General features: G+C 44.7%; 3 protein-coding genes across 5 annotated transcripts in view; all 3 read right to left on the reverse strand.

Annotated features, from left to right (window-relative positions):
• LOC116410224 overlaps nucleotides 1–21,309 on the reverse strand; it is a 75,025-nt gene extending 53,716 nt beyond the window's left edge. Inside the window, exons 1-4 of the mRNA XM_031900338.1 lie at nucleotides 21,191–21,309; nucleotides 14,111–14,461; nucleotides 12,210–12,530; nucleotides 6,411–6,530 (exon numbers count right to left, since the gene is read on the reverse strand). Of these exons, the coding sequence (XP_031756198.1) occupies nucleotides 6,411–6,530; nucleotides 12,210–12,530; nucleotides 14,111–14,461; nucleotides 21,191–21,269 (871 nt within the window). The 5' untranslated portion in view covers nucleotides 21,270–21,309. The remainder of the gene's footprint in view (nucleotides 1–6,410; nucleotides 6,531–12,209; nucleotides 12,531–14,110; nucleotides 14,462–21,190) is intronic.
• Nucleotides 21,310–25,815: 4,506 nt separating this feature from the next.
• Nucleotides 25,816–109,317, reverse strand: LOC116410226. 2 transcript variants are annotated; one of them, XM_031900343.1, is made up of 11 exons: nucleotides 109,189–109,317; nucleotides 92,766–93,116; nucleotides 87,452–87,775; nucleotides 77,075–77,176; nucleotides 66,777–67,223; nucleotides 64,491–64,871; nucleotides 62,359–62,664; nucleotides 50,859–51,170; nucleotides 31,353–31,652; nucleotides 30,525–30,827; nucleotides 25,816–26,211 (listed from the first exon to the last, which is right to left on the reverse strand). In XM_031900343.1, the coding sequence occupies exons 1-11, from the start codon at nucleotides 109,283–109,285 to the stop codon at nucleotides 26,174–26,176; spliced, it is 2,961 nt and encodes a 986-aa protein (XP_031756203.1). In that variant the 5' UTR covers nucleotides 109,286–109,317; the 3' UTR covers nucleotides 25,816–26,173. The 2 variants fall into 2 exon arrangements, with proteins under 2 accessions (XP_031756203.1, XP_031756204.1); XM_031900344.1 differs by lacking the exon at nucleotides 30,525–30,827 and having other exon boundaries at nucleotides 109,189–109,316.
• Nucleotides 109,318–117,224: 7,907 nt separating this feature from the next.
• The window catches only part of LOC116410225 (hemicentin-1-like), a 67,895-nt gene continuing 47,722 nt past the window's right edge, over nucleotides 117,225–137,397 (reverse strand). Inside the window, exons 5-10 of one of the 2 annotated variants that reach the window (XM_031900342.1) lie at nucleotides 132,904–133,281; nucleotides 132,469–132,774; nucleotides 130,627–130,938; nucleotides 129,424–129,720; nucleotides 127,542–127,841; nucleotides 117,225–117,499 (exon numbers count right to left, since the gene is read on the reverse strand). In XM_031900342.1, the coding sequence (XP_031756202.1) occupies nucleotides 117,462–117,499; nucleotides 127,542–127,841; nucleotides 129,424–129,720; nucleotides 130,627–130,938; nucleotides 132,469–132,774; nucleotides 132,904–133,281 (1,631 nt within the window). In that variant the 3' untranslated portion in view covers nucleotides 117,225–117,461. The remainder of the gene's footprint in view (nucleotides 117,500–127,541; nucleotides 127,842–129,423; nucleotides 129,721–130,626; nucleotides 130,939–132,468; nucleotides 132,775–132,903; nucleotides 133,282–137,397) is intronic. The other variant, XM_031900341.1, reaches the window with a different exon arrangement.

Here is a 137,397-nt window from a genome sequence, read left to right on the forward strand (position 1 = left end):
AGTACAAGTGAGGAATACAGGGGTAGGGGGGATACTCTCAGTACAAGTGAGGGAATACAGGGGTAGGGGAGATAGCTCTCAGTACAAGTGAGGGAATACAGGGGTAGGGGGGATAGCTCTCAGTACAAGTGAGGGAATAACAGGGGTTAGGGGGATAGCTCTCAGTACAAGTGAGGGAATACAGGGGTAGGGGAGATAGCTCTCTCAGTACAAGTGAGGGAATACAGGGGTAGGGGAGATAGCTCTCAGTACAAGTGAGGGAATACAGGGGTAGGGGAGATAGCTCTCAGTACAAGTGAGGGAATACAGGGGTAGGGGGAGATAGCTCTCAGTACAAGTGAGGGAATACAGGGGTAGGGGGGATAGCTCTCAGTACAAGTGAGGGAATACAGGGGTAGGGGAGATAGCTCTCAGTACAGTGAGGGAATACAGGGGTAGGGGAGATAGCTCTCAGTACAAAGTGAGGGAATACAGGGGTAGGGGGGATAGCTCTCAGTACAAGTGAGGGAATACAGGGGTAGGGGGGAATAGCTCTCAGTACAAGTGAGGGAATACAGGGGTAGGGGGAGATAGCTCTCAGTACAAGTGAGGGAATACAGGGGTAGGGGGAGATAGCTCTCAGTACAAGTGAGGGAATACAGGGGTAGGGGGAATAGCTCTCAGTACAAGTGAGGGAATACAGGGGTAGGGGGGATAGCTCTCAGTACAATTGAGGGAATACAGGGGTATGGGGGATAGCTCTCAGTACAAGTGAGGGAATACAGGGGTAGGGGAGATAGCTCTCAGTACAAGTGAGGGAATACAGGGGTAGGGGGGATAGCTCTCAGTACAAGTGAGGGAATACAGGGGTAGAGGGGATAGCTCTCAGTACAAGTGAGGGAATACAGGGGTAGGGGGGATAGCTCCCAGTACAAGTGAGGGAATACAGGGGTAGGGGGGATAGCTCTCAGTACAAGTGAGGGAATAACAGGGGGTAAGGGGGAGATAGCTCTCAGTACAAGTGAGGGAATACAGGGGTAGGGGAGATAGCTCTCAGTACAAGTGAGGGAATACAGGGGTATGGGGGATAGCTCTCAGTAACAAGTGAGGGAATACAGGGTTATGGGAGGATAGCTCTCAGTACAAGTGAGGGAATACAGGTGGTAGGGGGGATAGCTCCTCAGTACAATGTGAGGGAATACAGGGGTAGGGGAGATAGCTCTCAGTACAAGTGAGGGAATACAGGGGTAGGGGGATAGCTCTCAGTACAAGTGAGGGAATACAGGGGTATGGGGGATAGCTCTCAGTACAAGTGAGGGAATACAGGGGTAGGGGAGATAGCTCTCAGTACAAGTGAGGGAATACAGGGGGTAGGGGGGATAGCTCTCAGTACAAGTGAGGGAATACAGGGGTAGGGGAGATAGCTCTCAGTACAAGTGAGGGAATACAGGGGTAGGGGGATAGCTCTCAGTACAAGTGAGGGATTACAGGGGTAGGGAGATAGCTCTCAGTACAAGTGAGGGAATACAGGGGTAGGGGAGATAGCTCTCAGTACAAGTGAGGGAATACAGGGGTAGGGGAGATAGCTCTCAGTACAAGTGAGGGAATACAGGGGTAGGGGGATAGCTCTCAGTACAAGTGAGGGAATACAGGGGTAGGGGGGATAGCTCTCAGTACAAGTGAGGAATACAGGGGTAGGGGAGATAGCTCTCAGTACAAGTGAGGGAATACAGGGGTAGGGGGATAGCTCTCAGTACAAGTGAGGGGATACACAGGGGTAGGGGAGATAGCTCTCAGTACAAGTGAGGGAATACAGGGGTAGGGGGATAGCTCTCAGTACAAGTGAGGGAATACAGGGGTAGGGGAGATAGCTCTCAGTACAAGTGAGGGAATACAGGGGTAGGGGGGATAGCTCTCAGTACAAGTGAGGGAATACAGGGGTAGGGGGATAGCTCTCAGTACAAGTGAGGGAATACAGGGGGTAGGGGGGGATAGCTCTCAGTACTCAGTACAAAAAGGGGTAGGGAAGGGGATAAAGTACAAGTGAAATACAGGGGTAGGGGGGATAGCTCTCAGTACAAGTGAGGGAATACAGGGGTAGGGGGGATAGCTCTCAGTACAAGTGAGGGAATACAGGGGTAGGGGAGATAGCTCTCAGTACAAGTGAGGGAATACAGGGGTAGGGGGGATAGCTCTCAGTACAAGTGAGGGAATACAGGGGTAGGGGGGATAGCTCTCAGTACAAGTGAGGGAATACAGGGGTAGGGGGATAGCTCTCAGTACAAGTGAGGGAATACAGGGTAGGGGGGATAGCTCTCAGTACAAGTGAGGGAATACAGGGGTAGGGGAGATAGCTCTCAGTACAAGTGAGGGAATACAGGGGTAGGGGGGATAGCTCTCAGTACAAGTGAGGGAATACAGGGGTAGGGGGATAGCTCTCAGTACAAGTGAGGGAATACAGGGGTAGGGGGGATAGCTCTCAGTACAAGTGAGGGAATACAGGGGTAGGGGGGATAGCTCTCAGTACAAGTGAGGGAATACAGGGGTAGGGGGATAGCTCTCAGTACAAGTGAGGGAATACAGGGGTATGGGAGATAGCTCTCAGTACAAGTGAGGGAATACAGGGGTATGGGGAGATAGCTCTCAGTACAAGTGAGGGAATACAGGGGTAGGGGGATAGCTCTCAGTACAAGTGAGGGAATACAGGGGTAGGGGGGATAGCTCTCAGTACAAGTGAGGGAATACAGGGGTAGGGGGATAGCTCTCAGTACAAGTGAGGGAATACAGGGGTAGGGGGATAGCTCTCAGTACAAGTGAGGGAATACAGGGGTAGGGGGGATAGCTCTCAGTACAAGTGAGGGGATACAGGGGTAGGGGAGATAGCTCTCAGTACAAGTGAGGGAATACAGGGGTAGGGGGGATAGCTCTCAGTACAAGTGAGGGAATACAGGGGTAGGGGGGATAGCTCTCAGTACAAGTGAGGGAATACAGGGGTAGGGGAGATAGCTCTCAGTACAGTGAGGGAATACAGGGGTAGGGGGGATAGCTTCTCAGTACAAGTGAGGGAATACAGGGGTAGGGGAGATGGCTCTCAGTACAAGTGAGGGAATACAGGGGTAGGGGGGATAGCTCTCAGTACAAGTGAGGGAATACAGGGTTATGGGAGATAGCTCTCAGTACAAGTGAGGGAATACAGGGGTAGGGGGGATAGCTCTCAGTACAAGTGAGGGGAAATACAGGGGTAGGGGAGATAGCTCTCAGTACAAGTGAGGGAATACAGGGGTAGGGGGATAGCTCTCAGTACATGTGAGGGAATACAGGCGGTAGGGGGGATAGCTCCCAGTACAAGTGAGGGAATACAGGGGTAGGGGGGGGATAGCTCTCAGTACAAGTGAGGGAATACAGGGGTAGGGGGGATAGCTCCCAGTACAAGTGAGGGAATACAGGGGTAGGGGGGATAGCTCTCAGTACAAGTGAGGGAATACAGGGGTAGGGGGGATAGCTCTCAGTACAAGTGAGGGAATACAGGGGTATGGGAGATAGCTCTCAGTACAAGTGAGGGAATACAGGGGTATGGGGAGATAGCTCTCAGTACAAGTGAGGGAATACAGGGGTAGGGGGGATAGCTCTCAGTACAAGTGAGGGAATACAGGGGTAGGGGGGATAGCTCTCAGTACAAGTGAGGGAATACAGGGGTAGGGGGGATAGCTCTCAGTACAAGTGAGGGAATACAGGGGTAGGGGGATAGCTCCCAGTACAAGTGAGGGAATACAGGGGTAGGGGGGATAGCTCTCAGTACAAGTGAGGGAATACAGGGGTAGGGGGGATAGCTCCCAGTACAAGTGAGGGAATACAGGGGTATGGGAGATAGCTCTCAGTACAAGTGAGGGAATAGAGGGGTATGGGGAGATAGCTCTCAGTACAAGTGAGGGAATACAGGGGTATGGGAGATAGCTCTCAGTACAAGTGAGGGAATACAGGGGTAGGGGAGATAGCTCTCAGTACAAGTGAGGGAATACAGGGGTAGGGGAGATAGCTCTCAGTACAAGTGAGGGAATACAGGGGTAGGGGGGATAGCTCTCAGTACAAGTGAGGGAATACAGGGGTAGGGGGGATAGCTCTCAGTACAAGCGAGGGAATACAGTGGTAGGGGGGATAGCTCTCAGTACAAGTGAGGGAATACAGGGGTAGGGGGGGATAGCTCTCAGTACAAGTGAGGGAATACAGGGGTAGGGGGGATAGCTCTCAGTACAAGTGAGGGAATACAGGGGTATGGGGAGATAGCTCTCAGTACAAGTGAGGGAATACAGGGGTAGGGGGGATAGCTCTCAGTACAAGTGAGGGAATACAGGGGTAGGGGGGATAGCTCTCAGTACAAGTGAGGGAATACAGGGGTAGGGGAGATAGCTCTCAGTACAAGTGATGGAATACAGGGGTAGGGGAGATAGCTCTCAGTACAAGTGAGGGAATACAGGGGTAGGGGGGATAGCTCTCAGTACAAGTGAGGGAATACAGGGGTAGGGGGGATAGCTCTCAGTACAAGTGAGGGAATACAGGGGTAGGGGGGATAGCTCTCAGTACAAGTGAGGGAATACAGGGGTATGGGAGATAGCTCTCAGTACAAGTGAGGGAATACAGGGGTAGGGGAGATAGCTCTCAGTACAAGTGAGGGAATACAGGGGTAGGGGGGATAGCTCTCAGTACAAGTGAGGGAATACAGGGGTATGGGGGGATAGCTCTCAGTACAAGTGAGGGAATACAGGGGTAGGGGAGATAGCTCTCAGTACAAGTGAGGGAATACAGGGGTAGGGGAGATAGCTCTCAGTACAAGTGAGGGAATACAGGGGTAGGGGGGATAGCTCTCAGTACAAGTGAGGGAATACAGGGGTAGGGGAGATAGCTCTAAGTGCAAGTGAGGGAATACAGGGGTAGGGGAGATAGCTCTCAGTACAAGTGAGGGAATACAGGGGTAGGGGGGATAGCTCTCAGTACAAGTGAGGGAATACAGGGGTAGGGGAGATAGCTCTCAGTACAAGTGAGGAAATACAGGGTAGGGGGGATAGCTCTCAGTACAAGTGAGGGAATACAGGGGTAGGGGGGATAGCTCTCAGTACAAGTGAGGGAATACAGGGGTAGGGGGGATAGCTCTCAGTACAAGTGAGGGAATACAGGGGTATGGGAGATACTGTAGCTCTTAGTACAAGTGAGGGAATACAGGGGTAGGGGGGGATAGCTCCCAGTACAAGTGAGGGAATACAGGGGTAGGGGGGATAGCTCTCAGTACAAGTGAGGGAATACAGGGGTATGGGAGATAGCTCTCAGTACAAGTGAGGGAATACAGGGGTATGGGGAGATAGCTCTCAGTACAAGTGAGGGAATACAGGGGTAGGGGGGATAGCTCTCAGTACAAGTGAGGGAATACAGGGGTAGGGGAGATAGCTCTCAGTACAAGTGAGGGAATACAGGGGTAGGGGGGATAGCTCTCAGTACAAGTGAGGGAATACAGGGGTATGGGAGATAGCTCTCAGTACAAGTGAGGGAATACAGGGGTAGGGGGGATAGCTCTCAGTACAAGTGAGGGAATACAGGGGTATGGGAGATAGCTCTCAGTACAAGTGAGGGAATACAGGGGTAGGGGAGATAGCTCTCAGTACAAGTGAGGGAATACAGGGGTAGGGGGGATAGCTCTCAGTACAAGTGAGGGAATACAGGGGTAGGGGGGATAGCTCTCAGTACAAGTGAGGGAATACAGGGGTAGGGAGATAGCTCTCAGTACAAGTGAGGGAATACAGGGGTAGGGGGGATAGCTCTCAGTACAAGTGAGGGAATACAGGGGAGGGGGGATAGCTCTCAGTACAAGTGAGGGAATACAGGGGTAGGGGGGATAGCTCTCAGTACAAGTGAGGGAATACAGGGGTAGGGGAGATAGCTCTCAGTACAAGTGAGGGAATACAGGGGTATGGGAGATAGCTCTCAGTACAAGTGAGGGAATACAGGGGTATGGGGAGATAGCTCTCAGTACAAGTGAGGGAATACAGGGGTAGGGGAGATAGCTCTCAGTACAAGTTGCCCCAGGGACTGGTCCGATTGCCATCTTGGAGTCAGGAAGGAATTTTTTCCCCTCTGCGGCAAATTAGAGAGGCTTCAGATGGGGTTTTTTGCCTTCCTCTAGATCAACTAGCAGTTAGGCAGGTTATATATAGGCATTATGGTTAAAGAAGAGTTGCCCCTGAACAGAGCAAAGTACAAGCTGTGCTGCAGTGTGCAACCCCTAGCAAATTTGGGACATTTCATTATTGGGCGCCCATAGGCCCATAGGTTCATAATCAGAACCCGGAAACTTTGAAAGGTTTCACTTCCTTCCTGCCTAATACCCAGGCTACACCGGCCTTCATATAAAATGGAATACAATGGATCATTTTTGTACTTACTCTTACTCTTCACAGGACATTTCCAGATGCCGAGGCCTAATACAACCGCTGCTACAACTACAATTCCAAACACAGTCCCTATGAAATGATAACTGGAATTATTGTTCGGGTTCTCCAGATCTGTAATGACAAAGGATATATTGTTAATTGAGGGCAGATATTTTGTACTTATAAATGTTATTTATTATGGAAGACACATACAATAGGCATCTAAGTAGTGAAATTGGATGCATTAACCCTTATCTTTCCTTTCACACTGCTCTATATGCTTATTATTGCTTTCACAATCTGAAATGTTTATTGAGACCAATATTTAATTCACAGCAGTTGAATGGTGACCAGTAAGTTTTCACCATTGTCACTAGACATTTAGCTGCCAATCTGGGACAGTTCAGAGATATGTTGTTGGGGTATGAGTTTGATACTTATAGGGGCCAATTCAGTAAAGTGCGATAAAACGTGCGCTATTTATAGCATGTAGTAAAAATTTTATTGCGTCTCAATTTTTGCGACTTATCGCATGATTCACTAAAAGCATACTTGCGCTATTTTACGCGCGATATTGCATGCGTTATTTAACTTGCGATGACTATTTTCAAGTGGTATTTGCTGGTACATGTGCTAAATAACACATGCGAATAGTCGCCGCATATACATAGTAGCTTAGAAATAGTGTATATAAATAGTAGCATATAAATGGTAGCATATAAATAGTAGATGCTTATAAATAGTAGCATATAAATGGTAGCATATAAATAGTAGCATATAAATAGTGCATATAAATCGTGCATATAAATAGTAGCATATAAATAGTAGCATATAAATAGTAGATGCTTATAAATAGTAGATGCTTATAAATAGTAGCATATAAATAGTAGATGCTTATAAATAGTAGCATATAAATGGTAGCATATAAATGGTAGCATATAAATAGTAGCATATAAATAGTAGATGCTTATAAATAGTAGCATATAAATAGTAGCATATAAATAGTAGATGCTTATAAATAGTAGCATATAAATAGTAGCATATAAATAGTAGATGCTTATAAATAGTAGCATATAAATAGTAGATGCTTATAAATAGTAGCATATAAATAGTAGCATATAAATAGTAGCATATAAATAGTAGATGCTTATAAATAGTAGCATATAAATGGTAGCATATAAATGGTAGCATATAAATAGTAGCATATAAATAGTAGATGCTTATAAATAGTAGCATATAAATAGCATATAAATAGTAGCATATAAATGGTAGCATATAAATAGTAGCATATAAATGGTAGCATATAAAAAAATTGTTGCCCGCGACTAATATTTTTTGATGCCTGTGTTAATTTTTGGACGTGCAGGGAATTTCTGCGTGGCGAATTTTTTAATGCGTTTTGCCATTGGCGGATTGTTTTGCGAAACGCATGAAAAAATTTGCTGTGGAAAAATTCGCCGCACGTCCAAAAATTTGCTGCGAATCCATGCCTGGCGAAACACTTCATCACTTGTAGCCGCATATAGTCGCGCAAATGAACGCACGCCATGTTAGCCATACACGCCAAGACAGTAAAATTACTGTATTGAAAATGAACATTTCCCTGCAAACTGGCGGCTGCGTCACTCTGGGGGAAACACAGACTGAATAAATAACACTGTAAGTCCATATTTTATTGCCAAAAGCTCATTTACTGTACTTTTCTATAATTATTATACCTAGTAATATATATTGTGCGACTAAATATTCACCGCTATAGTACTGTATATTATCCGACTAAATACTCACCGCTATAGTACTGTATATTATCCGACTAAATACTCACCGCTATAGTACTGTATATTATCCGACTAAATATTCACCGCTATAGTACTGTATATTATCCGACTAAATATTCACCGCTATAGTACTGTATATTATCCGACTAAATATTCCCCGCTATAGTACTGTATATTATCCGACTAAATACTCACCGCTATAGTACTGTATATTATCCGACTAAATACTCACCGCTATAGTACTGTATATTATCCGACTAAATACTCACCGCTATAGTACTGTATATTATCCGACTAAATATTCACCGCTATAGTACTGTATATTATCCGACTAAATATTCCCCGCTATAGTACTGTATATTATCCGACTAAATATTCCCCGCTATAGTACTGTATATTATCCGACTAAATACTCACCGCTATAGTACTGTATATTATCCGACTAAATACTCACCGCTATAGTACTGTATATTATCCGACTAAATACTCACCGCTATAGTACTGTATATTATCCGACTAAATATTCACCGCTATAGTACTGTATATTATCCGACTAAATATTCCCCGCTATAGTACTGTATATTATCCGACTAAATATTCCCCGCTATAGTACTGTATATTATCCGACTAAATACTCACCGCTATAGTACTGTATATTATCCGACTAAATATTCCCCGCTATAGTACTGTATATTATCCGACTAAATACTCACCGCTATAGTACTGTATATTATCCGACTAAATATTCACCGCTATAGTACTGTATATTATCCGACTAAATACTCACCGCTATAGTACTGTATATTATCCGACTAAATATTCACCGCTATAGTACTGTATATTATCCAACTAAATACTCACCGCTATAGTACTGTATATTATCCGACTAAATACTCACCGCTATAGTACTGTATATTATGGCGACTAAATATTCACCGCTATAGTACTGTATATTATCCGACTAAATACTCACCGCTATAGTACTGTATATTATGGCGACTAAATATTCACCGCTATAGTACTGTATATTATCCGACTAAATACTCACCGCTATAGTACTGTATATTATCCGACTAAATATTCACCGCTATAGTACTGTATATTATCCGACTAAATATTCACCGCTATAGTACTGTATATTATCCGACTAAATATTCACCGCTATAGTACTGTATATTATCCGACTAAATACTCACCGCTATAGTACTGTATATTATGGCGACTAAATATTCACCGCTATAGTACTGTATATTATCCGACTAAATACTCACCGCTATAGTACTGTATATTATGGCGACTAAATATTCACCGCTATAGTACTGTATATTATCCGACTAAATACTCACCGCTATAGTACTGTATATTATCCGACTAAATATTCACCGCTATAGTACTGTATATTATCCGACTAAATACTCACCGCTATAGTACTGTATATTATCCGACTAAATATTCACCGCTATAGTACTGTATATTATCCGACTAAATATTCACCGCTATAGTACTGTATATTATGGCGACTAAATATTCACCGCTATAGTACTGTATATTATCCGACTAAATACTCACCGCTATAGTACTGTATATTATCCGACTAAATATTCACCGCTATAGTACTGTATATTATCCGACTAAATACTCACCGCTATAGTACTGTATATTATCCGACTAAATACTCACCGCTATAGTACTGTATATTATCCGACTAAATATTCACCGCTATAGTACTGTATATTATCCGACTAAATATTCACCGCTATAGTACTGTATATTATCCGACTAAATATTCACCGCTATAGTACTGTATATTATCCGACTAAATACTCACCGCTATAGTACTGTATATTATCCGACTAAATATTCACCGCTATAGTACTGTATATTATCCGACTAAATATTCACCGCTATAGTACTGTATATTATCCGACTAAATATTCACCGCTATAGTACTGTATATTATGGCGACTAAATATTCACCGCTATAGTACTGTATATTATGGCGACTAAATATTCACCGCTATAGTACTGTATATTATCCGACTAAATATTCACCGCTATAGTACTGTATATTATCCGACTAAATATTCACCGCTATAGTACTGTATATTATGGCGACTAAATATTCACCGCTATAGTACTGTATATTATGGCGACTAAATATTCACCGCTATAGTACTGTATATTATCCGACTAAATATTCACCGCTATAGTACTGTATATTATCCGACTAAATATTCACCGCTATAGTACTGTATATTATCCGACTAAATACTCACCGCTATAGTACTGTATATTATGGCGACTAAATATTCACCGCTATAGTACTGTATATTATCCGACTAAATACTCACCGCTATAGTACTGTATATTATCCGACTAAATACTCACCGCTATAGTACTGTATATTATCCGACTAAATATTCACCGCTATAGTACTGTATATTATCCGACTAAATATTCACCGCTATAGTACTGTATATTAGTAGGGAAATTCCATACATGCCAAGACTTTAGTAAAATTGAGTAAAAAGACACAGACTTGAATAAATAACACTGTAAGTCCATATTTTATTGGCAAAAACTCATTTACTGCACTTTTCTATAATTTTTCGCCTGCCTGTAGTAGGTGTTAATTTTCGCATAGACCAATGCGATATTTAGCGCGCCTAAGTGTTTGTGAATCATGCGATCATATTCTTTTCAGCGCGGAAATTAACGCATGTGTTAAAACTAGCGCATGCGGTCGCGCGAAAAATAACGCATGGGATATGGAAACTTAACGCACGCGATAATACTATGATAAATTTTATCGTACTTTAGTGAATCAGGCCCATAGTGTCTAATGTTTGACCCCAATGGTGAATAATTGTGTTTTATAAATAGAAAACTAGCGTATTTTTAAATTAATGTGTGGTTTGTACATGCAAAAGTGCTAAACCAATTTATTTGGGAGTGGGTAGATAATTTCAGCTGATTAGAGGGAATGTAAACCCAACCATGCAAGAGAAGTGACCAATGAGAATTCTACTGATAAAAAAGCTTATTATAAAAGCAAGAGAAGTGACCAATGAGAATGCTGATTCCCAGCACTGTGTCAGGCCCCTTGCTGGTACCTTACATATAGAGATAATGATGGCATTTTCCCCTCATTATAGATGCAAGAGAAGTGACCAATGGGAATGCTGATTCCCAGCACTGTGTCAGGCCCCTTGCTGGTACCTTACATATAGAGATAATGATGGCATTTTCCCTTCATTATATGGCACAGGAATCAGACATGGGGATAAAGGGACAGACTTGTTCAGTGCTGGGAAACTGTGCTTATTGCTCCCAACTCCAATTGCAGGAACAGAGAACAGGGAGCCGGATTTACTCACATCAGCTGGGATTCTCATTGGGGGATTTCTTGCATTTTAATGCAGTTTTATTGGGCAATATTGCTTTAAGAATACAGCCCTGATGTTGCTGGACTACAGCTCCCAGCATGCCTCACCCTTCATTATATGTTACATTATTCTGGGATTTGTAGTCCGGCAACAGCTGAGTAACGTTGGGTTGAGCCGCGCTGTGCCGCAGGGTTTAGTTCCCCTTTAATCATTTGATTATTGAAACTTAGCAGTAGCTGCTGCATTTCCCACCCTAGGCTTATACACGAGTCAATAAGTTTTTCCAGTTTTCTTAATTAAAATTAGGTACCTCGGCTTATATTCGGATCGGCTTATACTCGAGTATATACGGTAACATAATTTGCACACTTACAGAGCCAAACCAACTTTAATAATGGACCCAGCAGGGCCACTGACTGATGAACCCTCCATACTAAGGCAAACTTACCCACTGGCATAACTACAATACAGCAGACCCCAAGGCCGTCTGGGGTAAGGGGGTCCAGACCACAGGGTCTGCTGTACTGTAGTTCCCATACAATGATTGTATTCTGGAGGCTGGGGCTGTACATGCAGTTTAGCACTGGGCTCCCCCAGTGATTATTTTTTGTGGGGCCCAGTCATTATAGTTAAACTACTGAACTTACCTATAACATGCAAAGTAAAATTCAGAAGAAGTTGTTCTGTCAATGATCTATGGGACACAATACAGAAAAATGTCATTTTGTCATTGGCTACAGAAGGATTTAGTATCAGAAGACTTGTTTTGCTGAAGGTTCCATCTGGGTTTCTAACTAGGTCCTTCAAGTAAACATCAGATTCCAATGGAGAACGACCGTAGACCTTATGAAGCTTCTCCCAGTGAATAGTTATTTCAAATGGGTAAAATCCATGGGCTTCACATGAAACCATTTGCTCCTTTCCAGCCTCAAAATCCTTAGGTGAAACCAAACTTGCTGTCGGCTTAGCTGTAATCATAACAAATAAATAATTTGATTTATTTTCCTGACTCACTATGCCTAAGTATAAATAGGAAAACTTCAAAATGTAAATAAGTATATTTTTTCCCCTTTGTAACACCAATCCTGTATATGTGACAGAGTCAGGTGACTAGGCGGATGGATACAGGTCAAGGAGACATTTGTCTTGGGAACCAATGGAAAGTGCAGAAGTGAGTTTTCAGACATATAGATAATGTACAGGTAGAGGATCTGTTATCTGAAATGTTTACCTTAACCTGTACCAGCATAAGATAGAGAGCCTGTTTAGGTCCATGTTTATAGACACATTGGGGTAACAGTAACCCCGCTATAGTTTCAGGGGTACCCAGGGCACAAATAAGCACTCAACCCAAATCCCCCCCTAACTGGCCTTCAGGCCGGGCCCCCTTAGCCCATAACAAGGTTACAGATATATAGAAACATTGGGGTAACAGTCACCCCGCTATAGTTCCAGGGGTACCCAGGGTACAAGCACTCACCCCAAATCCCCCCCTAACTGGCCTTCAGGCTGGGCCCCCTTAGCCCATAACAAGGTTACAGATATATAGAAACATTGGGGTAACAGTCACCCTGCTATAGTTCCAGGGGTACCCAGGGCACAAATAAGCACTCACCCCAAATCCCCCCTAACTGGCCTTCAGGCTGGGCCCCCTTAGCCCATAACAAGGTTACAGATATATAGAAACATTGGGGTAACAGTCACCCCGCTATAGTTCCAGGGGTACCCAGGGTACAAATAAGCACTCACCCCAAATCCCCCCCTAACTGGCCTTCAGGCTGGGCCCCCTTAGCCCATAACAAGGTTACAGATATATAGAAACATTGGGGTAACAGTCACCCCGCTATAGTTCCAGGGGTACCCAGGGCACAAATAAGCACTCACCCCAAATCCCCCCCTAACTGGCCTTCAGGCTGGGCCCCCTTAGCCCATAACAAGGTTACAGATATATAGAAACATTGGGGTAACAGTCACCACGCTATAGTTCCAGGGGTACCCAGGGCACAAATAAGCACTCACCCCAAATCCCCCCCTAACTGGCCTTCAGGCTGGGCCCCCTTAGCCCATAACAAGGTTACAGATATATAGAAACATTGGGGTAACAGTCACCCCGCTATAGTTCCAGGGGTACCCAGGGCACAAATAAGCACTCACCCCAAATCCCCCCCTAACTGGCCTTCAGGCTGGGCCCCCTTAGCCCATAACAAGGTTACAGATATATAGAAACATTGGGGTAACAGTCACCCCGCTATAGTTCCAGGGGTACCCAGGGTACAAATAAGCACTCACCCCAAATCCCCCCTAACTGGCCTTCAGGCTGGGCCCCCTTAGCCCATAACAAGGTTACAGATATATAGAAACATTGGGGTAACAGTCACCCCGCTATAGTTCCAGGGGTACCCAGGGCACAAATAAGCACTCACCCCAAATCCCCCCCTAACTGGCCTTCAGGCTGGGCCCCCTTAGCCCATAACAAGGTTACAGATATATAGAAACATTGGGGTAACAGTCACCCCACTATAGTTCCAGGGGTATAAATCCCATTTACCTGACACCAGTAATGTTGATGTGCCTTTGGCTTTATTAGGAGAATAAAAGACAGTGCAGGAATATTCTCCCTCATCACTCAGTTGAACCTGCCATATGTGCAGCCCGGCATTCCCTGCTAGGAGATCTGTCTCTGATATAAATGACCTTGGATTGTACGGGATTGTAGTCTTATCTTCATACTTATACACATATTTTTCCCTCCCAAGGAAGGGCTTCATGGTCCAGATGACAGCAATAAGTTCTGGATTGATTCCTGTGTTGCTGCCAGTTGGTATGACACATGAAATGAACACATTTTGGTCCTTTAGTGCTTTTATTGGAGACTCCCCCATTTTAACTTCAATACAATCTGTCAAAAAAAACAAATCAAGAAGTAGAATATGTTACAATATTGTATGGATGGGGTAGATTTATCCTACATTAACAATCATATAAATTCACAAAATATTGATGTTATATTGATATTGATGTTGTCAGAAATTTAAATTGCATTGAAATTAAATTCAATGTTTGTTACTTTTCCGGATTAAAGCTTCCAACTGCAGTTGCAGGAACAATACTGGGCCCTGGTGCCCAATCTCAATAATGGCACATTTATGTTAAATTCTGCACAAGTTGAGGTCCCCATACACCTTCAGATCCACTTGTTTAGCGATGTCGCCAAGCGAGCGAATCTTCTTCCGCTATCCCTCACCTATCGGTGGGGGATATCGGGAGAATCCAGGCCAATTTGGTCATCTGGCCCTGGGGCCAAACGATCAAATTATAATGACGGGTATAAGGCAAAGTCAGTTCGGGGTCCGCATTATCGAGCTGTATGTGGCCGATTTCAGGCCAGATATCAGTCGGGCAGGCCCATCGGGAGTGCCCATACATGGGCCGATTAGCTGCCGAGTCGGTCTAAGGAACCCATATCAGCAGCTAGGATTGGCCTGTATATAGGGACCTTTGGGCATAAGCAAATAAAAATCCTCTGTCTTAGGCTCAAAGATCCGAGAGTCATAATGGGGGGAATTCATAAAAGGGGAGAGAGCCCTTTTTTGGAGTAAAACTGGTGGAAAACTGGTGGAAAACACTTTCTCCAGATTCACAAACACAAATCTGCCTAAATTCCGACTCAACCGCCACTTTTCCGTTTTTGGTGAAAGAAAGACAGTCACTAACACTTTTGTGAATTTGTCTTTTAAATGACATTTCCCGACATTTTCAAAATTGAGTAAAGCTCAGTGTAACTGTCAGACCAATTGTAAGCTCTGCTGTTTTGTTTCACCCAGTCTCCATTTCACGCCTCTGGGGGGGCCCATGGGGGGTCAGTAACATATTAATGGGGATTAGCAGCCTCATTGTTAGGGGGCAAGTCTAACAATAGAACAATAGGGGCAAAAAGCCTCATTAACATTTTATAAACAAGTAAAACACTGATTAAAAAAAGTTAAATTTATATTTTATATATAAAAAGTTTTTACCTCACATTTGCATGATTATGGGAGTTTTAGCTGAATGAATGGGGCAATAATAACATTTTGTGTGAATATATTGTAAACATTTTTATTTAAAGGAAAAGTAAAGCCTCCCAGGCAAATTTTTAGTTTTAGTTTCCCTGGGCAAACTAAAATTATTCAGGAAATGCCCCAAAGTGAAATGACAAACGGCATATGAAATGCCAAATCCTGCTGGTAAATTCCCCCCCCCCTCCCCCGAGGCTCCTGGCGCTGTGGGACTGGGTTTGTGGCACCGACACATTTACTAACAGCTAAAGGTTAAAAGTATGTTTAGCAAAAGTCACTGACCAATGTCTAAAAATAGGATATACTGATCCTTTAACTGTTTCCCTACTCATAAATGGGAAATAATGATTGCTTTGGTCAGATTCAGTGGCATAACTGCTTGGGTCAGTATCAGGGAGTAACCCCTGTGACAAAATCTTTGGGGGGGGCCCTGGCATACACAGCAGCTGCTACCTGCACCCCAGCTCTCCGGTAAAAAAGGGGCCTATAGAGTTTCTATACAGTAGCCTCCTGCTGCCTCTATAGTTACACCAGTGGTCAGTATTTCTATTGTCACCTGTCTCTATGGGGGGAATTCACAAAAGTGCTGATATTGAGACACAATAAAAGTCAGTGGCGTAGCGTGGGCTTTCGTCGCCTGGGGCCGACCGGAAATTTGCCGCCCCTCTATTTAGTTATTCTTAAAAAAAATAGACAAAATAAAAAAAGCAGCATTAAATTTTTTTATTGATTAAAAATTTACTTTTTGTAAATTACTTTTCATACACAGAACCCCAATTGCCCCATACACAGTGCCCCCAATAGGAAGTGCCCCCATACACAATACCCCACAAAGACCTGGCCCCCCCATGGAAAGTGCCCCAATTTCCCCATAGACAGTAGCCCCCACACAGTGCCCCCAATTTCCCCCATAGTACATACCCCCAACAGACCATCGGCGGCGGTTCCTTCTCTCTTACAGGCAACAGGCGCTTCTATAAGGTTGCGCCTCGTCGCTGACGTGTGACGTCATACGCACGGGCGCAACCTTATAAAAGCGCCTGTTGCCCTAAAATATACCTATATTTTTTTAAATTTAAATATCATGGTGATTGCCGCCGCCCCTTCTGATACGCCGCCTGGGGCCATGGCCCCCTCGGCACCCCCCTCGCTACGCCACTGATAAAAGTGGAGACAGATTTGTCGGATTTTCCACCGTATTCACAAACCTCTATCTCCACTTTTGTGAAATTGTCTTTTAAACAGACAGTTTTCAGATTTTGTCATTTTCCCGACATTTTTTTTTATGAATTTGCCTATTCTTTTAATAATTTCTTGCTCTAAACAGGGCAAAATGTGAGAATAAAATCTAAAGCCGCTTTCTACTTCCTGATCCTAAAGAGCAAAGTCAGACAGACCAGCAGCCCAATGAGAAGCCTCTGTATAAATAAACCCCTCCCTTCCCCCAGCTGCAGCCTGTTAGATAAAGAGCAGCTGATTATACAGAGGCTTCTCATTGGGCTGCTGGTCTGTCTGACTTTGCTCTTTAGGATCAGGAAGTAGAAAGTGGCTTTAGTTTGGTTACAGAGAGTATATATACTTCACAATTTATAGATAAATGTGCCATTATTGAGATTGGGCCCCAGGGCCAGAACTAGGGGTAGGCCTACCCCTACTCTGTGATCTCTTGCCCCCCTGCTGCTGCTTCACACTTTGCACTCTCCCCCATGAATGTAACTGTGTATGTGGGTGTTCACACGTGTACGCACAGACTGGAGCAGAGGTGGGCTGGTTGCCTAGAGAGCCCAGTTAGCTTGGCCCGCCCTGTTGGGCACTGATGTTGGGGGCCAGGCCCACAGTTGGGGTTCCAGGTCATCCCACAGGGGTTCAGTTGGGTTGGGATCAGGGTTTTGTGCAGTCTGGTTCTTCCCATGTTGGCAAACCCATTCTGTAGGACCTGTTTCTGTACATGGAGGGATTATTGTGCTGAAACAGGAAAGGTTCCCCCAAACTATTCCACCAAGTAGGAAGCACAGAATTGCCAGGAATGTCATTGCAACATATCAGCCTGCCAGATGGGTAGATGCCGATTATGCAGAATATAATGGCGGTGCCTTTTACCCCATTCCTGCCAGTGTTTGGAATTGCACACGGTGAGGCTAGTTTGCCTCCAATCTAACATAAATACCCCCTCACTCCCTACAGTATATAACTCAGCAGTGAGTGTTCCAACTGAGTATATGGCATTTTAGAGAGAATCTTTGTATTTATTTGCCCTAAAGTGAATATAAGGAACAGCCTTTTCTTTATTGCCCCAAACTTCTCATTTTGTTCCTTAGTGTCTCCTGTACAAAATGGACTCCCAAGAGTATCCTTCTACCTTTCAGAGCTTCACATTATTTCCTTTTTAAAGGGGAAGGAAAGTCTAAGTCACTTGGGGGTGCCAAAATGTTAAGTGACTTAAATCGCTCACGTTGTACCCCGGGCTGGTGCCCCTGTTAGGAGAGAACAGCCCCAGCCTGGGGTACCTGTAGCGAGCGCTTCCTTCCTCCCTATTTGCGCTGCTGACAGACGCATGCGCAGTAGAGTGAAACGCCGACTTCTCTGTTCAAAGTTCCACTATTCACTCTACTGCGCATGCGCGTGCAGCAAACAAGGAAGAAGGAAAGCGATCGCTGCTACCCCGGGCTGGGGCTGTTCTCTCCATACAGGGGAACCAGCTCAGGGTAAAAGGTAAGCGATTTAAGTCACTTGGGGGTGCCTAACATTTTGGCAACCCCAAGTGACTTAGCCTTTCCTTCTTCTTTAAACTGCTCTTTTTTTTACAATAACCCCCCTTATCTCTGCTCCACTACTGTTTCTTTTCTGTCTCCTGCTTAAAATATCTGTTTTTCTTCACACAGTTTCTCCTCGCGGTTCTCCCATCATTCTCCGCACTGCCGGTCATTTCTTTCTGTACCAATAGGCCCCCATGGAAAAGGTCAGTGGAGAGACCATGTCACAGAGAAGGCCTCCAGCTGAGGGTAATATGAAGAGTTCTATGGGGAAGACTCAAAGATAGGTGAGATTTTGACTTCAGGATATTTTGCCGAGCGGCCATTTTCTGCTTCACGTCCAGTTAGTGGTCAGTTTCCACATAATCCAGATCTTTATATGCCCTGTGATACCCCAGCAGTGTGACTTTTCCTGCTAATTACTGAAAAGTTTTTGAAATCCCATTCATGTCAAATGTTCTGAGGTAATGTATCGCGTTATAGACAACAAGAAAAAGGAACTGGCACACCTATGTAATAGTTAAAAATTAAATTTTTATTAAACTTACTTAAAAAAATTGATTAAAATCACATACAAGGAAAAGGGGGAAAGTTAAAAATCAAAATGACCCTGTGCTTGTTGGACTTAATGGTTACAATATCAATAGCCTATTTAGGTTTGATACAATTACAACTTACAATACCGGCAACGGGTTGTTCATATTACAGGGACCGAAACAGAATAGCAACTTAACGTATCTGAACTTCGCTACTATGCAGGCTCCTCTAAAGCCCGAACTTACATATATTTCTCCACTAGGGGTCAGGATCAGTGCACTGAATCCCCTGTGACAGCTGCAGCTGATACGTACTGCCGAAGAGAAATCTTTCTAGTGAGAACGTCTCAACATCAAACGCCCGAATTATAGGTCGGGTGCAATTAATATCAATTAGCGCAGGTTTATCCTACTGGATATGCTAACGGTGAATCTTGCAGGCGGAAATAATCAAGCCTACCAATAAGGTTAGTATAGTCTTAGCCACTAATCATGCTCATTATATTGGAGGCATCGATCGTGCTGATTAGATTGGAGGCAAGTCTTTTACCCTTAATTCCACCACTAAAGCTGGCCATACACCAGCAGATCTGCTCGCCAAGCGAGCGGATCTTCCCCCGATATCCCCACCTACGGGTGGGCGATATCGGGGAGCATTTAGGTAAAAAAAAAAATAATCCGATCGTTTGGCCCTGGGGCCAAACGATCGGATTATGTGGGCGGCAATGGGGCAGTCGGATCGGGGACCGCATCAACGAGCCGATGCGGTCCCTGATCCGACCGGATTTTCTAACCTGGCCGATCGAGATCTGGCCAATTTCAGGCCAGATATCGGTCGGCCAGGCCGCTCTGCCCTGCCCATACACGGGCCGATTAGCTGCCGAATCGGTCCAAGGGACCCATATCAGCAGCTATAGTCGGCCCGTGTATGGCCACCTTAAGGCTTAGTATAAGAGAAATAAAGCCCCCTTTCCTAGTTGTCTAACTGACTGCAATCTGTCAGTTAACGATCGTATCAACGTTCCCCTGATTATCAATGTATACTTATAAGTGGATTAGCCAACTTGTATATCGGCACTGAATATCTCCACTCGTGGAGGTAATCTCCGCACACACCCTTACTGGGGTTAATTTTTGAATACCATGTATCACGGCGTTAGGTGCCTCTACTTATACAGAGTATTTTCCACATATACCCTTACTAGGGTCACTTCGTAAATAACACCGGCAGTTACAAAAACAGCGTGTTCACCTATTGAACTACTGCATAAGAGAGACCTTATACAGAGGACAGTATCCGTGTCTACCTACTTTGCAGCATGTGCCCCCAAGAAAAAGCAATCACACAAGGGGACGGGAGTTAGATTCACTCCACGTCAGACTCTACGAGAGAACCCTATTCAATTAACGGAGGTGGATTGGGATACCGGTCTCCCCACGATTACACCATCTCCGAAAGTCACTGCGGGTCCTCATTAATCATTGGCAATGTAGACTACTATAGCCCCCACCTTCAAATCATCTTAGCAATATAAGGCAAGATCCGGCGCATACCTGTTTGCATGCTAGTACTTAACATTAAGAGAGTTGATCAGACGTACAAATGTTCTGAGGTGGCACAAACCTTTATATTCATAATTATATCAAAATTGCTCTTAAAGAATTGGTTCCATCTAAGGGAATTATTTGCCCTCTCTGTATTCAGCTTCTATACAAACAGAATATCATGATACTTACTGACTCACTGGATCTCTGTACTGGTCAGGGTTAGACTGCCCCAATTGGCCCCCGCCCCCCCCCCCCCCAATTGGCCCCCACTATGGCTCCCACACCCCTCCCCTGAGCATGTGTAAGTGGAACTTACTTTCACGGGAAGGGAGGGAGACCGCAGGATCAGGTCTGGGCCACCAGGGCCGGGGGCTCACTGGGTTTTTCCCTGGTACCCTGCCGGCCCAGTCCAACCCTGTCTGTACTTAGTATGGAAACACCTTATTGGGATGGCAAACAAAGCAGCTTTAAAAAATAAGCAAAAAGGGAATTTCCCTAGGGTTCCCCGGGGGGGGGGGGGCATCAGCCCTTCTATATGCAATAACATGAATGGAAGGAGAAATATTTTCAGGGAATTGAAGAAACCCACCCGTATGTTAGAAACCGCCAGCCCCTGAAACCAACATAAACGTAACGTAACAGTAATTGCCCCTGCAGTTTATTACAGGGAGTGGCAACTGTCAGCTCAGGGCAAAACAGCAAAGTTGTATAACGAGAAGCACCCGTGCCTTACCTGCGCCCCTGGGGGAGACGTAGATCAGTAGCAGCCAAATGGGGATGGGGGGTCTCTCCCACAACCCCGGGGGGCGCATTTCCCCCCCAACCGAACCAGTCTTCCTTTCACGTATAAAGTTGCTCTCAAACAATATTATACTGAGTTTTCACTTTCACTTTAAGGCAATTTTATGTAAATGGTTGTGAGTCATCAGGGCGGAGCCTTGTGCAACCCCCCCTCCCCCCCATCATGACTGTATCACCCCCAGCAAACAGAAACAAACTATAAAAGGGGGGTTGAAATAAATGTTTATGAGAAATTGAAACTGTAAGTGTTTCCTGTAAATGACTGGGAATATCTGCAGGAAACTGCTCCCCCCCCCCCAAAGGCTTAGTCTTCTCTGCACAAACTGCCCTGACTTCTTCCACTTATAATCCAACAGGGGCAACTCCCCTCCCCCCTCCCCCTGGGCAGCAGCTTATTGATCTATGTATGGCAATACCTCTAGGGCAAATTTGTGCCTCCTCTCTGGGCAGGGGGGCATTTTGCCTGATTTTATACAGGAGGCCACCCCACCCCCAATGTATCACTCATTCCCCCTCTCTGGGTAGGGAACCCCATAACCTGACTGCCCTTACAGTAAAGAACCCCTTCCTATGCTGATGGTGAGATCCCCTTTCCTCCCCACCCCCAATGTATCACTCATTCCCCCTCTCTGGGTAGGGAACCCCATAACCTGACTGCCCTTACAGTAAGGAACCCCTTCCTATGCTGATGGTGAGATCCCCTTTCCCCCCCCACCCCCAATGTATCACTCATTCCCCCTCTCTGGGTAGGGAATCCCATAACCTGACTGCCCTTACAGTAAGGAACCCCTTCCTATGCTGATGGTGAGATCCCCTTTCCCCCCCCACCCCCAATGTATCACTCATTCCCCCTCTCTTGGTAGGGAATGGCTGCCCCCGGGGCTACACAGCGGGGTATTTATATAAACTATAGTAGGGTTTCTGTAGCAAACACCCCAGCTGTACCAGTGCAGGAATGGCTGCCCCCGGGGCTACACAGCGGGGTATTTATATAAACTATAGTAGGGTTTCTGTAGCAAACACCCCAGCTGTACCAGTGCAGGAATGGCTGCCCCCGGGGCTACACAGCGGGGTATTTATATAAACTATAGTAGGGTTTCTGTAGCAAACACCCCAGCTGTACCAGTGCAGGAATGGCTGCCCCCGGGGCTACACAGCGGGGTATTTATATAAACTATAGTAGGGTTTCTGTAGCAAACACCCCAGCTGTACCGGTGCAGGAAACGGCTGCCCCCGGGGCTACACAGCGGGGTATTTATATAAACTATAGTAGGGTTTCTGTAGCAAACACCCCAGCTGTACCGGTGCAGGAATGGCTGCCCCCGGGGCTACACAGCGGGGTATTTATATAAACTATAGTAGGTTTTCTGTAGCAAACACCCCAGCTGTACCAGTGCAGGAATGGCTGCCCCCGGGGCTACACAGCGGGGTATTTATATAAACTATAGTAGGGTTTCTGTAGCAAACACCCCAGCTGTACCGGTGCAGGAACGGCTGCCCCCGGGGCTACACAGCGGGGTATTTATATAAACTATAGTAGGGTTTCTGTAGCAAACACCCCAGCTGTACCGGTGCAGGAATGGCTGCCCCCGGGGCTACACAGCGGGGTATTTATATAAACTATAGTAGGTTTTCTGTAGCAAACACCCCAGCTGTACCAGTGCAGGAATGGCTGCCCCCGGGGCTACACAGCGGGGTATTTATATAAACTATAGTAGGGTTTCTGTAGCAAACACCCCAGCTGTACCAGTGCAGGAATGGCTGCCCCCGGGGCTACACAGCGGGGTATTTATATAAACTATAGTAGGGTTTCTGTAGCAAACACCCCAGCTGTACCGGTGCAGGAACGGCTGCCCCCGGGGCTACACAGCGGGGTATTTATATAAACTATAGTAGGGTTTCTGTAGCAAACACCCCAGCTGTACCAGTGCAGGAATGGCTGCCCCCGGGGCTACACAGCGGGGTATTTATATAAACTATAGTAGGGTTTCTGTAGCAAACACCCCAGCTGTACCAGTGCAGGAATGGCTGCCCCCGGGGCTACACAGCGGGGTATTTATATAAACTATAGTAGGGTTTCTGTAGCAATCACATGACAGGCAGCTCTAACTGTAACAGGAAGTAGTGTGGGAGTAAAAGACAGAACTCTGCCCATTCATTGGCTCATGTGACCTAACATGTATGTGTGCCTTGGCTTGTTTGTGTGCACTGTGACTCCTATGATCCCAGGGGGCGGCCCTTAATTCTTAAAATGGCAGTTTCCTATTTAGGATTACCCAATAGCACATACTGATAAAAAAGTATGCTTTTATGAGAATGGTTTATTCAGATGAAGCATACTGAACCATAGACTATTAAGCTACATTATTATTGTGGGAAAACTTTTAATATTTTTGGTCTGAAGTACCCACATTAATTGTTTCTGCTCAAACTAAAGAATGTTTTTATATATATATATATACATACATATATATAGTCTCGCAATATCAGCACTCACCAAAAAATAAGTGGCAATGGCCGGGTGCTGATCCAAAACACACATCCGCATAGGTCCCAACTGTCCCACTTTACGCGGGACAGTCCCGGTTTTTGCCTGCTGTCCCGGATTCTTATCAAAATGTCCCGCGGTGCCTTTAAGAGTCCCGCTCTTCTGCAGGTCTTCTCGGGTTTTCTCGGCTCATTCCGTCACCGCTATCTTTGGATTTTCATGGCTTCTTCTGCGCGTTTGTCTTCGGCTCCTTCAGGTGCTTCGGCATCTCGGACCTTTTTGTAGTTGTCTGCAAGTCTCGCGAGATGTGAGTATGGCACAGCAAGCCATTTCACTTAAAATTCAGAAGGAACAGGATGGGTGCTGGTACTGCAGGATGGCTGCGGGTCACAAAAGTTACGCTGGTGACGCTGTGCCTTTATCTACTACTGTACAAGCTCTACTTACTTACTTACTGCTCCTTTTTAAAAAAAATAAGCTTGGTGAGTCCCTGACTGTAACAAAGGTGTTTATTAATAATTAATATTAATTATTTATTAAGAATTAATAAACACCTTTGTTACAGTCAGGGACTCACCAAGCTTATTTTTTTTAAAAAGGAGCAGTAAGTTAGTAAGTGGAGCTTGTACAGTAGTAGATAAAGGCACAGCGGCACCAGCGTAACTTTTGTGACCCGCGGCCTGAGCAGCACCAGCACCCACAACACAAAAAAAATGTGCAGGAAGAAGCTGTGAAGATCCAAAGACAGCAGTGACAGAAGGAGCCAAGGAAACCCGAAGGAAGCCAAAAAGACCTGAAGAAGAGCAGGACACTTAAAGACACAGCAGGACATTTCAGTAAGTATCTGGGACAGCGGGACGGTGTGCAAAAATGGGACATCTAGGGGGGTGGCCATATAGTGGGCGTGGTCAAGAAGAATTTCGCCACAGGGCTCGAAACGTCGCATTTTGTGTACAGTATGAATTTGATCTTGTAATATACCTTTTGCACTTTAAAGTGTGTGCTGTCCATTCTTGAACTTATTGTATATGCAAGGGCATCGGAACCTGTTGGGGACGTGCACCACGTTTTGTTCTATTGCAGGGTGCTGTACTATTACCTAAAACAAGTGTTTATATATATATATATTGACTCTCTTTGTGGTTTGATGTATTGTATGACTTTTCAACTATTACAAGTTGTGTTGCTTCCATCTGCATATAACCTGTTTCATAAGTGTGGGGTAAGTGTGGGTATAATAACTCCCCTTTTCCTGCAAGTCCCAGGTGATAAAGAAGAGACAAGTCCATATTTTTTTTATCTTTTTTGGGCCTACTAGCATAGTCCATGTAGACATTATTCATCACTAGGCATATTATGGCTGTCCCCTCTTAGCCTTTCTCCTTTTACTACCTGTAGGAGCCTTACATAGAGGCAGTCGGACTGGCCCAAAGGATACCAGGAGAACTCCCGGTGTCAGGGGGCCTCTTGCTTCTAACTATTTAGCCTATTTCATGGTCACTCCCTATTTCTGTATGGGAACAAGGAAGCTTGATAGATAAAACAATAGAGTATGTAGAGAAAAGAGGCTAGGATAATAAAGGGTTTGAGGGAGAAGAAGAGGAATTAAAGTTCTGAGAGTGGGCCCATGGTGCAGGGTTCTCTGGTGGGCCCCTACCATCTCAGCCCGACACTGCATAGAGGAACCTCTCAGCCTAGAGTCTATATGACATCTGTTTTAATATTTCATCCTTTTCTCAAAAAAAAAAAGTTACATAGGGTTGAAAAAAGACCATAGTCCATCAAGTTCAATCTGAGTAAACCCAGCACACTGGGTTGTCAAATGTAATTGTTCCGTTGCCCCTCTTATTTGCAACAGCTCCAATAATCAAGAGAGGTAACATTTTACCTTTTCCTCAGTTTTGTCTATGCAGAGTGTGTACCCCCTGCTACCCTGGCCTTGAGGGTGGGCTCATTATGCTCTGCCCCTGGAAACTCCCTGTAACTCCCATATTCCTTCCCATGTACAAGTCTATATATTACTTTGCTCAGAGTTCTGTTGATGGGGGAGCTCAGAATCCACACAAGCATTAGAAAGTACAAAATATTTTATTAGGATTTTATTCATTATTAAAAACATTTTCCTTCAGGTTATAAGGTCCAGCAACATATAAACTCATTGGAGAGCCATAGTTTCTGTACAACTCAGTGTATCCACCATTACTACAGACATGTCTTGGATGTGCCTTGATCCTGCCTTTGGCGCAAATTGCACAGGGTATAGTTCTTTTCTGGAAAAAAATACTGGCCTCCCTATATTTTTCCTTCACTATGAATAATTAACAATTTTTACCAGCCAGGTGGCAACCCTTTCTGTTGCAAAGAGCACCCTCTGACTCCCATCTTGGGGTGGGGATAAAGCTTTTATAGCAAGTTCTTCCTGTTTATTTAAAGTGTTGAAGGTTCCAGTGCAAGTCGAGCGGCACCTTAGTTGGAAAGAAAACAAAAAAAGCAAAATTCACTATACACAGTCATACTGTGTGTGTGTGATATTAAAGGGGAAATATCCCTCCCCTGTGGGACATGGGCTCAGTCAGTTGGGGGGGGGGGTAAGTAGATATAAATATACAGGTATTATTGTTACACACACAGAGCTGATCCCTCAGATTGATAGGAACCTTAACGCTCCAATGATCCACATGTGCCATAGCCCTAATGAACCATTTCTCAATACCCCCTCCCTTACCTTGTTCCAAGTGATGATTCTGAAAGCCCCTCTGATTTCTAGAGAACCTTTATCCCATCCACTATGTGACCTTAAATCACAGACTCTTCATTTGGGACAAGTTAAGGGAGGGGTAGCATTGCACTGTTATCTTAATGGATGGGCATATTACAAGGAAAGTCTTCAGTATCCGGCTCCTCAGATGTATAGACAGATGGGAAATAAGAGTTCAAAATTTCAGCTTTTTCCCCGTTCTCATCAACCAACTTACCCCCCCGTGATAATAAAGTTCCCACCCCTTCTTGCTTCATTTTTTTACTATTCACATAATTAAAGAATTATTTAGGAATCTTTTTACTCCTAGCTGCAATATCCCTTTCCATCTCTATTTTAGCTGCCTGATAGCTTTTTTGCTGCTTTATTTGCCCCCCTGTACCTGATGAAAGCCCCAGCTGCCCCAGCTAACTTAGCTTCTGATGAAGTGGCCTTGAGCCATGAAACGCGTCAAGCTGGGGGGTTTCAGTTCAATTTTTGCAACATGTTTTTAATGGAAGCTAGAAATAAAAGATTTTATTTTTATTAAGCATAGTTGTCTTGGCGTGCTCCATCCCACTATACCTTTTGTTACCTTTTGTCACGCCTGGATCGGGGGCGTTTTGGATGTGCCAGCACGGGACACTATGAACGCGGAATCTACCCGGTGAGTGCTCCCTGTTTTGTGCTTATTATTGCCCCAGCTAACTCGAATGCCCTAAAAGCACGTTTTTTCTTACCAACCCCGACACTAACACTTTTATTCAGCCATAAAGGTTTTGCTTTGCGATGCCTCTCCTTGCTTACAAGGGGGATATACTGCTGTGTATACCTACAAAGCAATGTTTTAAAGATGTTCCATTTTCCTTCTGTGTCTAACCCCATGAGAAGCCTTTCCCAGTTGACACATTGCAGAGATGCCCTTATACTGGCAAAGTCTGCACGTCTGAGCGTTTAGTTCCTCCCTTATAGAGCTGTCTCTGCAGCATTTTCCCAAAGGAGACCATGTTGGGATCACTGTTCCCCAAATGCCCCCCCCCCACACAAATGTTAGAGATGAGTTCATTATTATTAGAAATCACCAGGTCCAAAATAGCGTCATTCCTAGTAGGTATGGCTCTGCCCCCCTGTATATATTCATTCTGCAGCTGAACCCCAGATTATGTGAGGGGGAAACACTAACACAGCTCAGTATTTGGGATCATTACAAGGGGGAAAGAAAAGTCACCCAATAAGGATTCAGCTAAAGTCTCTCCCCAAGCTCAAAGTGCCAGACAGGGCTGTGATTGGTTGGCCTGTATGCATGTAGGGAACAGGCAGAGACTAGAGCAAGCAGGCAGGGGAAAGAAGAATATTGGGAGTCGCTCCCTAAGCTCAGTGACATCAGCCAAGAGCAGACTGAGCATGTGCAGTAGTTGGGCAAAAGATGGAGAGCTACTGTGGGCATCTTCAGGGGCATGGGGCTTTATTTCTATAGAGCTTTGGTGCCGTTGGGCTGGTACAGGGGCTCAAACCCCACAGCTAAACATTTCTAGCTGTCATGTCTCCAGCATAAGCTCCCATCTTCTTGGTGTTTTTCATGCCTCCCAACTGGGCCGATTTTCGCGGGACAGTCCCTCTTTTACCAGCTCAGCCCCCAGTCCCAGTTTCTTACTGAAAATTCCCTCATTTCCCTTTGTTCTCCTACACTGAAGCTAAAACAGATAGAAACTTAATTAAAAAGTAGCTTTTGGCCCAGAGTACTCCCCCCCGCACTGAGATACAACTGTAACTAATAAGCTAAACAGGTCTCTGGGGGGAACTGACACTCACAGCCTAAAGGGCAACTTCAGCTTCATTAGCAAAACTGTAATAACACATAAACTCCCCCAAAACCCCCAGAAATGTGTTCAAACGTTAAATAACCTGCTAAATTTTGTAAAATGGGAGTGGTATTTAGGGGGTGTGGTCACAAAAATAGGTGTGGTCAAAAACCATTTCAATGCGATATGTGCAGCATTTCTTTCTCTTTCCATTTCTCAAATGTTGGGAGGAATCGGTTTTTAGTTGCTCATTGGCAGTGAGCTCCCTCTGCTGGCTGTTTGCTGTATATGCAGGGAACCATTTCAGTGTAGCCTCTGGAACCAGCATACTCGTAACATGGGACCTATTACAGTGCATTGTGGGAGCCTAGACTCCATTTTGTAGCCCATGCTGTGGAGGAAGCACACAATATCTATCTTCTCCCCCATAGTAACATCGCTGATATGGGCAGAAACCTGCACTAAGTCACCTCAGAGACACTGTTGTATATAAGTCGTGGCATTTTATATCCATGTTGCAGTTGTTTCTGTGTGTTTTTTGCAATTCACTCATTGAATTTTATCCTATTTGTTTCAGCTTCACCTTTTTCCACAATGTTCCAGTAAAGTTCAACAGATTTCACTCTTGGCCTCATTTATTGGAGTGTGGGAAGGTTTAGCTGCCTGTCAAGCTACTCACTGCCCCAGGGGAACATGTAGTGAGGGCAGAATACTAGCTATATTGTTTTTTAGGCTTTAGTGGAGAACTATACCCCCAGGCTATAAAAGCCCCCTTAACTATCACTGTCTTGACCCCCCTCACCTCTACCTCATCGCTTAGGTCCTAAGTTTAAACACTGTCCCTATCACTAACCCCTAGCTAATAATGCAGAGTAGCGCAGCCGTGTACCTGAGCAACATCTTCTCACTGACTAAAGCCACTTTGGGTCTCACCACCGATACGGACCCTGCTTGCGCAATTGGGGGTAGCAGGAAATCCACTCCAACTGCCCACGCACAAGCAGGTTCGGTGTCAGCGGAGAGACCCAAAGTGACTTCAGTCAGTGAGAAGATGTCGGGTAGGTACGCTGCTGCGCTACTCTGCATTATTAGCTAGGGGTTAGCGATAGGGACCGACAGTGTTTAAACTTAGGAACTATGCAATAAGGGAGAGGTGGGGGGGGGGGTCTAGGCAATGATAGTTAAGGGGGCTTTTAGCACCCAGGAGTATAGTTCGCCTTTAAGGGAGAGGGTATTAAGTAATGGTTCATTAGGGCTAAGGCGCACGTGGAGATTAGTTACCCGTGATAAATCTCCCCTACAGTGGGCGACTAATCTCCTGCAAATGCTTTCACACTGGCAACAATGTCAACTTCGGTTTTATGAAGTAGCCTCTTGAGGAAGCTACGGATCCTTTGGGAAGCAGCCATGACACATATGTCTCCCCACCAAGGATCTGCATTTTAGCCAATGAGAGGGAAACAAGGGACATTTTGTAGCCAATTTATATTGCAGGCAGCTGTTGCATTATAATGGTATTGTACAAGGGAGCTTACAGGTCTTATTTAGCTGATTAAAATAATAGAATACAGTGAAATCCAGATATTCCCAACTGAAGACATTGCTTGACCAGGAAACTGCAGTCTTGTTGCTCAAGAAACCCCAGTAATCATTTTTGCTTCACACAAGTACTGTATACTTCATAGGAAGCAGCCAGACAGGATTGTGATTGGTTAGTGTATATGCATAATTGTGTGCCTGTACCCAGGCCGATGCAATGGCTTTAGGTGTAGCCACAACAATCAGATCTTTGAGGCGCTTATCCATAGGCCAAGAATGTGGCATTAGCCTAAGATAAGGAAACTGACATCAGCCAAGAGTTGTGCAATTTGTGGGGAAGAAGAAAGTTGGGGACCTACTCTGGGCTACTTGGGAATCTTTACTGGTTTGCGCAAAATGCATTACAGTCAATGGACATTTATTGTTTAGCTATTCTTGGCGCAAAGGCATTGGAGTCAATGGGCATTTCCAGCATTTTTTTTTCTTGGCCCAAATATATTGAAGTGAATGAATGTTTTGGTGGTGAAACAAAACACCAATTTTGCCATAAAACTGGGCCAGATGAATAATTTCTCATTCTTAAGCTTCACTTCTGTAGGGCCATGGGATCTGGTACAAAAAGCTGAAATTATGTAACCTAAAGGGGTACATTTCTAGCCATATTTTTTTTATACCTTTTAGTTCTTCTTTAACACCTTACCTCTGTCTTTAACTTGATATTGTTTAATGTATCTTCTTCTCTTGTTGGTCACAACATCACACTGAATGAGGTCTTTGTCCTTTGGAGTGTATCTCACTGAGCTGCTACAGGAATATAATCCATTCTCTCTAATTTCTGCCTCTGATGTTATGACATTGTCTGTGAGCTGGTTGGTATGCCAGGACCATTTCACTTCAAGGTTTTTATATGAGAAATCAGAGATGTTTATGGTGAATGTGGCTTCTTTGCTTATCTGTGGGTACTTTGGGAACACCATGATCTCTGATAAAGTGGGTGGCACATCTAGAAGTGGAGATATGGGAATATACTGTAGTGTCCACAGAATATAGTGGCAAGATAGTGGCAAAGTTGTAGTTTTAAAGGGAAAGTTCATCTAAATTACATTTACAATAATGTGGACATTCTGAGACAATCACCAACTGGTCTTTATTGTGTTTTTTTGTCTGCTTGCAAATTATTTTGCCTTTTTTCCACTCTACCTTATTATATAAACCTTTATCTGAATAGACCTAGAGGCAGATTCATTGTTAGGATGGCTTAATGTTATTATTAATGAAATCATTTGCCTTTCTGTTCAGACACTCTCATCTCTCAGTCTGTCATTCAGTCACCTTGCTGGTTGCTAGGGAAAGTGAAACTTGAGGGCATAGTTTATTCCAAACTAGAGAGCAGCAATATATAATTTCTAATTGATTTAGGAAGACCAATATCAGATTTTCTTAGAACACCATTGTTTTCATCTTTCTAAAATCTCATGTGAAGGTCAAGCTCTCACTTGAAATAATCTGCAGAAACTTTGTTGCTTACCTGGCAAATTTATAAATGTATGTCTTATAAACTGGTGCTGTAGGTCCTTGTGCTTTATCAGGCAGGCGAATAATTTCCCATGATGCTCTGCTGTGGGCGTCAGTGTGAGGAGGAATGTGACTGAATCTCTGTCTGTTTGGGTCTTTGCTCTCATTTGCCCCTTTATGGGATTAATGCCCATTTGCCATTCTGCTGTGATGTCATGGGCGCTGCATCCAATAACCTCGCAGCTTAGGGTTAGGGCTTCTCCATATTTTGGGGGGTTCTTATTGCAAGTTATATCTTTAACATCTGGAAACCCTAAAAGGTAACAGATATTTTAATATTAATCAAATGTTAACATGTTACAAAGTGAAAAACATGTCTTTTTTGCAGTGTACTATCCATAGGGCCGATACACTAAAGTGCGTTAAAACGTGCACTATTTATAGCGTGAGTTAAAAATTTTATCGTGTCTAAATTTTCGCGACTTAACGCACGATTCACTATAAGCATACTTGCGCTAATTTACGCGCGATATTGAATGCGTTATTTAACTCGCGAAGACTATTTTTGTTCGGTATTTGATGGTACATGCGCTTATCAACGCCAACAAATAGATAATCGCCGCATATGAATTGTCGCCACATATAAATGGTAGCATATAAATAGTAGCATATAAATGGTAGCATAAAAATGGTAGCATATAAATAGTAGCCGCATATAAATAGTAGCATATAAATAGTAGCATATAAATAGTAACATATAATTGGTAGCATATAAATGGTAGAATATAATTGGTAGCATATAAATGGTAGCATATAATTGGTAGCATATAATTGGTAGTATATAAATGGTGGCATATAAATAGTAGCATATAATTGGTAGCATATAAATAGTAGTATATAATTGGTAGCATATGTATGTATGTATGTATATCTTTATTTATAAAGCGCTACTTATGTACGCAGCGCTGTACAGTAGGATTCATTAATACAGACAGGGGGGTTAAATATAATGGATAAATACAAAGTACAACAATAAATACAAATAAATACAAGGTACAGTTGCAATAAGAGTCAGAACACAAGATGAAGGAGGTCCCTGCCCCGTAGAGCTTACAATCTATATGGGAGGGGTAACTAACAGACACAAATAGGCAAATATAAGTGCTATAGGTCACAGTGGGTGACGTTACAGTATAAGTGCCAGTTTCCAGATCAGGTGCTGGGCGAGTGCTCCATAAGGTAGTCTTTAAGTTTAGTTTTAAAAAGACTGGGGGAGGATTCTCTCCGGAGGACATCAGGGAGGGAATTCCAAATGTAAGGGGCAGCCAGGCAGAAGGATTTAAGGCGGGAAACAGCAGTAGTAGTGGGGGGCGCAACCAAACGGTTGCTCTGCGAGGAACGAAGGAGTCGGCCAGGAACGTACGGAGACACCAGAGAAGAGATGTAGTGAGGAGCAGAGGAATGGAGGGCTTTGAAGGTTAGGAGAAGGAGTTTGTAAACTATTCTTTGTTTAACAGGAAGCCATGATAAGGACTTTAGCAGGGGAAGGGCCTGAACTCTCCTGGATGAGAGGAGGAGAATTCTGGCAGCGGTGTTTAATATAGACTGTAGGGGGGAAAGATGGGAATTAGGGAGGCCGGTTAGCAGCAGGTTACAGTAGTCAAGTCGGGATAGGATGAGGGCATGCATGAGCAGCCTAGCTGTTACAGTAGAAAGAAAGGGCCGGATTTTGGCAATATTGCGTAAGAAAAAGTGACAGGTTTTGACAGTGGTGTTAGTATGGTCAGAGAAGGAGAGACTGGAGTCAAAGATCACCCCCAAACAACGCATGGAATTGACAGGGTTGATGAGGGTGCCTTCAATAGAGATAGAAAAGGGGGGAGTAGGACCAGGTTTAGGTGGAAAGATCATTAGTTCAGTTTTTGTTAGGTTGAGTTTGAGGTGGCGTTGGTTCATCCAATTGGAGATAGCCAGGAGGCAGTTAGAGATTTGAGTCTCAGTTTCAACTGTTAATGAAGGGGTCGAAAAGTAAATTTGGGTATCATCAGCATACAGATGGTATTTGAAGCCAAATGAACGGATAAGATCTCCCAAGGACAGCGTGTAAAGGGAGAACAGCAACGGCCCAAGTACAGAGCCTTGGGGTACCCCCACATTAAGAGGAACTGGAGATGAGATTTTGTTAGCGTAGGAGACAGTGAATGACCGGTTAGAGAGGTAGGAAGAGATCCAGGATGCAGCCCGACTACGGAGACCAATCGAATGCAGAATTTGCATTAGGAGGGAGTGGTCAACCGTATCAAACGCAGCCGATAGATCTAGGAGGATTAGTACGGAAAAGTGACCACTGACTTTGGCTACCTGAAGATCATTCGTAACTCTGCACAACGCTGTCTCAGTAGAGTGCGCAGGCCGAAAGCCAGATTGCAGCGGGTCCAGTAAATTATGTGCATTAAGGAAGTTAGTGATACGGGAGAAGACAATGCGCTCTAAGATTTTGGAGGCAAGCGGTAAAAGCGAGACAGGACGGTAGTTAGAGAGACAGGACGGGTCCAGCGTGGCCTTTTTAAGGATGGGCTTGACACAGGCCTGTTTGAAAGAAGAGGGGAAACTTCCAGAAGACAGAGAAGAGTTGAAGATGTGAGTAAGAGCCGGAGTAAGCTCAGCAGCACAGTGTTTGAGAAGAGAAGAAGGCATGGGGTCTAGAGAGCAAGTGGTGAGCGGAGCTGACAACAGAAGCCGGGAGACTTCAGAGCCAGTTACGGGTCCAAATGAGCTAAGACATGCAGAGGGGGGCTGAGGGGGCAGAGGAAGGAGGAGCTGGTTAGTATTAGAGGGGGGAATCTGATTGCGGATGGACTCCACTTTGTTCAGGAAGAAATCAGCAAAGTCCTGGGGGGAGTGCATAAAGTCAGGTAATGGAGTCTGTGAGGGACGCAGAAGGGTATTGAATATGGAAAATAGGCGTTTTGGGTTGGATTTATTACTGTTTATGAGGGTGTTGTAGTATTCCTGTTTAGCCTTTGACAGGGCAGAATTGAGGCAGGCTAATAGGAATTTATAGTGGATAAAGTCTGCTTGCGTACGGGATTTCCTCCACATACGTTCCGCAGACCTCACACAGGAGCGTATGAATTTGGTCTGCACATTCAGCCAGGGGCGGGGGTTTTGCACCCGAGTGCGCTTAGGCTGAAGGGGTGCAAATGAATCAATGGTGGAGGCTAGTATTCTGTTGTACTCGCAAACCAGGGTATCAGGGTCAGACAACTCATTGAGGGAGGAGAGACTGGACCTGAAAGAGCGAGCTAAGGCCGGGAGATCTACGTCACGTGTGTTTCTAATTAATACAGCGGGGGAAGGAGCAGGTTGGGAAGGAGAGTGAGAGACAGAAAATGTAACGAGGTGATGGTCAGAGAAGGGAAAGGGGACACTGTTAAAATCAGACAGGGACAGATTTTTAGTAAAGACTAAATCCAGAAAGTGGCCATCCTTATGAGTCGGAGCATTTGTCCACTGCTGGAGTTCAAAGGAGGAGGTTAGGCGTAGAAAACGTGAGGGCCAGGGTTGCGAGGGATCATCAATGTGGGAGTTGAAATCCCCAAGGCTGATTGCAGGGCCGTCAGTAGAGAGGAAAAAGGAGAGCCAGGTTTCAAAATCAGAGAGGAAGGTAGCAGGGGAGGAGGCTGACGGGGGTCTGTAAATGACAGCCACTCGTACAGAGAGAGGGTGGAAGATCTGAATGGCATGCACCTCAAATGAATTAAACAAATAAGCAGGGGGAATAGGAATAGGTGCGAACCGGCAACGGGAGGAGAGGAGAATTCCAACTCCCCCACCGCGTCCAGTGGCCCGGGGGATGTGAGAGAAAGACAGACTGCCATGAGAGAGCACAGCTTCAGTGACGGTGTCATTCTGCAACAGCCAGGTTTCTGTTAGTGCGAGGAGATGAAATGAGTTAGAACAGAACAGATCGTGGATTAGTGTAGCTTTGTTAGTTACGGAACGGACATTAAGAAGGGCACAGGAAAACGGAAGGCAGGAGGGGGGGAGAGTGGGAACCTGAATAAGGTTAGAAGCAGCAGAGGTACGACAGGCTTTAGGCATGGGGACAGAAGGACAAGGACGAATATAAGTAGGTATGGAGCAGGGCCCGGGGTTTGGCGAGATATCCCCTGCAGCCAGTAATAGTAGGAAAAAGAGTGAGTAGATATGAGCAGAGGATTTAAAATGATTGCGCCTCCGCGTACGAACAGAGACCGGGGAACAGAGGTGTAGGTAATTATAGAGGGTAAAGGAGCCGGAGTATGTAGATGGGAGCAGGGAGGAGGATATGTGTATGGAGTATGGACAGGCAACAGGAGGGTTAAAGGAAGAGACTACCTTAGGGAGCACCATGCATACAATCAACAGGAATACAGTGATTGTAGTCATTTTCCGGCGAAGTCCCAGATGGAATATGTTCAGTGCTGTCCCAACTGCTGTCCAACTCTGTCTAACTCATTAAAGTATACTTAAATTTGCTATACTTTAAGCTGCTATATTGCCAAGCTGCACCCCTCAGCCAAGCTGCTCCCAGTGTATAATTGGTAGCATATAAATAGTAGCATATAATTGGTAGCATATAAATAGTAGCATATAAATGGTAGCATATAAATAGTAGCATATAAATAGTAGCATATAATTGGTAGCATATAAATAGTAGCATATAAATAGTAGCATATAAATAGTAGCATATAAATGGTAGCATATAAATGATAGCATTTAAATAGTAGCATATAATTGGTAGCATATAAATGGTAGCATATAAATAGTAGCATATAAATGGTAGCATATAAATAGTAGCATATAAATGGTATCATATATATAGTAGCATATAATTGGTAGCATATAAATGGTAGCTTATAAATAGTAGCATATAAATAGTAGCATATAAATAGTAGCATATAAATGGTAGCATATAATTGGTAGCATATAAATAGTAGCATATAATTGGTAGCATATAAATGGTAGCATATAAATGGTATCATATAAATAGTAGCATATAATTGGTAGCATTTAAATAGTAGCATATAAATAGTAGCATATAAATGGTAGCATATAAATGGTAGCATATAAATGGTAGCATATAATTGGTAGCATATAAATGGTAGCATATAAATAGTAGCATATAAATGGTAGCATATAAATGGTAGCATATAATTGGTAGCATATAAATGGTAGCATATAAATGGTAGCATATAAATAGTAGCATATAAATAGTAGCATATAAATAGTAGCATATAAATGGTAGCATATAAATGGTAGCATTTAAATAGTAGCATATAATTGGTAGCATATAAATGGTAGCATATAAATAGTAGCATATAAATGGTAGCATATAAATAGTAGCATATAAATGGTATCATATATATAGTAGCATATAATTGGTAGCATATAAATGGTAGCTTATAAATAGTAGCATATAAATAGTAGCATATAAATAGTAGCATATAAATGGTAGCATATAATTGGTAGCATATAAATAGTAGCATATAATTGGTAGCATATAAATGGTAGCATATAAATGGTATCATATAAATAGTAGCATATAATTGGTAGCATTTAAATAGTAGCATATAAATAGTAGCATATAAATGGTAGCATATAAATGGTAGCATATAAATGGTAGCATATAATTGGTAGCATATAAATGGTAGCACATAAATAGTAGCATATAAATGGTAGCATATAAATGGTAGCATATAAATGGTAGCATATAAATGGTAGCATATAAATAGTAGCATATAAATGGTAGCATATAAATGGTAGCATATAAATGGTAGCATTTAAATAGTAGCATATAATTGGTAGCATATAAATAGTAGCATATAATTGGTAGCATATAAATGGTAGCATATAAATAGTAGCATATAAATAGTAGCATATAATTGGTAGCATATAAATAGTAGCATATAATTGGTAGCATATAAATGGTTGCATATAAATGGTAGCATATAAATAGTAGCATATAAATAGTAGCATATAATTGGTAGCATATAAATGGTAGCACATAAATAGTAGCATATGAATAGTAGCATATAATTGGTAGCATATAAATAGTAGCATATAAATGGTAGCATATAAATAGTAGCATATAAACGGTAGCATATTAATAGTAGCATATAAATGGTAGCATATAAATAGTAGCATATACATAGTAGCATATAATTGGTAGCATATAAATAGTAGCATATAATTGGTAGCATATAAATAGTAGCATATAAATAGTAGCATATAATTGGTAGCATATAAATAGTAGCATATAAATGGTAGCATATAAATAGTAGCATATAAATGGTAGCATATAAATAGTAGCATATAAATAGTTGCATATAAATGGTAGCATATAAATAGTAGCATATAATTGGTAGCATATAAATAGTAGCATATAAATGGTAGCATATAAATAGTAGCATATAATTGGTAGCATATAAATAGTAGCATATAAATGGTTGCATATAAATAGTAGCATATAAATGGTAGCATATAAATAGTAGCATATAATTGGTAGCATATAAATGGTAGAATATAATTAGTAGCATATAAATGGTAGTGTAAGGGTACCTGGTGGTCTAGTGGGGCGGCGGGGACGCCCGCCGCCTCCTCCGTTGCGGGGACGCCCGCCGGTTCTCCCTAGGCGCGGGCGCACGCGACGTGCGGCCCTTTAAGGCTTCTGCCTTGTGCGCGTGCGCGCTCGCGTCCAGTGCCTCTACGCATGCGCACGCGCGTCTACGCTCGGCGCGCGCATATGACGTCACGATGGCGCCAAATTCAAATATTTAAGGTGCTTCTAGCTTGAAATCATTGCCCAACGTAGGTTCTGCTTCCTGTAAGTTCCTGGGTGTGTTTCTCTGGTGTTCCTGCTGTGTTTTGACCTTAGCCTGTACCCGACCTTCTCTTGTTTGCTGCCTGTATTGACCTTGCCTGTTCCTGATTATTCTTGCCTGCTGCCTGGACCGACCATTGCCTGACCGACTATTCTACTGGATCCTGACTTTGTACTGCATTGCCCGATTGTTGCTGACCCCGGCCCGTCCTGACTACGCTTGTGTTCCCCCATCTTCCTGTCATACCATTGGTTCCCGTGCCTGCTCAGAACTCTCTCCTCGGGTCTCTCACAACAAGTCCTGGCGGCATCCGAGTAGCGAAGGGCTCCTCCCGACGTGAAAGGCGGCGGTTATAGGCAGAAGCGTGAGCCGAGACCGGGTCCTTGGAGTCTGTTCTGGGTTCTGGGATACTGATCGTGACATTACGTTGGGTCCTTAAACATGGACCCTGAAGGGGCTGCTGCGTCACCTCCATCCCCTGAAGTGATTCGAGCAAATCTCCTCCAGCGTCTTAGGGAACAAGAAGCCCAGCAGGACCAGATTATCCAGTGGCTCCAGAGACTATCTGAAAGGTTGGATGCGCTCCAACAACAGCCTGCCGCTCCTACTCCCGCTTCTCTCCCAGGAGGCGGTTCATCACACACAGCTTCAGCAATGTATGTATTTGAGCCTAAGGTCCCGTTCCCTGAAAAGTTTTCTGGGGAGCGTAGTAAATTTTTTTTTTTCCAGGAAGCATGTAAGTTGTACCTTAGCTTCCTCCCTCGTTCTTTTCCCACGGAGGAGCTGAAGGTTAATTTTGTTATGACCCTACTGCTTGGGGATCCTCAGTTATGGGCATTTTCCTTACCACCCTCCGATCCAGCCCGTACATCCCTCGATTCCTTTTTTAAAGCCATGGCGATAATCTATGACGATCCTGATCGTTCTGCCTCTGCTGATTCCGCTATTCGTAACCTTAGGCAGGGTAAACGACGGGTTGAGGATTACTGTACTGAATTCCGCCGTTGGGCAGTAGAAACGGGGTGGAATGACATTGCCTTACGTAGTCAGTTTAGAATCGGGCTATCTGACGCTGTGAAAGACAGCCTGATCAATTTTCCCGCCTCATCCTCCCTAGACTCCCTAATGTATCTGGCCATTCAAATTGATAGGAGGCACAGGGAGAGACGTCAGGAGAAAGTATCCGCAGCTTCTCCACAACCCTCTCATACAGAGTTTATACCTAGACCTGAGGTTGCCTTCTCTAAGCCCTCAGAAGAACCTATGCAGCTGGGTTCTACCCGTTTATCCTCTGAGGAAAAGGATCGCAGACGGGCTAATGGGTTGTGTTTGTACTGTGGGGATAAAGGTCATTTTCGTAGTACTTGTCCCAAAAGGCCGGGAAACGACAGAGCCTAAGCAGATCTGGGGAGTTCTGCTTGGGCAATGTCGTTTCCACTCCCCAACCTAGTTTATCCAAAGTCATGGTTCCGGTCCTTTTGGGATGGGAGACGAGTAGTGTGGAAAGCTTGGCATTTATTGATTCTGGGGCAGAAGGGAATTTCCTAGATTCTAATTTTGCTTGCAGGCACGGAATAACCACACTCCCTTTATTCCCTCCCATCAAGCTAGTTGCCATTGATGGTACGTCTCTGGGTCGTGGGCTTATTTCCTCTAAGTCCGTAAGTTGTTCCATGTCCATAAGGTCACACCATGTGGAACAAATCTCCTTTCTCATCATAGATTGCCCGCATACCCCAGTGATCCTAGGTCTCCCTTGGCAGCGTAAGCACTGTCCCCAGATTGATTGGTTAACTAGTAGTATACTCCAATGGGGAACAGATTGTCAGACCTTATGCATGAAACCCGTCCAGGCTCTGGCCGCAACCTCTTTACAGGGGCTACCTACTCCTTACTCCCCTTTTGCGGACGTCTTTTCTAAAAAAGCTGCCGAGACTCTTCCCCCACACAGGCCTTATGACTGTGCCATTGATTTAATCTCTGGTTCCTCTCCTCCTAAGGGTAGAATTTACCCCTTATCTCTACCCGAGACCCAGGCTATGGAAGAGTATATAAAAGAGAATTTGGAGAGGGGGTTTATTAGGCCCTCTTGCTCCCCAGCAGGAGCAGGGTTCTTTTTTGTAGAAAAGAAAGATGGGGGTCTCAGACCATGTATTGACTACAGGGGTTTAAACAAAATCACGGTTAAAAACCGTTATCCTCTTCCCTTGATTTCCGAACTCTTTGATAGAGTCAAGGGTGCCACCATTTTTTCTAAGCTCGATCTTAGAGGCACTTATAATCTAATACGAATTCGGGAGGAGGATGAATGGAAAACTGCCTTTAACACCCACGATGGGCATTATGAATATCTGGTAATGCCCTTTGGGTTATGTAACGCCCCTGCGGTTTTTCAAGAATTAGTGAATGACATATTCCGTGATCTTCTAGGTCGCTCTGTAGTGGTGTACTTAGATGATATTTTGATTTATTCTAATAGTCTCTCTGATCATCGTGCCCATGTTCAGGAGGTCTTATCTAGATTAAGGCAGCATCACTTGTATGCAAAAATTGAGAAGTGTATCTTCGAAGTTTCTTCAGTTCACTTCCTGGGCTATATTATTTCCCATAAAGGTCTAGAAATGGATCCAGTCAAGGTTCAGGCCATTGTAAATTGGGTACAACCTTTGTCTCTACGGGCGATACAGAGATTTCTGGGTTTCGCCAACTATTACAGACAATTTATTAAGAACTTTTCTACATTAGTGGCTCCAATTACCGCTCTCACTAAGAAGGGTGCTGATCCAAGCATTTGGCCAATAGAGGCCTTAACAGCCTTTAAACTATTAAAGGAGGCTTTTGTTTCCGCTCATGTACTCCTGCACCCTGACTCGGCTCTTGCTTTCCTACTGCAGGTAGATGCTTCTGAAATTGGAGCAGGGGCAGTCCTGTCTCAACGGCATCCTGTAACGAATAAGATTCACCCTTGTGGTTTTTTTTCTAAGAAGTTTTCTCCTACGGAGATAAATTACGATATTGGTAATAGGGAGTATGCCATAAAATTGGCATTTACAGAATGGAGACACCTCTTGGAAGGTGCCAAACATGTAGTAACAGTAATCACTGATCATAAAAATCTCTTGTACATTGAATCTGCTAAGCGTTTGAATCCTAGACAGGCCAGATGGGCATTATTCTTTTCCCGTTTTAATTTCATTATAACGTATAGACCTGGCGAAAAGAACGTCAAAGCAGATGCCCTGTCTAGGAGTTTTGACCCCAACCCTCTGGAGAGATCTCCACCTGACCCTATTGTCCCTAAGGAGTTGATTATAGCTGCTCTGAATCCAGATCTGCTTACTTCCGTGACGGAAGCTCAGATTGACTCTCCTCCCAATGTGCCCCCAGGGAAATTGTTTGTCCCATAAAACCTCCGTGAGGCAGTTTTTTTAGAGGCTCATGATGCTAAGGCAGCTGGGCACCCTGGTCGCAGTAAGACCTGTTCTCTCATGTCTCGTACCCTTTGGTGGCCAACATTAAGACAAGATGTTAATAATTATGTTGACTCGTGTCCAACTTGTCAACGTTCCAAGCCGTCCAGGTCCTTGCCTCAGGGTCTACTACAGTCCCTTCCGATTCCTGAAAGGCCATGGACTCACATCTCCATGGATTTCATTGTAGATTTACCTCCTTCCAAAGGGTATACTGTTATATGGGTGGTTGTGGACCGCTTTAGTAAGATGTCCCATTTTATCCCCCTTCCCGCCCTCCCTTCCGCGAAATCCCTAGCAGAACATTTAATGGTGAATATTTTTAGACTCCATGGGGCTCCGCTGAATATAGTCTCCGACAGGGGAGTCCAGTTCGTTTCTAGGTTTTGGCGGGCTTTCTGTTTTTTGATGGGTACTGAGTTGTCCTTCTCCTCAGCATATCATCCTCAGACCAATGGGCAGACAGAGAGGACAAACCAGTCTTTGGAACAGTACCTTAGATGCTATGTTGCCAGTAATCAATCCCTTTGGGCTGATTTTCTTCCGTGGGCTGAGTTTGCTTTCAATAATTCCACTTACGCATCCACTGGGGAGTCACCGTTTTTTGTTGTTTTTGGCATTCATCCCAGAGTTTTTTCATTTTCCACTGTTCCTTCGGAGGTACCTGCTGTCAATTCTATAGTTGATAATTTCTCTAACATTTGGCAAAAGGTTCATAGTGCATTGTCTTCTGCAGTAGCTGTTCAGAAGAAAGCCTTTGATAAGCGTCACAAAACATCACCCACTTATCAGGTTGGTGAAAGGGTTTGGCTTTCTTCCAAGAATGTTCCTCTGAAGGTTCCCTCTTCCAAGTTTGCACACAAGTTTATTGGTCCTTATGTGATTTCTGAAATTATAAACCCTAACACGGTCCGTCTAGAACTTCCTCCCGAACTCAAGATTACTAATTCTTTTCATGTTTCTTTGTTGAAACCCGCTAGAGTGGTTCGGCAGAGATCTCCTCCTCCTCCTGTTTCTATTGAGGGACAATCCGAATATGTGATTCAAAGGATAGTTGACTCTCGCCTCTCTAGGGGTAAGCTACAATACTTGGTGCATTGGAAAGGTTATGGTCCCGAAGAGAGGTCTTGGGTTCCAGCTTCTGATGTTCGGGCAGATTGTCTGGTACGGCAATTCCATGCTAGGTTTCCAAATAAACCTAGGGGTCCGGTGGCCCCCTCTGGAGGGGGGGTAATGTAAGGGTACCTGGTGGTCTAGTGGGGCGGCGGGGACGCCCGCCGCCTCCTCCGTTGCGGGGACGCCCCCCCGGTTCTCCCTTGGCGCGGGCGCACGCGACGTGCGCCCTTTAAGGCTTCTGCCTTGTGCGCATGCGGCGCCTCTACGCATGCGCACGCGCGTCTATGCTCGGCGCGCGCATATGACGTCACGATGGCGCCAAATTCAAATATTTAAGGTGCTTCTAGCTTGAAATCATTGCCCAACGTAGGTTCTGCTTCCTGTAAGTTCCTGGGTGTGTTTCTCTGGTGTTCCTGCTGTGTTTTGACCTTAGCCTGTACCCGACCTTCTCTTGTTTGCTGCCTGTATTGACCTTGCCTGTTCCTGATTATTCTTGCCTGCTGCCTGGACCGACCATTGCCTGACCGACTATTCTACTGGATCCTGACTTTGTACTGCATTGCCCGATTGTTGCTGACCCCGGCCCGTCCTGACTACGCTTGTGTTCCCCCATCTTCCTGTCATACAATTGGTTCCCGTGCCTGCTCAGAACTCTCTCCTCGGGTCTCTCACAATAAGTCCTGGCGGCATCCAAGTAGCGAAGGGCTCCTCCCGACGTGAAAGGCGGCGGTTATAGGCAGAAGCGTGAGCCGAGACCGGGTCCTTGGAGTCTGTTCTGGGTTCTGGGATACTGATCGTGACAGGTAGCATATAAATGGTAGCATATAAATAGTAGCATATAAATGGTAGCATATAAATAGTAGCATATAAATGGTAGCATATAAATAGTAGCATATAATTGGTAGCATATAAATAGTAGCAAATAAATGGTAGCATATAAATAGTAGCTTATAAATGGTAGCATATAAATAGTAGCATATAATTGGTAGCATATAAATGGTAGCATACCATTAGTATCTGCTTATAAATAGTAGCCGCTAGTGATGAGCAAATCTGTTCCGTTTATCTTTAGCGAAAAATTCGCAAAACGGCAAAAAGTTTGTGCGGCCAAAAAAATTGTTGCCCGTGACCATTATTTTTTGACGCCTGCGAAAATTTTTGGACGTGCGGCGAATTTTTCCGCTGCAAATTTTTTTATGTTTTGCCATTGCCAGATTGTTTTGCGAAACGAATGAAAAAATTTGCTGCACATCCAAAAATTTGCCACGAATCCATGCCTGGCAAAACATTTCATCACTTGTAGCCGCATATAAATAGTCGCGCGAATAAATGCACGCCATGTTAGCCATACACGCCAATACTTTCGTAAAATTACTGTATTAAAAATGACCATTTCCCTGCAAACTGGCGGCTGCGTCACTCTGGGGGAAACACAGACTGAATAAATAACACTGTAAGTCCATATTTTATTGCCAAAAGCTCATTTACTGTTCTTTTCTATTATTACCGCCTGCCCCAAGTAGGTGTTAATTTTCGCACAGACTAATGCGATATTTAGCGCGCCTAAGTGTTTGTGAATCATGCCTTAGTATTCTTTTCAGCGCGCTAATTAACGCATGCGGTTGCACGAAAATTAACGCATGCGATATGCGACTTAATGCATGTGGTAATACTGTAGTGAATCGCGTGCTAATTTTCGTGTCTATTTTAACGCAAAAAAAGTGCGATAAAACTTATCGCACTTTAGTGAATCAACCCTCATGTATCTTGTGGCAGAGCACCAAATAGATATTATTAGCAAAACTTTGTCATTTCTGTTCCTGGTGCATTTTCAGGATATGCCCACACCCAACCTTACCCTTATTTCAAATATTCAATAACATCTTTACATTTGGTTTCCTTTTAAATACAACCCGGATTCCAAAAAAGTTGGGACACTAAACAAATTGTGAATAAAAACTGAACGCAATGATGTGGAGGCGCCAACTTCTAATATTTTATTCAGAATAGAACATAAATCACGGAACAAAAGTTTAAACTGAGAAAATGTACCATTTTAAGCTAAAAATATGTTGATTCAGAATTTCATGGTGTCAACAAATTCCAAAAAAGTTGGGACAAGGCCATTTTCCCCACTGTGTGGCATCTCCCCTTCTTCTTACAACACTCAACAGCCGTCTGGGGACCGAGGAGAGCAGTTTCTCAAGTTTAGGAATAGGAATGCTCTCCCATTCTTGTCTAATACAGGCCTCTAACTGTTCAATCGTCTTGGGCCTTCTGTGTCGCACCTTCCTCTTTATTATGCGCCAAATGTTCTCTATAGGGGAAAGATCTGGACTGCAGACTGGCCATTTCAGTACCCGGATCCTTCTCCTACGCAGACATGATGTTGTGATTGATGCAGAATGGGGTCTGGCATTATCTTGTTGAAAAATGCAGGCTCTTCCCTGAAAGAGATGGTGCCTGGATGGGAGCATATGTTGTTCTGGAACCTGAATATATTTTTCTGCATTGATGCTGCCTTTCTAGACATGCAAGCTACCCATGCCACACGCACTCATGCAACCCCATACCATCAGAGATGCAGGCTTCTGAACTGAGCATTGATAACAACTTGGGTTGTCCTTGTCCTCCTTGGTCCGGATGACATGGCGTCCCAGATTTCCAAAAAGAACTTCGAATCGTGACTCGTCTGACCACAGAACAGTCTTCCATTTTGCCACACTCCATTTTAAATGATCCCTGGCCCAGTGAGAACGCCTGAGCTTGTGGATCTTGCTTAGAAATGGCTTCTTCTTTGCACTGTAGAGTTTCAGCTGGCAACGGCGGATGGCACGGTGGATTCACTGACAATGGTTTCTGGAAGTATTCCTGAGCCCATTCTGTGATTCCCTTTACAGTACATTCCTGTTTGTGGTGCAGTGTTGGGGCCCGGAGATCACGAGTATCCAATATGGTTTTACGGCCTTGACCCTTACGCACAGAGATTGTTCCAGATTCTCTGAATCTTCGGATGATGTTATGCACAGTTGATGATGATAGATGCAAAATCTTTGCAATTTTTTGCTGGGTAACACCTTTCTGATATTGCTCCCCTATCTTTCTGCGCAACATTGTGGGAATTGGTGATCCTCTCCCCATCTTGGCTCCTGAGACACACTGCCACTCTGAGAAGCTCTTTTTATACCCAATCATGTTGCCAATTGACCTAATTAGTGTTATTTGGTCTTCCAGCTCTTCGTTATGCTCAAATTTACTTTTTCCAGCCTCTTATTGCTACTTGTCCCAACTTTTTTGGGATTTGTTGACACCATGAAATTCTGAATCAACATATTTTTCCGTTAAAATGGTACATTTTCTCAGTTTAAACTTTTGTTCCGTGATTTATGTTCTATTCTGAATAAAATATTAGAAGTTGGCACCCCCACATCATTGCGTTCAGTTTTTATTCACAATTTGTTTAGAGTCCCAACTTTTTTGGAATCCGGTTTGTAATAAGATTGTATGGAGTCTACACTGGGATCCCTTGAACACTTGTTAATGTGATTGTAGCTGATTTTGAAGTGGTTGGTGTTCTCCCTGGACCCAGGATTTTTAAATAATTTATGTCAAGAGCTGTTCATATGAGCATAGACGGGTCACAACATTATTTAGATCAGGGACCCCCAACCTTTTTCACTCATGAGCCACACTCTGATGTAAAAAGTATTGGGGAGCAACACAAGCATGAAAAAGTTTCTTTGGGGGTGCCAAATAAGAGCTGTAATTGGCTATTGGGTAGCCCCATGTGACTGACACCCTGCAGGAGACTCTGATTGGGGTAAAACTGTGTTTCTGTGTTTCCAAATTTGCCTCCAAGCCAGAAATTCAAAAATAAGCACCTGCTTTGAGGCCACTGGGAGCAACAAGTTGCCCCCAAGCTACCAGTTGGGGATCACTGATCTAGAGCCTGACTAGTACTTAGAATGACCTACCTGGACCACCACCTGATTGCAATGTGCCTTAAGACTGAACCAGTTCCTGTTGGTCAAGAACACAGAGTTTTTGTAAAGAAGATCCAGGGCACCTAGTGACTGCCTATTTGTAACCACAGCAGCTGAAACTGTTCCAGTGACCCCCAACAGCAGTGCCCTTCCTGGTGCCCCATTTAGATTGAATAGCTATAGGAACTACAGGTTGGCTAACAGAGACTTACTACTGCTGAGAAATGCATGTGATTTTGCTCTTATGGATATAAATATAGTGAATGGACAAATTACATATGAATTATTACAATTTTTAATTCATTCTGGACTAGCCACAATAAAAACAATTTAGCATTTCTAGTATAACATAATTTATGAACAAGAGAAATGGGAGTAATATTAGATAGGTATGGGATCCGTTATCCGGAAACCCGATATCCAGAAAGCTCCGAATTACGGAAAGCCTGTCTCCCATAGACTCCATTTTAATCAAATAATTCAGACTTTTAAAATTGATTTCTTTTTTCTCTGTAAAAATAAAACAGTACCTGTACTTGATCCCAACTAAGATATAATTACCCCTTATTGGGGGCAGAACAGCCCTATTGGGTTTATTTAATGGTTAAATGATTCCCTTTTCTCTGTAATAATAAAACAGTACCTGTACTTGATCCCAACTAAGATATAATTACCCCTTATTGGGGCAGAACAGCCCTATTGGGTTTATTTAATGGTTAAATGATCCCCTTTTCTCTGTAATAATAAAACAGTACCTGTACTTGATCCCAACTAAGATATAATTACCCCTTATTGGGGGCAGAACAGCCCTATTGGGTTTATTTAATGGTTAAATGATTCCCTTTTCTCTGTAATAATAAAAACAGTACCTGTACTTGATCCCAACTAAGATATAATTACCCCTTATTGGGGGCAGAACAGCCCTATTGGGTTTATTTAATGGTTAAATGATTCCCTTTTCTCTGTAATAATAAAACAGTACCTGTACTTGATCCCAACTAAGATATAATTACCCCTTATTGGGGCAGAACAGCCCTATTGGGTTTATTTAATGGTTAAATGATCCCCTTTTCTCTGTAATAATAAAACAGTACCTGTACTTGATCCCAACTAAGATATAATTACCCCTTATTGGGGGCAGAACAGCCCTATTGGGTTTATTTAATGGTTAAATGATCCCCTTTTCTCTGTAATAATAAAACAGTACCTGTACTTGATCCCAACTAAGATATAATTACCCCTTATTGGGGGCAGAACAGCCCTATTGGGTTTATTTAATGGTTAAATGATTCCCTTTTCTCTGTAATAATAAAACAGTACCTGAACTTGATCCCAACTAAGATATAATTACCCCTTATTGGGGGCAGAACAGCCCTATTGGATTTATTTCATGGTTAAATGATTCCCTTTTCTCTGTAATAATAAAACAGTACCTGTACTTGATCCCAACTAAGATATAATTACCCCTTATTGGGGGCAGAACAGCCCTATTGGGTTTATTTAATGGTTAAATGATTCCCTTTTCTCTGTAATAATAAAACAGTACCTGTACTTGATGCCAACTAAGATATAATTACCCCTTATTGGGGGCAGAACAGCCCTATTGGGTTTATTTCATGGTTAAATGATTCCCTTTTCTCTATAATAATAAAACAGTACCTGTACTTGATCCCAACTAAGATATAATTACCCCTTATTGGGGCAGAACAGCCCTATTGGGTTTATTTAATGGTTAAATGATTCCCTTTTCTCTGTAATAATAAAACAGTACCTGTACTTGATGCCAACTAAGATATAATTACCCCTTATTGGGGGCAGAACAGCCCTATTGGGTTTATTTCATGGTTAAATGATTCCCTTTTCTCTATAATAATAAAACAGTACCTGTACTTGATCCCAACTAAGATATAATTACCCCTTATTGGGGCAGAACAGCCCTATTGGGTTTATTTAATGGTTAAATGATTCCCTTTTCTCTATAATAATAAAACAGTACCTGTACTTGATCCCAACTAAGATATAATTACCCCTTATTGGGGGCAGAACAGCCCTATTGGGTTTATTTCATGGTTAAATGATTCCCTTTTCTCTATAATAATAAAACAGTACCTGTACTTGATCCCAACTAAGATATAATTACCCCTTATTGGGGCAGAACAGCCCTATTGGGTTTATTTAATGGTTAAATGATTCCCTTTTCTCTGTAATAATAAAACAGTACCTGTACTTGATCCCAACTAAGATATAATTACCCCTTATTGGGGCAGAACAGCCCTATTGGGTTTATTTAATGGTTAAATGATCCCCTTTTCTCTGTAATAATAAAACAGTACCTGTACTTGATCCCAACTAAGATATAATTACCCCTTATTGGGGGCAGAACAGCCCTATTGGGTTTATTTAATGGTTAAATGATCCCCTTTTCTCTGTAATAATAAAACAGTACCTGTACTTGATCCCAACTAAGATATAATTACCCCTTATTGGGGGCAGAACAGCCCTATTGGGTTTATTTAATGGTTAAATGATTCCCTTTTCTCTGTAATAATAAAACAGTACCTGAACTTGATCCCAACTAAGATATAATTACCCCTTATTGGGGGCAGAACAGCCCTATTGGATTTATTTAATGGTTAAATGATTCCCTTTTCTCTGTAATAATAAAACGGTACCTGTACTTGATGCCAACTAAGATATAATTACCCCTTATTGGGGGCAGAACAGCCCTATTGGGTTTATTTCATGGTTAAATGATTCCCTTTTCTCTATAATAATAAAACAGTACCTGTACTTGATCCCAACTAAGATATAATTACCCCTTATTGGGGCAGAACAGCCCTATTGGGTTTATTTAATGGTTAAATGATTCCCTTTTCTCTGTAATAATAAAACAGTACCTGTACTTGATCCCAACTAAGATATAATTACCCCTTATTGGGGCAGAACAGCCCTATTGGGTTTATTTCATGGTTAAATGATTCCCTTTTCTTTGTAATAATAAAACAGTACCGGTATTTGATCCCAACTAAGATATAATTACCCCTTATTGGGGCAGAACAGCCCTATTGGGTTTATTTAATGGTTAAATGATTCCCTTTTCTTTGTAATAATAAAACAGTACCGGTATTTGATCCCAACTAAGATATAATTAATCTTTACTGGATGCAAAATAACCCTATTGAGTTTAATTAATGTTTTATAGATTTTTTAATAGACTTTAGGTATGGAGATCCAAATTACAGAAAGACCCCTTATCTGGAATACCCTTGGTCCCGAGCATTCTGGATAATGTGTCCCATACCTGTACTTTGCCCATTGGGCCCAGAAATCAGACGCTAAGGAATGGCGCTCAGGCAAGGAATGGCGCTCAGGTAAGGAATGGCGCTTAGGCAAGGAATGGCGCTCAGGCAAAAAAATGGCGCTTAGGCAAGGAATGGTGCTTAGGCAAGGAATGGCGCTCAGGCAAGGAATGGTGCTTAGGCAAGGAATGGCGCTCAGGCAAGGAATGGCACTTAGGAAGGAATGGCACTCAGGCAAGGAATGGCGCTTAGGCAAGGAATGGCACTTAGGAAGGAATGGCACTCAGGCAAGGAATGGCACTTAGGAAGGAATGGCACTCAGGCAAGGAATGGCGCTCAGGCAAGGAATGGCACTTAGGAAGGAATGGCACTCCGGCAAGGAATGGCGCTCAGGCAAGGAATGGCACTTAGGAAGGAATGGCACTCAGGCAAGGAATGGCGCTTAGGCAAGCAATGGCGCTCAGGCAAGGAATGGCACTTAGGAAGGAATGGCACTCAGGCAAGGAATGGTGCTTAGGCAAGGAATGGCGCTTAGGCAAGGAATGGCACTTAGGAAGGAATGGCACTCAGGCAAGGAATGGCGCTCAGGCAAGGAATGGCACTTAGGAAGGAATGGCACTCAGGCAAGGAATGGCGCTCAGGCAAGGAATGGCACTTAGGAAGGAATGGCACTTAGGAAGGAATGGCACTTAGGCCTGTATCTTAGTGTTACTCAAAAAAAAAAATACTTTTTTTATGGGCATATTCAGTAGTAACTAAACATCTTTTTTTCTCAGCATAAATACCTTTGAGTTTTATACAATATTTCCTAACTGTTGTCTCCATAGAATGAGTTATTTCCACGTGGTATTCTGTCCCATGTTGGCTGGCGGAAGGTGTGAAGAGAATTTTTGTTGTTTTAGAGAACAGTCCGGACTCGGGGTCTTGCTGGGCAGGTTCTGTTTCATGTACAGTAGAGGTGCTTCTCTTGCCCTTGTACCAACGGACTGAGCAGGTTGCGGGGTAGAAATCCCGGGCAGTACAGGATAATGTGACAGGTTGGTCACACTCAGGGACCTCAGGCTCACACTCTATTTCACTCACAGTCGGGGTACAGACTATAATGTAAATAGGATAATAAGAAGATTATAGGATTGTAGGAATCAGATCACTTAGCCAAGTGGAAATAGATTAGATAGAGTTGAATGGAGACTGTTAGAAGCCAGACCCCATTTGTGTAAAACTAATACTGAATTAATTATAACTCCTTTTTCTTAGTTTTATACCATCATCATCGTCGTTCATAGTAGTAACATAGTAACATAGTAAGTTGGGTTGAAAAAAGACATACGTCCATCAAGTTCAACCATAATGCCTATATATAACCTGCCTAACTACTAGTTGATCCAGAGGAAGGCAAAAAACCCCATCTGAAGCCTCTCTAATTTGCCGCAGAGGGGAAAAAATTCCTTCCTGACTCCAAGATGGCAATCGGACCAGTCCCTGGGGCAACTAGTACTGAGAGCTATCTCCCCTACCCCTGTATTCCCTCACTTGTACTGAGAGCTATCCCCCCTACCCCTGTATTCCCTCACTTGTACTGAAAGCTATCTCCCCTACCCCTGTATTCCCTCACTTGTACTGAGAGCTATCTCCCCTACCCCTGTATTCCCTCACTTGTACTGAGAGCTATCTCCCCTACCCCTGTATTCCCTCACTTGTACTGAGAGCTATCCCCCCTACCCCTGTATTCCCTCACTTGTACTGAGAGCTATCTCCCATAACCCTGTATTCCCTCACTTGTACTGAGAGCTATCCCCCTACCCCTGTATTCCCTCACTTGTACTGAGAGCTATCCCCCCTACCCCTGTATTCCCTCACTTGTACTGAGAGTTATCCCCCCTACCCCTGTATTCCCTCACTTGTACTGAGAGCTATCTCCCCTACCCCTGTATTCCCTCACTTGTACTGAGAGCTATCCCCCTACCCCTGTATTCCCTCACTTGTACTGAGAGCTATCTCCCATACCCCTGTATTCCCTCACTTGTACTGAGAGCTATCCCCCTACCCCTGTATTCCCTCACTTGTACTGAGAGCTATCCCCCCTACCCCTGTATTCCCTCACTTGTACTGAGAGCTATCCCCCCTACCCCTGTATTCCCTCACTTGTACTGAGAGCTATCTCCCCTACCCCTGTATTCCCTCACTTGTACTGAGAGCTATCCCCCCTACCCCTGTATTCCCTCACTTGTACTGAGAGCTATCCCCCCTACCCCTGTATTCCCTCACTTGTACTGAGAGCTATCCCCCCCTACCCCTGTATTCCCTCACTTGTACTGAGAGCTATCCCCCCTACCCCTGTATTCCCTCACTTGTACTGAGAGCTATCTCCCCTACCCCTGTATTCCCTCACTTGTACTGAGAGCTATCTCCCCTACCCCTGTATTCCCTCACTTGTACTGAGAGCTATCTCCCCTACCCTTGTATTCCCTCACTTGTACTGAGAGCTATCCCCCTACCCCTGTATTCCCTCACTTGTACTGAGAGCTATCCCCCCTACCCCTGTATTCCCTCACTTGTACTGAGAGCTATCCCCCCTACCCCTGTATTCCCTCACTTGTACTGAGAGCTATCTCCCCTACCCCTGTATTCCCTCACTTGTACTGAGAGCTATCCCCCCTACCCCTGTATTCCCTCACTTGTACTGAGAGCTATCTCCCCTACCCCTGTATTCCCTCACTTGTACTGAGAGCTATCTCCCCTACCCCTGTATTCCCTCACTTGTACTGAGAGCTATCCCCCCTACCCCTGTATTCCCTCACTTGTACTGAGAGCTATCTCCCATACCCCTGTATTCCCTCACTTGTACTGAGAGCTATCTCCCCTACCCCTGTATTCCCTCACTTGTACTGAGAGCTATCTCCCCTACCCCTGTATTCCCTCACTTGTACTGAGAGCTATCTCCCCTACCCCTGTATTCCCTCACTTGTACTGAGAGCTATCCCCCCTACCCCTGTATTCCCTCACTTGTACTGAGAGCTATCTCCCCTACCCCTGTATTCCCTCACTTGTACTGAGAGCTATCCCCCATACCCCTGTATTCCCTCACTTGTACTGAGAGCTATCCCCCCTACCCCTGTATTCCCTCACTTGTACTGAGAGCTATCCCCCCTACCCCTGTATTCCCTCACTTGTACTGAGAGCTATCCCCCCTACCCCTGTATTCCCTCACTTGTACTGAGAGCTATCCCCCCTACCCCTGTATTCCCTCACTTGTACTGAGAGCTATCCCCCCTACCCCTGTATTCCCTCACTTGTACTGAGAGCTATCCCCCCTACCCCTGTATTCCCTCACTTGTACTGAGAGCTATCCCCCCTACCCCTGTATTCCCTCACTTGTACTGAGAGCTATCCCCCATACCCCTGTATTCCCTCACTTGTACTGAGAGCTATCCCCCCTACCCCTGTATTCCCTCACTTGTACTGAGACCTATCCCCCCTACCCCTGTATTCCCTCACTTGTACTGAGAGCTATCCCCCCTACCCCTGTATTCCCTCACTTGTACTGAGAGCTATCCCCCCTAACCCTGTATTCCCTCACTTGTACTGAGAGCTATCCCCCCTACCCCTGTATTCCCTCACTTGTACTGAGAGCTATCCCCCCTAACCCTGTATTCCCTCACTTGTACTAAGAGCTATCTCCCCTACCCCTGTATTCCCTCACTTGCACTGAGAGCTATCCCCCCTACCCCTGTATTCCCTCACTTGTACTGAAAAGCTATCCCCCCTACCCCTGTATTCCCTCACTTGTACTGAGAGCTATCTCCCCTACCCCTGTATTCCCTCACTTGTACTGAGAGCTATCCCCCCTACCCCTGTATTCCCTCACTTGTACTGAGAGCTATCCCCCCTACCCCTGTATTCCCTCACTTGTACTGAGAGCTATCCCCCCTACCCCTGTATTCCCTCACTTGTACTGAGAGCTATCTCCCCTACCCCTGTATTCCCTCACTTGTACTGAGAGCTATCCCCCCCTACCCCTGTATTCCCTCACTTGTACTGAGAGCTATCTCCCCTACCCCTGTATTCCCTCACTTGTACTGAGAGCTATCCCCCCTACCCCTGTATTCCCTCACTTGTACTGAGAGCTATCCCCCCTACCCCTGTATTCCCTCACTTGTACTGAGAGCTATCTCCCCTACCCCTGTATTCCCTCACTTGTACTGAGAGCTATCTCCCCTACCCCTGTATTCCCTCACTTGTACTGAGAGCTATCCCCCTACCCCTGTATTCCCTCACTTGTACTGAGAGCTATCTCCCATACCCTGTATTCCCTCACTTGTACTGAGAGCTATCTCCCCTACCCCTGTATTCCCTCACTTGTACTGAGAGCTATCCCCCTACCCCTGTATTCCCTCACTTGTACTGAGAGCTATCTCCCCTACCCCTGTATTCCCTCACTTGTACTGAGAGCTATCCCCCCTACCCCTGTATTCCCTCACTTGTACTGAGAGCTATCTCCCCTACCCCTGTATTCCCTCACTTGTACTGAGAGCTATCCCCCTACCCCTGTATTCCCTCACTTGTACTGAGAGCTATCCCCCCTACCCCTGTATTCCCTCACTTGTACTGAGAGCTATCCCCCCTACCCCTGTATTCCCTCACTTGTACTAAGAGCTATCCCCCCTACCCCTGTATTCCCTCACTTGTACTGAGAGCTATCCCCCCTACCCCTGTATTCCCTCACTTGTACTGAGAGCTATCTCCCCTACCCCTGTATTCCCTCACTTGTACTGAGAGCTATCTCCCCTACCCCTGTATTCCCTCACTTGTACTGAGAGCTATCTCCCCTACCCCTGTATTCCCTCACTTGTACTAAGAGCTATCCCCCCTACCCCTGTATTCCCTCACTTGTACTGAGAGCTATCTCCCCTACCCCTGTATTCCCTCACTTGTACTGAGAGCTATCCCCCCTACCCCTGTATTCCCTCACTTGTACTGAGAGCTATCCCCCCTACCCCTGTATTCCCTCACTTGTACTGAGAGCTATCTCCCCTACCCCTGTATTCCCTCACTTGTACTGAGAGCTATCTCCCCTACCCCTGTATTCCCTCACTTGTACTAAGAGCTATCCCCCCTACCCCTGTATTCCCTCACTTGTACTGAGAGCTATCTCCCCTACCCCTGTATTCCCTCACTTGTACTGAGAGCTATCCCCCCTACCCCTGTATTCCCTCACTTGTACTGAGAGCTATCTCCCCTACCCCTGTATTCCCTCACTTGTACTAAGAGCTATCTCCCATAACCCTGTATTCCCTCACTTGCTAAGAATCCATCCAGCCCCTATATAAAGTTATATAATGTATCAGCCAGTACGACTGATTCGGGGAGGGGGGACCCCAGAACCTCACAGCTCTCACTGTAACAAATCCTTTCCGAATATTTAAATGGAACCTCCCTTCTTCTAAACGGAGTGGGTGCCCTCGTGCCCGTTGGAAGGACCTACTGGTAAATAAAACATTAGAAAGGTTATTATATGATCCCTTTATATATTTATACATAGTTATCATGTCACCTCTTAAGCGCCTCTTCCCCAGTGTAAACAGACCCAACTGGGCCAGCCTTTCCCCATAACTGAGACTTTCCATACCCTTTACCAGCTTAGTTGCCCTTCTCTGGACCCTCTCTAACTCAGTAATGTCCCGTTTGAGCACTGGAGACCAAAACTGAACAGCATATTCTAGATGGGGCCTTACCAGCGCTCTGTAAAGGGGAAGAATAACCCCCTCCTCCCGTGAATCTATACCCCTTTTAATACAGCTCAATACCCTGTTTGCCCTTGCAGCTGCTGCCTGGCATTGCTTGCTACAGCCAAGTTTATTATCTACAAGGACTCCAAGGTCCTTCTCCATTATGGATTTGCCTAGTGCAGTCCCATTAAGGGTATAAGTGGGGGCATATTTTTACATCCCAGGTGCATGACCTTACATTTATCCACATTAAATCTCATCTGCCACTTAGCTGCCCAGATTGCCAGTTGGCCAAGATCCTGCTGCAGGGATGTCACATCCTGGATAGAATTGACTGGGCTGCAGAGTTTTGTGCCATCTGCAAACACTGATACATTACCCATAATACCCTCCCCCAAGTCATTTATGAACAAATTAAACAAAAGTGGACCCAGTACAGAACCCTGAGGGACCCCACTGAGGACCTTATTCCAAGTAGAGAATGTGCCATTAACAACCCCCCTCTGTACCCGATCCTGTAGCCAGTTTTCTATCCATGTGCAAACGGCTTCACTAAGACCAATAGACCTTAGCTTAGAAAGCAGTCGTTTGTGGGGAACGGTATCAAATGCTTTGGCAAAATCCAAATAGATTATATCTACTGCATCCCCACTGTCCCACTACTGCCCCCCCACTGTCCCACTACTGCCCCCCCACTGTCCCACTACTTCCCCCCCACTGTGCCACTACTGCCCCCCCACTGTCCAGCTTCTTACTTACCTCATCATAAAAAGCAATTAAATTGGTCTGACATGACCTGTCCTTCATAAAGCCATGCTGATTACTGCTCATAATGCCATTCTCCACTACATAATTTTGAATGTGATCCCTTAACAAGCCTTCAAATAACTTGCCCACCACGGATGTCAGACTTACAGGCCTATAATTGCCAGGCTGAGATCTTACTCCCTTTTTAAATATGGGAGTGACATTCGCCTTCTTCCAATCCCTAGGTACCATACCTGATGAAAGAGAGTCTGAGAATATCAGAAACAAGGGCCACTGCAATTCTGCCCCTAGCTCTCTCAGTACCCGAGGGGGTATTCCATCTGGCCCAGGTGCCTTGTTTACATTTATCGTGTGTAACCCTTTAAGCACCATATCCTGTGCCAACCACTGTGTAGTTGGAGCTGAGGCAACAGTGCAGCTATTGGGTGGGACTTGGCCCACTGGCTCCCCCTACTGTATACACAGAAGAAAAGAACTGGTTAAGCACATCTGCCTTTTCTGTATCCGCTGTAACCATATTGTTATTATAACTCAATGGGGCCACACCCTCAACCTGCATCTTTTTACTATTAATATACTTAAAAAACTTTTTGGGGTTAGTCTTGGCCTCGGCCGCGATGCGCTCCTCATTTTCTATCTTTGCCTTCCGGATTGCTGTTTTACAACACTTGTTATAGTGTTTATATTCATTAAACGCAGCAACTGTCCCCTCTGACTTATATTTCTTAAAAGCTTTCCTTTTTCTCCCTATTAACTTCTTTACCTCAGAGTTAAGCCACATAGGGGGATTCTTAACACTTCTACTTTTTCTTATTAATGGAATGAATTGAGAACAGTAATGATTTAATATCATTTTAAATGACAACCATTTCTGCTCTGTGTTTTTATCAGAAAACATAATGCCCCAATCTATGCCCTGAAGCGCTGCCCTTAAGGAGCTAAAATTTGCCTTCCTAAAATTCAGTGTCTTTGTTGCCCCCGTGTAAATTTGTTTCCTGCACCAAACATCAAATGAAATAACATTATGGTCACTATTACCCAGGGGTTCAACCACTTGCACATTTGCTATACGTTCTGGGTCATTAGAGATCACTAGATCTAGTATAGCAGGTTCCTGGTTGGCTCCTCAACACCCTGTGACATAAAGTTGTCATGCAGCAAGTTTATAAACTTGTTCCCAGTTACTGTCCTGGCAGTACTATTGCCCCAGTCAATATCAGGGTAATTAAAATCCCCCATTATTATCACTTGCCCCAAACTAGCAGCCTTTTCTATTTGCAACAGGAGCTGGGCCTCCTCCTCTTCGCTTACATTAGGGGGGCTATAGCATACCCCTACAATTAGTTTGGTAGATTCTTTACTATCTGTGAGAAGCTCAACCCATAAGGATTCAGCTCCCTCTGTTACCCCCATCACTTCCTCCCTAATATTTGCTTTTAATTCCTGCTTAATGAACAGACACACTCCTCCTCCTTTTCTATTGCCCCTGTCCCTCCGAAACAATGTATACCCCCCAATATTAACTGCCCAGTCATGAGACTCATTCAACCAAGTTTCAGCAACACCAATCACATCATATTTCCGCTCCAACACCAGTACCTCCAGCTCTCACATTTTACCAGTCAGACTCCTTGCATTGGGAAACATACATTTAATACTGGTTCCGGCGTGAGAATGACGTGTAAACAACTTATGGGCCTCCCTGCCATTATCAGTATCCCGAAGCAAGTCTCCTCCCCCATTTTCTATCCTGTCTCCCACAGAATTTCCCGCTGCACCCTCCTCCCCCTGGTGTTCGTTTATTTATATAACACCAGCAAATTACACAGCACTTCATAACAAATTTAAACAAATAGGGATCTTAAAAGTTTAACAAACAAAAGGTATACAGAGCAACAATAGGGTCAGACGGCCCTGCTCGCAAGAGCTTACAATCTACAGGGGTTAGGGGTACATTGAAACAAAAGGAGTGTGGATACTGATTGATTTATGATACATATATAAATGTCTGATAAGTTTAGATATATTGAATATACTTCTATAAACTGACGGGTCTTTAGGGAGTGTTTGAAGGTTTGGAAGGAAGGGGAGAGTCTGACAGGTTGAGGCAGAGAGTGCCAGAGACAGGCAGAGAGTGCCAGAGACAGGCAGTGTATTTTGGGATTAGAGCTGAGATATAGGGAGGGGCTTCATTAGTAAGGGCTTTATATGTAATTGTTAGTAATTTGAATTTAATTCTACAGGAGATTGGGAGCCAGGGAAGAGATATGCATAGGGGAGTAACAGATGTGGAATGGGGAGACAGATGAATGAGTCCGGCAGCAGTGTTTACAGAACAGATTGGAGTTGGTAAAGGCGATGAGTTGGGTGCCTGTAAGGAGTAAGTTACAGTAGTCAAGTTGGGAGATGATCAGAGACTGGATGAGTATTTTAGTTGTGTCTAACTGAAGTGCGGGCATATTCGGGCAATGTTGTGCAGGTGAAAACGGCAAGATTTGGCAAGAGATTGGATGTGTGATATAAAAGACAGTTGGGAGTCTAAGATAATTCCTAGACAATGTGCCTGAGTGCTTAATTGAAAGGTGTTGTTATTGACTGAGTGAAACCTGAGGGACAGGGGAGGCTGTTGGAGGAAATAAAATGAATTCTGTTATAGAAGAATTCAGTTTCAGATGGAGCTGTGACATCCAGGTGGAGATGGGGGACAGACAGTCTGTAACTTGGGAAAGGACAGAAGGAGGGAGGTTGGGAGTAGAGAGGTAGAGTTTGGGTGCCATCAGCATAAAGGTGCTACTGTAATAAGTTTCCCTAGAGAAGTTGTATAGACTGAAAACAGCAAGGGGCTAAGACAGAGCCTTGAGGAACCCCAACAGAGAGAGAGAGGGAGTGAGGTGGGGGTAAAGTTTGAGAAGGCAACTTTAAAGAAAAGGTCAGAAAGATAAGATTTAAACCAAGAAAGAGCAGTGTCATGAACACCAACTGAGTACAGAATGTCTAGGGGGAGTGTCAACCATGTCAAAGGCTGCAGAGAGATCTAGGGATTAGTATGGAATAATGGCCTTAGCCAGGAGAAGATGATTGGTTACTTTGGTGAGAGCAGTTTCTGTTGAGTGTGTTGGACAGAAGCCGGATTGCAGGGCATTGAGAATGGAGTTGCATGGGAGATGCTGGGCCAGCCAGTTGTAAACAAGCCTTTCTAGCACTTAAGATGTAAACAGAAGAAGGGAGACTGGATGATATTTGATGGGGGAGCTGGGATCAAGGGAAGGTTTATTGAGGATGGGAGTGATTAGTGCTTGTTTATATGATGAAGGAAAAGTACCAGTAGAAAGTGAGAGGTCAAATAGGTGGGTAAGCACAGGGCTGAGTGTATCAGACTGGGAGAAGGGGGTTAGAAGGTATGGGGTCGAGGGAGCAGGTTGTGTGGTTTGAGCAGGGTAGAAGTTTGGAAACTTCATCTAATGTTACAGGGGAGAAAGAGTGTAAAGCAGATGTGAGTGAGTAACAGGGTAATGTGAGATTGTCATCCAATGGCATGTTCTGTCAGTTTTGTCCTTAAAGAAATGAGCAAGGTCTTGGGCAGTAACAGGTGGGGGATGCAGAGGGGGCACAGTTGGGAGTTAAATGTGGAAAATAGTTGCTGTGGTTTAGAGGAAGAGTGGAGATTAAAGAAGAGAAGTAGAGTTGTTTAGCTATTGATACAGCGTGATTGTAGCAGAGCATAACCTTAAATTGGATAAAGCCAGGATCAGTTTGTGACTCCTCCATTGGCTTTCAGCTGGTCTACTGGATCTTCTGAGGCACCACGTTAAGTTAGTGTGCCAGGCTTGGGGTTTAGCTGGGTTAGTGTGCCAGGCTTGGGGTTTAGCTGGGTTAGTGTGCCAGGCTTGGGGTTTGGCTGGGTTAGTGTGCCTGGGTGGGGTTTGGCTGGGTTAGTGTGCCAGGGTGGGGGTTTAGATGGGTTAGTGTGCCAGGGTTGGGGTTTAGCTGGGTTAGTGTGCCAGGGTTGGGATTTAGATGGGTTAGTGTGCCAGGCTTGGGGTTTAGCTGGGTTAGTGTGCCAGGGTTGGGGTTTAGCTGGGTTAGTGTGCCAGGCTTGGGGTTTAGCTGGGTTAGTGTGCCAGGCTTGGGGTTTAGCTGGGTTAGTGTGCCAGGCTTGGGGTTTAGCTGGGTTAGTGTGCCAGGGTTGAGGTTTAGCTGGGTTAGTGTGCCAGGTTTGGGGTTTAGCTGGGTTAGTGTGCCAGGGTTGGGATTTAGATGGGTTAGTGTGCCAGGCTTGGGGTTTAGCTGGGTTAGTGTGCCAGGGTTGGGGTTTAGCTGGGTTAGTGTGCCAGGCTTGGGGTTTAGCTGGGTTAGTGTGCCAGGCTTGGGGTTTAGCTGGGTTAGTGTGCCAGGCTTGGGGTTTAGCTGGGTTAGTGTGCCAGGCTTGGGGTTTAGCTGGGTTAGTGTGCCAGGGTTGAGGTTTAGCTGGGTTAGTGTTCCAGGTTTGGGGTTTAGCTGGGTTAGTGTGCCTGGGTTGGGGTTTAGCTGGGTTAGTGTGCCTGGGTGGGGGTTTAGCTGGGTTAGTGTGCCAGGGTTGAGGTTTAGCTGGGTTAGTGTGCCAGGTTTGGGGTTTAGCTGGGTTAGTGTGCCTGGGTTGGGGTTTAGCTGGGTTAGTGTGCCTGGGTGGGGGTTTAGCTGGGTTAGTGTGCCAGGGTTGAGGTTTAGCTGGGTTAGTGTGCCAGGTTTGGGGTTTAGCTGGGTTAGTGTGCCTGGGTTGGGGTTTAGCTGGGTTAGTGTGCCAGGATTGGGCTTTAGCTGGGTTAGTGTGCCTGGGTGTGGTGTGGTTTAGCTGGGTTAGTGTGCCAGGGTTGGGGTTTAGCTGGGTTAGTGTGCCAGGGTTGGGATTTAGATGGGTTAGTGTGCCAGGATTGGGGTTTAGCTGGGTTAGTGTGCCTGGGTGTGGTTTAGCTGGGTTAGTGTGCCAGGGTTGGGGTTTAGCTGGGTTAGTGTGCCAGGGTTGGGATTTAGATGGGTTAGTGTGCCAGGGTTGGGGTTTAGCTGGGTTAGTGTGCCAGGGTTGGGATTTAGATGGGTTAGTGTGCCAGGGTTGGGGTTTAGCTGGGTTAGTGTGCCTGGGTTGGGGTTTAGCTGGGTTAGTGTGCCAGGGTTGGGGTTTAGCTGGGTTAGTGTGCCTGGGTTGGGGTTTAGCTGGGTTAGTGTGCCAGGCTTGGGGTTTAGCTGGGTTAGTGTGCCAGGGTTGGGGTTTAGCTGGGTTAGTGTGCCTGGGTTGGGGTTTAGCTGGGTTAGTGTGCCAGGCTTGGGGTTTAGCTGGGTTAGTGTGCCTGGGTTGGGGTTTAGCTGGGTTAGTGTGCCTGGGTTGGGGTTTAGCTGGGTTAGTGTGCCTGGGTTGGGGTTTAGCTGGGTTAGTGTGCCTGGGTTGGGGTTTAGCTGGGTTAGTGTGCCTGGGTTGGGGTTTAGCTGGGTTAGTGTGCCAGGGTTGGGGTTTAGCTGGGTTAGTGTGTCTGGGTTGGGTTTAGCTGGGTTAGTGTGTCTGGGTTGGGTTTAGCTGGGTTAGTGTGCCTGGGTTGGGGTTTAGCTGGGTTAGTGTGTCTGGGTTGGGTTTAGCTGGGTTAGTGTGCCTGGGTTGGGGTTTAGTTGGTTGAAAATGGAAGGAGCAAGGATATTTAGAGCTGACAAAAGAACAACCTCACCTCCAGTCCTATCACCAGTAGGAATTAGATGAACATTTTAGCTTTTCAGTCCTGGAAACAAATATAAAAAGTAAATTGCTTTGAATTCTACTTACCCAGTTGTTTCAGTTCCCAGGAAACACATTTAGGATGTTGGAGACTCGGATGAGAGACCTCACACCGGAACCTCTTCCCAATGTCCCTCACACTGGGCCTGTATGTGGCACGGCTGGTACCATGGAACAGGCCATTGTCCTCAGGGATTATTTGGGTATTAGTTGATACCAAGATCTCATCTTCTTTATACCAGGAAATGTTCAAAGGTTGTGGGTAAAAGGAATGGATTCTGCAAGATAACTTGATCTCTTTTCCTACAGATATAATGTCAGAAGACGTCTGTATGGGATCCAGTTGTGGGACAGCTAAACATGAAGTGAATAAATATTTATTTTTGTTCAAAAACATAAGGACACTTCTTACAATACTGAGGGGTACTAAACCCTTCTGCACAGCACTATAATTGCACAATAAAACGTTTCCAAAATGTTCCCAAATCTCCACAAGCCCCGACTGCATTAATATGCAAAAGAATCCCCCAATGAGAATCCCAGCTGATGTGAGTAAATCCGGCTCCCTGTTCTCTGTTCCTGCAATTGGAGTTGGGAGCAATAAGCACAGTTTCCCAGCACTGAACAAGTCTGTCCCTTTATCCCCATGTCTGATTCCTGTGCCATATAATGACGGGAAAATGACATAAGTAGTGACTGCACCTTTTTTGCTCCCAACTCCAACTGCAGGAACAGAGAACAGGGAGCTGGGATTCTCATTGGAGGATTCTTTTGCATTTTAATGCTGCCAATGTGGGCCCTAGAGAGCTGGGAAAGTTTTATTGGGCAATATTGCTTTAAGAATCCCGCAGGGTTTAGTTTCCCTTTAAACCACAACAGTTACATATACAATGGTTGCCTTAAAATAACAATTTAATAACAGTATCTAGTAGAATTAAGTCTAAAACAACTGGACTTCTCTGAGTTTTTCTTGAAAACGTTTCACCTCTCATCCAAGTGGCTTCTTCAGTTCAAATGACCGGTAGAGAATTCCCTGGGATTTAAACCCTTGATGGTAGTACAGCCACAGACATCCAATTGCAATGTTTACATTGAACTTATTCAGTTAAGCTGGCCATACACGCACCGATACAATCGTACGAAACCTCGTTTCGTATGATATTCGGTGCGTGTATGGCATGTCGGCGAGTCGACCGATATCGCAGGAAGCTGCTGATATCGGACGACTCGCCGATCGGCCAGGTTAGAAAATTTTGATCGGGCGCCATAGAAGGCGCCTGACCAAAATCTGCCGTCAGGGCTGAATCGGCAGAAGGAGGTAGAAATCCTATTGTTTCTACCTCCTTATCTGCTGTTTCAGCCCTGACGGTGTGTGGCGGATCTGACGATGTTTCGTGCGACCGATGGTTGCACGAAACATCGTCAGATCGCCACGTGTATGGCCACCTTTAGATGTTGGCTGAAACTGACAGGTGTAAGAAGGTATAGGTTTAAATCAGTTTAAATAGCGGGGAATTCCCTACCAGTCATTTCAACTGAAGAAGCCACTCGGATGAGAGGTGAAACGTTTTCAAGAAAACCTCAGAGAAGTCCAGTTGTTTTAGACATAATTCTACTAGATACGGGAATCATGGGCTGGATGAATGAGAATCTTCATAAACATACAACAATTTAATAAGTTAATAAATGTTTAATAGAAGCTACTTATCTCTTTTTTGTTGATTTGTTTGTTGCAGTTGCTTTAACCAGTCACCCGCCTGTTATTAAACAGGAGAATCTACTACAAATCCATAATTCCAACCAGTTTATCATAAACACAAGTCCCAAAAATGGTCCTTATAAGAGGAAAGTTGTTACTGCCCAGATTCAAACCCACAGCTATAGATAATATAGGGCTTTTCCTTCTCACTATACCATCTGGTCTATGTCAAGAAAAGCTCTCCCTGTGCCTCTATAATATTATCAGTCAGTACCCATAATCCCAAGCAGCTACAGTAGCTGGTGTTCAAACTACAATTCCCAGCATGCCTTTGCATAGCAACTTAGAAACTTTTAAGACATCCATTTGTTTTGGTCAAAAATGAATCTTGCAGTAAGTGCTGTATTTGGCTGATTTCCAACCTGAATTCTATGTGACACAACGTCTAGATATAAGAATATTTGTTCCATTATTATATTACCTAAAACCTGCATTTCCATACGTTTCTCTGCCCTTTCCCCTGTGGCGTAATGGTGAGTCCTACAGACGTACTGAGCCCCGTGATCCCCCCTCACTGTGGGCTTCAGGGTCACGTTGCTTAGGAAGTAGTTAATGTGATCGTCTTCTTCTTCTCTATGTTCTCTCTCATTCTCCGCCAGCTGATGGGAATATTGGGGATCACAGATGTCGGTTGAACCCCGATCCCAGCTCAGAAGTTCTGTTTCCCGACCCAGTGGATCCACTTTCAGCCAAGTAACAGAGAGCGGCTTTGGCTTGAACCCATAGATGGGGCAGGTCAGAGTCACGGGTTCTTCATGGAGGATACGGAGCGGGGATACGATTTTGTAAATGTTTGGTTTTACTAAATGACAACGGAAAAGAACATTTTTAATTCCACATGTAAAAAAATGATTCCTTTGCACAAACATTTTGCTTTGTGAACATTTAATACTGTATAGCCTTTGGGAACTGAGAAAGCATTTAGTGACCTTTGGGGAATAAAATAGAACCTGTTACCTTAATATTATGCTATGTGCAATTAAAATTTGCAATATAATAATTATCTAATGAAGAATAATATTTTCTGAAATTAAATTTGTATTCTTATTTGTTAAAATTGCTTTCCTGTGCATGTCAAATTTCCTCCAAAGTGTTTTAAGCACAATTCAGCAGGAACAGCCCCCTAAGTTTGCTCATAGCCTGTACAGAGAGATACCATAAAACTATGGCACATAGGGATTCCTCTGTACTAAGCACAATTCAGCAGGAACAGCCCCCTAAGTTTGCCCATAGCCTGTACAGAAAGATACCATAAAACTATGGCACATAGGGATTCCCCTGTACTAAGCACAATTCAGCAGGAACAGCCCCCTAAGTTTGCCCATAGCCTGTACAGAGAGATACCATAAAACTATGGCACATAGGGATTCCCCTGTACTAAGCACAGTTCAGCAGGAACAGCCCCCTAAGTTTGCCCATAGCCTGTACAGAGAGATACCATAAAACTATGGCACATAGGGATTCCTCTGTACTAAGCACAATTCAGCAGGAACAGCCCCCTAAGTTTGCTCATAGCCTGTACAGAGAGATACCATAAAACTATGGCACATAGGGATTCCCCTGTACTAAGCACAATTCAGCAGGAACAGCCCCCTAAGTTTGCTCATAGCCTGTACAGAGAGATACCATAAAACTATGGCACATAGGGATTCCCCTGTACTAAGCACAATTCAGCAGGAACAGCCCCCTAAGTTTGCCCATAGCCTGTACAGAGAGATACCATAAAACTATGGCACATAGGGATCCCCCTGTACTAAGCACAATTCAGCAGGAACAGCCCCCTAAGTTTGCTCATAGCCTGTACAGAGAGATACCATAAAACTATGGCACATAGGGATTCCACTGTACTAAGCACAATTCAGCAGGAACAGCCCCCTAAGTTTGCTCATAGCCTGTACAGAGAGATACCATAAAACTATGGCACATAGGGATTCCCCTGTACTAAGCACAATTCAGCAGGAACAGCCCCCTAAGTTTGCCCATAGCCTGTACAGAGAGATACCATAAAACTATGGCACATAGGGATTCCCCTGTACTAAGCTCAATTCAGCAGGAACAGCCCCCTAAGTTTGCCCATAGCCTGTACAGAGAGATACCATAAAACTATGGCACATAGGGATTCCCCAGTACTAAGCACAATTCAGCAGGAACAGCCCCCTAAGTTTGCCCATAGCCGGTACAGAGAGATACCATAAAACTATGGCACATAGGGATTCCCCTGTACTAAGCACAATTCAGCAGGAACAGCCCCCTAAGTTTGCCCATAGCCGGTACAGAGAGATACCATAAAACTATGGCACATAGGGATTCCCCTGTACTAAGCACAATTCAGCAGGAACAGCCCCCTAAGTTTGCCCATAGCCTGTACAGAGAGATACCATAAAACTATGGCACATAGGGATTCCCCTGTACTAAGCACAATTCAGCAGGAACAGCCCCCTAAGTTTGCCCATAGCCTGTACAGAGAGATACCATAAAACTATGGCACATAGGGATTCCCCTGTACTAAGCACAATTCAGCAGGAACAGCCCCCTAAGTTTGCCCATAGCCTGTACAGAGAGATACCATAAAACTATGGCACATAGGGATTCCCCTGTACTAAGCACAATTCAGCAGAAAAATGTTGTGTAAAGTGGTATATTAAAATTGCATCATACAAGAGGCTTACTAGCAGGTAGTAAACATGCAAATAGGAATAACTATTACCTCCCCTGACCTCCAGCCGACAGGACACAGAGATGGGGCCCCTCAGGGCAGAGTGAGTGACCCTCACAGTCAGTTCTGCCCCATCATCTTCCTCTATGTCGGGGGTTATACGGATTGTGCACTGACAGTTGGAAAGTCGCTGATATTTACTTGTTGTTATTACAGGAACCATTTCCACTTGCAGCGCCCTCTGTGCCGGGGGCAGATATTGCACATTCCAAGTTCCCATTAACTCCTCTCTCTCTGGCTCTTGCACTGGGGCAGCGGAACCAGTTTGGGCCTCAGAATCCCAGGAGTAAATTTCCATCCTTTCTCCCCCATTTCTTTGCAAACACAATGTAATTCTGATGGGTTTGGGTCGGAAACCAGAGATCTGGCAGGAGAGAGTCGCCTCGTTCATATGCACCAAATGTTCCGCTCCGGTAATGGGAGAGAGTTTGGGGGGCTCTGTAACAAAGAAGAGGTTTAGGAAAGTCACTATATTGTACAAACCTTGAGTATTAAGTTGAGTTTTGTGTTTTAGTATTCAGGAGGATATTGCTGAGTTTCACAGCAGATTATACAACTAGGAAATTGTGGGAATTAGGTGGCAAAAAGCATCAAAAAGCCACGCGAACAACATTAGGGCAAATTTCCATTCAAACCAAGAAGTAGTCTCTTGTAATATGGAGAAAGCAATTGTGCTTTATGTACTACAGTGAGGAACATATGTATTTGAACACCCTGTGATTTTGCAAGTTCTCCCACTTAGAAATCATGGAGGGGCCTGATATTCACACTGTAGGTGCATTCCCACTGTGAGAGACAGCATTAAAAAACAATTTAGGAAATCACATTATATGATTTTTAAAGAACTGATTTGTATTGCGCTGCTTCACATAAGTATTTGAACACCTGAGAAAATCAGGGTTAATATTTGGTACAGAAGCCTTTGTTTGCAATTACAGAGGCCAAACATTCCCTGTAGTTCCTGACCAGGTTTGCACTCACTGCAACAGGGATTTGGGAGTGGGCCCAAAGTGGGAGAACTTGCAAAATCACAGGGTGTTCAGATACTTATGTTCCTCACTATAGTATATACACACAGCACATTTTATCCCCTGAGCACCCTCTAGTGGAGATGTTCCTACATTACAACAATGTATAAAACAGCAGTGGAGCTAAGTAGACACTCATGTGTTACAATTAAGTGATCAATGTGTATCTTTAAGTGTTAGTTGAACTGCAACACAATACCCTTATACATTTTAAAAAACATAAAAAATGAAATTAAAAACAAAGGCCAGGACAAGAGGAGAATAAGGGAGAAAGAGAGCAAAAAGTTTTTTATCTAAAGATTGGTCTTAAGTCATATTCTTTATTCAGCCCTAAAGGACTTAACGTTTCCAGTTTATGTATCCAGTAATCCTCTCTATATAGTAATTCTTTTAATCTATTTCCTCCTCTTTGGCTCAGCTATTCCAACAACTTGAAATTTAAGCTGATTCACTCTGTGTCCGCATTCAATAAAATGGCCTGCAACAGCCTGATCTATTTTTCCTGTGTTAATTGCTGACTTATGTTCTCTTATCCGTTCGCGAACCATTCTCGTCGTTTGCCCAATATATGCCAGCCCACACGGGCATTTGCCCAACATATGCCAGCCCACACGGGCATTTGCCCAACATATGCCAGCCCACACGGGCATTTGCCCAACATATGCCAGCCCACACGGGCATTTGCCCAACATATGCCAGCCCACATGGGCATTTGATGACATATACTGCATAGGTTGAGCAACACGAGAATCTCCCACGTAACCTGATAAAAATCCAGTATTTCAAATAAGTAAGAAGATAAAAGCACTAATCCAGGAAGCTATAAATCTGAAAGTGATTGATGGGAAATTGGCATCTTATCTGCAATGTGCACATCCCCTCACCCCTATCTTCTATGTCTTGCCAAAGATCCACAAAAGTTTAGAGCATCCTCCAGGGAGACCAATAATCTCCAGTGTAGACTCCATTTTGTCTCCAATTGCTATTTTTGTAGATAAAGTAATAAGATCTTATGTGTTGTTACACCAGTCCTATATTAGAGACACTAGTGATTTCATAGTGAAACTGTCGGAAGATATTGGTAATGTTGAGGACCTCTGGTTGGTCACACTGGATGTAGAGAGCCTCTACACCTCCATCCCACATGATGGGGGAATGGAGGCTGTCTCGGTGGAGCTAACAGAGGATGTCTCTATGGATGGTTCTGAGAAAAAGTTTGTGATTCAATGCTTGACACTTCTTCTTTATAATAATTACTTTCAATTTCAAGATGAATTCTATGTACAGGTACGAGGTACGGCAATGGGGTCCAATGTGGCCCCTGCCTACGCAAACATCTATATGAACCAATTTGAAAAACGATTTGTATATACAAACACATTATATGGTAAATATTGTAAGAAATGGATACGCTATATCGATGATGTCTTTGCGCTATGGGCGGGGCCATGTTGGACCCTAGAAGCTTTTGTACAAGATATAAATAACACACACACACACACACACACTCCCACACACACACACACACACACTCACACACATTGTCATTGTCATGTTGGAAGCCATGACCCATCTTCAATGACTGAGGGAAGGAGGTTGTTGCTCAAAATCAATAAATAACTAATTACTGATCCAACAGCATGGTTAGTGGCCAGAACACCCAATACAAGAGAAAATGGTAAAACTAATAAACAAATATAAAACGTTTTTTAAAAAAAGTTTGTGCATGCAACTTGAAACAGTTGTGTGACTGTGTATATACAGTATAAGCACCCTAATGCACTAAATCCAGAATTCATTATGGGATTTGATTGGGATTTGGCCTTTTGCAGCAGGATTTGCAAATTAAGGTTTGGATTTGGTTTGGGATTCAGCTGAATCCTTCATGAAAGATGTGGTATTTTGCCCAAATCCCAATATGTAAGTGCAAACGTGCATAAAAAAGCCCCCCTAAAAATTGCCCAAAAAATTAAACTTTAGTACTTGTCAACTATCCTGATGTTTATTGTGTATGTCTTAATGTTTCCCTCTTGCCCATGTGCCACTAATTTGGTAATTAAGGGTCTTTATAAGCTTCAATACTACACTCCTTGCTTGACCATCATGGCTCCTGAGCCTGATCAAGCAGTGGTTTTGCCTTTAACTTTTTATTTTTCCATCTGCTGGCTGGGTATCTACTGAACACCAACCCCCGACCTAGGGGCATCAGTCTTTTGACCTACAGCCCCATGCTCCTGTTGGTGGAGCGTCCATCCAAGAAACCCAGCCAAGTTATTTATTCTGTTTGTCTGGAAGCCTGAGCCATTTTGGTGAGGGAAAACAGGCAGTGCAGCAATGGCGGCGGCCACAAACACATCTATCGTCTAATAATTCCTTAGGAATGGAGTTTGAAAAGGGGAAGAGAAGAGAAAGAGGATTGGAATACATTGAAAAAATGCTTTTATTTGGATTATTCCATCTGACAGATCGTGTCTTTTTTTGTTGTTGTTGCCCGCATCGATTTTTGATGCGATCACACTCTATTTGACATAACCATGACTCCCCTAATGGGGACTTGTTCTTTGATGGCATGGGCAGTTTCTGTTGCGTATGTCATAAATATGGTCAGATGCAGAAACTGCATTTCTTTTGAGCATGCAACAAAGAAGTACCCCAAGGCTAAACACTGTAATTTCTGCCTTGGGGAAAGTCATGTTTATTACAACTGCCCAAGCAGAAGTAAAGTGCGAAATGCTGCCCCTGGTGGGGGGATCAAGTGAAGTCTCCAGCCAAACCTGTGGAGAAAGCCGATTGTGTTCCTGTGGAAGGTGGTTCAAAAGCAGCAGTTCCAAAGGTGGTTCCTGATGCAAGAGGTCCTGAGAAGAGAGGTCCTGGTGATGCCATGGCAGAGGTTCCAGTGCCAGCTCCAGTTCCAGCCCCAAAGGAAGGAATCCGCTATTTCAAGGAAGAGTTCAAGGAAGAGTCTTCACTTTGGGGTGTCAACTTTGGAGTCTGCACTGTTGCTGCGAGACTGGCCGAGAGAGGAGAGGGGTGACCTTGATTTATAGTCTTCTGTGGGTGAACCCCTTGAATCTCTTCCAGCATTGAAGCCAAAGAAACAATGAATGTGGTCGCCAGGCACCAGAGGATGAGAGAAGCAGGGACCACATCTCTACTGTTTGAGGACATCTCCAGTCATTCTTCAAAGGGAGAAGAAATCCCAGTGAGATGCCCAATTTGTCAGAGGTTCTGGGTTTTTATCCATCAGGGAGCAATCTCCATTAAGAACTTTCTGTGCCATTCCACACTTGGGCAACTATGAGAACTATGCCAAAGACTGGACTTATGGCCCGTCCGTGTGGTCTGGATCTAATGAGAACAGAAGTGTGGGAGTTACCATAGTGTTTAAGGGATACAAGAAATTTTACCAGGAAGGGTTTTGTTTGTATCTGTTTTTATTGGTGTTTTATGAAATCTTTTAAATATGTATGCCTCACCAGAATGTATTGAACTGTTTGAAACGTAATATGTTTTAACGGCAAGTTTTAAACCAACAGTTTTAGCTGGTGATTTTAACTGTGTTTTAAATGATCTTGACAGATACAGTCTGGGAACTAGGGGTGCTGATGACTTGGAAATGACTTGGAAAAGCAATACTTCTGGTTCCAGACTTGACCAGACCAGATTATATCCAAATTCAAATCTTTTACACCATTAGAATGCATACACAAGGAAAACACCATCTCTGAACATAAAGTTGTATGGTTTAATACTTTAAGTCCCGCCGAGCAAAAGGTGGGAAGGGGTTTCTGGAAACTAAATACCCCCATTTGCTCAATGATAAGAATATTTATGATTTATTTATTATTTATTTATTCAAAAGCAATTATGGCCCTAAATATGAAAGACTGATGTATTGCCGGTATTGTTGCTAAATGCTTTTCGCTTTGAGTTGTCCTTTTTTTTGCTTCTGTAAATCTCGTTGTTCTCGTAACAATGACAATAAAGATATTCTATTCTATTCTATTCTATTTATGATTTTAACATGGTGGGAAATTGTTAAAGAAAGAATGAAGTGTTATATTATAAATAGTGATGGGCGAAAAGTTTCGCCAGGCATGGATTCGCGGCAAATTTCCGCGTTTCGCCATTGGCGGATTGTTTCGCGAAACGGATGAAAAACTTCGCCGCGGAAAAATTTGCAGCACGTCCAAAAATTGTATAGCGCGCGACGAAACAATAGCTTGGGCGACGAAACAATAGCCGCACGACAAAATAAGAGCCGCGGGCGACGAAACAATAGCCGCGCGACAAAACAATAGCCGCGGGCGACGAAACAATAGCCACGGGCAACAAAACAATAGCCGTGCGACAAAATAATAGCCGCGGGCGTCGAAACAATAGCCGCGCGACAAAACAATAGCCGCGGGCGACGAAACAATAGCCGCGGGCGACGAAACAATAGCCGCGCGATGAAATAATAGCCGCGCGACGAAATAATAGCCGCGGGCGACGAAACAATAGCCGCGTGACAAAATAATAGCCGCGCGCGACGAAACAATAGCCGCAGACGACGAAACAATAGCCACGCGACAAAATAATAGCCGTGTGACAAAATAATAGCCGCGGGCGACAAATTTTTTTGTTGCACGACATTTTCACCGTTTCGCGAATTTTTCGCCGTTTCGCGGATCTTTTGAAAGATTCGCAAATTTTTCGGCGAAGCGAAACGGAACAGATTCGCTCATCACTAATTATAAAGCTTGGGGAACTGAAAGCAAAAGAAAAGAGAGAGTTTTATGAAGATTTAAACACCCAGTTACACACCCTCTATAAGTTTAAAGATTTTGGTTGCGATTGATAAAGACATTTCTATAGTTAAACAAAGTATTAAAAATTCTCTGGATGAGAAAACAAGAAATGTTATTTTTAAGACCAGAGTCCGACATGTTGAAGAAAATGAGAAATGTACCAGGTACTTCTTTAAGGAGAATTGAGTCACCAAGTTGTTTTGCCAACTTTTGGCAGAGAGATACAGAGTGAGTAGCCAGTACCAATTGTTCAGGCTGCAAAGAGAGAAGGCTGCTGGGGTGCTGGTGAGTACTCCTGGTGGATCATGGGAGCTCTTGGGGAAGGGACTGAACTGAATAAAGGGTTGGGGGTCTATCCGGATCCAAGTTGGGACTGGGCACCTACAGAGACTGTGCCAGGAGTGGACAGACTGCCCGGGTTCCACAGAGCAGGATAATCAGTTATGCCTAAAGTTGTTTTACATTCTATTCCAACAGTTATATAAAGTTTGATACTGCTGCAACTGTGTGTGTGTTTCCTAGTGGAAAGTCCCTTGAGGTGTGTTCCTCAGTGTCCACTAGGTGGCGGCACTGCACTAAATCCTAGTTCCTGGTACCTTTCACATTTGCAAAGAGAACTAAAAATTCTCCTGTTGATCAAGTACACAGCCCAAACAAGTGAGTGTGCCAAGAAAGGGTTACAGATAGTACTCTTGTTTTAACCCATGATGTTGCAGATAGCCTAATTGATTTTACCGCAGAGAAAGAGCTCTCTGATACTATACTGAGGTTTAAAAGAAATAAGGTTCCTGGACTAGATGGGTTACCCATTGAGTTTTATGTGCGGATATTTTAAAGGATGATCTTTTATGTCTTTTTAAAGTGTTTTTATAATAAAAAAAACTGCCAGCCTCCTGGCAAAAAGGGATCATTTATATTATCCCTATGGAAGGCAACAAGACTGACTGGAGAAAATGGAGGCCTATTACCTTGCTTGACACTGATTATAAAATCCTTGCCAAAGTGTTTGCAAATAAATTAACAAACAAGCTAAAAGGTTGAAGAGACTGCCTCATATGTATGCAAATAAGTCAAAGAGATTCTGGGAACAAATCCCATTTCCATGGGTTTATCCTATAGGCTACAGCTCACCCAGTGGGTTTAAAGCAGAAGCCGGGACAATAGCTGATCAGATTCCCAACTACAGACTGGTTTCACCCTTCTTGGGGCTCATCAGTGTAGTGCAGGGTTTTCTGATCAGCTTAGGGAGAGCCAGGGGTGGGGATTCACATATTCCTTAAGAGCCATAAGGAATTTGTTCCCAGAATTTCATTTGCATTCATTCCCCCCTCACACGCTCACATTCAAGCCTGTGCAAGGGCTGCCCCCCTTCTCTGGGATTCGCTCCCACAAACTGTCAGACTTTCTCCCAATCTCTCTGCCTTTAAGAGATCTCTAAAAACCCATTTATTCAGAGAAGCTTCCCCTAATCTAGTTTAGCAACACCCTGTGCCCCCCCTCTCCCAGTTCCACCCATTCCCACACCCTGTGTCTCAACCCTTTCTCCTTGTAGATTGTAAGCTCTTTTGGGCAGGGCTCCCTTCCCCTCCTGTATCGGTTACTGATTGCTTTATATGTTACTCCTTGTAGAGTGTAAGCTCTTTGGGGCAGGGCCCTCTTCACCTCTTGTATCGGTTATTGATTGCTTTATATGTTACTCCTTGTAGAGTGTAAGCTCTTTGGGGCAGGGCTCTCTTCCCCTCTTGTATCGGTTACTGATTGCTTTATATGTTACTCCTTGTAGAGTGTAAGCTCTTTGGGGCAGGGCCCTCTTCCCCTCTTGTATCGGTTACTGATTGCTTTATATGTTACTCCTTGTAGAGTGTAAGCTCTTTTGGGCAGGGCTCTCTTCCCCTCCTGTATCGGTTACTGATTGCTTTATATGTTACTCCTTGTAGAGTGTAAGCTCTTTTGGGCAGGGCTCCCTTCCCCTCCTGTATCGGTTACTGATTGCTTTATATGTTACTCCTTGTAGAGTGTAAGCTCTTTGGGGCAGGGCTCCCTTCCCCTCCTGTATCAGTTACTGATTGCTTTATATGTTACTCCTTGTAGAGTGTAAGCTCTTTGGGGCAGGGCTCCCTTCCCCTCCTGTATCGGTTACTGATTGCTTTATATGTTACTCCTTGTAGATTGTAAGCTCTTTGGAGCAGGGCTCCCTTCCCCTCCTGTATCGGTTACTGATTGCTTTATATGTTACTCCTTGTAGATTGTAAGCTCTTTGGGGCAGGGCTCCCTTCCCCTCCTGTATCGGTTACTGATTGCTTTATATGTTACTCCTTGTAGAGTGTAAGCTCTTTTGGGCAGGGCTCCCTTCCCCTCCTGTATCGGTTACTGATTGCTTTATATGTTACTCCTTGTAGAGTGTAAGCTCTTTTGGGCAGGGCTCTCTTCACCTCTTGTATCGGTTATTGATTGCTTTATATGTTACTCTGTATGCCCAATGTATGGAACCCACTTATTGTACAGCGCTGCGGAATATGTTGGCACTTTATAAATAAATGTTAATGTAATGTAATATGAGGGCAGTCTCCTCAACCCTTTTGACTTGAATCCCCACCCCTGGCTCTACCTAAGCTGATCAGAAAACCCTGCACTACACTGATGAGCCCCAAGAAGGGCAAAACTGGTCTGTAGTTGGGAATCTGATCAGCTATTATCCCGGCTCCTGTTTTAAACCCAATGGGTGAGCTGTAGCCTATAGGATAAACCCATGTAAATGGGACTTTTCTAAGAGCCTTAAAGAATAACTAAAGTCTAAAATTGAAAATCATTAGAAATGCTGTATTTGATACACTGAACATAGATATAAAGATTATGGACTTACTACACAAGCCCAGGGATAGAGAAACCTAATTAAAGTAATGATTTATGCTTTCAAAGTTGTCCACAGGGGGCCGCCATCTTGTTACTTTGTTAGACCATCTTTTATAAGATTTGGCTCCTGCACATGCTCAGTGGGCTCTGGGCTGCTGTTGGGAGGCGGAGCTTAGGGAACGTAGTAAATTATCAAAACAGCACGTCAGGTAATATCTGCCATAGAAGCTGATTAATAATAAGAATCATAATATGCAGCCTGCACTGGTTCCTGTGTTGCCCTGTAATGTAATGTGGGGTTTAGAGTTTTTGCTTTGTTTAATAGAACATTTCCCAGCTCCCCAGAGCCAGTGGCTGCATTAATATGCAAAAGAATCCCCCAATGAGAATCCCAGCTGATGTGAGTAAATCCGGCTCCCTGTTCTCTGTTCCTGCAATTGGAGTTGGGAGCAATAAGCACAGTTTCCCAGCACTGAACAAGTCTGTCCCTTTATCCCCATGTCTGATTCCTGTGCCATATAATGACGGGAAAATGCCATCATTATCTCTATATGTAAGGTACCAGCAAGGGGCCTGACACAGGGAATCAGCATTCTCATTGGTCACTTCTCCTGCATCTATAATGACGGGAAAATGCCATCATTATCTCTATATGTAAGATAATATCAAAAAGTCTACAAATAACTTACATAGCCATTTAAGTCATGTTGATAGCTATAACTCAACCAAAGCACTTTTCAATTGAAGAGTTTGCTGAGCAGACTGGGGGTGCCGAGCAGACTGGGGGTGCCATGCAGACTGGGGGTGCCATGCAGACTGGGGGTGCCATACACAGCCTGGGGGGGCCATACACAGCCTGTTTATAATAGTGAGACACAAACTCTGAGCTCAGTGTCAGTCACTTTGCATCCTGGGAAGGAACATAGTGTTTGTGCAGAGGTTCCCCTGTACATGTTGTTCTGCCTATACACCTACTGGCCCCTATACACCTACTGTACAACATGAACTTTTAAAGTGCTGAAGTGAATGGTCACAAGTATTAAAGTAATATTTTACTTTTATGTAGGCTAAAGTTTACTGTGATCTGTAACTTTTTATAAAAACTGTGTTCCTTGATTTTATGGTTTTATGTTCTGTGAAACAAATATTTTTATTATGAATTTGTTTTCAATAAAGCTCTTGAAACTCCTGAACTACTGAAGACTCCTGCCTGATTCCCTGCCTGATTGTTGGATCCCTGCCCCTGTTCCTGTTCTCTGGTGCCCATTTGCTGTTGGATTTCCTGGTTTTGACCTCCGTCCTGTCCCCTCTTGGTCCCTACTACACTGGCCTTGAGGCAGAGCCCCCTGTTTGGCTATAAAAGAAGTTCTTTGTTTCTCTGTGCTGTTGGGTGGGATCTCTATGCTCTGTAACTCCCAGTCTATACCCCATGATATCTTTGCTCAGAGTTCTGGGTGAGCTCACAATCCACACAACTTGTGTCAAATAAACTTTGTCCTTCACCTCAAATGGTCTTTGGTAACTGAATTTCCCCAACAGGACCTTTAAAAGGCTACTAGTTCTATGGTTCGTAGCACTTAAACCAAGATTAAACATAACATTTTAAAGTGAGTCTTACCTTTTTTAAGGATCATGCAGCCCAAAATACCAATACCAATTGAAATTATTGCCACAGCAAGTGTTGCAGTTATTGCTCCAATAATGCTCCCAGTTTTCTTCTCTGATGACAAAATATATAATTAATCATTCAAGTTAAATCTTTATACATTAATACCAAACCATCCCAACACCATCACAACTTAAAAGGACAACTTAGGAAGCCTAAAAAAGAATATGGCTAGAAATGTTTAGCTGTGGGGTTTGAGCCCCTGTACCAGCCCAACGGCACCAAAGCTCTATAGAAATAAAGCCCCATGCCCCTGAAGATGCCCCCAGTAGCTCTCCATCTTTTGCCCAACTACTGCACATGCTCAGTCTGCTCTTGGCTGATGTCACTGAGCTTAGGGAGCTAGGTGGACGCACTACACTAAAATCCCAGTATCTTTATTATCCAAAGAGAACAAATCCTCCTGTTAAAGCAAGGAAACAGCCCAACAGAAGTGATTGTGCCAAGAAAGGGTTACACTACCTTTTGGAGCACTCGCCCAGCACCTGATCTGGGAATCAGCACTTATATTGTAGTGTCACCCACTGTGACCTACAGCACTTATATTTGCCTATTTGTGTCTGTAAGTTACCCCTCCCATATAGATTGTAAGCTCTACGGGGCAGGGACCTCCATCCTCTTGTGTCTTTGACTCTTAACTTATTGCAACTGTATCTTGTATTTATTGTTATACTTTGTATTTATCTATTATTATCTTAATAATCCCCTGTTCGTTTTATGAATTCTCTGAACAGGGAGCCAGAGAACAGGGAGCCGGATTTACTCACATCAGCTGGGATTCTCATTGGAGGATTCTTTTGCATTTCAATGCAGTCACTGGCTCTGGGGAGCTGGGAAAGGTTTTATTAAACAATACACAAAAAATCTGAGCCAATCAGCAGGAAGCTGACTCATAATCTAACTAACTAAGCATGTTCACTTGGTCTGGGTGTCAGTGCAGGAGTGAGGCATTATGGGAACTTTCTTTACACAGCTTAGTATTTTTTTTTTTCTTCCTGTTTGGCTTCTGATCATCTGAACGGGAGAAATATGGGGAGACTTACGGGCACTATTGGGAGAACTGAGGGTATGCCTGCAGCTTGGGATTAACTCTTTATTAGCCTTTCCTTCCCCTATAAGGGCACTATTGGGAGAACTGAAGGTATGCCTGCATCTTGGGATTAACTCTTTATTAGCCTTTCCTTCCCCTATAAGGGCACTATTGAGAGAACTGAGGGTATGCCTGCAGCTTGGGATTAACTCTTTATTAGCCTTTCCTTCCCCTATAAGGGCACTATTGGGAGAACTGAGGGTATGCCTGCAGCTTGGGATTAACTCTTTATTAGCCTTTCCTTCCCCTATAAGGGCACTATTGGGAGAACTGAGGGTATGCCTGCAGCTTGGGATTAACTCTTTATTAGCCTTTCCTTCCCCTATAAGGGCACTATTGGGAGAACTGAAGGTATGCCTGCAGCTTGGGGTTAACTCTTTATTAGCCTTTCCTTCTCCTATAAGGGCGCTATTGGGAGAACTGAGGGTATGCCTGCAGCTTGGGATTAACTCTTTATTAGCCTTTCCTTCCCCTATAAGGGTGCTATTGGGAGAACTGAGGGTATGCCTGCAGCTTGGGATTAACTCTTTATTAGCCTTTCCTTCCCCTATAAGGGCGCTATTGAGAGAACTGAGGGTATGCCTGCAGTTTGGGATTAACTCTTTATTAGCCTTTCCTTCCCCTATAAGGGCGCTATTGAGAGAACTGAGGGTATGCCTGCAGTTTGGGATTAACTCTTTATTAGCCTTTCCTTCCCCTATAAGGGCACTATTGAGAGAACTGAGGGTATGCCTGCAGTTTGGGATTAACTCTTTATTAGCCTTTCCTTCCCCTATAAGGGCGCTATTGGGGGAACTGAGGGTATGCCTGCAGCTTGGGATTAACTCTTTATTAGCCTTTCCTTCCCCTATAAGGGCACTATTGGGAGAACTGAGGGCATGCCTGCATCTTGGGATTAACTCTTTATTAGCCTTTCCTTCCCCTATAAGGGCACTATTGAGAGAACTGAGGGTATGCCTGCAGCTTGGGATTAACTCTTTATTAGTCTTTCCTTCCCCTATAAGGGCACTATTGAGAGAACCGAGGGTATGCCTGCAGCTTGGGATTAACTCTTTATTAGCCTTTCCTTCCCCTATAAGGGCACTATTGTGAGAACTGAGGGTATGCCTGCAGTTTGGGATTAACTCTTTATTAGCCTTTCCTTCCCCTATAAGGGCACTATTGGGAGAACTGAGGGTATGCCTGCAGTTTGGGATTAACTCTTTATTAGCCTTTTCTTCCCCTATAAGGGCGCTATTGAGAGAACTGAGGGTATGCCTGCATCTTGGGATTAACTCTTTATTAGTCTTTCCTTCCCCTATAAGGGCACTATTGAGAGAACTGAGGGTATGCCTGCAGTTTGGGATTAACTCTTTATTAGCCTTTCCTTCCCCTATAAGGGCGCTATTGAGAGAACTGAGGGTATGCCTGCATCTTGGGATTAACTCTTTATTAGTCTTTCCTTCCCCTATAAGGGCACTATTGAGAGAACTGAGGGTATGCCTGCAGTTTGGGATTAACTCTTTATTAGCCTTTCCTTCCCCTATAAGGGCACTATTGGGAGAACTGAGGGTATGCCTGCAGCTTGGGATTAACTCTTTATTAGCCTTTCCTTCCCCTATAAGGGTGCTATTGGGAGAACTGAGGGTATGCCTGCAGTTTGGGATTAACTCTTTATTAGCCTTTCCTTCCCCTATAAGGGCACTATTGTGAGAACTGAGGGTATGCCTGCAGTTTGGGATTAACTCTTTATTAGCCTTTCCTTCCCCTATAAGGGCACTATTGGGAGAACTGAGGGTATGCCTGCAGTTTGGGATTAACTCTTTATTAGCCTTTCCTTCCCCTATAAGGGCGCTATTGGGAGAACTGAGGGCATGCCTGCAGTTTGGGATTAACTCTTTATTAGCCTTTCCTTCCCCTATAAGGGCGCTATTGGGAGAACTGAGGGCATGCCTGCAGTTTGGGATTAACTCTTTATTAGCCTTTCCTTCCCCTATAAGGGCGCTATTGGGAGAACTGAGGGTATGCCTGCAGCTTGGGATTAACTCTTTATTAGCCTTTCCTTCTCCTATAAGGGCGCTATTGGGAGAACTGAAGGTATGCCTGCATCTTGGGATTAACTCTTTATTAGCCTTTCCTTCCCCTATAAGGGCGCTATTGAGAGAACTGAGGGTATGCCTGCAGCTTGGGATTAACTCTTTATTAGCCTTTCCTTCCCCTATAAGGGCGCTATTGGGAGAACTGAAGGTATGCCTGCAGCTTGGGATTAACTCTTTATTAGCCTTTCCTTCCCCTATAAGGGCGCTATTGAGAGAACTGAGGGTATGCCTGCAGCTTGGGATTAACTCTTTATTAGCCTTTCCTTCCCCTATAAGGGCGCTATTGGGAGAACTGAAGGTATGCCTGCATCTTGGGATTAACTCTTTATTAGCCTTTCCTTCCCCTATAAGGGCGCTATTGAGAGAACTGAGGGTATGCCTGCAGCTTGGGATTAACTCTTTATTAGCCTTTCCTTCCCCTATAAGGGCACTATTGAGAGAACTGAGGGTATGCCTGCAGCTTGGGGTTAACTCTTTATTAGCCTTTCCTTCCCCTATAAGGGCGCTATTGAGCGAACTGAGGGTATGCCTGCAGCTTGGGGTTAACTCTTTATTAGCCTTTCCTTCTCCTTTAAGAGAGTTGAGTCCAATAGCTTAATATCTTTATTTAATAATAGGGTGAATCAGATTTGAAAAATAAGCATTCTGAGAAGTGCAATTCTTCCTTTTAAGTTTAAAGGCATATTTAGCCATTTGTGACATATCTTGATAATATTTGTTAAAACTGGAGCACAACATAACAAATAAAGCCCTTGAAGATCTCCTGGTATAAATATGCCTAAATATTTTATATATGTTGTGGTTTTTCCAGTCTTCAATTTGTTTAAATGTTTATTTGAATTTAGGCTATACATGTCCATAATGTTTTGAAAGTATAATAAAACCAGAAATTATTCCTAATCTGTCAAAAATGTTAAATTTGTTTGCTGGATATTTATAGGGATCTTTCACAATCAATACAATGTGGTCTGCAAAAAATGTACAACATTTGTTGGAAGTTCTGTTTATTTCTAGTCCAATGAAATCTTCAGAATTATACAGAGATCTTAGTAGTGGCTCAAGGGAGAGAGGTTCAATAATAATGGTGAAAGGGGGCAGCCTTGTCATGTACAGTAAATCAGTATATGACATACAGAGAGACCTTTGTAGTGGGAAAATGTATTTCCAGATATTTTGTATAAGCAAAGTGACTGGGACTTATATCACAGTTTGTGTCTCTGTATAATAACCAGTCAGTGTCTCAATCTCCATTGACTTTGCTTTGAGCACAGTAAGTTGTGTTTATATAGTGTATTTAATTTATTGCATTGAGTTCAATTTCTCTAAGTTGTGCCTGGGTTTCTATCCTGTGTAACTGATATCAGTGTAACTGGGAGACGGCAGTGTAAAACCCGATACCCAAGGCTTGAGATTCTGCCCCAAAGGCAATGATAGGAAATCACAATCTTACCATTCAATAAAGCCCTATCCATTTATCCACTGTATACATGTATACTGTGTACATACAGGTACTGCATATGGTTTCTCCCCCCCCAAGCCCTGTACGTGTGTATGGCTCCCCCCCTGTATATATTCATTCTGCAGCTGAACCCCAGATTATGTGAAGGGGAAACACTAACACAATAAGGATTCAGCTAAAGTCTCTCCCCAAGCTCAAAGTGCCAGACAGGACTGTGATTGGTTGGCCTGTATGCATGTAGGGAACAGGCAGAGACTAGAGCAAGCAGGCAGGGGAAAGAAGAATATTGGGAGTCGCTCCCTAAGCTCAGAGACATCAGCCAAGAGCAGACTGAGCATGTGCAGTAGTTGGGCAAAAGATGGAGAGCTACTGTGGGCATCTTCAGGGGCATGGGGCTTTATTTCTATAGAGCTTTGGTGACATTGGGCTGGTATAAGGGTGCAAAACACATACAGATGAAGCGCTTGGCATCCCATAAGGTGTCTGGTTACAACCAGTTGTGATATCACAAGAAAACTATTTTACCAAAACTGCAGTAAAAAGGTCACCACTAGATGCCCCTAGTGAGCTTAGTCACTCAGTACCCATTGTAACACCCAAGACAGACACATTTGTGAACGTGCTTGCTGGAATGCCTTTGATCTTCTTCAGTATCACATTTGGCTTCTATGCTAATGAAGTGTTAGCTCTGGAGACTAGAACAATGTACAGAGAGTCACAGATTATTTAAATGTGCATTATTTGGGCCAGGCAGTCATATCTTGATATTAGGGTTACCGTGTGGCTGGTAAAAATGATGCTTGCTCCCCATGTTATTAATAGGGTAGAAACTATATGAAGGCCGGTATTTTTTCCAGAAAAGGTGACAACCCTACTTAGTATACTATATTGTCAGGGGTGCTACTGTTTAGGACAACAACCACAATGCCATTCTGCTTACCCTGAGCATTATGTCCTAGTAAAATGGTTTTCCATGTTCCAAACAGGGCCGGAACTAGGGGTAGGCAGAAGAGGCAGCTGCCTAGGGTGCAACGATTGAGGGGCACCAGGCAGCAGCCTCTCCTGTCTACCCCTAGTGCTACTTTGTCATTGCCTCCGCTGCTTGTCATTAGCGGCGGAGGCAATGACCGATCTAATTGCCCCACCCCCCTGCACCGCCCCCCCCTGCACCGCCTTCTGTGCTTTGGCGCGCATGCGCCGTTCGGGGGGATGGGGAGGTGGGTGGAGTTGGCCCGCCCCTGGTTCCAAACACCTTTTTTTTTATTTTTATTCTATTGTTTACCTAATTTTTCACCATTTTGGCTGCTGAGGATGCTGGGACTTGTGGTTTTAGTCTCAGCTGAATCAGCTTGCCAGGGTAGTCAGTTTGGGAAACAGGAGTGAAAAGCAAATTTACAACTAAATGGTGGAACAGCAAGACCAGCACAACCTACAGTTCCTTCCCAATACCCACACTATAATTTCACTCCATGTCATAGTCTGTTCTACCAGACCTATGGGACTTACCTACCTAGCCAGTGTATTGTATATATATGTATATCTGTGTCTATTTCTCTACAGCTGTGGCATCTCATATCTCCCATAGGGGCCGATTCACTAAAGGTCGTTAACGCATAGTTTTAGGCGTTAAAAAGTGTAATTTCACATGGGTTACTACTCATATCGCATGCACAAAAATCCTGATTATCGCAAAACGTTATTTCCATCGCATTGCAGTAATTATCGAATAGAAATAATACTAATGCATGATTCACAGACATATTTTAAGCATAAAAAGCATAAAATGTGGCGATAATTACTGTGAAACTTAACTCCTCCCAGGAGTGGGCGTTACTAAACCACATTACAGCTGGTGATTTGCTGGGGTGACAAGATGGAGTTTGCAGTCAGATTTTTCCAAGTCTGTGTTGGCCCTAGAGTGATACAGCCTCCAGTTTGCAGGGAAATGGGCATTTTCAGAAAGTAACGGTTACGTGCATAATAGCAAGCGCTAATATTGCATGCTACAGAATAACGCATAAATATATCGCATGGTTTAAATATCGCTTAAAAATCTGTCATCACAACATGAATAAAGACAATAATATCGCTTCTTAATTCAAACAAGTGTCCTTTTAGTGAATTGATTGTTAACTTGCAAAATATTAGTAGCGATAATATTTTTAACGCATGCTATAAATGTCACTCGTTTTTTCAGACTTTAGTGAATCGGCCCCTTAGACCCTATTTTAATCAGATAATTCAAATTTGTAAAAATAATTACCCGTTTCTTTGTAATAATAAAACAGTGCCTGTACTTGATCCCAACTAAGATATAATTACCCCTTATTGGGGGCAGAACAGCCCTATTGGGTTTATTTCATGGTTAAATGATTCCCTTTTCTCTGTAATAATAAAACAGTACCTGTACTTGATCCCAACTAAGATATAATTACCCCTTATTGGGGCAGAACAGCCCTATTGGGTTTATTTAATGGTTAAATGATTCCCTTTTCTCTGTAATAATAAAACAGTACCTGTACTTGATCCCAACTAAGATATAATTACCCCTTATTGGGGGCAGAACAGCCCTATTGGGTTTATTTCATGGTTAAATGATTCCCTTTTCTCTGTAATAATAAAACAGTACCTGTACTTGATCCCAACTAAGATATAATTACCCCTTATTGGGGCAGAACAGCCCTATTGGGTTTATTTAATGGTTAAATGATTCCCTTTTCTCTGTAATAATAAAACAGTACCTGTACTTGATCCCAACTAAGATATAATGACCCCTTATTGGGGGCAGAACAGCCCCATTGGGTTTATTTCATGGTTAAATTATTCCCTTTTCTCTGTAATAATAAAACAGTACCTGTACTTGATCCCAACTAAGATATAATTACCCCTTATTGGGGGCAGAACAGCCCTATTGGGTTTATTTAATGGTTAAATGATTCCCTTTTCTCTGTAATAATAAAACAGTACCTGTACTTGATCCCAACTAAGATATAATTACCCCTTATTGGGGGCAGAACAGCCCTATTGGGTTTATTTAATGGTTAAATGATTCCCTTTTCTCTGTAATAATAAAACAGTACCTGTACTTGATCCCAACTAAGATATAATGACCCCTTATTGGGGCAGAACAGCCCTATTGGGTTTATTTAATGGTTAAATGATTCCCTTTTCTCTGTAATAATAAAACAGTACCTGTACTTGATCCCAACTAAGATATAATTACCCCTTATTGGGGGCAGAACAGCCCTATTGGGTTTATTTAATGGTTAAATGATTCCCTTTTCTCTGTAATAATAAAACAGTACCTGTACTTGATCCCAACTAAGATATAATTACCCCTTATTGGGGCAGAACAGCCCTATTGGGTTTATTTAATGGTTAAATGATTCCCTTTACTCTGTGTTAATAAAACAGTAGCTGTACTTTATACTGTTTTTTTGTGGTTAGGCTGGTTTGGGAGAGTGCCTTTTGTTGCTCTGTGCAGCACTGATCATTCCTTCCTGGGAGCCCCACACATAGACAGGCCAATAGGTATGCATAAGGGTAAGCAGCAGTGATGAGCGAATCTGTCCCATATTCTTTTGTCGCCCGCAGCTATTCTTTTGTCACGTGGCTATTCTTCTTTGACACGGGCGACAATTTTTGGACACACTGCAAATTTTTCCGTGACAAATTTTTTCATCCATTTCACAAAACAATCTGCCAATGGTGAAACACGAAAATTTGCTGCAAATCCATGCCTGGTGAAACATTTCGCCCATCACTAGTAAGCAGAGAACATGTATAGCTGCTATAGACTGCTGAGAGTGACATTATAACAGATTAATTATTAAGACCTGGGCTGTTAGGAAACTATCATTTGCTGTCCAGTCCCTTTTATTTATATCATTGCTGACTGTACTAAGATTTACTTGAACTTATTTATTGTCTGGGCCCATTCTTTGCAGGGATGTGGGAGCTCTAATAGTTAAACTATTGAGGAAAACAAAATTGCATAATGTGTGAAGAGAGGAGGGAAAAATGCCAAACTACGGTATTAAAAATATATGATTATGCGCCTAATATACGTGATTGTCATTATTTATCTGGTGATGACATATTTTTAATCGTTATTTTAAACCATGTGATATATTTATGTGTTATTTCATAGCACGCGATATTAGCGCTCGCTATTACGCACAGAACCGTTACTTTCAGAAAACTACTGTTCTGAAAATGCCCATTTCCCTGCAAACTGGCGGCTGCATCACTCTGGGGCCAACACAGACTTGAATAAATCCCACTGCAAACTCCATATTGTCCCCACAGCCAATCACCAGCTGTAATGTTGTTTAGTAACGCCCACTCCTGGGTGGAGTTAAGTTTCACAGTAATTATCACCACATTTTATGCTTTAACGCTTCATATGCGTTTGTGAATTATGCGTTAATATTATTTCTATTAGATAATTACCTCAATGCGATGGAAATAACGTTTTGCGATAATGCGTTTTTTTGCGCATGTGATATGAGTAGTAACACATGTGAAATGACTTTGATGAATCAGTACTTAATTATTGGACACTTTTTAACACAAAAAACTATGCGATAAGTGTTAACGACCTTTAGTGAATCGGCCCCTATATCTATATCTATATTTTCTTTTTTTTCCCCTTTATAAATTACTATTATTTTTCTCTTCTTTCATTATTTATACCTATATCCCATGGGACCTATTCCAGTAAGTCTATAAGAGGGCACTCAGGAGTTAAGTAACTGTAAAACTGGACCACAACACAAGGTATCTGTAGTGGGACGTACATTGTTTTACACTTATTTTGTAATATGTTTAATTTATCTGAATAACCTAGTGCCAGAAATGAGCAACTGGTTTGTCAAAAGCTGGCCATACACAGTGAGAACCCTTTCCCTGATATGGGAGACCTTCATGCAGACTGGAGTAGTACAGTACAGTTCCATTCTGCTGACCTTGGGTGGGAGATATTGGGCCAACGGTGGGTATAGGAAGAACCACATCAATGACCCGTTGCGGTCCCCGATCCAATGGTAAAATCAAACCTGCCTGACTGACTCCTGGATGATATTTGGGCAGATATTGGTAGGCCCATGGGGGTCCCCATACACAGGTAGATAAGGAATCGAATCAGCAGCTTAAATCTGCCTGTGAATGGCCCCATTAACATTGGTTTCATGTCTGTCTAGAACCTGAATAGACCTTTGTCCTTAAGTCTGTATGGCATGTAAGTTAGGGGTGGGTATGGGGCAGGAGGGGGACACCTATGTGCCTTCCCCCCACCATGAATACAGTGCTGCTGAATGCAGGCAAATTTGATTTGTGGGGCGACCACAGGTCTCTGCACCGAGATCCCCAGCAATTCAGGGAAAGTGAAAAAACATCTGAATGTACCTGTCTTCCACTTTGTAAATGGCCCCTTCTGTCTTGTGTCTCTTCTGCTTCCCTTCTGGAGATCAAGTGCCACTAACCAGGGCAATTTAATTCATGTCCCCAGTTTGCCCTGTAAAGCCCCCCATCTGCCAAAATCTCATCCTTCCCTTGTAAACCTTGGCTTTAATAGTCTGACAAGCAAGAGATGCCACCCTACAGACAAATGGGAAGTTTGGTGGTATTGGAGGGGGTATTGGGGTACTGGGGTATCTTCTAATTTGTATAAAAACAACTAAATTGAGAATAATAGAATTTACCTGTGACGGAGAGAGTGAGACAGAGCTGCAGATCAGTTCCCATGGATCTGTGGGACACATTACAGGAATAGACGTTCCCATTATCTTCTAGTGTCGGATTTATCCGCAGAAAACTACTTTGATTGAAGGTTCCATCTTTATTATCTATTGGGAGAGTGAAGGAGACTCCTTTTTGTAACAGAACATTCCCAGAACCTCGTTGATATTTGATCCACTGGAAAGTTATGTCTTTGGGATAAAACTCATCGGCCTCACACGTAACTGTCGTCTCTGTTCCGGGCTCCATTGTGATATCAGTCGGTGTCAGCCTGGGGGCTGGGGGAGCTGCATAGGGACACAAGGGTTTTATTCTCTACAATAAACCTGATACTGTAACAGGAACAGCAGATGGCGCCGAATGGCAGGAAAGGGTTAGTGGCTGTGAGGCCCCCAAACATAACTGTTTGTAATGTAATTCATTTATATTGTTGTGTTGGGAAACTCCCCTCGGGGGCAGCAGCTGGCGGGGGGGCAAAGTGTCGCTCCTGGTAACTTCAAGAACCAAAACTTCTCTTTGCTAGTACAGGTATAGGACCCATTATCTAGAATGCTCAGGACCCAGCATCCAGTAAGGATTAATTATATCTTAGTTAGAATCAAATACAAAGCACTGTTTTATTTTTACAGAGAAAAAGGAAATCAATTTTAAATATTGCAAATTATTTGATTAAAATGGAGCCTATGGGAGACAGGCTTTCCATAATTCGGAGCTTTCTGGATAATGGGTTTCCAGATAAGGGATCCCATACCTGTAATATGCACCGCTCCAATGCTCAGTGTGGTAAATGTGGGGTGCAAGGGGTGGGCATCTGAATGTTTGCCCCAGGGCAGTTGAGGGGCCAGGGACACCCCTGCTTCTAGCACATACAGTGGATATAAAAAATCTACACACCCCGGGTAAAATGTCAGGTTCCTGTGCTGTACAAAAATGAGACAAAGATAAATAATTTCAGAACTTTTTCCACCTTTAATGTGACCTATAAACTGTACCAGTCAATTGAAAAACTAAAATAATGTGGTTGCATAAGTGTGCACCCCCTTAAACTAATACTTTGCTGAAGCACCTTTTGATTTTATTACAGCACGCAGGCTGTTTGGGTATGAGTCTGTCAGCTTGGCACATTGTGACTCTGCAAGATTTGCCCACTCTTCTTTGCAGAAACTCTCCAAGTCTGTCAGATTGCGATGGCATCTCCTGGGCACAGCCCTCTTCAGATCACCCCACAGATTTTCAATTGGATTCAGGTCTGGGCTCTGGCTGGGCTATTCCAAAACTTTAATCTTCTTCCGGTGAAGCCATTCCTTTGTTGATTTGGATGTATGCTTTGGGTCATTGTCATGCTGAGAGATGAAGTTCCTCCTCATGTTCAGCTTTCTAGCAGAAGCCTGAAGGTTTTGTGCCAATATTGACTGGTATTTGGAACTGTTCCCTATAATTCCCTCTATCTAACTAAGGCCCCAGTTCCAGCTGCAGAAAAACAGCCCCATGATGCTGCCCCACCAAGCTGCACTGTGGGTATGGGGTTCTTTTGGTGATGTGCAGTATTGTTTTTGCTCCAAACATATTTTTTGGAATTATGGCCAAAAAGTCAAACCTTGGTTCCATCAGACCATAACACCTTTCCCACAGGCTTTTGGGAGACTTCAGATGTGTTTTTGCAAAATGTAGCCTGGCTTGGATGTTTTCCTTTATAAGAAAAGGCTTTCCCCTTGCCACTCTACCCCATAGCCCAGACATATGAAGAATACGGGAGATTGTTGGCACATGTACCACACAGCCAGTACTTGCCAGATATTCCTGCAGCTCCTTTAATGTTGCTGTAGGCCTCTTGGTAGCCTCCCTGACCAGTTTTCTTCTCGTCTTTTCATCAATTTTGGAGGGACGCCCAGTTCTTGGTAATGTCACTGTTGTGCCATATTTTATCCACTTGATGATGACTGTCTCCACTGGGTTCCATGGTATATCTAATGCCTTGGGAATGCCTTTGTACCCTTCTCCTGACTGGTTTCTCTGGGGACTGTAGCTTTGGCTGTGGGATGAGACTAAGGGGCTGATTTACTAATCCACGAATCCGAATCCGAACATTTTGCGACTTTTTCGTATTTTTTTGCGATTTTTTCGTTGCCGTTATGACTTTCCCGTAAATTGTCGCGACTTTTTCGTAACCGGTACGACTTGCGTGAATTGTCGCGACTTTTTCATAGCCATAACAAATTTCGTGAATTATCGCGACTTTTCCATTGCCATTATGCCTTTGGAGAATTGTAGCGACTTTTCCATTGCCATTATAACTTTCGTGAATTGTCGCAACTTTTTCTTAGCCATTACTACTTTCGCGAATTATCGCAACTTTCGTATTGAGAGCTCGAAAAAGTCACGACAATTCGCGAAAAAGTCGCAAAGAACCGATCATTACGAAAAAACGCATTCGGACGCTTTTTGGACCTTCGTGGATTAGTAAATGTGCCCCATAATGTCAGGAAAGACCAACTAGAGCAGCGGAACTGTATTTGGAGTTGATCAGAGGCATTAAATGATGGCAGGTGTATGCTGACTCCTATTTAACATGATTGTAAATGTGATTGTTTCATTCTGAGCTACATCCCCAGTTAGAAGAGGGGGCGCACACTAATGCACCCACATTATTTTCGTTTTTTTGTTTTCTTCCCTCCACCTAAAAGATTTCTGTTTGTTTTTCAATGGAGTGGTACAGTTTATAGGTCACATTAAAGGTGTAAAAAGTTCTGGAATGATTTATCTTTGTCTCATTTTTGTACAGCACAGGAACCTGACATTTTACCAGGGGTGTGTAGACTTTTTATATCCACTGTACAGTAGCACAATCTGCATTCATACAGTTTATACACAGGCTGAGCTGAATTTGAATTCCTTAAATCTGGAAAAAATCTCTTTTATGTATTTAATATTCAGGTTACAATTTCCTTGTATCAGTTCTATGAGATCAGGAAATTTACCCTCTACAAATAAGCTTTGTAATCTGTAAATGTTACATTCATTCATTTATATATATATTATTTGTTAAAATTATATTAAATCATAGAGGAGCTTCACCCAGCCTGTGCCCTGTTCCATTTAATACCCCAGGGGGCATTCCCCAAACTCACTGCCCTCACCAGGAAGAACCATTTCTGCTTCAGGTGAAAGTTAAGTTCCTCAGTTCTAAAAGGGGGGCCTTTTTCTATGTGACCCCCCCACTATCTGTCTATAATGTCCTCTAATGCAGTTCTGTCCAACTTCTGTGGTGCTGAGGAACGGAATTTCTCTATCAAATATAGGGGAGGGCCGCTAATGGTAGCCAGTTTTGACCACTCCCCTTTTTTAAACTGCACCCACTTCAAACCACACCCATGTTATCACAAGACTATACCCACATTAATGGTGGTAGTGCAGCGAAAACCCAAATGGTTGGTGCTCACTGCAGGGATAACAACCATCATTCATATGTGAAAGAATTATATTATGTCCTATTAAGACACACCCTTAAATCCTTATGGCTCCTCCTCCCCTGTGGATAGCACAGCAACCCCCAGCACATAATTACACACCTTAGGGACCATTTAATAGCTATTTCCAACTGCTAACAAACTCCCAGAACACACACAGGCAGCATAGGGCAGGCAGAGTATGGCACACACAGGCAGCATAGGGTAGGCAGAGTTTGGCACACACAGGCAGCATAGGGCAGGCAGAGTATGGCACACACAGGCAGGGTAGGGCAGGAAGAGTATGGCACGCACAGGTAGCGTAGGGCAGGCAGAGTATGGCACACACAGGCAGCATAGGGCAGGCAGAGTATGGCACACACAGGCAGGGTAGGGCAGGAAGAGTATGGCACGCACAGGTAGCGTAGGGCAGGCAGAGTATGGCACACACAGGCAGCATAGGGTAGGCAGAGTTTGGCACACATAGGCAGCATAGGGCAGGCAGAGTATGGCACACACAGGCAGGGTAGGGCAGGAAGAGTATGGCACGCACAGGTAGCGTAGGGCAGGCAGAGTATGGCACACACAGGCAGCATAGGGTAGGCAGAGTTTGGCACACATAGGCAGCATAGGGCAGGCAGAGTATGGCACACACAGTCAGGGTAGGGCAGGCAGAGTATGGCACACACAGGCAGCATAGGGCAGGCAGAGTATGACACACACAGGCAGCATAGGGCAGGCAGAGTATGGCACACACAGGTAGGGTAGGGCAGGCAGAGTATGGCACACACAGGCAGCATAGGGCAGGCAGAGTATGGCACACACAGGCAGGGTAGGGCAGGCAGAGTATGGCACACACAGACACGGTAGGGCAGGCAGAGTATGGTGCATAGTATGGGTCTGTATGTGAGTGGATAGATAGGTCAGTGTGGCTCTGTATGTGAGTGGATAGGTCAGTGTGAGTCTGTATGTGAGTGGATAGGTCAGTATGGGTCTGTATGTGAGTGGATAGGTCAGTGAGGTTCTGTATGTGAGTGGATAGATAGGTCAGTGTGGGTCTGTATGTGAGTGGATAGGTCAGTGTGGGTCTGTATGTGAGTGGATAGATAGGTCAGTGTGGGTCTGTATGTGAGTGGATAGATAGGTCAGTGTGGGTCTGTATGTGAGTGGATAGGTCAGTGTGGGTCTGTATGTGAGTGGATAGGTCAGTGTGGGTCTGTATGTGAGTGGATAGATAGGTCAGTGTGGGTCTGTATGTGAGTGGATAGATAGGTCAGTATGGGTCTGTATGTGAGTGGATAGATAGGTCAGTATGGGTCTGTATATGAGTGGATAGGTCAGTATGGGTCTGTATGTGAGTGGATAGGTCAGTGTGGGTCTGTATGTGAGTGGATAGGTCAGTGTGGGTCTGTATGTGAGTGGATAGGTCAGTGTGGGTCTGTATGTGAGTGGATAGGTCAGTGTGGGTCTGTATGTGAGTGGATAGGTCAGTGTGGGTCTGTATGTGAGTGGATAGATAGGTCAGTGTGGGTCTGTATGTGAGTGGATAGATAGGTCAGTGTGGGTCTGTATATGAGTGGATAGGTCAGTATGGGTCTGTATGTGAGTGGATAGGTCAGTGTGGGTCTGTATATGAGTGGATAGGTCAGTGTGGGTCTTTATGTGAGTGGATAGGTCAGTGTGGGTCTGTATGTGAGTGAATAGGTCAGTATGGGTCTATATGTGAGTGGATAGGTCAGTGTGGGTCTGTATGTGAGTGGATAGGTCAGTATGGGTCTGTATGTGAGTGGATAGATAGGTCAGTATGGGTCAGTAGGTAAATGCCACTTACCTGACACCTGCAGGACAGACTGCCCCACGGCTTTATCTGGGGTATAAAAGACAGTGCAGGTATATTCTCCTTCATCTGTGAACTGAACCCGGGGTAAGTGAAGCCCCACATTGCCGGTTATAAGGTCCCGGTCTGATATGTAGGATCCGGGCCGGGTGGGGGTGCGAGTCCCAGACACATACAGATACACTGGCTCTTCACTTCCATCCAAGGTTTTCTGGGTCCATTCAACTGCCAGGTTTTTGGGATTCACTTCTCCGGGGCCCCAGTCGGTTACAGAGCACGGGATAAACGCTTCTTCATTCCTCAGGGATTTCACAAGTGACACCCCCATATCTACCCTTAAAGAACCTGATAGAAACACACACTGATATTAAAGGGGATGTAAACTCAGCCATGATACTGTCCCACTGCCCCCCTATTTTGCTATAGAAGTTGCCACAAAAAAAATGATAAATGCAGAAGAAGTGACCAATGAGAATGCAGATTCCCAGCACTGTGTCAGGCCCCTTGCTGGTACCTTACATATAGAGATAATGATGGCATTTTTCCCTTCCTTAGGGTGAAGACACACGGAGCTACTAGTAGCAACTAATTGTCGTGGCTACTAAATGTAGACAGTGCTTATAATTTGCTAATAACTCTCTATGTGTGTTTTGCAGAGGCAATTCTCAGTTTGGTTGGATCATCCAAGAAATGCCAGTTAGAGGTTGTGTCCCTCACCTGTAAGGGCTCAGGAATGGGGACTAAACTGCTCACATGCCAGGTAGATCCATCCTGCAGTCTGTAGGTTACTGGTCCCAACTGACTGTGAATCTGAATGGGATCAGATAAAATAGGATCAAATTTTGATCTGATTGAGGGCTTTCTTATTCTTACCCATTGCCCAGCATAAAGGGTAATTGTCTTTTCATTTTGAATCATAAGCTTTTGTTTTGTCCTAATAATTTTTAACCCTTGCTCGCAACTCTTGGGGTTCATTGACTTCCATCAGTGGCCGTAAACGTGTTAGGGGCATCCGGAGATTATGGCCTATCATCAGTTTTGCTGGTGATTCCCTAGTTGCACTATGGGGTGCAGACCAGTAGTGCTGTAGGACTGCAGTTAAAGCTTTTCTAAACAAAAGGCCTTGGTTCAAATGTACCTTAAGGCCATTCTCTAAAGTCTGATTAAAGTGTTCCACACTTCCATTAGCCTGTGGATGGTATTGAGATGTTAAAATGTGCCTTCAGTTGAAGGAAATCGTGGCCCATTGTCTGTAATAATTTCTAGTGGAAGTCCCCACCGTGATGATGACTTTAGTGGTAATGATTCCTGCTGTAGCTACCTCTGGCCATTTAGAGTACAAATCATATGTGACCAATAAGTACCTCTTGTGCAACAGAGATTTCTCCACATATATCCAGCTGAATTGTATCCTATGGTGCCTATGGAAAAGGCCTAATTTGTAGTGGAGCAGCGGTTTTCTTCAGATTTTCCCCAGAGAGTAAGCAAGGTTCACAGTTTGAATCAAGGTTTTAATTTGGTTGTCTATGCCAGGCCACCATACTGCTTCTCTACAAAGCTGTTTTGTTCTCACCACACCTAAATGCCATCTTGAGGACTGCTGACCTTAGTGCAGTTGGAATAACGGCCCTGTGCCCTTGTACTTAACAAACATCTTTCCAAGGTGACAACTATGTTCTCACTTGGTAGTATGACTGAAGGTGTCCTGGTAGAACAGATGGCCATTCTCCGTGTAAGTATGTTAGTATTTATATGATCACTGGATCATTCTGAGATGAGGTCACTAAGTCTTGTAGCGTAACTGTAAAGACTAATGAATTGGATATCACCAGACTGTCTTCTTCCTCCTGTGAAGTCTGTGTCTCCTCAGGCTTGACGACCACACGGGACAAGTAACCCACAACTTGATTCAATTTTCTGGCTCTGTAGGGGACTTCTAAGTTGTATTGATATAACCTGTCTGACCATCTGTGAATACGCAGGGGACGATGGCCTGATCCTGATGTAGACAGCAAGTTAGGGCTTGGTGATCTGTTCTCAGGGTAAACTTCCTGCCATAAAGGAAATGATGCCACCTTTCATAAGCCCATATACAGGCCAATGCCTCAGCATATTTCTGCTCCACTGGAGAGGGAGCTCGAGAAGCAAAAGCAACAGGGTGCTCCACTCCATGTTGAATCTGTGATAGGACTGCACCTATGGCAACGGCTGAAGCATCACAAGAGACAAATGTAGGTGCATTTGGTGAAACATGTGCAAGGGTTGGTGCTGAAGCAATACACTGCCTCAGTGTACAGACTGCTTGGGAACAAGCTGGTGTCCACTCCCACTGTACATCTTTTTTTAACAAGGCACGTAATGGTGTTGTGATTTCTGCATAGTCAGCTACGAAACGTAAATAATGGTTTGTAAGTCCCAAAAAATAAGCAAGTTCTGCTCTGTCTTTTGGTTCAGGCAATTGATGTATGGCCTCAACGGTGGATTATAAGGGTTGAATTCCCAGTGAGGATAATCTATGACCCACAAAGTCAACTTCCGATTGTGTGAAAACCCATTTTGCTTCATTCAAGGTGAGGTTATAGTCCATCAGCCTGTGGAACACCTGATCAAGGATTGCATTGTGTTTCATGGATAAGTATGTCATCCAGATAAATTGTTACCCCAGAGATTCCTGCAAAAACAGAGACCATAACTTTCTGGAAACATCTTGAGGCCTAACACAGCCCGAATGGCATGTAATTGAAACAGTAAAGTCCTTGATGTGTAATGAAAGCGGTCAGGTTTCTAGCCTGCCAAGACATGGGTATTTATAAATAGCCTTGATGGAGGTCCAGCTTTGAGAAAAATTATGACCCATGGCATTGGGAAATTAAATCTTCTGTAGTGGGCAGAGGGTAACAGTCGGGTTTTATTGCTTTGTTTACCTGACGTAAGTTCACACATAGCCGAATCTGCCCATCCTTTTTTTTTTTTGCAATTACTAGGTTTGAGGAGTCAATTGGTTCTATAATATCCTCCTACAACAGCTTATTGAGTTCTGCTTCTACTGTAGCGCGGATTGCTAGAGGGGGACTGCGCAAGGACTGCATCACTGGAGATACTTGAGTGTTCACCATTGGATTGTGAGAACATTTGCATATGCCCCCAGCCAATTAAAGGCCTGAGGATATTTTTCCTTCCAGACAGTGTCAAGTATGTGTATTTCAGCGTTTGTCTGGCCAAGAACTTTAAATCCCAGTGCATGAAATAAGCCCAGCCCCAGTAGGTTTCTCAGTGACATAAAATGTAAAGCTTCCCAAATGCTTGTTTTGGTGTGTAACAGGTAAGGTCACCTGGCCCAAGACTGAAATTTGGATATTACTGTAGCCTGTTAAAGGGACACTAAACCCAAACGTAAAGCTGCCCCACTGCCCCCCTAGTTCTCTATAGAAGTTGATGGAAAACTTAATTACACATGGAAACCAATTCCCCAATGAGAATTCTACTGACCCAAAACTTTATTATAGATGCAGGAGAAGTGACCAATGAGAATGCTGATTCCCTGTGCCAGGCCCCTTGCTGGTACCTTACATATAGAGATAATGATGGCATTTTCCCTTCATTATAGATGCAGAAGAAGTGACCAATGAGAATGCTGAATCAGACATGGGGATAAAGGGACAGACTTGTTCAGTGCTGGGAAACTGTGCTTATTGCTCCCAACTCCAATTGCAGGAACAGAGAACAGGGAGCCGGATTTACTCACATCAGCTGGGATTCTCATTGGGGGATTCTTTTGCATATTAATTGGCCCTAGAGAGCTGGGAAAGTTTTATTGGGCAATATTGCTTTAAGAATCCAACCCTGATGTTGCTGGACTACAGCTCCCAGCATGCCTCACCCTTCATTATATGTTACATTATTCTGGGATTTTTAGTCCGGCAACAGCTGAGTAACGTTGGGTTGAGCCGCGCTGTGCCGCAGGGTTTAGTTTCCCTTTAAGCAAGTTAGTATATCTTGGAGTGGGTATTGCTGAAAATGTGCATTGTATGTAGCAGAATTTATAATGGAAACCTTTGTCCAAAAGTAGAGGTATTGTGACATTAGTAATAACACAGTGGCAGAGTTTGAAATTTGCATTATCCTTACACACAGCATGAATCTGACTTCAGGTACACAGTCATCTTGCACTAAATTATGAACTGATGTGTCCGGCACGGAGCGGCAGAATTTAGCAGTATATTTTTTTCCCCTTGTGCCGGGTGGCTGCCTCCACAATTGTAACAGTGAGCATTAGCGTTACTGTCAGTCAGTCTGTGTACATGAATGGGGTTCTCACTCCCTCCTGCAGGGGGCAGCATATTTTTGGCAAAACCATTTTCATTTGGCACCCCAATTCCACAGCTTTGTGTAAGTGTATCTGGCTCCATAAGCAACCTCTCTCTGAGTTTAGGGTTTGTTGTTTTTTTAATCAGTTGGTCTGTAATCATTTCATCTTGTAAGGACCCACATTTGCAGGGGACTGCTCGCTGTCGCAGCTCCGCAACATAGTGACGTATAGTTTCCCCTTCAGCCTGACAGGGCTTGTGAAAATGCACTCTGGCCACTAAAGCATTTGGCGCAGGTTGAAAATAATTCCCCAGCGTCTGTACTGTAGCAGGGTATGAGGCATCTGCTCCCAGAGTTAAGTAACAGGGCCCTTTCCCTCTCAGGGGAGGCCCCATCCAGGCCAGATGCAGGGCCGGAACTAGGGGTAGGCAGAAGAGGCAGGTGCCTAGGGTGCAAACACTGGGGGGCACCAGGCAGGAACCTCTCCTGCCTACCCCTAGCTCCTTTTTCATTGCCCCCGCCGTGGTGGGGACAATGAACTATCACGTAGCCACCGTCCCCCCTCCCCCAGAACTGCGCATGCGCGCTGAAACGTGAGGGGGGGGGGCAGAACGTGCAGGGGCGAGGTGGCCGACCCGGTTGCCTAGGGCGCCCGGTCGGCTTGGCCCGCCCCTGGCCAGATGCCAGTAAGTAGATAGAAAACTGTTCCTACCAGGGATCCCAGGGCACTGCCGGCTCCCCAGGGTGCTGCAGAAACTTTTCAGGGGGTTGCACAGAGGGTTCAGATGTCCTCATCGCCATTGTTATATCAGTGATGCAGCACAGTAATGCAGGCAGGTTGTTAACTGTTCACCAGGGCCAGAAATAGGGGTAGGCAGAAGAGGTAGCTGCCTAGGGTGCAACGATTGGGGGACCCCTAGTGCTACTTTGTCATGGCAATGACCAATCAGATTGAACCCCCCTTCGTGTGTGTTTCAGTGCGCATGCGCCGTTCCGGAGCGTGTGGAGGGGGATGGGGCCTACCAGGTTCCTCCCACTATTTCCCAAGGCTGCAATATTCTTCAAAAGTATATAACTTTATATAACATAACACAGCTTCTGCACATACATAACACCCTGGTGGTGACTGTTACCCCAATGTTTCTATATATCTGTAACCTTGTTATGGGCTAAGGGGGCCCAGCCTGAAGGCCAGTTAGGGGGGGATTTGGGGTGAGTGCTTATTTGTGCCCTGGGTACCCCTGGAACTATAGCGGGGTGACTGTTACCCCCAATGTTTCTATATATCTGTAACCTTGTTATGGGCTAAGGGGGCCCAGCCTGAAGGCCAGTTAGGGGGGGATTTGGGTGAGTGCTTATTTGTGCCCTGGGTACCCCTGGAACTATAGCGGGGTGACTGTTACCCCAATGTTTCTATATATCTGTAACCTTGTTATGGGCTAAGGGGGCCCAGCCTGAAGGCCAGTTAGGGGGGGATTTGGGGTGAGTGCTTATTTGTGCCCTGGGTACCCCTGGAACTATAGCGGGGTGACTGTTACCCCAATGTTTCTATATATCTGTAACCTTGTTATGGGCTAAGGGGGCCCAGCCTGAAGGCCAGTTAGGGGGGGATTTGGGGTGAGTGCTTATTTGTGCCCTGGGTACCCCTGGAACTATAGCGGGGTGACTGTTACCCCAATGTTTCTATATATCTGTAACCTTGTTATGGGCTAAGGGGGCCCAGCCTGAAGGCCAGTTAGGGGGGGATTTGGGGTGAGTGCTTATTTGTGCCCTGGGTACCCCTGGAACTATAGCGGGGTGACTGTTACCCCAATGTTTCTATATATCTGTAACCTTGTTATGGGCTAAGGGGGCCCAGCCTGAAGGCCAGTTAGGGGGGGATTTGGGGTGAGTGCTTATTTGTGCCCTGGGTACCCCTGGAACTATAGCGGGGTGACTGTTACCCCAATGTTTCTATATATCTGTAACCTTGTTATGGGCTAAGGGGGCCCAGCCTGAAGGCCAGTTAGGGGGGATTTGGGGTGAGGGCTTATTTGTGCCCTGGGTACCCCTGGAACTATAGCAGGGTGACTGTTACCCCAATGTTTCTATATATCTGTAACCTTGTTATGGGCTAAGAGGGCCCAGCCTGAAGGCCAGTTAGGGGGGGATTTGGGGTGAGTATTTGTGCCCTGGGTACCCCTGGAACTATAGCGGGGTGACTGTTACCCCAATGTTTCTATATATCTGTAACCTTGTTATGGGCTAAGGGGGCCCAGCCTGAAGGCCAGTTAGGGGGGGATTTGGGGTGAGTGCTTATTTGTGCCCTGGGTACCCCTGGAACTATAGCGGGGTGACTGTTACCCCAATGTTTCTATATATCTGTAACCTTGTTATGGGCTAAGGGGGCCCAGCCTGAAGGCCAGTTAGGGGGGATTTGGGGTGAGTGCTTATTTGTGCCCTGGGTACCCCTGGAACTATAGCGGGGTGACTGTTACCCCAATGTTTCTATATATCTGTAACCTTGTTATGGGCTAAGGGGGCCCAGCCTGAAGGCCAGTTAAGGGGGATTTGGGGTGAGGGCTTATTTGTGCCCTGGGTACCCCTGGAACTATAGCAGGGTGACTGTTACCCCAATGTTTCTATATATCTGTAACCTTGTTATGGGCTAAGGGGGCCCAGCCTGAAGGCCAGTTAGGGGGGGATTTGGGGTGAGTGCTTATTTGTGCCCTGGGTACCCCTGGAACTATAGCGGGGTGACTGTTACCCCAATGTTTCTATATATCTGTAACCTTGTTATGGGCTAAGGGGGCCCAGCCTGAAGGCCAGTTAGGGGGGGATTTGGGGTGAGTGCTTATTTGTGCCCTGGGTACCCCTGGAACTATAGCGGGGTGACTGTTACCCCAATGTTTCTATATATCTGTAACCTTGTTATGGGCTAAGGGGGCCCAGCCTGAAGGCCAGTTAGGGGGGGATTTGGGGTGAGTGCTTATTTGTGCCCTGGGTACCCCTGGAACTATAGCGGGGTGACTGTTACCCCAATGTTTCTATATATCTGACACCTTTCAACCCTCACATAAAACCAAGGTGGATTAAAACATACCGGCTTTCATTTTTTTCACACACTTTACACATTCATCAACCTCCTCTTTCATCAAATCATCACTCAGAAATATTTTGTCCTCTTTACACAATTCTGTATTAATATTTTGGAAACACTCCTTCTTCCACCTTCTCTCTCTTTTAACATCTGTATATAAAAATCACAAACTGTTTCCAACATTTTAGTTTTCCCCAAAACCTCTTCCCCTTTTTCTCTCGATTTCCACCCTCCTCCCAAAAAACCTTTTTAAAAAAGAAATTTGTACATTTTTCATCATTTTCTTTAACCACCCTTCTTGCCTGAGCAATTATGCTGGTTGTAATTCCACTGCTTGGATAACTCTGTCCACTTCCTTTACAAGACGACCTTTAGGAGCAGTGGGTACACTTGGACACTGTCTTGCTAGGTGATCAGAAGAATCACATAAATGACACTGGCGTGCCTTCTCACAGTTCTGTGACCTGACATGTAACAATTGCGACAGCACATCTCCTTCCTGCAGTCAGCTTTCAGGTGGCCAAAACAGAAACAATTCTGACAAAATTCTGGTTGTCCAGTATAAAATAGATAACCCCTAAGTCAGGGGTGGGTAAGAGACACCTCCGACACCTTTTTCTTTCTCTCACCTGGAGACACATAAATCCAAGATCCATGCCAAATAAATCTTTGATAATCTTCTTCTGAATCACACGAAGACCATACTGCTCCTTCTTGTCTCTGGGGTAAAACAGCCTTACTGTATGTGGTGCTTCAGGTGGAATGTCCATATCTGCCAAGCACGATCGCTGTACAACATTTTCTAAATATACGTGTTGTGTTACCCAAGTTCTGTAATACGTGAAGATCGACTCAGGTATTAAAATCACAATTTGGCTCTTCTTGTGCAGAGACCTTTCCTCACTAGCGATGTATCATCTCCTCAACCTGCTCCAAGAGAGTGGGGGGGCATCAGGAATAGCCGCAGGGTAAATATCCCCTTTAATTCAGTTGTAGATAACAGTTCAGTTTAGGGTCAGTTGAAGAACATGTGGGCAAATGATTCTGCTGCAAGTCCAACTGATTCAGGCCATGATGGGGACAATTAAGAACAGAAAATAAAAAAAAACAGAAAAGTCTGACAAATTTAGATTTTGTGCATTAAAAATGGCTCAGATGTTAATGTGTATCCCAGCCCCAGGGAGGGAGAGGCCGTTACCCTTCAGTGCATCATTAGAGGGCAAGATGTGGAACATGGAGACTTTTCCTGGAGTGATGGGATGTTCCCCATTGATGAAAGCCAAATAGACAACTCCAACCTCCCTGATGGCTCATTGAATCTAGTATCAGTCAGACAAATGGTTACACCCCAAAGCATTATCAGGGTCGGACTGGGGGGTGCAAGGCCTACACCTCCCCACAGGGGCTCCCAGGGGACCCGCCTAGCCCCCTCCCCTGAAGGGAGACTTTGCGCCAGTAGGGATCGAGTCTGGGCTGTTGGGGCCCGTCGGGTTATTTCCTGCCCTGCCGGCACAGTCTGACTCAGAGCATTGCTCCCAACTGTGCAATTTAGTGGGAAAGCCCCTATTTCAACAGCCCAACCCGCAGTCCCAGATTCTCTCTGAAAAGTCCCTCAATTCCCTTTCATCTCCTGCACTGAAGCTAAAAAAGATACATTTAATTAATACATTTAATTTAATTAAAAGTAGCTTTTGGCAGAGCCCAGAAGTCTTATGAGTGTCACCTGCACTTAGAAACATTGTTTCTCACATTTAATTAAAAAGTAGCTTTTGGCAGAGCCCAGAAATCTTAACGAGCGGCACCTTTAATTGCAACATTACATAGTTACATAGTTACATAGTTACATAGTTACATAGGGTTGAAAAAAGACCTGTGTCCATCAAGTTCAACCCATCCAAGTAAACCCAGCACACCTAACCCACACCTACCAATCTATACACTCACATACATAAACTATATATACACCCACTAGTACTAACTGTAGATATTAGTATCACAATAGCCTTGGATATTCTGATTGATCAAGAACTCATCCAGGCCCCTCTTAAAGGCATTAACAGAATCTGCCATTACCACATCACTAGGAAGGGCATTCCATAACCTCACTGCCCTCACCGTGAGGAACCCCCTACCCAACATCCCCCGGCAGGGCATTCCCCAACCCCCTCACTGCCCTCACCGTGAGGAACCCCCTACCCAACATCCCCCGGCAGGGCATTCCCCAACCCCCTCACTGCCCTCACCGTGAGGAACCCCCTACCCAACATCCCCCGGCAGGGCATTCCCCAACCCCCTCACTGCCCTCACCGTGAGGAACCCCCTACCCAACATCCCCCGGCAGGGCATTCCCCAACCCCCTCATTGCCCTCACCGTGAGGAACCCCCTACCCAACATCCCCCGGCAGGGCATTCCCCAACCCCCTCACTGCCCTCACCGTGAGGAACCCCCTACCCAACATCCCCCGGCAGGGCATTCCCCAACCCCCTCATTGCCCTCACCGTGAGGAACCCCCTACCCAACATCCCCCGGCAGGGCATTCCCCAACCCCCTCATTGCCCTCACCGTGAGGAACCCCCTACCCAACATCCCCCGGCAGGGCATTCCCCAACCCCCTCACTGCCCCTCACCGTGAGGAACCCCCTACCCAACACCCCCGGCAGGGCATTCCCCCAACCCCCTCACTGCCCTCACCGTGAGGAACCCCCTACCCAACATCCCCCGGCAGGGCATTCCCCAACCCCCTCACTGCCCTCACTGTGAGGAACCCCCTACCCAACATCCCCCGGCAGGGCATTCCCCAACCCCCTCACTGCCCTCACCGTGAGGAACCCCCTACGCTGCTTCAAATGGAAGCTCTGTTCCTCTAATCTATAGGGGGGACCTCTGGTGCGTTGATTGTTTTTATGGGAAAAAAGAACATCCCCCAACTGCCTATAATCCCCTCTAATGTACTTGTACAGAGTAATCATGTCCCCTCGCAAGCGCCTCTTTTCCAGAGAAACATTGTTTTAACCCATTTAGAAAAGAAAATTTGTATGTGGAACCTAAGGAATTTAACCATGGAGGGCAAGGATTTCATTATTAACATAACATGCGGCACATTGGTTAGTCTTTTGATATACAAAGAGGAAGGGGGAAAGACCAGGACAGAGTGGGGCTCATTTACCAACGCATCGCAGCGCTGTAATAGACGCAGAGGCAAAACTTTTGCCCTGCGCATAAGCATATTTAACAGTATAGCGTAAACACGGTCGCTTAAGGTTTCATGCGCTAGTTTTGACGCAAACTGCTGCGCCATACAAACATGCACATATGATGATGCAAAACTTGTCATAAATTGTGTGCATAGATGGCGCAAGCTAATGCTCTTATAAACCCGTACCAACTACCTGCTCCCTAACTTACCAACCTAGTCAGTTGGTGTTTAAATGAAAAAAGATATGAAAGACTCCATCACATTAACAAGGGAAACTGCCTTTATAAATAATAACAAAGTTAAAAAAGGGTAAATGTTATTAAAACATTGTAAACAAATTAACAATTATATTTTTATAATAATGCTAATTAACATATCATAAATTTGAGAAACATTAACATGGTTTTATTAATGACATACCTTAATTAGTTTATTGTAGCGCAAATTAGCGAATATACTGGCGCAAATGGTGAAGAACGCGAAGTCAGAACTACGCCACAAATGAACAGGCGTAAAGATTTCAATGCAGCCGTGCCTGCGCAAATCTGCCCCTATATACGCGCAAATAGCACATATATAGGCGCAAAGGGCGCACTCACGCAAAAATCGGGCACTTAAAACACGCCCCTAGCCACACCCCCAAAAAACATGTTGTTGCTTGCGACATTATTGCCCAGTATTTGTGACATGCGCATAAAAAGAACTGGCGGAAAAATAAATGAACCAACGCAATGTAACGCATATGCAATTGTGTGTGCCCACAAAATGGCGCATAATCATAATTGCGTCGGTTTGTGTGCTGTGATGCATTGATAAATGAGCCCCAGTATGTTTTCTTGTTTCTTTGTGGTTCAAAGATGGAAAAACCTAAAAGAGATCACATGTATAAGAATGAGTATTGTGGGGGTAAAGATGTTCCCAATCGTCTTTTATTTTTCTATGTTAAATGTTTCTGTTTCTGTTTTAAACTCTTTAACACAAATGGCATTTTTAGTTGTTTTTCAAAATATGCAGCAGGCATGATATTTAAGCCCTGGTTTAGGGTTCCATTGAATTCTCCTGGGCTTTTATGTCCCCCAAAACATTACATTGTTTTTGAGAAGACTATGAGACTCTTTCACCTTAAAGAGTTGGAATCTGAAGTTTTGGGGGATCAAAGAAAGTTAACAAAGATCTTAGGGTACGATGAGGTTGTTTTGACAGCAGCTGCAGGAAGCAGGGGGATGCTGGGGAGGGTGCAGGGAGGGAGCTGGAGGATACTAGGGGGGAGCTGAAGGATGTTGGGGATGATGCTGGGAGGGAGTTGGAGGATGTTGGGGAAGATGCTGGGAGGGAGCTGGAGGATGTTGGGGAGGATGCTGGGGGGAGATGGAGGATGCTGCAGTGGGGAGCAGCCCATAGTATGGGGACACTGGGGGAAGACCAGCAATGTTTTAGGGGGCTCTGGACTGGCTAGCAATGTTTTAAGGGGTCCCTGCCCTGGCACCAATGCAAAATGAAACCCCTGGCTACCAATGGTTTAGGAGGGCCCTGGCTACCAATGGTTTAGGAGGGCCCTGGCTACCAACGTCTGTGTCCTTTGTACTGATGGGAGGGGCCACTGGGGGGCAGGGCATAGGAGGAAGGGGGCTCAGAAAATTATGTTGTGAGGGCCCGTGATTTCTGATGGCGGCCCTGGGCTCAGTTCTCCTGCTCCAGCTATTGCTTTTAAGTATTTATGCCTTAAATCTTTCAGCAAGCACTGCAGATTTCTTATCTTGAATGGAGCATTTGGGAGAACTAAGGGAGGAGGATGTAGGGGGAATAAGGCCGAGGAAAGGGGGCTTGATAAAATGCTAAAAAAAACAGTGTATGAAGGTGCTTGAAGAAAGATTTACACCGTTGACAGTGGAGGGAGGGGGCATAAACACTAAAAAGGAATGGCAGGACCCAACTGGAGCACTGACCTCAGGGGGGTTGTCAAGTCTGATATACAGGTGCCACAGTGCGTAATGAAATCCTTAGGGCCACAATTTGTCATGAAATGATTGGGGCCACGTGTCTGTCTGGTGCACTTTGTGTATATTCTGATTTTCAGGTGTCATTTTGTAAAATGGGGCTGGTTTTGGGGCGTGGCCATAAAGTGGGGATGGTCTGAAAAATTTTGCCGCGCTACTATTCTTGTCCCTCCTTCTACTTTTCAAATGTTGGGATGTTTGCTTTCAGGGCGTGAACAAACTGTACATTCATGCCTGAACCTGCAGCTATTCTACATTAGCATTGGGGAGAAGCACATCTGCTTAAAGGGGATATAAACCCTGCGCATGAGAAGAAGCTATATATTCCAATCAGTCCCTGCCCCAGTGAGCTTACAATCTAAGGTCCCTATCCCATTCCCATCAGTCCCTGCCCCAGTGAGCTTACAATCTGAGGTCCCTATCCCATTCCCATCAGCCCCTGCCCCAGTGAGCTTACAATCTAAGGTCCCTATCACATTCCCATCAGCCCCTGCCCCAGTGAGCTTACAATCTAAGGTCCCTATCCCATTCCCATCAGCCCCTGCCCCAGTGAGCTTACAATCTAAGGTCCCTATCCCATTCCCATCAGCCCCTGCCCCAGTGAGCTTACAATCTAAGGTCCCCATCCCATTCCCATCAGCCCCTGCCCCAGTGAGCTTACAATCTAAGGTCCCTATCCCATTCCCATAAGCCCCTGCCCCAGTGAGCTTACAATCTAAGGTCCCTATCCCATTCCCATAAGCCCCTGCCCCAGTGAGCTTACAATCTAAGGTCCCTATCCCATTCCCATCAGCCCCTGCCCCAGTGAGCTTACAATCTAAGGTCCCTATCCCATTCCCATCAGCCCCTGCTGCAGTGAGCTTACAATCTAAGCTCCCTATCCCATTCCCATCAGTCCCTTCCCCAGTGAGCTTACAATCTAAGGTCCCTATCACATTCCCATCAGCCCCTGCCCCAGTGAGCTTACAATCTAAGGTCCCTATCCCATTCCCATCAGCCCCTTCCCCAGTGAGCTTACAATCTAAGGTCCCTATCACATTCCCATCAGCCCCTGCCCCAGTGAGCTTACAATCTAAGGTCCCTATCCCATTCCCATCAGCCCCTGCCCCAGTGAGCTTACAATCTAAGGTCGCTATCACATTCCCATCAGTCCCTGCCCCAGTGAGCTTACAATCTAAGGTCCCTATCACATTCCCATCAGCCCCTGCCCCAGTGAGCTTATTATCTAAGGTCCCTATCTCATTCCCATCAGTCCCTGCCCCAGTGAGCTTACAATCTAAGGTCCCTATCACATTCCCATCAGTCCCTGCCCCAGTGAGCTTACAATCTAAGGTCCCTATCACATTCCCATCAGCCCCTGCCCCAGTGAGCTTATTATCTAAGGTCCCTATCCCATTCCCATCAGTCCCTGCCCCAGTGAGCTTACAATCTAAGGTCCCTATCACATTCCCATCAGCCCCTGCCCCAGTGAGCTTACAATCTAAGGTCCCTATCCCATTCCCATCAGCCCCTGCCCCAGTGAGCTTACACTCTAAGGTCCCTATACCATTCCCATCAGTCCCTGCCCCAGTGAGCTTACACTCTAAGGGCCCTATCCCATTCCCATAAGCCCCTGCCCCAGTGAGCTTACAATCTAAGGTCCCTATCCCATTCCCATCAGTCCCTTCCCCAGTGAGCTTACAATCTAAGGTCCCTATCACATTCCCATCAGCCCCTGCCCCAGTGAGCTTACAATCTAAGGTCCCTATCACATTCCCATCAGCCCCTGCCCCAGTGAGCTTACACTCTAAGGTCCCTATCCCATTCCCATCAGCCCCTGCCCCAGTGAGCTTACAATCTAAGGTCCCTATCCCATTCCCATCAGTCCCTGCCCCAGTGAGCTTACACTCGAAGGGCCCTATCCCATTCCCATCAGCCCCTGCCACAGTGAGCTTACAATCTAAGGTCCCTATCACATTCCCATCAGTCCCTACCCCAGTGAGCTTACAATCTAAGGTCCCTATCACATTCCCATCAGTCCCTGCCCCAGTGAGCTTACAATCTAAGGTCCCTATCCCATTCCCATCAGTCCCTTCCCCAGTGAGCTTACAATCTAAGGTCCCTATCACATTCCCATCAGTCCCTGCCCCAGTGAGCTTACAATCTAAGGTCCCTATCACATTCCCATCAGTCCCTGCCCCAGTGAGCTTACAATCTAAGGTCCCTATCACATTCCCATCAGTCCCTGCCCCAGTGAGCTTACAATCTAAGGTCCCTATCACATTCCCATCAGTCCCTGCCCCAGTGAGCTTACAATCTAAGGTTTCTATCAACTTCCCATCAGCCCCTGCCCCAGTGAGCTTACACTCTAAGGGCCCTATCCCATTCCCATCAGCCCCTGCCACAGTGAGCTTACAATCTAAGGTCCCTATCCCATTCCCATCAGTCCCTGCCCCAGTGAGCCTACAATCTAAGGTCCCTATCCCATTCCCATCAGCCCCTGCCCCAGTGAGCTTACAATCTAAGGTCCCTATCCCATTCCCATCAGCCCCTGCCACAGTGAGCTTACAAGCTAAGGTCCCTATCCCATTCCCATCAGTCCCTGCCCCAGTGAGCTTACAATCTAAGGTCCCTATCACATTCCCATCAGCCCCTGCCCCAGTGAGCTTACAATCTAAGGTCCCTATCACATTCCCATCAGCCCCTGCCCCAGTGAGCTTACACTCTAAGGTCCCTATCCCATTCCCATCAGTCCCTGCCCCAGTGAGCTTACACTCGAAGGGCCCTATCCCATTCCCATCAGCCCCTGCCACAGTGAGCTTACAATCTAAGGTTCCTATCCCATTCCCATCAGTCCCTGCCCCAGTGAGCTTACAATCTAAGGTCCCTATCACATTCCCATCAGTCCCTGCCCCAGTGAGCTTACACTCTAAGGTCCCTATTCCATTCCCATCAGTCCCTGCCCCAGTGAGCTTACACTCTAAGGTCCCTATCACATTCCCATCAGTCCCTGCCCCAGTGAGCTTACACTCTAAGGTCCCTATTCCATTCCCATCAGTCCCTGCCCCAGTGAGCTTACACTCGAAGGGCCCTATCCCATTCCCATCAGCCCCTGCCACAGTGAGCTTACAATCTAAGGTTCCTATCCCATTCCCATCAGTCCCTGCCCCAGTGAGCTTACAATCTAAGGTCCCTATCACATTCCCATCAGTCCCTGCCCCAGTGAGCTTACACTCTAAGGTCCCTATTCCATTCCCATCAGTCCCTGCCCCAGTGAGCTTACACTCTAAGGTCCCTATCACATTCCCATCAGTCCCTGCCCCAGTGAGCTTACAATCTAAGGTCCCTATCCCATTCCCATCAGCCCCTGCCCCAGTGAGCTTACAATCTAAGGTCCCTATCCCATTCCCATCAGTCCCTGCCCCAGTGAGCTTACAATCTAAGGTCCCTATCCCATTCCCATCAGTCCCTTCCCCAGTGAGCTTACAATCTAAGGTCCCTATCACATTCCCATCAGTCCTAGCAGCCATGGTTGGAATCAATCCTCCGACCCCAGTGATACAGGATATAACTAGTAACCATTGCAACACATGCTGCTCTTAAACACAAGCCAGTAATATTATTATATAAAAACAAGAACACAAGAAAAATATCCCTATTTTATATAGCTGTTCCCAGGTGAGTATCGAGTATCCCAACATCAGCATTACATTACATTACATTACAGCACAGAAGTGCTAATCCCCGAGCCATACAGCATTATATAGAGTTTAGCAGATACACATACAGTATACAGACAATTACTATAAAGAGCTGCACATTGTTACCCCAGACTGGGGGGGGGCAGTTGATCTTACCTGTTCCCGACTGTGAGAACGAGATCAGTAGAAACAAAATGGGGTTCATGTGTTTATGTTGCCCCCCAGGTTGCAGTTTGTACCGATCAATAGCCATTATTAGCCGGAATCATTAGCTTGTGTGCATGAACTGACAAAAACAACAAGTTCTCTCTTATCCCCCGTCACTCCCACGCCGAGCCTCTTCTCCGCCCGTGCTGGAGGCATTTTGGCTCATTTCAATGCTTTTAAAGGGGAAGGAAAGGTACAAACTCAGTAGATTTATCAGAAAGGCCTATGTAAATACAGCCATAAGCACTCCCAGTAACGCTGCACTGACTTCTCTGTCAAAATATTTGCTGTGTCTGTTTTCCTGTGCCAGAGACACGCAGCTCTCTGCTCTCTCCTGCTCCCCCTCCCTCAAGAATGCTAAGAACTCACTCCCCCCCTTAGGAATGTGGATCTGAGCCAATCAGCAGGAAGCTGACTCATAGTCTTACTAACTGAGCATGTCTGGGTGTCTGTGCAGGAGTGAGGCATTATGGGAATCTTCTCTACACAGCTCAGTGTTTTTTTTTCCTGTTTGGCTTCTGATCTTCTGAATGGGAGAAATAAGGGGAGACTTAAGGGCACTATTGGGAGAACTGAGGGTATGCCTGCAGTTTGGGATTAACTCTTTATTAGCCTTTCCTTCCCCTTTAAGGGCACTATTAAGAGAACTGAGGGTATGCCTGCAGCTTGGGATTAACTCTTTATTAGCCTTTCCTTTCCCTATAAGGGCACTATTAAGAGAACTGAGGGTATGCCTGCAGCTTGGGATTAACTCTTTATTAGCCTTTCCTTCCCCTATAAGGGCACTATTAAGAGAACTGAGGGTATGCCTGCATCTTGGGATTAACTCTTTATTAGCCTTTCCTTCCCCTATAAGGGCACTATTAAGAGAACTGAGGGTATGCCTGCAGCTTGGGATTAACTCTTTATTAGCCTTTCCTTTCCCTATAAGGGCGCTATTGGGAGAACTGAGGGTATGCCTGCAGCTTGGGATTAACTCTTTATTAGCCTTTCCTTCCCCTATAAGGGCACTATTGAGAGAACTGAGGGTATGCCTGCAGCTTGGGATTAACTCTTTATTAGCCTTTCCTTCCCCTATAAGGGCACTATTAAGAGAACTGAGGGTATGCCTGCAGCTTGGGATTAACTCTTTATTAGCCTTTCCTTCCCCTATAAGGGCGCTATTGAGAGAACTGAGGGTATGCCTGCAGCTTGGGATTAACTCTTTATTAGCCTTTCCTTCCCCTATAAGGGCACTATTGAGAGAACTGAGGGTATGCCTGCAGCTTGGGATTAACTCTTTATTAGCCTTTCCTTCCCCTATAAGGGCACTATTAAGAGAACTGAGGGTATGCCTGCAGCTTGGGATTAACTCTTTATTAGCCTTTCCTTCCCCTATAAGGGCGCTATTGAGAGAACTGAGGGTATGCCTGCAGCTTGGGATTAACTCTTTATTAGCCTTTCCTTCCCCTATAAGGGCGCTATTAAGAGAACTGAGGGTATGCCTGCAGCTTGGGATTAACTCTTTATTAGCCTTTCCTTCCCCTATAAGGGCGCTATTGAGAGAACTGAGGGTATGCCTGCAGCTTGGGATTAACTCTTTATTAGTGTTTCCTTCCCCTATAAGGGCACTATTGGGGGAACTGAGGGTATGCCTGCAGTTTGGGATTAACTCTTTATTAGCCTTTCCTTCCCCTATAAGGGCACTATTGGGTGAACTGAGGGTATGCCTGCAGTTTGGGATTAACTCTTTATTAGCCTTTCCTTCCCCTGTAAGGGCACTATTGGGTGAACTGAGGGTATGCCTGCAGTTTGGGATTAACTCTTTATTAGCCTTTCCTTCTCCTTTAAGCAGTGGCACTTAAATAAAATTTTGCTTTGGTTTGAGTTGTTTCTGACATGTGAGAGTGCGGCAAATTAGAGTGATTTCCAATAAATCAGGGTGAGATAACATATCTGCACAGCCACTAATCAAACACATGCTGGGAACTGTAGTTATGCACCTTCAAATAAGGGACATTTTGTTCAACATATTAAAGGGCTCTTCTATGAACACAATGAGGAGTGATATTTTTGTGCATTGCAAATGCAATTTAGCTGTTTTTGTTGCTTTAGTTGTTATGTGTTATGATTAATATTTCTGTATAAAATAACTTGCTTGTAGGGTTTTGACATTTTTCTCTTTCTGTTCTACTAAAGCCAGAAGTCCCAGGGGCTCGTCAGGGTTCCATAAGGGGCCAAACTGTAGTGTAAGGAATAGGAGAGATGGGTGAGGCCTGGGTTATTCATACGGCTTTATCTAAAGCTGGGGTGCTCTATGTTGGGGTCTCTTTCTATCACTGAGATAGGGGGGCAGGTTATACAAGATCTATGTTATATAAACTGAGGGGCACAACTGCTCTCACCCCCAGGGGCATATTAAGGTCCGATACTGCCCTCGGCACTGGGCCTAAACACAACCCCACATTGTGGCCATGACTTCACTTCTATAAAGTCTGCATTTTATTTGTTTTAATGCCCCCAATTGCAGGAACAGAGAACAGGGAGCCGGATTTACTCACATCAGCTGGGATTCTCATTGGGGGATTCTTTTGCATTTCTGCCAATGCGGGCCCTAGAGAGCTGGGAAAGTTTTATTGGGCAATATTGCTTTAAGAATCCAACCCTGATGTTGCTGGACTACAGCTCCCAACATGCCTCACCCTTCATTATATGTTACATTATTCTGGGATTTGTAGTCAGGCAACAGCTGAGTAACGTTGGGTTGAGCCGCGCTGTGCCGCAGGGTTTAGTTTCCCTTTAAAACTTGGCCAAATTCAAAAGCTGAATACTATGTGACACAAGTTCTAGATATAAGAATATTTGTTCTCTGTTCTGCGGCGTAATGGTGAGTCCTACAGACATACTGAGCCCCATGATCCCCCCTCACTGTGGGCTTCAGGGTCACGTTGCTTAAGAAACAGATAATGTGATCTTCTTCATCAGCTGATGGGAATATTTGGAATCACAGATGAACGGTAAGGCATGCTGGGAGCTGTAGTCCAGCAACATCAGGGTTGGATTCTTAAAGCAATATTGCCCAATAAAACTTTCCCAGCTCTCTAGGGCCCGCATTGGCAGCATTGAAATGCAAAAGAATCCCCCAATGAGAATCCCAGCTGATGTGAGTAAATCCGGCTCCCTGTTCTCTGTTCCTGCAATTGGAGTTGGGAGCAATAAGCACAGTTTCCCAGTATAGAAGTTCTGTTACCTGACCTCCAAAATCCCTGGCTGATACGGAGCGGGGGGATATAATTACTGAAAAAGTCATTATAGGGGCACTGACACCTCTGGATCTCCTCTCTCACACTCTGACACTTCCCAAGTTTCTAAGGAAAGGCATTCTGGGAACTGTAGTTTGAGCACTAGATACTGCAGCTGCAAGGCATTATGGGTAGTGATTATGGAGAGTACTTTTTTTTGCCCATAATCTGGGCACCTACTGGAACAATTTTCTTCTGATACAGAGCATTTTTGGGCAATATATTTATATAAATAATGAAATGAGTGAAATGATAAACTGGCTGAATCTGTAGGAGGTTCTTTTGCCTCTGGGGTAAGTGCAGTTATTCACATTAGTTTATATAAAATAGAGAGCCATAAAGCTACCCCTTATTTCATTAAAAGGAACCCCAACAGAGCGCACCCCAGCTTTAGATGCAACCTTATTCCTTGTACTACACCCCCCTGCTGCTTATGGAATCAATACAAGACTTACCGTTAGGGAGAGCCCCTTTATCCCCGACCCCTAGGCCAAAAAGGCACTAAGGTGCAAGGGTCATTGGGAACCGTTGCACTCTGGCTAGGGTGAGCCCCTTTATCCCCGACCCCTAGGCCCAAAGGCACTAAGGTGCAAGGGTCATTGGGAACCATCGCAGTATGGCTAGGGAGAGCCCCTTTATCCCAAGACCCCTAGGCCAAAAGGCACTAAGGTGCAAGGGTCATTGGGAACCATCGCAGTATGGCTAGGGAGAGCCCCTTTATCCCCGACCCCTAGGCCCAAAGGCACTAAGGTGCAAGGGTCATTGGGAACCATCGCAGTATGGCTAGGGAGAGCCCCTTTATCCCCGACCCCTAGGCCAAAAGGCACTAAGGTGCAAGGGTCATTGGGAACCATTGCACTCTGGCTAGGGTGAGCCCCTTTATCCCCAACCCCTAGGCCAAAAGGTACTAAGGTGCAAGGGTCATTGGGAACCATCGCACTATGGCTAGGGAGAGCCCCTTTATCCCAAGACCCCTAGGCCAAAAGGCACTCTGGCTAGGGAGAGCCCCTTTATTCCAAGACCCCTGGGCCAAAAGGCACTAAGGTGCAAGGGTCATTGGGAACCATCGCACTATGGCTAGGGAGAGCCCCTTTATTCCAAGACCCCTGGGCCAAAAGGCACTAAGGTGCAAGGGTCATTGGGAACCATCGCACTCTGGCTAGGGAGAGCCCCTTTATCCCAAGACCCCTAGGCCAAAAGGCACAAAGGTGCAAGGGTCATTGGGAAACATCACACTCTGGCTAAGGTGAGCCCCTTTATCCCAAGACCCCTAGGCCAAAAGGCACTAAGGTGCAAGGGTCATTGGGAACCATCGCACTACGGCTAGGGAGAGCCCCTTTATCCCAAGACCCCTGGGCCAAAAGGCACTAAGGTGCAAGGGTCATTGGGAACCATCGCACTACGGCTAGGGAGAGCCCCTTTATCCCAAGACCCCTGGGCCAAAAGGCACTATGGCTAGGGTGAGCCCCTTTATCCCAAGACCCCTAGACCAAAAGGCACTAAGGTGCAAGGGTCATTGGGAACCATCACACTCTTGCTAGGGAAACCCACTTTATCCCAAGACCCCTAGGCCAAAAGGCACTAAGGTGCAAGGGTCGTTGGGAACCATTGCACTCTGGCTAGGGAGAGCCCCTTTATCCCAAGACCCCTAGGTCAAAAGGGCACAAAGGTGCAAGAGTCATTGGGAACCATTGCAGTCTGGCTAGGGAGAGCCCCTTTATCCCAAGACCCCTAGGCCAAAAGGTACTAAGGTGCAAGGGCCGTTGGGAACCATCGCACTCTGGCTAGGGTGAGCCCCTTTATTCCAAGACCCCTAGGCCAAAAGGGCACAAAGGTGCAAGAGTCATTGGGAACCATTGCAGTCTGGCTAGGGAGAGCCCCTTTATCCCAAGACCCCTAGGCCAAAAGGTACTAAGGTGCAAGGGCCGTTGGGAACCATCGCACTCTGGCTAGGGTGAGCCCCTTTATTCCAAGACCCCTAGGCCAAAAGGCACTAAGGTGCAAGGGTCGTTGGGAACAGTCGCACTATGGCTAGGGTGAGCCCCTTTATCCCAAGACCCCTAGGCCAAAAGGCACTAAGGTGCAAGGGTCGTTGGGAACAATCGCACTATGGCTAGGGAGACCCTTTATCTGGCCCCTGGAAAGAGATTGCACATCAGTAGAACTGCTAGAATCCCTACCAGAACTTACATCAGGATTTTCCTCTTTCTTTTTCTTCTCTTTTTTCTCCTTTTTGCATTTTACTGCGGGTCCTTCTTACGGATCATCCCCAGCCAAGACTTCCTTACCAGGAGACCTGGGGATCATACCAACTGGTACAGGTAACTCACCCATATCTGACAGAACTTCAACAGGTACAGAAGAACAGGAACAGCACCTCTTGTCTTTGTAGATTAAAATGCCTTTATTGCAACATTTTTTGGGGGCAAACAACAATAGCAGCAGCAACGTTTCAGGTCACAAGACCTTTTATCAAGCTAATTGGCAATTACACACAGCACCTTTTATCCCCTGTGCTCCCTCTAGTGGAGATGTTCCTACATTACAACAATGTATCAAACAGCAGTGGAGCTGAGTAGACACTCATGTGTTACAATTAAGTGATCAATGTGTATCTTTAAGTGTTAGTTGAACTGCAACACAATACCCTTATAAATTTTAAAAAAACATGAAAATGAAATTAAAAACAAAGGCCAGGACAAGAGGAGAATAAGGGAGAAAGAGAGAAAAGATTTTTTTATCTAAAGATTGGTCTTAAGTCATATTCTTTATTCAGCCCTAAAGGACTTAATGTTTCCAGTTTACGTACCCAGTAAGCCTCTCTATATAGTAATTCCTTTAGTCTATTTCCTCCTCTTGGGCTCAACTATTCCAACAACTTGAAATTTAAACTGATTCACTCTGTGTCCGCATTCAATAAAATGGCCTGCAACAGCCTGTTCTATTTTTCCTGTGTTAATTGCTGACTTATGTTCTCTTATCCGTTCGCGAACTGTTCTCGTCGTTTGCCCAACATATGCCAGCCCACACGGGCATTTGCCCAACATATGCCAGCCCACACGGGCATTTGCCCAACATATGCCAGCCCACACGGGCATTTGCCCAACATATGCCAGCCCACACGGGCATTTGATGACATATACTGCGTAGGTTGAGCAACACGAGAGTCTCCCACGTAACCTGATTGCATGACCTTTCCTAGGGGGATATATCCCCTCTCCTACTTGTACATTTGAGCAGCAATTGCAATTGTAACATGGAAAAGTGCCTTGTTTCCTTCTCATATCATCTCTATATACACTGTTAGTTCCCAAATCTGATCTTACTAAATAGTTACCCACACTCCTCCCTTTCTTGTAAGCAATGACTGGGGCCTCTCCAACTCTTTTATATATGGCAAATTATCTCTAACCAGTGACCAGTGTCTCCTTAGAATTTGAGCAACATGTTTACTCAAGGTGTTATATTGTTTTTAATTTCATTTTCATGTTTTTTTAAAATTTATAAGGGTATTGTGTTGCAGTTCAACTAACACTTAAAGATACACATTGATCACTTAATTGTAACACATGAGTGTCTACTTAGCTCCACTGCTGTTTTATACATTGTTGTAATGTAGGAACATCTCCACTAGAGGGAGCACAGGGGATAAAAGGTGCTGTGTGTAATTGCCAATTAGCTTGATAAAAGGTCTTGTGACCTGAAACGTTGCTGCTGCTATTGTTGTTTGCCCCAAAAAAATGTTGCAATAAAGGCATTTTAATCTACAAAGACAAGAGGTGCTGTTCCTGTTCTTCTGTACCTGGATGTGCCGATGGAAAGTGGCCATTGGGGAACCTGCACTACTTCTAACTAATCACAAGGCTTGGTGCTGACTACTACTCTCCAGAACTTCAACAGGTTCCACTTTCCTTTGAGGACATCTTGCATACAGATGTCCTTCCTGTAAACAAAAGTTACATTTCTTCGGGGAAGAACAGTTTGTTATTTCATGCCCAGCCTTCCCACAGCCTTGGCACAGTGTGCACCCGTCTGCCATATGCCCGCACTGCCGGCACCTCCTGCAAAAGTCTGGCATACCACTGAAAAAACAGTCAATGTTTACCGTACCCAAACGAAATCTCGCCGGTGGAAACACACCATTCTCGAAGATGGCCTTAAACCTGTATTTCGAGGTCCAAATTACAAGTTCATTTAGGATTTTACCTACAAAAGAAAGTTTTTTTGCAGTTCCTACCAAGTACTGACTCTATCTCCTTGAGTGGCACCGCCAGCCCCCTCCCCTGAGGGGAGACTTTGCGCCAGTATGGATCGAGTCTGGGCTATTGGGGCCCGCTGGGTTATTTCCTGCCCTGCCGGCACGGTCTGACTCAGAGCATAGCTCCCAACTGTGAAATTTAGCGGGAAAGCCCCTATTTCAACAGCCCAACCCGCAGTCCCATTGGGTACACCTTCAGCTAAAGGTTAGGGCAACCCCCTTTTTTCCTGACCCCAAGGCCAAAAAGTACAAGGGTCAGTGGGCTCACATTCACCCAAAGGCTAGGGAGAGATCCTTTATTTCCAACCCACAGACCAAAAGGCCCTAAGGAGCAAGGGGCAAGGGTCATTGTCTGAAGACTATACTTGGCCATTCCCCCAGGCTGTATGGAACCCCCAGGCTGCTCAGCAAACAATTGTTTTGAAAGTTGTTTTGAAAGGTTCGGAGAGTAACAAAGGGTAAAAATGAAAGTACAAGTAACAAATACATTCAGCTTCAGGCTTCAGTGTCTGCGCATCTGGTCCCTCCATGGGGAGTTGGCACTGCCCAGCCTTTGTAAGCAATGGGGAGCCATAGCGCCTGGGTAACTCAGTGCATATACCTTTATGGAGGTCACGTTTCCCTCGATCCTACTTCAGGGGCAGTTAGTTTCCCTTTAAACCTTATAGGCGCCTCTTGTTTATTTAAAGTGTTGAAGGTTCCAGTGAAAGTCGGGCAAATCCTTTGTTGGAAAGAAACAAATTAATTAGCAAAGGGGGGAAACATTTCAGCAAATTCTCTATATCAGCAGCTTCGTTTATACACAAACGTCTATCACTAACGTGAGAAAGGGGCTCATAGAACAAAACTCATTGCAGCAAAGTAAATGAGCCCCTTGTCTAAATCTCACCAAAGTAAGTCGAACTTGATGGACTTTGGTCAACCAAAAGCACCTTTAGGGTTAATTTTAAATGAATGTATATTGGAAAGATGCTAAAATGTCCAGGAAGGGTTAATACCCTATGGTGTCGGGGCTGCCAGTGTAGGGGCTCAATGGTGGGGCTCAGGGATAGTGGATCCTGGAGTGATACCCATGGGGGGGCTTTGTCTGACGCCAGAGATTGTTTGACCAACGCGGTGGGTTCTACCTCTGGGTGTTGTACAGCTGAAAAGCAACAGTCACATCCAATGGATGAAAGTATTTGATGTAACTGTGATGTGAGTGATACCTGTTTCCATCAGATCGGCACCAACCATGGGTGAATTGGTTCCATCAAGAAAGTGTTTCATTTGTTATTGAGAAGCACTGAGGCCCAACGGCACTATAGAAATAAAGCCCCATGCCCCTGAAGATGCCCCCAGTAGCTCTCCATCTTTTGCCTTGCCCAACTACTGCACATGCTCAGTCTGCTCTTGGCTGATGTCACTGAGCTTAGGGAGCGACTCACAATATTCTTCTTTCCCCTGCCTGCTTGCTCTAGTCTCTGCCTGTTCCCTACATGCATACAGGCCAACCAATCACAGTCCTCTCTGGCACTTTGAGCTTGGGGAGAGACTTTAGCTGAATCCTTATTGTGTGACTTTTCTTTCCCCCTTGTAATGACCCCAAATACTGAGCTGTGTTAGCAATATAAGTTACAAAGGTTGGAAATATAGGGAGAAGCTGTGACAAAAGTTCCAGTCACTTTGCTTATAATAAACACATTCTCTTGGAATAAGTGTTTCCCTGTATATAATATAGTGATATATGCACCTTATGGTCTCCCCAATGTACAGAGCATTATTGGCTTTAGTTGTGGGGATACAAACCAATCACTTCTGTCACAGTGTTTATGAAGCAGTTGCATGGGGGTGTGTGTGCATTACACACGGGGAGAGGCCAAACTGTGCCAGTAGGTGTATAGGCAGAACAACATGATATGTCTGTATGGAACCCCCAGTCTGTATGGCACCCCCAGTCTGTATGGCACCCCCAGTCTGTATGGCACCCCCAGGCTGTATGGCACCCCCAGGCTGTATGGCACCCCCAGTCTGTATGGCACCCCCAGTCTGTATGGCACCCCCAGGCTGTATGGCACCCCCAGGCTGCTCAGCAACCCTTTGCTTTGGTCAGTGTAATGTGAGTGTCAGAGAGAGTTGTTTGTAGAAGGAGAGAATTCAGAATGTGTTTTGCTTAGAAAAAGCCCCAATTATCTCCTGAGCTGATATTTTGGGGGATGGGGATATGGGAATATTTGGGAGTCTGTTGTAAACAAGTTATGTCTAAATACTGAGCTAAAGCTTGTTTGTATTGATATCCTGTAATAAACTGTGTATAATAGGGCAGCGCTAGTTTATATGTACCTGTACCCATGATGCACCTGTGTCTCTGTGCCAATGGGATCATTTGTAGGTTCCACCTAGTTCTCTATGGAGGTTGAAGGAAAAAATATATACACAAGAGCATTGACCAATGAGAATGCTAATTAGGTTCCCAGCACTATATCAGCCATTTTGATATTATCTTACATATAGAAATAATTACATAATTTCCCGTTATTATATGGCACAGGAATCAGACATGGGGATAAAGGGACAGACTTGTTCAGTGCCGGGAAACTGTGCTTATTGCTCCCAACTCCAATTGCAGGAACAGAGAACAGGGAGCCGGATTTACTCACATCAGCTGGGATTCTCATTGGAGGATTCTTTTGCATATTTATGCAGCCACTGACTTTGTGCTGTTGTTCTGATAATTTACTATGTTCCCTAAGCTCCGCCTCCCAACAGCAGCCCAGAGCAAACTGAGCATGTGCAGGAGCCAGATCTTATAGAAGATGGTCTAACAAAGTAACAAGATGGCATGTTCTGTCCTCACCACGTGTTACCCTGAGGTAGTATGTAGCTTGACATACAGCTAAACCTTCCCACACTCCAATAAAGAGGCAAAGGGTAAATCTGTTGAACTTTACTGGGTGATTGTGGAAATAAATGTGGTAAAACTGTAATACAAAGGAGATAAAGTACGATGAGTATATGGGAAATACACTAACACAAAACAACTGCAACATACGAAACATTTCTGGATCTGATTATATGCCGCAGTGTCTCTGAGGAGCTGGCAGCCTTCTAATGGTGGCTCAGTCCAGGGTTTATGACCATAATCCTTACCAGCGATGCTACCATGGGGAGAATATGGGTAGTATGTGCTTCTTGTGCAGCATGATCTACAAAATGGAGTCTGTACTCCCACAAAGCATTGCAGACATCACATGGCAGGAAGTGTGGTGGTTCCATGAGGTCATAGGTCACACAGGAAATGAATACTTGCATTTGCAGCAAACAGTCAGCAGAGGGAGTTCACTGCTAATGAGTACAATAAACAGCAAAAATGATGGAAGCTATGCTGGAGACATGACACTCCCCATCTGGTATCTATAGATGCCACCATTTCATTCCTGAGGAGATAACAACAAGGTTAGTTCAGATACTGGCCTGAAGAAGAATTTGGTTTCTCCCTGTTTGGAGATTTTAACTTCAACTTTGCGGACTCTTCCGTCCTCACTGGGAAATGTTTTGGCAACAAGACCTAAAGGCCATTCATTTCTTTGTGACTGGCAGTCTTTCACAAGAACAACGTCACCAGGCTTGAGGTTTGGTTTGGCGGTTTGCCATTTGTTCCGTGGCTGCAAAGTAGAGATGTATTGCTTTCTCCATCTGTCCCAAAAGGTATTTGCAAGACACTGTACTTGTCTCCACTGACGCTTGTACAAGTCTTTATTAGTAAATTCCCCAGAAGGAGCACTCAGTGTTACAGTCTTTTGAGTAAGTAGAGTGGCAGGTGTAAGCAAGAAAGGATCTTCTGGGTCGTTTGAGACAGAAGTAAGGGGTCTAGCATTTATAATAGCTGAGACTTCAGCCATGAAGGTGGTTAAAGACTCATGGGTAAGCCTTGCAGTTCCTACTTGTAAGAAGATGGTGTTGAGGATCCTCCGGGCTATGCCAATCATCCTTTCCCAGGCACCTCCCATGTAAGAAGAGTGAGGTGGGTTGAAAGTCCAGGAGCAGTCCTGATCAGCTAGGTATCTCTCCACATCCTTGACATTAACGTTTGATGAGATTTGCAGTTCTTTGGCTGCCCCAACAAAGTTAGTACCCCTGTCGGAGCGAATATGTTTCACAGGGCCTCGTATAGCAATAAAACGTCTGAGGGCATTTATGAAACTTGAAGTGTCCATTGATTCAATGACCTCGAAATGGACAGCTCTGATGGTCATACAAGTGAATATGACTGCCCAGCGTTTGCTATTTGCATGGTTTCCTCTAGTGTGTCGTGTGGAAACAGACCAGGGACCAAATACATCTAGACCAACACTGGTGAAAGGTGGGTCTTGGTTAAGTCTGTCTGTGGGAAGATTGGCCATCTTTTGTGTTTGTAACCTCCCACGGAGTTTACGGCAAGTGATGCACTTGAAAATTGCACTATTCACACATCTTTTTGCTCCAACTATCCACAAGCCAGCTGTCCTTAAAGCTCCTTCTGTAAATAGTCGGCCCTGATGTTTGACTTGAGCATGATAATGACATACAAGCAGAGTAGCAATGTGATGATTACCTGGAATGATCAGAGGATGTTTCTCTTCAAACTCTATTTCTGCACCTTTGAGGCGTCCTCCTACTCTTAATAGGCCATTCTGGTCAAGAAATGGGTCGAGTTTTCTCAAAGCGCTGTCTTTAGGAACAGGTTTGCCTCCTGTAATGCAGTTGATCTCTCTAGAATAAATCTCGTGATGTACAGTGTGAAGAATGACATTCTTTGTTTGCTGAAGTTCTGCTACTGTGTAGACATTTTTACAGTGATGCCATCCTTTGCAGGTATTTACATCTGTAGATGAGGTATGTTTGAAGGAGCGAGCTATGTGGGTCAGACAGGTGATAGCTCGGACGAGTGATTTCCAACCTGAAAACCTATTAAACCTGTTGGATTTAAGTTGGTTGTTAGTGATTATTGTGTGACATGTAGACACTTGGGGGCGGATTTCAGCATCTGAATTTGCATCCACTAGCTTGAATGCTTCATTCTCAGAAGCAGTTTGTTCAGTTCTACACAAGAATGCAGGTCCTGTGAGCCAAGATGTGCTTTTAAGTTGACTTGCAGCGACAGCTCTGGTTGCGTGGTCTGCAGGGTTGTAGTCGGTAGGTACATAGTGCCACTGTTCTGGACAGGTGGATCTCCTAATTCTGAGTACCCTGTTGGTGACATAAACATAAAACCTTCTGGTTTCATTGTAGATATAGCCCAGTACTACCTTGCTGTCTGTGTAGAAAACAGTCTCTTTGAGCTCTATGCCGATCTCAGCTGTAATAAGTTCAGCTAGCTCCACAGCTAGAACAGCAGCACAGAGTTCCAATCTGGGAATGGTATGCTCTGGAATTGGTGCAAGTTTTGCTTTGCCCATAACAAACCCAATGTGACATTGTCCATAGACATCCACGGTTCTAATGTAGGCGACAGCACCTATTGCTTTAACAGAAGCATCACAGAAAACATACAGTTTTTGACTCTGTATTTCTGTAGAAGGTATTGAAGCATATGGGCGTGTTACCTGAAGGCTGGAAAGAGTTGTCAAAGAACTTCTCCACTCTGCCCACATATTCTTTTTATCAGGTGCTAGTGGAGCATCCCAATCGGATGTTTCCATTGTTAAGTCTCTTAGAAGTGCTTTATCTTGTATGGTGACAGGAGCAGCAAATCCTAATGGATCATAAAGGCCATTTATTGTGCACAGGACACCCCTGCGAGTGAAGGGTTTTTTCTCCTCATTCACTTGGAAGGCAAAGGTATCAGACTGTAAGTCCCACAGAAGTCCAAGGCTCCGTTGAACAGGTAAAGAGTCAGCTCCTAAGTCTAAGTCTCTTAGGTCATTTGAATGGTCCTGAGAAGGGAAGGCTTGCATTACTTCTTTGCTGTTGGAAGCTATTTTGTGAAGCCTAAGGTTTGAGCAAGCAAGAGCTTCCTGAGTCCTTTTGAGAAGACAGATTGCAGCTTTACTTGAAGGTAAGGATTTTAAGCAGTCATCTACATAGAAGTCCTTTTCCACTAATTGCTTGACATCTGACCCATACTCCACCTCATTTTCCTGAGCAGAGCGTCTGAGCCCGTAGATTGCAACTGCAGGGGAAGGGCTGTTGCCGAAGATGTGTACCCTCATTCGATACTCTGTGATGTCTTTTGGAAGGATCATTGTCTCTGTACCAGAAGAATCTCAAGAAATTTCTGTCTTTCTCTCTTACAAGAAAACAGTGGAACATTTGTTGAATGTCAGCAATAAATGCAATAGAGTCTTTGCAAAAACGAAGGAGTACTCCCAGAAGTTTGTTATTGAGGTCAGGGCCTGTTAGGAGGACATCATTTAGGGAGACACCTTTGAACTTAGAACTGGAATCAAAAACCACTCTAATCTGTCCTGGTTTCTTTGGATGATACACTCCAAATATTGGTAGGTACCAGCATTCCTCAGTGTCGGTGAGGGTGGGAGCTACCTCTGCATGACTGTTCTCAAATATTTTCCCCATGAAGGTAAAAAAGTGGCCTTTCATCTCTGGTTTCTTTTGAAAGCTGCGCTTGAGAGAATTGAAGCGTTTTAGGGCCTCCTCTCTGTTGTTAGGTAGGCGTTGCCTCCGAGGTCTAAAGGGTAGAGGTGCGACCCAACTGTTGGCATCATTTTTGACTAGCCCCTTCTCCATTATTTCTAAGAAGAGTTTATCCTCAATAGACATTGCTACCTGGTTATCCTCTTTTGATCTATGAAACACTGTGCACCCCAGATGGTCTTGATCGCTGTCACAAGCATCGTTGTCATCAAAGGGGTTCAAGAGGGTGTGAGTCAGGTTTGTATTAAAGGGCCTTTCTTTTATGAGGAAGCTATTGTGACATGGTTGGAAGATGGAGGGACGCCCATTCTCTAGTGTGTTTGTGAGCAAGCTGTTTACATAGGCTGGTTTGTGCACACTTCCGAGACAGACGTCTCCTATTATGACCCATCCTAGGTCTAACTTCTGTGCGTAAGGAGCATTGTTTGGACCATTAATCTGGTCCCTTGCTAGATATCCCTCCCAAGGAGAAGCAGTATCTGGGCCTTGGGGTCAAGCTTAGGGATTAGGTGCATTATAGGTTTTAAGTGCACGTGGTGCTGTGCTACGTCTGGTGTAGGGATTTCAGATCTATTGTCAGGAATTCTGTTGCACTCAATTATGGTTGGTAAAGGTAATTGTACCTGTCCATCTATGGACTCTACCTGGTAACCGGATGCCCTTCTCCCTGTTGTCTCAGTGATTCCTGCACAAGTTTTTAGGGAGTAAGGAGTGCTTGGGCCTTTGATATTCAATGCGTCAAAGAAGGCTGGACAGGCTAGAGATCTGTTGCTCTGGTCATCCAGGATTGCGTAAAGCTTAACGGCTCTGTCTTTATGGCCTGTTGGATAGACCCTGACAAAGCAGATTTTAGAGCAGGATTTGCCACCTGTTGCTCCTTTACAAACTTCTGTGCATTGTGAACTGACCTCTGGTGTAGCTGTAGCAGTGTTACCTTCCTCCCCGCCATGCTTGCTGGCACCATTGTTGTGAGGTAAAACCCACGGGGCTGGCCCAGGGTGTAGAGCTGTGTTGTGATGTGTGCTGTCACATTCTGTGCATTTTACACTGACCTTACAGTCCTTAGCGAGGTGAGCTGTTGATGAGCAGCACTTGTAACAGATGTTGTTCTCCTTTAGGAAGGCTTTGCGTTCCTCTATGGACTTCTCCCTGAAGGCTCTGCATTTCAGGAGAGGATGAGGCCTTTGATGCAGGGGGCACTGCTTACCAGGGTCTCTGCTCCTTGTCTCTTCACGTGTAGAACCAGCGGATCTGTGGGAAGAATCTGAAAGGGAAGCATTAGTTTTGTGAACTGTTACTGCTGCTTTGCGAGCATTAAGCACTAAGGGAGTTGTATGTGGCAGACTGAGATCAAAACTGGGGTCATTTCTCATCTTGGCTTGTTGGTATACAAAGTCTACAAGCACAGTGAATGGAGGGAAAGGAACGTTGTGCATTTCTTTATACTTTGACCCGTGTGTCATCCAGCGCTCCTGCAAGTTGTAAGTTAACTTTTGCACAATGGGGTTGACACCTCTGGCTGTGTCAAGGAATGCAAGTCCCGGTAAAGGTGGCCATACACGAGGCGATTTCGCTCGTTGTGCGATGAACGATTATATCGACAAACGATCGTATGGCGATCGAGTTCCCATACGATATGCCATCCACAGGCAACGATAATTCGGGAAAGATTTTGTCTCATCATTATCGTAAAATACCTACGATCGTACATCTACGTACGATCGATGTCGTTGACTTCTGCTGCTGGCAATCGTGACATGCGCAGAGAACAATCGTTGAAAGACAAATGTCTGACACTCACACCAACTGGCAGATTTTATCGTTAAACGACCAAAATTTTTAAACCTGGCCGATCGATTTTGGGGACGATAATGTCGGCTTGTTTAGTGGGCCGACGATCGTTCGTACACCACCAACTATACGATAACTTAACGATAGCATCGGATCGTTCGGGAATCGGTCGTTTGTAAGTAAAAAATCGGTCCGTGTATGGCCACTTTAAGTCCCCTTCAGCTTTAGCAACCTGAAGTTCCATTAACAAGTCACTTATTTCTCTAAGTTTTTGGTAACCTTTATTAGATATTTTAGGGAAATCATCAATTCTTTTGAAGAGTGCATTCTCTACTACCTCTGCTGAGCCATAACACTCATTAAGTCTGTGCCAAATCATTTTGAGACCAGTCTGTGGGTGGTTTATGTTGATCACCCTGATCCTTTTGGCATGCTCTGCAGACTCAGTACCTAAGTATTTAATTAGGAGGTCTATCTCCTCGCTGTATGATAGGTCTAAGTCTCTGATAGTGTTTTGGAAGGAAGATCACCAGGCCCTGAAGCCTTCTGGGCGGTCATTAAACTTTACAAGTCCTTTGGTGATTAGCTCACGCCGGGCAAAGAACTTGGCAAAGTCCATTGTGGCCTGGTTGGCACCAGGGTAGGTGGGTGGACCAGTGTAATAGTGAAAAGGTGTAGTGTAATCATACCTGTCTGGAGGCTCTCCTTTAGGCTGATTTGTGACATACCGCTTTAACATAGCAGAGGAGGCAGCTGGAGGGTTACCCATAGATTTAGGTGCTTGGTTGGCGTAGGTTCCGTAGACAGGATCACTTTGCTCCACGTTGTCTCTTTGGTGGATCTGCGGCTTGCTGCTGACTTGTTGAGTCGCATGGCAGTCTTGGTCTGGCTCCTGGGTAGCTCGTTGGTCTGGTTCTTGCGCTGAAAGACAACCCATACCTTGTTTGGAGTGCCAGTGGACATACTCAGAAGTGCGCTGTAGCGGGTCTTGGGCCTCAGTCTCCAGATCTGGCATCCTGCTGTGTCTTTCACTGTCAGGGTATATGATTGCCTCTAGAGCTTCCGCTTCAGCTATGGCTGCTGCAGCTTCCTTCTCTATATTGAGCTTCTCTAGGAATGCTTCTAGGCGACCGCTTTCTATTTTCCTCTCTGCTTCCTGGCGTTCGGCCTCTACCTTCCTCTCTACTTCTAGTCGCGCTCTTTCTGCTTCCAGACGTGCCCATTCCACTTTTGCCTTCATCTCCTTTTCTGCAAAGGAGGCGCGGGCTTTGGCTGCTTCTGCTTTCGCACGGGCAATGGCGGCAGCATTAATAACGGACGAGCGCTGGGAAGAACCAGAAACCTGGGACCTGGTTGTAAGTGAAGGTGTCCATTTCTGGGACATTATGCTGTTGCGGGTTATTTGCCCTTGCAGGGACAGCAGTATAGTTGAATGCAGGTAGCTGCAAAATAGCAGGTCTCAGCGTATTCACTATATCTTATTGCAGTTTAGTGGGGGTACACTGCACTTGTATGGCTGCTTTCTTGCTGCGCTTGTTTTATAGCCTGCAGTGAAGCTTCTGAACTGCTCTACCCACTGGATAGCTGCTGTTTTACTGTTCTGTCCTCACCACGTGTTACCCTGAGGTAGTATGTAGCTTGACATACAGCTAAACCTTCCCACACTCCAATAAAGAGGCAAAGGGTAAATCTGTTGAACTTTACTGGGTGATTGTGGAAATAAATGTGGTAAAACTGTAATACAAAGGAGATAAAGTACGATGAGTATATGGGAAATACACTAACACAAAACAACTGCAACATACAAAACATTTCTGGATCTGATTATATGCCGCAGTGTCTCTGAGGAGCTGGCAGCCTTCTAATGGTGGCTCAGTCCAGGGTATATGACCATAATCCTTACCAGCGATGCTACCATGGGGAGAATATGGGTAGTATGTGCTTCTTGTGCAGCATGATCTACAAAATGGAGTCTGTACTCCCACAAAGCATTGCAGACATCACATGGCAGGAAGTGTGGTGGTTCCATGAGGTCATAGGTTATACAGGAAATGAATGGCTGCATTTGCAGCAAACAGTCAGCAGAGGGAGTTCACTGCTAATGAGTACAATAAACAGCAAAAATGATGGAAGCTGTGCTGGAGACATGACATGGCAGCCCCCTGTGGACAACTTTGAAAGTATAAATCATTACTGTAATTAGGCTTCTCAGCCTCTGGGCTTGTGCAGTAAGTTCAGAATGTTTATGTTCAGTATACAGAATACAGCATTTCTAATGATTTTCTTTTTTAGACTCTAGTCCTTTAAAGAGGAAATATTCTGCCAACTTGACTTCTTTTCCGCACACATCAACTACTTACGTCTTGATTTACACTGAAACTGTTTGGTGTATTTTCCCTTGTTGGTCACCACTTCACATTGAATGAGCTCGTTGCCGGTTGGTGGGAATCTCACTGAGCTGTTACAGGAATAAAGTCCGTCCTCTCCGACTCGCGGCTCTGAAGTCACAACCTGCTCTGTGAGCGGCTCCCCAGACTTGAACCATTTCACCTCCACTTTCCTCTCGGAGAAACCAGAGATGGTTATTGTAAAGTCGGCTACTTTGTTAATTGGTGGATCTTTTGGGAACGCCGTGATCTCTGATAGGGTCGGGGGCACATCTGCAACAACAAGATTACCCTTTAGCGCCATTAGAATCAGCCCTATATCATATAAATATGGGTATTTGTAGGCTGCCTGCTATTGGCTCGTGGGTTTGAATAGTGATGAGTGAATTCTTTGGCCAGAGAAAAGGGAATCATTTAACCATGAAATAAACCCAATAGGGCTGTTCTGCCCCAATAAGGGGTAATTATATCTTAGTTGGGATCAAGTACAGTTACTGTTTTATTATTACAGAGAAAAGGGAATCATTTAACCATGAAATAAACCCAATAGGGCTGTTCTGCCCCCAATAAGGGGTAATTATATCTTAGTTGGGATCAAGTACAGGTACTGTTTTATTATTACAGAGAAAAGGGAATCATTTAACCATTAAATAAACTCAATAGGGCTGTTCTGCCCCAATAAGGGGTAATTATATCTTAGTTGGGATCAAGTACAGGTACTGTTTTATTATTACAGAGAAAAGGGAATCATTTAAACCATTAAATAAACCCAATAGGGCTGTTCTGCCCCAATAAGGGGTAATTATATCTTAGTTGGGATCAAGTACAGGTACTGTTTTATTATTACAGAGAAAAGGGAATCATTTAACCATTAAATAAACCCAATAGGGCTGTTCTGCCCCCAATAAGGGGTAATTATATCTTAGTTGGGATCAAGTACAGGTACTGTTTTATTATTACAGAGAAAAGGGAATCATTTAACCATTAAATAAACCCAATAGGGCTGTTCTGCCCAATAAGGGGTAATTATATCTTAGTTGGGATCAAGTACAGGTACTGTTTTATTATTACAGAGAAAAGGGAATCATTTAACCATTAAATAAACCCAATAGGGCTGTTCTGCCCCAATAAGGGTAATTATATCTTAGTTGGGATCAAGTACAGGTACTGTTTTATTATTACAGAGAAAAGGGAATCATTTAACCATTAAATAAACCCAATAGGGCTGTTTCTGCCCCAATAAGGGGTAATTATATCTTAGTTGGGATCAAGTACAGGTACTGTTTTATTATTACAGAGAAAAGGGAATCATTTAACCATTAAATAAACCCAATAGGGCTGTTCTGCCCCAATAAGGGGTAATTATATCTTAGTTGGGATCAAGTACAGGTACTGTTTTATTATTACAGAGAAAAGGGAATCATTTAACCATTAAATAAACCCAATAGGGCTGTTCTGCCCCAATAAGGGGTAATTATATCTTAGTTGGGATCAAGTACAGGTACTGTTTTATTATTACAGAGAAAAGGGAATCATTTAACCATTAAATAACCCAATAGGGCTGTTCTGCCCCAATAAGGGGTAATTATATCTTAGTTGGGATCAAGTACAGGTACTGTTTTATTATTACAGAGAAAAGGGAATCATTTAACCATTAAATAAACCCAATAGGGCTGTTCTGCCCCAATAAGGGGTAATTATATCTTAGTTGGGATCAAGTACAGGTACTGTTTTATTATTACAGAGAAAAGGGAATCATTTAACCATGAAATAAACTCAATAGGGCTGTTCTGCCCCAATAAGGGGTAACAACAACAACAACAACAATAACCACCACCGTTAGCGTATTACTTACCTGGTAATTTTAGAAGATAATTTTTTTTCAGCGGATGTTGCAGATCTTTTCGCTTTACCCAACAGCTGACAACTTTCCCACAATGCTCTGCTGTAGGTGTTAGTGTGAGGATGAAAGAGACAGAATTCTGGTTTATTTCAGTGTTTCTCATTTCTCTCTCAATTGGTTCCCCACTTACTCGCCATTCTGCTGTGACATCACAAATATCACAGCCAATCACCTCACAGCTTAGTGTTAGTGGTTTCCCGTATATTGGGGGATTTGTATTGCAAGTGATGTCTTTGATATCTGGGAACCCTGAAAAGAAATAAGTGTTGTATTAAATTAAAATTTCTAAATACGACTTCCCAATATACAAACCCCCATATTCAGCCAAAGCTGTGACCAAAATATGCAGCTTCAACCAAGTGTCCAACTTGGTGTTTAGGGATAATCACAATGGCATTAAAGGGAACTAACCCTGCGGCACAGCGCGGCTCAACCCAACGTTACTCGGCTGTTGCCGGACTACAAATCCCAGAATAATGTAACATATAATGAAGGGTGAGGCATGCTGGGAGCTGTAGTCCAGCAACATCAGGGCTGTATTCTTAAAGCAATATTGCCCAATAAAACTTTCCCCCATTAAAATGCAAAAGAATCCCCCAATGAGAATCCCAGCTGATGTGAGTAAATCCGGCTCCCTGTTCTCTGTTCCTGCAATTGGAGTTGGGAGCAATAAGCACAGTTTCCCAGCACTGAACAAGTCTGTCCCTTTATCCCCATGTCTGATTCCTGTGCCATATAATGACGGGAAAATGCCATCATTATCTCTATATGTAAGGTACCAGCAAGGGGCCTGACACAGGGAATCAGCATTCTCATTGGTCACTTCTTCTGCATTTATAATGAAGTTATTTATCAGTAGAATTCTCATTGGGGAATTTTCTTGCATCTATAATGATGTTTTTTGTCAACTTCTATAGCAACACTAGGGGGCGCAGTGGGGCAGCATCACGGCTAACATCACATAAAAGGCTGAACCTCTGACTTGCTGATCTATAGGGTGTTGTTTTTGATGTTTTTAAATGTACTGACCTTACAAAAATGTTTTTATTACAGCCCTTTGACTCCTTTCCCCTGTCTCAAGCTTGACCTGATCTGCTGCTCTACTGTCTCACTCAGCAAGGATGTCTCACTCAAGGTGTCTCTCTATGTAAATACCTTTTAGCTTTAAATGATATGTCCTTATGGTCATCTCCATGGAATGCGTGATCTCCACGTGGTATTCTGCCCCATGTTGGTTAATAGTAGGAGTAAATATCATTTCTGTTGTTTTAACGAACAGTCCGGACTCGGGGTCCTGCTGGGCAGGTTCTGTATCGTTTGCAGGAGAGATGGTTTTCCGACCCTGGTACCAACGGACTGAGCAGGTTGCAGGGTAGAAATCCCGGGCAGTACAGGATAATGTGACAGGTTGGTCGCACTCAGGGGCCTCAGGCTCACACTCTATTTCACTTATCAGTGGTTTAGAGACTGTCATGTAAACAGGAAAAAAACCAGAGGATTATGGGGATTGTAGAACCTGTATCATTTCATCCAAATTGCTCTGAGGCTGAGAGAGGGGAGAGACATAGAGAGGAGAGACATAGAGAGGAGAGACATAGAGGGGAGAGACATAGAGAGGAGAGACATAGAGGGGAGAGACATAGAGAGGAGAGACATAGAGGGGAGAGACATAGAGAGGAGAGACATAGAGGGGAGAGACATAGAGGGGAGAGACATAGAGAGGAGAGACATAGAGAGGAGAGACATAGAGGGGAGAGACATAGAGGGGAGAGACATAGAGAGGAGAGACATAGAGGGGAGAGACATAGAGGGGAGAGACATAGAGAGGAGAGACATAGAGAGGAGAGACATAGAGAGGAGAGACATAGAGAGGAGAGACATAGAGGGGAGAGACATAGAGGGGAGGGACATGAGAGGAGAGACATAGAGAGGAGAGACATAGAGGGGAGAGACATAGAGAGGAGAGACATAGAGGGGAGAGACATAGAGGGGAGAGACATAGAGGGGAGAGACATAGAGGGGAGAGACATAGAGAGGAGAGACATAGAGAGGAGAGACATAGAGGGGAGAGACATAGAGGGGAGAGACATAGAGAGGAGAGACATAGAGAGGAGAGACATAGAGGGGAGAGACATAGAGGGGAGAGACATAGAGAGGAGAGACATAGAGGGGAGAGACATAGGAGGGGAGAGGACATAGAGAGGAGAAGACATAGAGAGGAGAGACATAGAGGGGAGAGACATAGAGGGGAGAGACATAGAGAGGAAGAGACATAGAGGGGAGAGACATAGATGGGAGAGACATAGAGAGGAGAGACATAGAGGGGAGAGACATAGAGAGGAGAGACAATAGAGAGGAGAGACATAGAGAGGAGAGACATAGAGGGGAGAGACATAGAGGGGAGAGACATAGAGAGGAGAGACATAGAGGGGAAAGAGACATAGAGGGGGAGAGACATAGAGAGGAGAAACATAGAGAGAGGAGAGACATAGGGGAGAGACATAGAGAGGAGAGACATAGAGGGGAGAGACATAGAGGGGAGAGACATAGAGAGGAGAGACATAGAGGGGAGAGACATAGAGGGGAGAACATAGAGAGGAGAGACATAGAGAGGAGAGACATAGAGGGGAGAGACATAGAGGGGAGAGACATAGAGAGGAGAGACATAGAGGGGAGAGACATAGATGGGAGAGACATAGAGAGGAGAGACATAGAGGGGAGAGACATAGAGAGGAGAGACATAGAGAGGAGAGACATAGAGAGGAGAGACATAGAGAGGAGAGACATAGAGAGGAGAGACATAGAGAGGAGAGACATAGAGAGGAGAGACATAGAGGAATGTAGAGCATTAAAAGCAGATTGAATATTTTTTACTTTATGAGCCAATTGACTGGGAACCAAGAGAGTCTCTAGTAATGAAGGGGAGGAGATTGGCTGAGAAATGTGAGCGTTGCTGGAACCCAGAATGTAAGGTAAATAGGACCCGGTGCTACTTACCCAGATGTTTCAGTTCCCAGGAAACACATTTAGGATGTTGGAGACTCTCATGAGAGACCTCACACCGGAAGCTCTTCCCAATGTCCCTCACACTGGGTCTGTATGTGGCACGGCTGGTACAGTCTAACAGGTGACTGTCGCCCCGGTGGGCTTGATCAGTGCTTGATGCCAAGAGCTCATCCCCCTTATACCAGCGAACTCCCAGGAGTTTTGGGTGGAAGGAATGGATTCTGCAGGATAACGTGGTCTCTTTGCCCACAGATAGAACCTCTGATGATGTCTGTATGGGATCCAACTCTGGGAGAGCTAAATACAAAAGGGTCAGTGTATTTTGCAATGTAACTTACCAGCAGAGCTTGTTCCATATATAAGGATAAAGCAGAATATACATGGGAAATAAAGAAACAGATATAGATATAAAGAAAAGGACTTTACCTAAAACCTGCATTTCCATACGTTTCTCGGCTGTATGTTCTGTGGCGTAATGGTGAGTCCTACAGACGTACTGAGCCCCGTGATCCCCCCTGACTGTGGGCTTCAGGGTCACGTTGCTTAGGAAGTAGTTGAGATGATCTTCTTCTTCTCCCTCTTGTTTTTCATATTCTGCCAGCTCATGTAAATATCTTGGGTCACAGATGGTGGATGTACCTTTATCCCAGCACAGAAGTTCTGTTTCCTGACCCAGTGGATCCACTTTCAGCCAAGTAACAGAGAGCGGCTTTGGCTTGAACCCATAGATGGGGCAGGTCAGGGTCAGGGATTCCCCCTGGAGGATACGGAGCGGGGATACGATTTTGGATATCTTTGGGTTGACTAGTAGTAATAAAGGAAAATAACATTAGAAATGAGACATTGGCTATACAGTAACTCATTACATGGGGATCTAGAGTAGAACGACATACAGTAGATCTCCTTGTCAGGATAGAGATCTACAATGAGCTTTTGTTGCTCTCAGACTCACATTGGTCACTGCCTCCTCATATAATATGATTTCTGCTCACAGAGAAGACCCAATTACATTTGGTAACAATGAACCCCAAGTTCTAGTGGGCATGTTAGCAGGTACCAGAAATAATAACCCAGTAACTTCATCTGTCTGTCAGTGGGGACTCCCGGCACCCTACATTTACGATCTTCTCAACACACTATCAATAGAATGGCCTACACCAGTGATCCCCAACCAGTAACCCTGGGGCAACATGTTGGATGTTGCTCTCAGTGCCCCCAAACCAGGGAGTTATTTTTGAATTCCTGACTTGGGGGCAAGTTTTGGTTGAATAAAAACAAGATTTCCTGCCAATAAAGCCCCTGTAAGCTGATAGGGTGCATAGAGGCCCCTAATAGCCAATCACAGCCCTTATTTGGCTCCTCCATGAACTTTTATGGTGCTTGTGTTGCTCTTGAAGCCTTTCTACAATCTGATTGTGGCTCCCGAGTAAGAAAGGTTGGGGGACCTCCCGCCTACAGTATATATTTCATGTCTACTCTCTGGTACCTGGTATTATCTTAGTTGGGACAGTCAGTACAGTACCTGTTTATTATTACAGAGAAAGGGAATCATTTATACCATAAATAACCCAATAGGGCTGTTCTGCCCCAATAAGGGGTAATTATATCTTAGTTGGGATCAAGTACAGGTACTGTTTTATATTACAGAGAAAAGGGAAATCATTTAACCATTGAAATAAACTCAATAGGGCTGTTCTGCCCCAATAAGGGCGTAACAACAACAACAACAACAATAACCACCACCCGTTAGCGTATACTTACCTGGTAATTTTAGAGATAATTTTTTTCAGCGGATGTGCAGATCTTTTCGCTTTACCCAACAGCTGACAACTTTCCCACAATGCTCTGCTGTAGGTGTTAGTGTGAGGATGAAAGAGACAGAATTCTGGTTTATTTCAGTGTTTCTCATTTTCTCTCTCAATTGGTTCCCCACTTACTCGCCATTCTGCTGTGACATCACAAATATCACAGCCAATCACCTCACAGCTTAGTGTTAGTGGTTTCCCGTATATGGGGGATTTGTATTGCAAGTGATGTCTTTGATATCTGGGAACCCTGAAAGAAATAAGTGTTGTATTAAATTAAAATTTCTAAATACGACTTCCCAATATACAAACCCCCATATTCAGCCAAAGCTGTGACCAAAATATGCAGCTTCAACCAAGTGTCCAACTGGTGTTTAGGGATAATCACAATGGCATTAAGGGAACTAAACCCTGCGGCACAGCGCGGCTCAACCCAACGTTTACTCGGCTGTTGCCGGACTACAAATCCCAGAATAATGTAACATATAATGAAGGGTGAGGCATGCTGGAGCTGTAGTCCAGCAACATCAGGGCTGTATTCTTAAAGCAATATTGCCCAATAAAACTTTCCCCCATTAAAAATGCAAAAGAATCCCCCAATGAGAATCCCAGCTGATGTGAGTAAATCCGGCTCCCTGTTCTCTGTTCCTGCATTGGAGTGGGAGCAATAAGCACAGTTTCCCAGCACTGAACAAGTCTGTCCCTTTATCCCATGTCTGATTCCTGTGCCATATAATGACGGGAAAATGCCATCATTATCTCTATATGTAAGGTACCAGCAAGGGGCCTGACACAGGGAATCAGCATTTCTCATTGGTCACTTCTTCTGCATTTATAATGAAGTTATTTTATCAGTAGAATTCTCATTGGGAATTTCTTGCATCTATAATGATTTTTTTGTCAACTTCTATAGCAACACTAGGGGCGCAGTGGGGCAGCATCACGGCTAACATCACATAAAAGGCTGAACCTCTGACTTGCTGATCTATAGGGTGTTGTTTTTGATGTTTTTTAAATGTACTGACCTTACAAAAATGTTTTATTACAGCCCTTTGACTCCTTTCCCCTGTCTCAAGCTTGACCTGATCTGCTGCTCTACTGTCTCACTCAGCAAGGATGTCTCACTCAAGGTGTCTCTCTATGTAAATACCTTTTAGCTTTAAATGATATGTCCTTATGGTCATCTCCATGGAATGCGTGATCTCCACTGGTATTCTGCCCCATGTTGGTTAATAGTAGAGTAAATATCATTTCTGTTGTTTTAACGAACAGTCCGGACTCGGGTCCTGCTGGGCAGGTTCTGTATCGTTTGCAGGAGAGATGGTTTTCCGACCCTGGTACCAACGGACTGAGCAGGTTGCAGGGTAGAAATCCGGGCAGTACAGGATAATGTGACAGGGTTGGTCGCACTCAGGGGCCTCAGGCTCACACTCTATTTCACTTACAGTGGTTTAAGAACTGTCATGTAAACAGGAAAAAAAACCAGAGGATTATGGGGATTGTAGAACCTGTATCATTTCATCCAAATTGCTCTGAGGCTGAGAGAGGGGAGAGACATAGAGAGGAGAGACATAGAGAGGAGAGACATAGAGGGAGAGACATAGAGAGGAGAGACATAGAGGGGAGAGACATAGAGAGGAGAGACATAGAGGGGAGAGACATAGAGAGGAGAGACATAGAGGGGAGAGACATAAGAGGGAGAGAGACATAGAGAGGAGAGACAGAGAGGAGAGACATAGAGGGAGAGACATAGAGGGGAGAGACATAGAGAGGAGAGACATAGAGGGGAGAGACATAGAGGGGAGAGACATAGAGAGGAGAGACATAGAGAGGAGAGACATAGAGAGGAGAGAATAGAAGGAGAGACAAGAGGGGAGAGACATAGAGGGAGGGACAAGAGAGGAGAGACATAGAGAGGAGAGACATAGAGGGGAGAGACATAGAGAGGAGAGACATAGAGGGGAGAACATAGAGGGGAGAGACATAGAGGGGAGAGACATAGAGGGGAGAGACATAGAGAGGAGAGACATAGAGAGGAGAGACATAGAGGGAGAGAGACATAGAGGGGAGAGACATAGAGAGGAGAGACATAGAGAGGAGAGACATAGAGGGGAGAGACATAGAGGGGAGAGACATAGAGAGGAGAGACATAGAGGGGAGAGACATAGAGGGGAGAGACATAGAGAGGAGAGACATAGAGAGGAGAGACATAGAGGGGAGGACATAGAGGGGAGAGACATAGAGAGGAGAGACATAGAGGGGAGAGACATAGATGGGAGAGACATAGAGAGGAGAGACATAGAGGAGGAGAGACATAGAGAGGAGAGACATAGAGAGGAGAGACATAGAGAGGAGAGACATAGAGGGAGAGACATAGAGGGGAGAGACATAGAGGGAGAGACATAGAGGGAGAGACATAGAGGGAGAGACATAGAGAGGAGAGACAAGAGAGGAGAACATAGAGGGAGAGACATAGAGAGGAGAGACATAGAGGGAGAGACATAAGAGGGGAGAGACATAGAGGAAGACAAGAGGAGAGACATAGAGGGGAGAGACATAGAGGGAGAGACATAGAGAGGAGAGACATAGAGGGAGAGACATAGAGGGGGAGACATAGAGGGGAGAGACATAGAGGGAGAGACATAGATGGGAGAGACCATAGAGAGGAGAGACATAGAGGGGAGAGACATAGAGAGAGAATAGAGAGGAGAGAACATGAGAGGAGGAGCAGAGAGGGAGACATAGAGAGGAGAGACATAGAGAGGAGAGACATAGAGAGGAGAGACATAGAGGATGTTAGAGCTTAAAGCAGATTGAATATTTTTTACTTTATGAGCCAATTGACTGGGAACCAAGAGAGTCTCTAGTAATGAAGGGGAGGAGATTGGCTGAGAAATGTGAGCGTTGCTGGAACCCAGAATGTAAGGTAAATAGGACCCGGTGCTACTTACCAGATGTTTCAGTTCCCAGGAAACACATTTAGGATGTTGGAGACTCTCATGAGAGACCTCACACCGGAAGCTCTTCCCAATGTCCCTCACACTGGGTCTGTATGTGGCACGGCTGGTACAGTCTAACAGGTGACTGTCGCCCCGGTGGGCTTGATTCAAGTGCT

The sequence above is a fragment of the Xenopus tropicalis genome, chromosome 4, assembly GCF_000004195.4.
Source record: "Xenopus tropicalis strain Nigerian chromosome 4, UCB_Xtro_10.0, whole genome shotgun sequence".
NCBI classification, from domain to species: Eukaryota; Metazoa; Chordata; class Amphibia; order Anura; family Pipidae; genus Xenopus; species Xenopus tropicalis.

Coding starts and splice junctions, on each gene's coding strand:
- LOC116410226 (XM_031900343.1), bottom strand. CDS start 109,285: ATGGCTATTGATCGGTACAAACTGCAACCTGGGGGGCAACATAAACAC. Junction 93,117..109,188: donor GTTCTCACAGTCGGGAACAG/GTAAGATCAACT, acceptor TGTTTCTATCAG/GTTCTTTAAGGGTAGATATG. Junction 31,653..50,858: donor ATATTGTATAAAACTCAAAG/GTATTTATGCTG, acceptor GTTACCTTTTAG/GGTTTCCAGATGTTAAAGAT.